The sequence below is a fragment of the Abramis brama genome (genome assembly GCF_963993115.1).
Source record: "Abramis brama genome assembly, chromosome: 22".
Taxonomy (NCBI): Eukaryota; Metazoa; Chordata; class Actinopteri; order Cypriniformes; family Leuciscidae; genus Abramis; species Abramis brama.
In genome coordinates, this window is record NC_139984.1 from 15410186 (window position 1) to 15511754 (window position 101569).

At 37.1% G+C, this 101569-nt stretch overlaps 8 protein-coding genes across 19 annotated transcripts in view; 4 read left to right on the forward strand and 4 right to left on the reverse strand.

Moving 5' to 3' along the window:
• The window catches only part of nol4lb (nucleolar protein 4-like b), a 104825-nt gene extending 92939 nt beyond the window's left edge, over nucleotides 1-11886 (forward strand). For all 3 annotated transcript variants that reach the window (XM_084099472.1, XM_084099473.1, XM_084099474.1), the window contains 6 exons: nucleotides 828-1180; nucleotides 2304-2483; nucleotides 2684-2872; nucleotides 3857-3976; nucleotides 4106-4310; nucleotides 6253-11886. In XM_084099472.1, coding sequence (XP_083955598.1) covers nucleotides 828-1180; nucleotides 2304-2483; nucleotides 2684-2872; nucleotides 3857-3976; nucleotides 4106-4310; nucleotides 6253-6470 — 1265 coding nt within the window. In that variant the 3' untranslated portion in view covers nucleotides 6471-11886. The remainder of the gene's footprint in view (nucleotides 1-827; nucleotides 1181-2303; nucleotides 2484-2683; nucleotides 2873-3856; nucleotides 3977-4105; nucleotides 4311-6252) is intronic.
• Nucleotides 11887-13651: 1765 nt separating this feature from the next.
• Nucleotides 13652-23421, forward strand: srms (src-related kinase lacking C-terminal regulatory tyrosine and N-terminal myristylation sites). Its single transcript, XM_084098172.1, has 8 exons — nucleotides 13652-14623; nucleotides 16330-16451; nucleotides 17503-17669; nucleotides 18048-18195; nucleotides 20814-20972; nucleotides 21824-22005; nucleotides 22091-22247; nucleotides 22507-23421. Exons 1-8 carry the CDS (start codon nucleotides 14277-14279, stop codon nucleotides 22704-22706), a joined length of 1482 nt encoding a protein of 493 aa, XP_083954298.1. The 5' UTR covers nucleotides 13652-14276; the 3' UTR covers nucleotides 22707-23421.
• A 191-nt stretch (nucleotides 23422-23612) lies between these two features.
• Nucleotides 23613-33349, forward strand: ptk6b (PTK6 protein tyrosine kinase 6b). Its single transcript, XM_084098171.1, has 8 exons — nucleotides 23613-24074; nucleotides 26753-26874; nucleotides 26971-27131; nucleotides 27487-27655; nucleotides 29474-29632; nucleotides 29722-29903; nucleotides 31234-31387; nucleotides 31952-33349. The coding sequence occupies exons 1-8, from the start codon at nucleotides 23689-23691 to the stop codon at nucleotides 32161-32163; spliced, it is 1545 nt and encodes a 514-aa protein (XP_083954297.1). The 5' UTR covers nucleotides 23613-23688; the 3' UTR covers nucleotides 32164-33349.
• An 11362-nt stretch (nucleotides 33350-44711) lies between these two features.
• Nucleotides 44712-46782, reverse strand: ppdpfb (pancreatic progenitor cell differentiation and proliferation factor b). The gene is made up of 5 exons (XM_084098829.1): nucleotides 46585-46782; nucleotides 45937-46029; nucleotides 45771-45848; nucleotides 45283-45382; nucleotides 44712-45125 (listed from the first exon to the last, which is right to left on the reverse strand). The coding sequence occupies exons 2-5, from the start codon at nucleotides 45989-45991 to the stop codon at nucleotides 45002-45004; spliced, it is 357 nt and encodes a 118-aa protein (XP_083954955.1). The 5' UTR covers nucleotides 45992-46029; nucleotides 46585-46782; the 3' UTR covers nucleotides 44712-45001.
• A 1053-nt stretch (nucleotides 46783-47835) lies between these two features.
• tpd52l2b (tpd52 like 2b) lies at nucleotides 47836-59266 on the reverse strand. 9 transcript variants are annotated; one of them, XM_084098991.1, is made up of 10 exons: nucleotides 59019-59232; nucleotides 57891-58042; nucleotides 57166-57314; nucleotides 55472-55531; nucleotides 53160-53207; nucleotides 52095-52196; nucleotides 50946-50972; nucleotides 50637-50678; nucleotides 50383-50431; nucleotides 47836-49479 (listed from the first exon to the last, which is right to left on the reverse strand). In XM_084098991.1, the coding sequence occupies exons 1-10, from the start codon at nucleotides 59035-59037 to the stop codon at nucleotides 49393-49395; spliced, it is 735 nt and encodes a 244-aa protein (XP_083955117.1). In that variant the 5' UTR covers nucleotides 59038-59232; the 3' UTR covers nucleotides 47836-49392. The 9 variants fall into 9 exon arrangements, with proteins under 9 accessions (XP_083955117.1, XP_083955116.1, XP_083955119.1 ...); XM_084098990.1 differs by having other exon boundaries at nucleotides 50637-50681; XM_084098993.1 differs by lacking the exon at nucleotides 55472-55531 and having other exon boundaries at nucleotides 59019-59266.
• Nucleotides 59267-62143: 2877 nt separating this feature from the next.
• Nucleotides 62144-70102, reverse strand: trim101 (tripartite motif containing 101). Of its 2 annotated transcripts, none has more exons than XM_084099905.1 (10): nucleotides 69682-70102; nucleotides 66777-66925; nucleotides 64649-64826; nucleotides 64482-64577; nucleotides 64131-64364; nucleotides 64012-64034; nucleotides 63796-63920; nucleotides 63481-63716; nucleotides 63058-63149; nucleotides 62144-62893 (listed from the first exon to the last, which is right to left on the reverse strand). In XM_084099905.1, exons 1-9 carry the CDS (start codon nucleotides 69844-69846, stop codon nucleotides 63063-63065), a joined length of 1293 nt encoding a protein of 430 aa, XP_083956031.1. In that variant the 5' UTR covers nucleotides 69847-70102; the 3' UTR covers nucleotides 62144-62893; nucleotides 63058-63062. The 2 variants fall into 2 exon arrangements, with proteins under 2 accessions (XP_083956031.1, XP_083956032.1); XM_084099906.1 differs by having other exon boundaries at nucleotides 62465-62893; nucleotides 64649-64820; nucleotides 69682-70047.
• A 451-nt stretch (nucleotides 70103-70553) lies between these two features.
• Nucleotides 70554-94835, reverse strand: dnajc5ab (DnaJ (Hsp40) homolog, subfamily C, member 5ab). Its single transcript, XM_084099003.1, has 5 exons — nucleotides 94696-94835; nucleotides 78009-78169; nucleotides 77323-77536; nucleotides 76693-76864; nucleotides 70554-74031 (listed from the first exon to the last, which is right to left on the reverse strand). Exons 2-5 carry the CDS (start codon nucleotides 78116-78118, stop codon nucleotides 73928-73930), a joined length of 600 nt encoding a protein of 199 aa, XP_083955129.1. The 5' UTR covers nucleotides 78119-78169; nucleotides 94696-94835; the 3' UTR covers nucleotides 70554-73927.
• A 198-nt stretch (nucleotides 94836-95033) lies between these two features.
• On the forward strand, nucleotides 95034-100901 carry gid8b (GID complex subunit 8 homolog b). Its single transcript, XM_084099002.1, has 5 exons — nucleotides 95034-95291; nucleotides 95924-96052; nucleotides 96152-96348; nucleotides 96804-97001; nucleotides 99974-100901. Exons 2-5 carry the CDS (start codon nucleotides 95932-95934, stop codon nucleotides 100145-100147), a joined length of 690 nt encoding a protein of 229 aa, XP_083955128.1. The 5' UTR covers nucleotides 95034-95291; nucleotides 95924-95931; the 3' UTR covers nucleotides 100148-100901.
• Nucleotides 100902-101569: the final 668 nt, after the last annotated feature.

The following is a 101569-nucleotide window of genomic DNA, read 5'->3' on the forward strand; positions in this document are numbered from 1 at the left end:
TATGTGCTGTTTTTGACACTCTGTGGTATGGATCTCTTCATAAACTGATTTTCATAAACTGGAAGGCACTGAACACACCACACACACCATCAAATGCCGCCTGGTAGAATGGACTTTGTAGTGGATGTACTGTAGATCCAGACCAGCTGTCATTCATAGAGGTTGTGAAGGCTTCCAGTGTAGCGCATTAGCATGCTAACATTGTTAGCATGACAGGAAGAAGCCCTGGCAGTGGGCAACATAAAAATGTGTTTTAAAAGCATCATCTTCTTTTTTTCTTTTTTTTTAAAAGCAATAAAAAAGCTTCACACTTACAGATGAAGTCAAAAGTGTCCTATGCAGACAGTACGCCGTTAGCTGTGTTACAGTTAGAAGTTAGCTATCTGCCTGGAACGGAAAGCATTTAGCATAGAGAAAATATGACCAGCAAGTTAACTGTTAATGTTGATTTCCTTTATTCAAACGTTAAAATACTTTTTTTCACCCCCAGTATTACTATAAGTTCACCATTTATTGTTCCCCCCCCCCCCCGAAGATTGTAAACTGCGGCACTTTCTAAAAACATTTTTGTTTATGGACCCCAACAGGTAGCAGCTCAACTGAATGTTTCTGGCAGAACTACCCATTTTTTCTGACCAATGACTGATGGAGTGAATGTTTGGGAAATTATTGAAAATTTGGAAATTGTCATTATTTTTGTGTTTTGGTGTTGCTAAATATGCTGAAATTACATGCAGAATATATTATCAAACTGTATGTTGTCGGAATAGTGCAGTGTGTTGTCTGTTGTAAAACTAATTTTTACTGTGTATTGTGTATATTTTCAGATGATTCATCTTCTGAAAGTGGGAGTGGCAATGGGATTCACACACTGACTCCTCCATCAGTAGGTGCGGCCGGTGTGAGCGACAGTACGGGGACAGGACCTGGATCAGGCTCGTACGCCGAGGTTAACGGCAACGGTACCGCAGCTCCACTCGACTTCAGCACGACTTCCTCATCCTCATCCTCAGAGGACCAGCAACCAGTCAACCTCAGCGACAGACTGAGCCAGGCCCTGCCCAGTGCTGCCGCCATGCTGGCGACCTTTAACCCCGAGCAAGCAGAAGAGTTGCGCAGAAAATACCCCAAATCCTCAGAGCTACGCCTTGACCGAGACATCAGGGACTTTAACAACAAGGTATTACATTCATTTAGAACAAAAATTATGTAAATGTTAATAAGGGTTGTCACAGTACCAACATTTCAGTAGTAGTTAAATTTCACTGGTATCATTTGCATTTTATTTAGCATTGACTTGGAACCAATGTACTTGACCTTTTGACATCCTTAGTTGTTTATCTCGATCGCATATAAACTCTTATACACATTTGCGCACTTGCTACTAATGTGGCAGTAAAATAATGACTAATGTCTTTAAAACAAAAAGCATGCTGAAAATTGTCCAACGAATATTATAGGTGGTATTTTTAAATGGACTGAACATTTTGGAAATTAAGTCCCGAAGGTGAATATGGATTATTGATTTTTTTTAATAATGAAATTGTGCATGAAATGTTTTCATTTTAAATATTCACAGCTTATATATACAACCATGTTGAATTTCAGCCCCCAAAAATGCAAGCCCTGAAAATACAATGCGTTAAAATGCAAGCACTGATGCAATGTTTTTTGTTTTGTTTTTAATTAGTGCAATTCAACGTTTTTTTCTTTCAAAGACATTACTCATTATTTTACTTCCACACTGTAAGACTTTTCCTTCACCCTTGTTTACAACAGATTGTTATTTGTTTTGAGCGTACAATGCGAGTTGAAACAGCAGTCATAAAAGGCGCTTGATTACACCTCATTCATTCAGTTAGCTAGTTACTGGCACAGCAGCATTTTTCATACAGACAGAAGCAGAGAGGTTTAAACAATCTGTCGAGCAAGGCTCCGGTCTGAATAGAAACTTTCATTACATTCCTGTTCTCCATGGTCAGCCACAGTTGCTCCCTGTCTCATTTTTATTTGTATTGTCTTTGTAAAAAGAAGAGTGCAAAACTATCTTTCAAATGAACGGATTCACGATCTGAAATCCAGTACAAGACGGTCGATGCTGAGAACGTCTGAATAACATGGTTAGACCTTGAAGACATGTTTTCATCAGCCCAAGCATCGTAGGTGGCCATGAATGGCCTCATTGGTAGATATCGTCTTTTTTATGCATCTTTCAGTCCGTGTCCTCCTTAGAAAGCCTTTTCTGATCATGTATGCTCTTGCAGATACAAGACTTAAATTGGTTTCTTTGTGTGTTTATATAGTCTCCTCAATACAGTTCAGGCAGCTATGATTCAATAAAAATGGAGATATGTGCTGAAGATCTGACTGTTGGTCGGTCTCAGGCGGCTGATGATGATGACGATGACCATGATGACCACGACGATAGCGATAAGATCAATGATGTAGAAGGAGTGGATCCAGAGAGGTTGAAGGCCTTTAATGTGAGTATCGGAACATTCAGCTGATGATTTTCTACTGCATAAAAAGAACTGTACAATCTTACAGTAAACCATGTGGTTTCTATTTGCAAGTTAAACTGCAGTTGCTCAATGCATGTTTTATGTGTGGTTTTCACTCATTCCTTACACTTCATTTAAGGAATTAATTTGGCGAGCTGACCTATTTTTCTCTCTTCGTTTAGATGTTTGTACGTCTCTTTGTGGATGAGAACCTGGACCGTATGGTGCCAATCTCTAAACAGCCTAAAGAGAAGATCCAGGCCATTATTGAATCCTGCAGCCGTCAGTTCCCAGAGTTCCAGGAGCGTGCTCGCAAACGCATCCGCACCTACCTCAAATCCTGCCGCCGCATGAAGAAAAACGGCATGGAGGTACACACACTGCCACGTTCTGCTGCCACTTCTGTTTTCTGGTATGGTTAGATGACTTATATCGCTCCCTGGTGGCCAACACAGTACATTGCAGATACTGAGAAATACAGTTTTGTTTAGTGATGATGCAAAAATTCTAAATTAATATTCATTTGAATATAATTCAGTTGAATTTTTTAATTGAATTAGTCCCTCTTAATATTAAAATGTCTGGAGGTGTTTTTTAAAGTTTAGATTACCATGTTAAAATTCAAAGAAATTTAACAGAGGAATTTCATTTGTCCAACACAAGTTTAGCTACAAAGTAGAAATAATTACATAATTAATTTACTAATTAAACTAATTATGCAAATGTATTGCTTGATATAAAGATGTTTTTCATATTAGACACATTTTTCTAAATTAAGTTCAAAACTGTCAAAACTATTAACAGATGTTTAATGTTTCTATTCAACAAGGTAACATGTCTTCACACAAAATTGTTTTCAGATATCTGTGCAAAAATAAATAAATCTATTGTGTATACACTACTATTCAAAAGTCTGTCAAAGAATCCTGAAATTAATAATCCTGAAAAACTGAAGATCTCAGTTTCCATAAAAATATGAAGCAAAACAAAACAAAACAGTTTTAAAAATGGATAATAAGAAATGTTTCTTGCGCACTAAATCAGCCGTTTAAAATGATTTCTGAAGGATTATGTGACACTGAAGACTGGAAATTTAGCTTTGCCTTCACAAGAATAAATTACATTTTAAAATATATTCAAATAGAAAACAGCTAATTCAAATTGTAATATTTTATAATATTACTGTTTTTGCTGTATTCATAAATACAGCCTTGGTTAGCATAAGAGACTTTTAAAAACATTAAAAAATATTTCCTACCCCAAACGTTTGAACAGTAGTATATAACATATATTAAACATAAAAATTGACAATTCTGATAAATAATATATTAAATATGCTGTGTGTGTGCTAGCAGACTCGACCCACGCCACCCCACCTGACCTCAGCCATGGCTGAAAACATTCTAGCAGCTGCCTGTGAGAGCGAATCACGCAAAGCTGCCAAAAGAATGCGCTTGGATGTCTACCAGGCACACGTAAGTAGTGTTGTAGAAGTGTGTGTGATGCAGGTACTTGTGAACCTTGTAGATGTCTTAGTATGTTATTTTGTCTCTCTTTATTTTAAGACCAAGTTAGCCTGATATATCTGTCTCTTTCTCTCTCAGGAGGACCCAGTATCTCTGGAAAAGGCGGTCTCTCGTGAGCCGGTCTCTCTGACCCAGTCTGCATACTCCCTTGCTGCCTCAGCCTACTCCCAGGACCAGCTATACATCAATGGAGGCCTCAACTACAGTTACAGGGGTTACGGTGGACTGTGTGCCAGCATGCAACACCCTGTGTCCCTGACAACAGCTACCGCCCAGACCAATGGTGAGAGGAAGCTGGCAGCATCCTAAAATAAGTGATAACTGATTTAAAACTCCATGCTTAATGCTTAATAAGATAATGCCTTGTCTGTGAAGGATATATTCAGTTTGTCCTAATTTTATGATAAAGCAAAGCTATGATGCATAAATCAGTGGTTCTCAAGCAGGGGGCCATAAGCAATCGTCCAAGGGGCAGCAGCATGACTGAATTTTTTAAAAATTATTATTGATATCATAATTAATAATATTTTAATTTTTTATATATAAAAACATTTCCAACTTAAATAAAAGGATTTTTTTTAAAAACATACAATCAAGATGTACTGAAACTGATGTAACTGAAATCATAACTAATTTTCCCCTCAATAACAAGTTAGGGATAATCCACAGCTAGCTGTGCATTAAACGATTTTAATTGCACAATGTGTAGGAAAAGAACTCCTCCGCGAAGTGCATTCAAATTGTTTAATGCACGGCTAGCCGTGGATTATCCCGCTTGTACCATAGTCATTTGCCAGCACTGACACCTTGACAGCTATTATTGATGTTTGCAGCGCAATATTTGACCGGAAGGGTAAAAATGGCGGTTATTTTCTTCAGTTATGACTCGTTAGATCTAGCATTCTGCCTGCTTAGAATCATACACAGAGATAAATTAGTGTGGTAAGATTACATTTATTTTAATGAATGAATTGTTGCATTAATTTGAATTCATCATCGAAAAAGAGAGAGACTAGATAGAGAGAGAGAGAGAGAGAGAGAGAGAGAGAGAGAGGGGGGGGGGGATGCGTGTGTGAATTACCTGAATCTGTTCAGTGTCTCTCTCTATTAACAATAAAGCTGTGAGTTTAATTACTTCAAACCCAGTGACGTTACCCTCTCTTTGCTGAGAAATATATAATGTAGCGATTCAAAGAAGAAGCAAGAGTTTTATTTATATAGCACCTTTCCACAAGCCCAAGGTCGCTTAGCAAAGGTTCAGTATTCAGTAAAAGATTCAGTAGTAAATGTTTCTGTCTGTGTGCACCACGATCTCCAAGTGACGTGTGTGTGTGTGTGTGTGTGTGTGTGTGTGTGTGTGTGTGTGTGTGTGTGTGTGTGTGTGTGCTTCAATGAAAACTGTGCATTATTATACAACTGTGATTTAAACTGACATGGAACTACCTGTGCATTAAACGGTTTTACCTTCCAGCCAATAAGAATCAAGTGTTCAGACAGACCATGGTATAATTGTCTTTATTGAAGAACATACAGCTCTTGAAACTTCTGAAATCACAAAATGAATTATGGTTAATTAATTTAACTATATTGACACTACCAGTTTCTATTAACAATATATTAATAATATATTATTGCAATATGTTTAATGTATATATAATCAGTGCAACCAAAAACTGCTGTAAAATGTGGAAACCAGCTGTAATTAAACTTTAAATTTAAACTTAAAACTTATTTTTAAAAAATGTCTAAATTATTATAAAATTATAAACTGACGCTGTGGTTATAAATTCCCATGAAAGAGTATAGAAAGTTTGTGAAAGAGTCATTTTGAATTATTTATTAAAAGGACTGACTTTTAAGAGTCAATTGTTCATGAATCGGGCTGCATGTTTTGCACTGCATGTTTTTATTCAGTGAACCAGTTTAAAAGAGTATTTGTTTCACAGATTGGATTACACTGGTGATGCAGTATGTGATTGCATGCAGCACACAAGGGTGTGCCATTGTTTTTCAGTACACAATAATTTTGGACTGACTTCATTTCCTTTAGGACTGTAGATTAGAGGAGAGTAAAAGATCAATCCTGGGATTTTAAGAATTGATATTGAGGTCATTCAAATGCAGTTAGAGATTAATCATAAAATCAATATCTTATCCTCCCCTAAGAGCTGCCAAGTCTGTGTTCTGATTATGTTCATAATTATATTTTTACTCTCTCCGTTTAGGGCCTACTGATCTCAGTATGAAATCTCTGGCATCGAATTCGTCCTCGTCAAGCTCTAGTAGTCTCGGCAGGAACGGAGGAGGGGGCGGGGCTTCAGCTCAGCTCAGCCATACAGAGGTAGCGGCAGTGCGTCAGCTGATCGCGGGATACCGTGAGTCTGCGGCCTTCCTGCTACGATCGGCAGATGAGCTGGAGAACCTCATACTACAACAGAACTGAACCGGTCTTCAACGCTCTCTCTGTCTACATACATCTCTCGTCCCTCTGGACCACATAACTGTCTGTGTCCCTCACATGATCATCATCATTGTCAGAGGTTTTCCGGTCACCAAGGAAAACCATCTGGCTCTTAAAAATCTTAGAAGAGAGAGGGGAAACAGCTTCATCAAGCTTTTGTTTTCATATAGCTTCAGTGAGAACGACCTACGGATGAAGAGGACAAACGTGGAGATGGATCTCTGAAGGACACTGCAGTGCTGAGGCGGACATTTCATGCCTTCTCCACGACCTCCCTCCGTTCATTCTGCCTTCATGCCCCTCTGAGAGCCATTGATTTCTGATTTTCTTTGTTTTTAGCTACTTCAAAGGAGGAATTACGGCACGCCAATCCTCCAGACAGCACTAACTAAATGAAGACACTTTTTATTTGGGGGTGTAATGGAAAAAAAAGAAGAGAAAAAGAGCAAGAAGAAAACTAAGAGACCTTTGTATTTGCTGTAAATAAGCACTCGCTGTGTTCTGAAGCACTTTTCCATTCGTTCTGACCTCTGAATCATTAATTTATGCATTTAGATATGCAGGTGGAAGCTCACCTGGAAATACCTCAGCCTGTCTGTCCTTCTCTCTCTCTCTCTCTCTCTCTCCCAGCGTCCCCCTCTGTATGTGGGAGAAGAAAATTATCACCTGTCCATCCTCCACTTCACGGTCCACTTATTTGGGCATCGAAAGTGGAGAGTGGGAGTGAATTTGTTTCTGTAATTGAAGTGCAGATTTTCTTTTCCAAATCCTTCAAATGTGTTGTATATATTCTGATCCATTTCAAGGTATTGATCGCAAAAAATACACTGGACTTGTTTTGGGACTGGACCCTTCCTGATGCATTTAAACCCTTCGGTTTCACAGTGACTTCGTGTCCTCCGTATGTGTCACCTCCTATTCTCCTCTTCTTTATGTGTCCTTCCATTTCTCCTGTACATCCTCTCCTCCTCCAGCTTATTATTCTACTTTGGAGGAGATGGAGAGGAAGGATCCGGGATGGAAGCTGTTAGTCTTTTATCTGTTGACTTTTCTTAATGGCCATTAATCCACTCTGCTGCTATGGACTCCAACGTAACGCCACAGACCTGAAACCTCAAGCCTCCCAAACACAACCACAGCACCTCAAGGTGAAAAAACAAGGCAAAAAAAAAAAAAACTGAAATGAAATGAAAGCCAAATCCAGAAGAAAGATAAAAAAAAACCTGCAGTTTTGCATTCTGGTCGAGAGTGTTTGATTTGATACCGAGGGCTGCTTGTGTTTGCTTTTGTTTGATTTGTTCTAAAAGCGCGGTGTGTGTTTAAATCTCGAGATCAACTGGGATCAAATCATTGGCACAAGAGCTTGGCGCACACACACACACACACACACACACACACACAAACACGCATACGACACGAACAGACATGCTAAAGGGTCTTTAGAGAACTGAATATCCAGCAGGAGAGGTTAAAAAATGTGTAGTTAGCGAGGTTGATTTGGTTAGGGACTGACTGACAGTAGTGTCACTGTAATTTGCTCCATTTTGCACACAGAGGCACTGCTAATCTATGATTGAGGAGCTCTGCGGCTCCGTGATGCACTGCTAGTGGGGGATGGAGAAAGAAAATCGCAATGCAGAAGATAATCAAACGCATTTCTGGCCCTAAAGGAGACAGACTAACACAGAGGCTACCATGACCCCCGCTGAGAAGCCTTCAGAATCTTTACATACTTGATCGCATGACCAGGACCTACATATGATTGAAAGCCATGATGATGAGTGAGTGTGACTAGAGACTACACTGCTCTCTTAAGACAGTTGTGTGCAATTTTTACACCCCCGTTCAAAACGCAACAGTACAAATATAGAAGTTATGATTTCTTCTTATTGTACTATATTTATGGTAGACCTTCACAGTCCAACCTCCTACTGCAAAGAAATTTGTTAATTAGAATATTGCTATAGATGTGAAGACATATGCAGAATTGTCAGCGTGAGGCCTCTCCTCACTGTGCGTGGCTCATGGTGTGATCTTTCTATTTAACCTTGCTCTCATCGTAAAGGGTCCTTGACCTCTTGTCATCTCTGACTGCCTTCTCTATTTCTTTTACTTCATTCCTGGAAAGAACGTGATAAGGACATATTTTAAAGAATCCATTTTGCTTCACTCCCAGATAAAAATAAATAGAATAAGACTACATTGTGACATTATTTTAATGTCAATCAAGCACATTTTCCACCCGAATTCTCATTACCTTAATGCATCCTAAGATTTCTTTTTCTTTTTTTTTAATGATTTATTTTTCTTTTTTTTTAATGATATGGTGTTAAATCACGTCATTTATAATTTCAATTATAAATGTTTGTTTTTTTTTCATTTATTACAGTATAAAAAGTTACAGTAAAAATACTGTAATAAATTTTTTATTAAATTGACAAATAAAAAAGTACAAATATTACTAAGATGTTTAAATACTTTATAATTTCAATAAAGCGGAATAAGTTACATATGTAAAAAAAACAAAAAACAATTGCATTATGCTAATGAGAATTGTGGAGAAATATGCTTAAAGGAATAGTTCACTTCAAAAGGAAAATTCTGTCATTTACCATTGTTTCAAACCTGTCAGAATTTCTTTATTCTGCTGAACACAAAGAAAGATATTTTGAAGAATGTCGGTAACCAAACAGTTGATGGACCCCATTGACTTCCAGTAGGAAAAAGAAATACTATAGAAGTCAATGGGGTCCATCAATAGTTTGGTTACCGACATTCTTCAAAATATCTTTCTTTGCCTTCAGCCGAATAAAGAAATGTTTGAAACAACTTGAGGTTCAGTAAATGACAGAATTTGAAGTGAACTATTCCTTAAGATTGATAAAGATTGTTCTAACAATAGTTTTAATTGTCACAAAACACAATTTCTTATTTTGATTTTTGAAGTGAAATTTAACCAGACATGTTTCTCACAAATTTGACCTGCACATTGTTTTAGGGAATCCTCATGGTCAAATGTGCTGTTTCTGTTCATCTCTCTCTCTCTCTCTCTCTCTCTCTCTCACCTGCTTTTCTTGTCTCTGTCATTCTTGTCATGTCCGCTGTAGACACACAGATGGTGAGAGGTCAGGTAATAGCTGCTGTTTCGATCATCTGTCTTTCTCTCGTTGAGGTCTGATATGGGTCCCACTGCCGTCAAACGTCGCTGATTATACGCCAACCTCACATGCTCTTCTGTGGATTTCTAAAAACATACCATGGAAATGGGGCTGCTAACCGCATCTGTGTGGAGAAGCCGAAAAAAGCGAAGCGTTCATCTGTTCGTACAGTGTTTCTTCTCTCCAGTTCACTCAAGGACAGCAACTGAAAAACAAACTGTAAAACGAGGCAAACGACAATCTTAGAAAAAAAAAAAAGAGGTGTAACTAGTTCACGGTTTTGTTTCCATGCTCTGTGTTCTGTGTGTGGTTGTACAGCGCAGTGTGTCCCGGGAGAGTGAGGGGTATTTTAGCCATAATCAGAGCATCTCTCACTCTCAGATCCAAGTTCTCACGCTAGCCGCTGAGGACTCGTAGTGGCCCACTGTCGAAAACCTTTTTATCTGATTCCTATTTTTTTTATAATTATCTCGATTACTATTATTTTGTAATTCTTTTTGTATCGCAAGTGGTCTTTTCAGAACTGTTTTGTACCGACATCACATGTGAAGTTTGTCCTGTATGCCTATACATTCCAAACAAGGATGTCAACATGCCACGCAGCCAGCCAAACCACGGTCACATCGGATTGCAGATACACACACCGAGGGCAAAGTCAATCCTACGCCGCACAGGCTTTAAAGTTGAAGTAATAGACATTAGCAACAGTATTAGTTATGTTGACAGGCTGATTCCTCCCGAAGAACGATTATCTCAGTACTGTATGACCAAGTTTTCTGATTAGTTACTGCGCCGTGCCTTCAAAGGGGCTTAACAGAACTGATTGTCATGTATGTCCCTTTATTAACAGTATATTAGAAAACACATTCAGCTCTCCGGATTTGTTGTCATATGGTACTTCAGAACCTCTTCAAGGTGTTTTTTTTTTTTTTTTTAATCAGCACCGCAATCTACTGTGATATTATGTAAGTAAACAGCCCACCTGTCATTTGTTAAAGGCATCACTCACTAACACACGGATGGTCCTATACGGGTTCAAGGCTTTGCATTCAGGTGTGACGCTGGTTATGGTTGCTGCTAAACTACACACACACAATAAATGCTCTGGTTTGATCAGATGTATAGCTCTGGAAAAAAAAAAAAAAAGAAGAAGGAAATGAAAAGAACTTGACTTTTTATTTTTCTAGCACAGTGGTGTACAGCTGCATTCAAATCCATGTGGTTCTCAGTTTTAGTCTGTTCTCTTTAATAATTTGTTGGTGTTTTGGATCTTTTTGTTTCCTCCTGATTTCTCCCGTATAAGGTGCTGCTGATGTCGGCTCTGGTTTTGATATGTACCTAATACCAATGTGAAACTGTCTATTTCCTTCTCATTTTGGACTCAGTGGAGGTGTGATGTTTACATGTACAGATTTTTGAGATTTTCTCCCTTTTTTTGTTGTTCTCATTTTTATTTTTTAAATCAAATGCTTTCCCCTTCTTCTTTTCAGGCATTGTTTCATTTGATCATCTTTAGTGAAGGGAAATGGGACTTGCAGCAATTTCCATGCATTTACAGTAAGACAAAGTGTTTTTGTCTGGGAGACCCCCATCACTGACCCCAATCACTTTCTCTAACTGCTGTCAACCGATACACAAAAATGAAGAAGGCTCGTTGTAAATGAATCTTTTCCTCTGGCCATTAGGGACAACACATCCGGGTGTTCCTTAATGATTAAAAGCCATTATCGCACCCTTCGTCGGGTGCAGACGTCAAGTATTACAGTACAAGAACAGCAGAGTGAAAACCTCAGGTAAATGATTGCTGTTTTTTAGTTGAAAAAGAAGTCTTATCGGCGACCCATTTCCCACTTTAATACCATAATATATATTAAATAAATCTTTTTTTATATTTATTGTGTTAAATATATATAACAGTGAATACTTTTTTCAGTACATGTGGCTAAATATTTTAATTCTTTAGAAAGTGTTGATACATACATATGTGAAGAAACTGAAAGATTGAATGAAAATGAAAAAAAAAAAAAAAACAATTTCTGTTGTTTAATGCAAAACAGCATGGGCGGCTCCTAACATATCACTTTCATTAATGAAAACCAATGATTTGAGATAAAGCTTTCTCCAGTGGGATGTCACTGCTAAAATGTCACTGACATGACATTGTGACTTTTTTTTTTTCTCCCAAGCTGTACATCACAAAGCTAAATATACTAATAAAACAGTGTGCTATATATCAATCATCCAGTTGCTGTATTTCTTTTCTTCCCCCTAAGGAACATTTTTGAATCGGCATCAATGCATTTGTCTGCGTTTGTGTGTGGGTCAGGTTTTGCTAACTGAAAAAAAAAAAAACTGAAACTGATGTAAAAACTGAAACTGCTTAAATTGGTCCTCATAATGAGAACGCTCCCCATCATCCAAGAGAATATTTGAATACTAAGCAATTTCCTCTGGTGCTTAGATGTTTGTTTGTGCATCTTGATTGTTAGCGGTTATTGGTATTTTTATTATTTTAATGTAGATTATTTTCATTTTAATCATTATTTTAATCATTTTAAGTCATGTTATTGCCCACTTGGAAGACCTTTAAAGGGTTAGTTCACACAAAAATGATTTTACTCGATTTTGATCATTTACTCGCCCTCGTGTCGTTCCAAACCCGTAATACTTTAGTTCATCTTCAGAACACAAATGAAGATATTTTTTATAAAATCTGAAAGATTTCTGTCCCTCCATAGACAGCTACGCAACTTCCACTTTGACGCTTCAAAAAGTTCATAAAGAGATCGGAAAACTAATCCATATGAATTGAGTGGTTTAGTCTAAAATTTCCTGACGAGACACGATTGCTTTTTATGATGAACAGATTTAATTTAGGCTTTTATTCACATATAAATATTCACCAACTCGCACATCAGCTGTGGTTAACGGAAGCTCAATGTATGAGCTCGCTTGATGTAAGAGAACCAATGAGGTTCATTCTCGTGTTATGCAGCACGTTTGAGCTTCTGCAAGAGGTATGTTCTTGCACGTCAAGGTTTGTTTGAGCTTCTGTTTATGTTTGATGATCACTGTTTAAATGTGAATAAAAGCCTAAATCAAATCTGTTAATTATATAAAAGCGATCGAGTCACTTAAGAAAATTTGGACTAAACCACTCGATTCATATGGATTAATTTTGCAATCTCTTTGACATGTTTTAAGCGTCAAAGTGGCAGTTGCGTAGCTGTCTATGGAGGGACAGAAATCTCTCAGATTTCATCAAAAAGATCTTAATTTTTGTTACGAAGATGAACAAAAATCTTACTGGTTTTGAACGAATTAATGACAGAATTTGAGTAGCCTATCACTAAAATGGGGTTTGGCACTGGCCTCATATGGGGCTTTTAAATAAATTGTATCACATATTCACAATATATAATATATAGCCTAACACACAGTTTTAAGACTAATATAATGTCGTTAAATAACTTGGATCGATATTACAGGACTCGTAGATGTCGCTCAGATTCGACCCCACACAAATCACGGACGCGGAAGCAATGCATGGGTTATTGAGTCGCGCGCACAACGGACAAAATATCTGCGCAAATGTGTAAAGAAACTGGTGCCAGAAAAGTTACTTTCCTGACCTATGCACATTTTCAGAACAGAGCTGGAAGTATGCGGAACATAGGCCTATTTCAGCGCAGAATATACTAAAAAAAAAAAAAATGAGAGAAGAATGATGAGATAAAGAGCGAAATTGCCCCAAATAAGACACGTTTCCATTATTTACCACCGATACAAACATCCATAAATGACGTCACCGTGTGTGGGCGGACCCATTTGCGCCACTGGATTAAATAATTACATAATAATAATAAAACAACATATAATTGAAAGTAATGTAAATTGAAAGTCACCCATCCTGTATAACAATAGACGTGGGCATATGTGTTTGCGTGTCTTAAAAAAATAATAGAATAGCCCTAGTGTTATTTTCCATAGCAAAACAAGATGCATGTGCATGCAAATGAATGTCAAAGGAGGGACGCGTTTTAATAAACGCAAGGAGATGTTAAGAGTAGTAGGCCTATACGTTTAACGATTTAAGGCGAATCTAAAAATAAATGGTTACTGGTTTCCAGCTCCAAGTGTGCGCTTGCCTAGTGAACAGATGATCGCACTACAGGAGACAAGGGTCGCTTGCAGCCAAGTTTACACACTGCGAAGCGTTTTGCTCCGGAGCGGAGAGAGGCACAAATGCTGCGGCGCACTGCAACGGTCATTATGAGAGAAGATCGAGGGACGCCATGGACAAATAGAGCCTAGATTTAGATTTAGATTTACTTCAACCACAATATCGTCTCCTCGTTTTAAGGTATCTTTGAACTATCCAACATGTCTTTTCCGCATGCCTTTGTGATCCATCCCAAAACAAAACCGGTTTCACCTGATCCTCCGCTATGAACGCGGCCAGTGCGTTAGCTCAACAAAGGCGATCCCGGTATAGAATCGCTACGGACGGTCTGTCGCCGTCGGTAAGGGACCCGCACACCTCTTTTATTTACAATTTCAACCGCTTCGCTTGGTGGACAGCCTCCAAATATTCTAGCTACCCTGGAGTCCGTAGTAGGAAAGGGCTGGGATGGAGAAGTGTTGTCGCAGCTGCATGCCATGCCTGAAGAGGTTATGGGACTGGATATGGCCCGAGTTTTACTATCCGAACGTCGCTCGTCCTGCCGAGATCCGCACCGTCTCAGGTGATATCCAGGTCCCGGCTCCTAAGAAGAAGCCCACGCAGCTGTACGCGGCTCTGTTCGACTTTGTAGCCCGCAGTGAGGAAGAGCTGACGGTGAAAGAAGGGGACAAACTCTCTGTCATAGAAAAGAGGGGAGATTATGTGTTTGCCAAGAAGCTGACGGGATCCCTGCAGTCCGGACTGGTCCCTGCTAATTACGTGGCCCTTGTACAGGATGAATTCGCTAACTACAAGTAAGTCCTGAGAATCAATAGACTTGTATTAGAGATGAGATGGTTTATTGCAATTAGAATATTCATTATATTTTATGGAAAATGATCATTCTGTCATATTTTTTTCCTAAAGTTGAATGAAGAGCTTGACATTTTCTACTACACGTGTCACTGGTTGAACTTTCCAATTAGCCTTCTGTTGTTTTCATACTGGGCTAATATTTTATATAAAGGCATTTTATTAACATGATCTTGTTTGTTTATCCATTACACCATAATTAAGGCTTGAAACTTAAGTCACTACAAAAGGATGAAGTGTCTTAGTAAATTTTACTTAGACTTTTTTTTTTTTTTTTTTTTTTAAAGAACATATTAGCAATCAGCCAGAAGAGGCAAGTCTATAACAGTAGGCTACATTGCTCGCGAGCTTCTGTTGTGATTTGTTGCTGGTGCTATGATAGATCCAGATAGAATAGAATAGAATTTAATAACATTCATTATCAAGGCTGTCACTAAAGAGGAGAAAGGTGGTGACAGTTCTCTGGGTCCCCGGCTTTCGGAACACGAATTCAACCAAGGAGGGCCAACAGCAACAACCTGCACAAGGGCCCTGACACCCTGTCCATTATATCACCAACAACCTCTAGTGTTTTTTAAAGTCTTTAGTTAGGCTAATTGACGTTTGGCTGACGGCACTAGACTAGTTGCTGTAAATTTTAAAGATTTAAAGATTTGGCAGGCGTTGAATTGCCTTAAAATTTTGAATTCTTTTTGAGTAGACCCTGAGAACTATTGTATATTTCACTCTGTAACAATAAGGTTATTAGCAAATAACGAAATTAGCAGTGCCCTTAGTCTGAGCTCAGCCAAGGAAGGTTCATTTGCCTGCACTGTCTCGTTTCATTCACAATGGCCTTTATCACTGTCCGTGTGAACAATGAGCTGTGCTCTGTTTTCTTTTATTTGCGCTATCGTTTGCTACTATTTGGTTGCTGTTATAATGGGGTCAGTCAATTGTCTTAACTATAAAGGCCTCCTAAATAGTGTTGACAGGTAATGGGGTTATGATGTCAGAGGTGTGTGTGCTAGTGCACCTGTCAGAGTTTCACTGAAACTGAAGCACCATGGGATTGTGTTAAACAAGCATGTGCACCTGCCGCACCCATATTTAACATAGCAACACTTTGAATGACGCCACAGTGATTACTGTGAGAATTTGCTGAACATGCTGACAAATTACAGTAAGTATGTGTCAGCAAGTAATTACAATAAAATAAATTTCTTAGTAATACAATGCCTAAGGCAAAAAGAGTAAAGGTAGAGTATTAAACATTATTAATTATTATATTACTAATATTACACCTTATAGTTCAAATATATTAGATTAAAATGGTGCATGCGGTAGAGAGTAACTGTGCTGTGTTTGCTTTTATCTATCAACATCAAATTACAGTACATAATAATATTGTAAATATTCATGGCTTTTATGAACATTTCTCCTGGTTTTAATTAAACCAGCATTATCAAAGGCACAACACAATATGATGAATAAAAATACTTTGAATATGACTATTTAAATATGCAAATTTTCAATATGACTATTTTATATATGTATTTATTTATTGTAAAATATGTGCTGGACATAGTCTTGATAGGTTATGAAGTATAAGTATTTAGTCATTCATTCATTGAGGTATTCAGCTATGCTATGTGTGTCTGCTTTACAGATGGTACTATGGGAATATAAACAGACAAAAGGCTGAGAAGCTGCTTTTGGCTGCTCAGAATAAAACGGGTTCCTTTCTGGTGAGGATCAGTGAGAGCCACAGCGATGAATATACTATCTCAGGTTTGTTCCTTTATTCCTTCTCCCTCTCTCACACGCACTCTTTCGATTGAATGCCTGGAGACCTACAGTACTGCCTGTCCGTTTTTCTCTCGTACATCATCTCCATTCTCATCTTTCTTTTCTCATCTACCCATTCTCTGTCTGATCTTCATGACAACAGCCTCCACTTCATCAATCTTATTATTTTCTGCATAAGATATCCATTCTCTGCTTTATCCTCCATTCTCTCTCCATTCTCTCTCTCTTTCTCTTTCTACCCCACAGCTTGTAACACCATATTGGTCATCCATGTACAACAGACTAAGCATTTTTCTGTCTCCTCTGGAGAGTAGCGGGTGCGTTCTACCCTCATAATATTCTGTTTAAGGTCTCAAAAACCCCAAGGCCATCTTAATAGCAGAAATATATGCGTAACATTGAAGTAGCAGTTTTATACTTAATCATTTTTGACTAATCTTGTTAAAATTGATTATACACAGTATTTCCAATTTGATAACATGCTTCTGAAGTCCTACACTAAAAATATTAGTTTACTTATATTTAGGTCTCAGATATAAAATGTAAATATATGCAATTCATTATTTATATCGTTATTCAAAAATTTAGTTTCCAGTCACATTTCTGAAAACTGCATATCTACTTCAGCTTCAGTAACATCTGCCTGCTGGGCAGCATAGAAATAATCACAATTAACAGTTTAATTCTGGTTTTTTTATGTTACTACAGTGTAAGCCTAATACATTTTTTTTTTTTTACTTGGAATAATATAATAATACAAACTATAATAAAATAGGCCCATATGATTTACTATAATGCTATAATATAATATAATATAATATAATATTAAACCGGCCGATTGCTGAGATTAATGAGATGAGAATCATTATAAAGTAATTTGATGGGAAGATAAGAGATTTACTTATGCTATATTACATTTCTAAATTATTATTTTGTACGTACATCATTGGAGCTTATGGGACCATATGAGCAGTCAATCTAAAAAAAAAGTCTTTCTTTGAATAAAAAAAGATTTTTATTCTTTGCTTCACAGCCAGAAGTGAAAATAGTGTCTTCCATTTCCGTATTCATCGCTCAGCTATTGGTGCTTACTTTGTGTCCGACAAGATCTCTTTTGCCACTCTGGATGAGCTCATCAGATACTACCAGCACAACTCCAAAAGTCTGGGATGCCCCTTAGACCAGCCGTGCGTACAGCAAGTATGACACTCTTAATATTTAATATACACACATTCACACACAAGACTTCTTAATTTTAGACATCACTTTTTGCTCTCATGGAGCAAATGCTTATAAATAGGTGTTCCATTGGCATTCATGGTATCAGTTCTGCATTATAGATCTAATTAGCCATATAGAGAAACAGTCTCTAGAGAAGAACAGTTTCTAGAGAAGTGGCCTTTGGTCTTCCTGTAGTGGTTACTTTGGATTTCTAATCTCTGCTTCATCTTAATAAGCACCACAGATAACAGACAACAGACAACATGGCACACTGGGTTTAGAGCAACATATGATATAGGGGACAGATTCTAGGAAGAGATCTCTTGTAACCTTTGTTGCGTGTGTGTCCACATGCAGAGGGAGTTGTTTGACATGGAGCCATGGGAGCGGCCGAGGGAGGAGTTTCAGCTACTCAAGAAGCTGGGGGAAGGCCATTTTGGAGAAGTCTGGGAAGCTGTCTGGACTACAGAGAAGAAGAAAGTGGCCATCAAGATGCTTAAACAAGGTGTGACATCATATCCACCTTATTCCTGACGACCTTACTGCGTTTTGAATTATGGGTGGCACTTCCGGTTTGGGGAACTTCCATTCAAAAAGGCTGAAACGAATAATTTCAAATCATAAGGTGGCCCTACAAATAAAGCTGATCCGTCAGTTTGACTGGATGAGCTGTCAATTTTCCTTCATGATTTATTTTCAGACATCATGAGAATAACGTTATACTTGGTATTTTAACGTGACATGTTATAACAAGAATATCTGGCAAGAGCTCTTTTCATTCGCTGCTTTCTTTTCCTTGTGATTATTTTCTTTTTTCCCTTTGCAATTCGCTTCAAAACATATACTGCAAATTTGTAGTCTGTTCTGCCCAATTTAATTTACGATATATTCCATTAATAATTCACTGGAATGCACAAATAATTTCTTGTTATTCACCTAAAATCCTCACGATTCTTTCCAGGTTTGTTTTCACAGGTAAATGCAATTTATAATCTGACAAAATGACGGAAATCACTTTGAAATAGTATCACGTAATGCTGAAGTTAATGAACATTTTTGATTAAGGCAACATAAGTTACATAATACAGATATATATTACTACAGTGATATTTAACCCATCCGTTATTGCTGTGGAAAGACTCACACTTTTGGGGTTATTTGATCTGTTGAAAGTACCTTATTGATGCTTTTACACTTTTAAATTTCCTTTTAATGTTCGATGGTTGAAGGGTGAGTAGATTAATGTCATCTCATTGTGACACTTTTTTAATGTATTGCGTTCATAGAGACAGCCTTTTTCGCTGATTGTTTACAGTTTAATGGAAGTTACACCCATAATTCGCACAAAGCGTCATAGGGCGTAGGAATAAGGTGGATAAGATGGGATGTTTTCACATGCGATAAACCAACTAATACCACAAAACATCACAGAATTTGTTAAATCAATCTCTAATACTGATGTTTGTGCTGTTGTTTTCGCCACCAAAATTGACATTCTGGATGATAATTAACTCCTTTGTAAGGGGATATTACAAAATTGAGGACTTGAACACAAATTTTAGAAAACAGAAAACAAAGGATTTTTTCTTTTAAACATTTTGATTAGAGGAGAAAATCAAGACATCCACAAGTACAAAGTAAACTTCGGCTGTTCCGCAACAGTCCGCGCACTGTCCACGTGACGCATTTGTTTATCATCGGGAGGGTCCACATACAACTGTGCATGTGCAAGGTGAATGTTGTGATAGAAGAGTCCACTAGGTGGCTATATGCACAGTTGTGATGTACTGTGCAATAGTCGAAGAAGAGTGAGATACTGGGTCACCTGGCCAATCAAAGCAGAGAAGACCAATCACAACAGACTGGCCCATCTGACCAATCAGAGCATAGTAAACCAATCACAACTAACTGGGCCATCTGAACAATCAGAGCATAGTAGACCAATCACAACAGACTGGGCCATCTGACCAATCAGAGCATAGTAAACCAATCACAACAGACTGGGCGGTCTGGCCAATCAGAGCAGAGTAGACCTATCACAATAGACTGGGCCGTCTAACCAATCAGAGCAGAGAAGACCAATCACAACTGGGCGGTCTGGCCAATAAGAGCAGAGTAAACCAATCACAACAGACTGGGCGGCCTGGCCAATCAGAGCAGAGGAAACCAATCACAACAGACTGGGCGGTCTGGCCAATCAGAGCAGAGGAAACCAATCACAACAGACTGGGCGGTCTGGCCAATCAGAGCAGAGGAAACCAATCACAACAGACTAGGTGGTCTGACCAATCAGAGCAGAGGAAACCAATCACAACAGACTGGGCGGTCTGGCCAATCAGAGCAGAGGAAACCAATCACAACAGACTAGGTGGTCTGGCCAATCAGAGCAGAGGAAACCAATCACAACAGACTGGGCGGTCTGGCCAATCAGAGCAGAGGAAACCAATCAGAGCAGAGTAAACCAATCACAACAGACTGAGCCATCTGACCAATCAGAGCACAGTAGGCTCTCGGAAATGAGGGGTTTAGAAAGATTGAATCCTTTATTGAACTGTTTCAGACACTGTGAGAAAAGAGGTGATGCTGCAATGTACATATATTATGAGAAAATGAAAGTGTTTTATAACCTTGGATGAATTGTAGGAGACCTCCAAAATAAGATTACAAGCCTTTAAAATAGCATAATAGGGACTTTGGGATGTTGTGATAAAGGAAACCTAACAAATATGATTTCCATTCTTAAAGTTAAATATTGTATGTAATATATTAAGACATGAAGATGTGAAAATAAATTTGAAAAGCATAACTGGAATTAGCCAAAATTGCAATTTTCTCATACAGTGAAATCTAAGCATAGGAGTTATGTAATGTTGCTGTGTAAGAATAATTTGATTCAATTTTAATGTTGTTTGGGATTTCAAACTTGCCCACAAATGTTTTTCATTTCAATTATTTAGATTTGTTTTCGATTTCAAAACATTGTCCATCATTTGCATCTGGATCAAACCCTGAGAAAAGGATCATCGTCTGTACACAAATGGTTTTTAATACAAATACAAATATAAATGGATAAATGTGATTTTTGATGTGTTCTAACTTTTGTTCTCTTACTCTGCCCTGTAGAGGACACAAAGGTGGATGAGTTTGTGAAGGAGGTTCACGCACTGAAGAACCTGCACCATCCGAAGCTCATTCAGCTGTTGGCTCTCTGCACGCGAGGAGAGCCCGTCTACATCGTCACAGAGCTCATGACTAAAGGAAGTCTCAAATCATACCTTTCTTGTAAGTGTTACTAAACCCTATTTCCCTGAACTACATTCACTGCACCTGCATGTTTATCTATGAATAATGTATTATAAATCGCACAAGATTACTCTATATGGTCTTGGTATTTCGTGCTTTGCATTTTTTTTTCTCTTATCAGACAATCACGTCTGTACTCGTAAACATTTATGGTATTATCTGACCACGTATTTTTATAGTTACAGTTCAAAAGTACATGAAGTCATTAAACACAAAAGTATATCCTTGACTATAAACCTTCATTCTGTGTACCAAGTTCTTAAAATAAAATGTTTAATTTTCTTTTCTGTGAATCAATGCATCATTCCTTGAACTGAAATCATATTTTAAGCATAACAATTTGACTGAAAGTTGAATTGAAAATTCAGATTGGCTTTCAGTTTGTTTACCTTCCCCTTTTGCTTTAATGACTCGAGCTGCATGAAATCCACAACATGAAATCCAAATCAGGGCTATTATCGTTAACTAAAACATTTCTGTTAATTGAAATAAAGCTGAAATAAAATAAATTACAAATATTTATTGAAAAACGCAAACTAAATAAAAGTTAGAAATGCTGCCTTTGCAAAAAACTAAAATAACAGTGATGCATCTTGAATTTTTCTGTACAAAGAGTCACATGATCAATGTCACTTAGTAAAACATATTTGATTAGTGGCCTAGAAAATCTTCAAACATTTATACATGTATTATTTATTTTAAATCAATAAATATTTTTCCAGTTTATTTCCAGATCTAAAATATCTATAGAATCCCACATTTTCAGTGTGGTCTCAGACATGTGGACCCTTTCGTTTCATTGATGTTCCCCTGGCCATTTCTTCCTGTAGCACCAGAGGGTCAGGTGTTGACCTCCGCTCACCTGATCTACATGGCCAGTCAGATAGCAGAAGGAATGGCGTACCTGGAAGATCGACACATCGTCCACAGAGACTTAGCAGCTCGAAACATCCTGGTTGGAGAAGACCTGGTGTGTAAAGTAGCTGACTTTGGTCTGGCCCGCATCATCAAGGTAATGGTTGGATGTCAAAGATGCTGCTGAAAATATGCATATGAAATTGTTTCTGCTTAGTATGTAATTCGGTGTTTGTGTGCAGGATAGTGTGTATACAGCTAGTAGAAACACCAAGATTCCTGTGAGGTGGACGGCTCCAGAAGCTGCACTCTACCAGCGTTTCTCCGTCAAATCTGATGTCTGGTCCTTTGGAGTGCTGCTGTACGAGATGATGTCACGTGGAAAGATGCCGTATGATGGTATGGGTCTGTTTCTGATCTCTGTTACAGAAACACTAAATGCCTTCCATTTTTTTATATTCACTACCGGTCAAAAGCTTGTGGTCTCTTATGCTCACCATGGCTCTTCACCAGGATTCTTTGATGAATAGAAAGTTTTGCAACATTATAAATCTCTTTACTGTCACTTTTGATCAATTTAATGTCTTTAAAAAAAACTTACTGACCCCACACTTTTGAACAGTAGTCTTCTATAAATGTTGCGCTCTGTTTCCCACAGGGAAGAACAATAAGGAGGTGTTGGAAATCCTGTCGTCGGGTTACAGGTTACCCTGTCCAAATCGCTGCCCCCCAAACATATACCGCATTATGATGGAATGCTGGCACGCAGAGGCTTCCAAACGGCCCTCGTTCCACGCCCTTCACAGTCAGCTGGACAATATCTACTCCAGACTCTACTTTAAAACCATTGAGGTGTAGAACACAGGTGGACTGAAACAGAAGGTCCTGTGGGACGGAAAGATTTGCATGGACAAAAGTGCACATAAGACTTTTGGATTGCTTATGTTAATGAAGTTATGTGCAATAATAAATGCTTGTTAAAGGACTTCCATGAGAAATTCCATGAGAGTTGAGGAAAGGAACTGAAATTGTAAAAGAGGAAACGTGCATCATCTTAATCTGACAGGGCCAGATTATCTGTAGCTTGTCATAGCGACTCCTGATCATCAGTGGATCAAGATGTCGAGCACTGTTATGCACCCTTATAATATGCATCATTTGCCCTGCACTTAAGTTTATTTTGCGCTAGAGTTAATCTGGCCCACTCAGTTTCTGTAGCAGTAGGGACAGGAGATTATTTAATCTGATGTTTTCAGATCAGAGTTTATGTTTACAACAGATTCACCTGCCAGTGTACGGACAGGTGTCGGGACGGTGAAAACTACAGCTTTTAAGTTATAACTGTTGAGTGTCTTTAGCCTATGTGAAAGGCAGGCTGCACAAATAACTGTTTTCTACCAGGTACACGATCGTGTAATTATACTGTGGTTAACACAGGAGCCATATGACAAAAACTACCTGGGTAGGTTTCCTCATGATCGGTTTCGTAGAAATCACATCCATGTCAAAAGTCTGTTGTCTTCCAATGGATTATTCTTAAAAAAACTCTTGTAAATAAAGTATTTTTTCAGTATACATGTTTCTGCAGTTTATTGGTCATTTGTTTGCCTAATATGTAACCCGACTTTGAGATTGACCAGAAATTTTCAAGCATGCTGGTAGACTGTAAAGCACTTAACCTCAAACAATAAAGATTGCCTGTTTAGCCTACTGTGCTTGTGTCATTGTCGTCCACAGGCGTGGTTCAAATGCGGAAGGTTTCACTCTAATGTCAGTTCCCTAAATTAGTAGATTCGTATGGGAATCCTCTAGAGGTGTCTCTCGGGGACAGTTTTATCTCATGGGGGAATGTTTGAGTAAAACTTGCCCATGTCTTAAGACATGTTGGGACAGAATATGCGGATCCTCAGCGGATGATGGAGAAAACAGCATGAAGACTGACAGTGACTGTACGGGCGAAGGACCCGAAAATACAGAGACTGATCGGTACACGCAGCCCCAGCCACCTCAGCATCCGAGTCCGAAGAGTGCTGTCTATACTGCTCTATGGGACTTTGAGGCACGCGACGGACAGGAGTTGTCGTTCAAAGCTGGTGATATGTTCGAGATTGTCAACAATTCCGGTGACTGGTGGACTGCGAAGAAAATCGACTCATTCGGCAGTCTGACCACCGGCTTTGTTCCGTTCAATTATCTGGCGCGAGCGGAATCCATAGAGTATCAACCGTGAGTGTCAAAGCTATTTCTGAAAAGTAGTTTGTTAACACTATTACAGATAAACAGTGCGTTTTTATTTCAGTGCTGTTGTTAATGTTGTGGTTATTTCAGCAAACGGTTTCGTAAATTCAGCTTGAAGCATTAAGTAACATTTTTATTTATCATCAACTGAACTGTCCTCACGCATTTTAGACACTTCCATGCAATAAATGCACGTCCTTGAATAGGCGATTATACTTAGGTTTCCGTTTCAGGTGGCCAAAATTAGATTTGAAAACATCACACTTAGACTCATTTTTAGCTCAGATTGTATCCGACAATCATTATCTCACAGCCCCCGCGGTCAAATATTGTGATTCACTTTATGAAGTATAAATACTCTTTTAATTAATTAAAGTTCATTAAATTAGCTCCGTTTCGTGACCGATTTTTTTAACCGATTCTTTTACAATTGGTTCACAATAAATAACATTGATTTGTGAATTCGACTTATGTAGAAGATTAAAATTGCAGTAGGCCTAGCTAAAAACTTAGTGATTCAATTATACGGGCATAGCGAGTTAACAGAAAACAACTTGAGTTGTCTCAGATTCTTAGACTTCTGTGTGCTCTTGACTGAGCTCATTATGTGGACTCTGACACCAATACGAACACATTTTCCATTCTATTATGAATGCCTATTGAAGACGAATAAAGCTAGGTATGGAAGGTGAACGGGGCCAATAGTCTTTAAACGAAACGCGTGAAATTTGAACGCGTCAACACGCACTGTTTGTCCACGTTAACGCAGCATTTTTTTTACATGTTTCTTTTGTGTGTAGACACGCACATTCTGGTCGTGTTAAGGGCAAGGCATCAGTTGTCGTCGCGTTACTTTAGTACGTTTAAAGACGCAAGTTTTACCATGTTAAGACGACTGATTTGAACCTGCATCTCAAAGGAAAACTCAACTCATTACCGAATGATACAGGGTTTTGCACGAATCGGTTGAGTCAAAGATTCAAAAAATTCCTATTCATTTACAACTGCCTCGCATCATTCCTGAATCAGCCGTTTGAATGAATCGTTTGAATAAATGACTCAATAATTCACTCATTAAAACGGTCACCTGCCGCCTCCTACTGGTGGTTTAGTTTCATGTTTAAAAGCATCATTCTTTCCAAAATTTCTTATTTGTATATTCAAAAAATATTTAAAATAATCTCATTACATTATTTAATGCAGTTTAATTTGATTGGTAACAGCCCTTTAGCATCTTATTATTCTATTTTAATTTATTGATCAAATTTAAGAATTTTAAATGAAAGATGAAGCATATATTTAAAACGATTAGGGAAAAATGCCCTTTATAAAGATTAAAATATCATAAATATGCCGATTTATATATGTCAAAGCTGACTGAACAGTGATGAGAATATTGATTCGGAATAAATTATATTTACAACACACACACACACACACACACACACACACAAAAAATAAAAATAAAATTCCTAGACAAACAAATGTTTTTACTCGGACAAGTGAATGACCGACCGAAGCACAATCAAATGAAAAGGCTTAATGTTGAGCCCTGATATATATTTTTTTATTATTATTCATTTATTTACCCATAAACTTGTTTTTAGGAAGCTATAAGCTACAGTGGTAAGAATAACTTTGTGAAACCTTTGCGGGTGGTGGTTTCCCAGACAGGGTTTAAATTAAGACAGGAGTATGCCTTGATCTAGTTAATCGTGCATTTCTTTTCTTTTATTCCACAGCTGATGTGTGCAGTTTTTTATTGCTTGCATTAAAATAATTTTCTCTTGTTTTGTTTTTTAATTGCAGTCTTTTTCTTCTGCCATTCATGCTTATCAGCTCAATGCAATCTTAAGCTTTTCTTGATTCAGCTGCACACAGTCTGAAAAGGTTTTTTGGGAGTTTACTAAAATAATAGAGCCATTCTAAAAGCCATCGTTAAAGCTGTTGACTTTTCTACCTTGAGAAAGAACGTTAAACGAACAACTTCATGACAAATCATGACATAAGACTGACATCACTCACAACGTACCAATGCATTATCCCTCATGAACAAATACAACATCTGATGTTTGCATACGTGCATACCATTACCAGTATACCATTACAACATCCTTCATGAATAAACATGGCGTCTGATGTTTGTATACATGTATACCAACGTACCATCCCGTCACATATGCAAATGTAGCATGCAGTTTTGTCATCTGCCTCTTTAAATACTCAAGCTCTTTAAAGCAGGATGGATTCTGAATGGCTGTCAACGTTTCTATCATTCATCAACCGGAAATATTGCACTGAAAGTGATTTCAACAATATCATTCTCTGCGTCATTATTGTTGTAGCTGTGATGTGGACTTCCCTATTCTCATAGAACTATGACGATTATTAAAACTTTATAGTTCTAGCCCTTGGTGTGAATGGCCCTTTACTAAGTGAAACACAGTTGAACGGAAGAAACTGATTAGTCTGTTTAGTGAAGAATCGTTCAGACCGTTTTGAGAATCAGTTTGGTGACTGATTCATTGAACAGATCTGATTCAACGGAATGTGAATTAAATAGTGGAGGATCACAAATTATTAATACATTAATAAACACCTTTGCAGTATTGTACCCTAAATGAAATTATACTGTAGTACAACCCATGTGTTTTCTGTATCTTTAGGTGGTTTTATGGAAAGATGAGCCGTTTTGAAGCATTGAGTCACCTCATGTTTGCAGGAAATGATAATGGATCCTTCCTTGTACGAATCAGTGAGACAGACAGCACGGGCTTTGTGATCTCAGGTGTGTGTGTTGTTTTCTGACAGTCAATAGTGAGTCTGTTACCGCATATCCTTAAAGCTGCTATTGGAGACTGAAGTTCTGAATCTTCTCTCTTAGTGAGGACACAGGACAAAGCAAAGCACTTCAAGATCTACCAGTGTGGTGGAAAGTTCTACGTGGATCCATCTCCTACATTCGCCAGTGTATTAGAGGTGGTTGAATATTATCGAACTCACCCATTCTCCACTTCAGACCAACTGAAGCGACCCTGTATTCGGGTGAGACTCTCTTTCTCTTCCCATTTTTCCCCATTCTCCTCTTATGCTTGTTTTGTTTTTTTATCTCTCTTATTCTCACATTCTCTTTCAGTTTTGTCATATGAGGAAGTGATTGAAAGAGTTTCTTCATTTTTATGAGAACACCAGCTTCTGTCTATTGGCATTAGATATTTGTTATTAAATATTTGCAACATCAAGAAACTTATTTTTCAGTCCTCCAGCAAACACATGCTGATGTCTAAATGTAAAGCATCCAACCCAGTAAATATGGGACGTGTATATATACAGTAGCAGAAATAAAATGAATTGCATTTGTAAACTTGCTTCCTGACACCACTGACTCATCTTCCTGTAGAAAAAGCCCCGGCTTGAGAATCTGCCACCCTCCACAGTCGATGAATGGGAGGTGCCTAAAGAACAACTTCACTTAGAGAAGCTGCTGGGCAGTGGCCACTTTGCTGAAGTTCACAGTGGCACATGGAAGAATCACACTAAAGTGGCCATCAAAGTCCTCAAGAACAACGGTGAGCTCATAGCTAGAAGTGCCACAGAGCAGAGCTAAAAATAAGAATATACATGTTGCACAGCAAAATAACATATAAGGGGCAATGACACACCAATGCCACGGTCGGCCATCGACCGACGTCGGGCTAGTTTTTGCGGTGTGTTCCACACGTCAGCTGTTGTCAGGCTCACATCAGCAGGATATTGAATCATCATTGGTGAGAGATCATCGGCCATTAAGTTTAGCGCGCGAGTCAGTGCACAAGAAAAAAAAGCTAAAGTAATGAAAGCATTCCAAATACAAGAATATTTTCATAACGACATGAGCCGCCTGGAATGAAGAAAGTGATCAGCGTGATTGGTATTCAAAATGGTTTTTGAATGATGAGCATAGACTATTGATACCTGCTGATATAGACAGTTATTTCCCTACACGCAGGCGCAGAACACAAGATAGTTGGCAGCCAGCTGTAGTCCTTTAAGTGTGTTCAAGTGCAGCTTTTCGGCCAGCGCGAGGCGACAACATAGCTTTCGTCACCGCTAGTTCTTTGAAGTCTGCTTGGTGTGTCACAGACCTTTACAAATGCAACTTACAAGTCTTCTAGTTTCAACTTTTACCTGAAAGTCTGAAGCTTTAAATGAAGAAATTCCGCAATTAATTCATTCTAAAATATGAGAGGACTGTCATCTTAAAAAAAAATTTTTAAAGATAAAAACATTTTCACATCGATATTACAATCTTTGATTCAGCATAGGCATTGTTTGTTGGAAAAATGCTGAATATGACCTTTTCATAGCTTTAAACACAAGAGTGTGTATGTATTCATGTACTTGACACTGACAGCAGTTAATGCAGTGAAGAATGAAGTTAATGCAGCGGATCAAAAGAGTATCTTAGAAAGAGATACACGGCTGGAATTAAACACTAATTAAACATGAACGCATTCATACATTTATACAGGAAACAGAATAAACTCAAACCAGTTTTTGAACCACCTTTATCCGAGTAAAAACATTTCAAAGGTAAGATACACAATTCTCCAGACAGAGCCCCAGGATCTGCTGGGAATTCTTTCTTTTCCCAGTTACAGTGTTCTGGAATTGCCTTGAGGGAAGGAACTGAAGCATGAGATGGATAGGCAATTTTTGGATGTAAATGGGTAATGTGACATTGGGCTAAAATCAACTGCATAATTCAGACAAAATAAATGTATCCTTATGAAGGCAACCACCTGCTTTGCAGCCTTAGGGCATGAATACCTTACAGCCAACGGTTTCAGATTGTACATTGCACACATTACTGGTGAGGTAAATGTGAGCTGAGGCTGAACACGATGTAATTCATGCAGAATGGCAGTGATCCTCAACATTACACTGGTAAATCTGCAACTGAATACCTCGAACAGAAAAATAAGTAATGTGGAATAAATGTTGTACTATGTTGCAATACACTTTTGCCTTGTTAAATAAAATAAAAAATCTAAACTTTAAAACAAGATAAATTTGCTTTATGTAATGACTTCCTTCTTACACCATTGTTAAATATTTTTTCTAACTAAATTTAATGAATATGTTTAAAACAAGAAATAAAAAAATACAAGAACATTTTCCGAAGGAGTTTGAAAAATGAAAGGTACATCATCATGAAAAGTCTTAATATCTTATCCAATAAAGTTAATGTTTAAATAATATTTTTTTCTGGTAAACAAGGTAAAAATGCTGATTTTCTAATAAATACTAAATATATTTTTATAAATAAAAGATAAAAATACATGTATTTGTAATAAATAAATATCATCATAAATAATATTTTTGTCTATTTCTTTTTTTTACCACAGATGCTCTGAATCAGAAGGACTTTCAGTTGGAGGTGCAGATCATGAAGCGTCTACGTCACAGGCACCTGATTTCTCTCTTTGCCATCTGCTCTTCCTCCCCCCCGTTTTACATCATCACCGAACTAATAGAGAAGGGCGACCTGCTTAAATTCCTCAGAAGTCAGTCACTGTCCCCTAGATATGACTGATTGATGTCTTGCATTGATAATGCTGTCTCATAATCTTATACATCACTCCCCATCATTCAGGTCAAGAGGGTGTGGCATTGGAGATGGAGTCTCTGATCGACATGGCAGCTCAAGTAGCAGATGGGATGGTATATTTAGAGGCAAATAACAGTATTCATAGAGACCTTGCTGCAAGAAATGTTCTAGTCGGAGAGGGATACATCTGCAAAATTGGTGATTTTGGCCTAGCTCGAGTCATTAAGGTGAGCAAACTGATTTTTATGCTGATTTGTTTGAGGGGTGGGGGGATTGTGTGGGGGGGGACTTCACAATTTGGATCTTAAGTGATTGATATATATAATTTGTGAGTGTGTGAGTGAGATACTGTATATGTGATAAACTAGTTAGGCCAAAAGTAATCAAAAAGTATTCAGATTATATTACATTAAATGTACAGTATAATGTAATAGATTATGTTACTAACTATTACACACTACATGTGTGTGTATACAGTGCAATGCATAAGTGAATACACCCATGCTAAAGTTGACTAAAAAGAGGAATAAAAAATCATATTTTGGAAATTGAACTTAATGCCTTAATTTAAAAAATTAGGAAAAATCCAACCTTTAAGGACACCAATTTTCTTTGTGAATGAATAATGTATCGTAAATAAATAAATGTTATTCCTTAAAATACATGGTGCATAAGTGAGTACACCCCTATGTTAAATTCCCATAGAGGCAGGCAGATTTTTATTTTTAAGTATTTAAAAAAAAAAAATTTTAGGATACTATGCATCCTGATAAAGTTTGGCATGGGGTACTTTCCATAAGATCATCTCTCAATGCAAATCAAACTTAGTCAAGCTTTTAGGCTAACTGAAATAAAATCATGCCAATCTCTAGGTATGGTGAAGGCTATGTGATGATGTGGGGCTATTTTAATTCCAAAGGCCAAGGGAACTTTATCAGGATGCATAGTATCCTAAATTTTTTTTTTTAAAAATACTTAAAAATAAAAATCTGCCTGCCTCTATGGGAATTTAACATAGGGGTGTACTCACTTATGCACCATGTATTTTAAGGAAGAACATTTATTTATTTACGATACATTATTCATTCACAAAGAAAATTGGTGTCCTTAAAGGTTGGATTTTTCCTAATTTTTTAAATTAAGGCATTAAGTTCAATTTCCAAAATATGATTTTTTATTCCTCTTTTTAGTCAACTTTAGCATGGGTGTATTCACTTATGCATTGCACTGTATATATATAGATAGATAGATATACACATACCAGCATGCATACAAAAGCGAGTACCGGCACCTTATTTTGTCAACTTACAAAATATACTGCATCCTGGAAATTACTCTTGAAATTGTTTATAGGGACATTTGCTTCCTGCTTTGTTGAAATACCAGTAGGGAACATGGTTTTGTGATCCTGATCCGGTGAAATTATAGCTTTGGTATATATTATGAAACCGAACAATCAAATTTAACCATTCCCAAGAGCGATTTTACAATAATTTTTAAGTGCTCTTCAGCGCATGCTGATCTGTGTTCTATGAAGTTGTCTTTTAACATGTCTAGGAGCCTGTTTATATATCTGATGAGAAGAAAATACCATATAAATGGACCGCACCTGAGGCTATAGGGCATGGCCGTTACTCAACTAAATCTGATGTCTGGTCATTTGGGATTCTCCTTTATGAGATTGTCACACATGGAGCCATGCCTTACCCAGGTCAGTTTTAACATGCTAATTGTTGTATCATGTTTTTGTTTTTAGTTTTTTTTTTAGTTTAAGACTTAAGAATATTTATCATTTATATTTATAATTTTTAAATCATATTTTTATTTTATTATTGTATAAATTATAAAAATATGAAGTGTTTATTTTATTGTACTTTATCTATTTGCATATGTAGATTTAAGTTACAGTACAAATAAAGGGGCGTTTTCTGAGTTTTTTTTTATTTTCACATGTGCTGAGCCAGAAAGCCAGAAGCTGAGCCATTTTATTCCTAAAAACATGGGGGGAAAAATTCCTCCTGGCTGTTGACAATATTTTAAGAGTGATAAAATGAGATATCAAAAAATTCCTTAAAAGTATGCAAATTTGTGAATATTGAATTAGATAATGCCTCATTTGCAACATTTCAGAAAACAATATTTTTTAAATATAAAAAAATGTTTGTGATGCTAAATGTAATCAGTTTTTTTACCCTGTTCATCTTGGGTTTCTTGCCTTACAGCCTTAAGTCCTTAACATTTGAGTCTGTATTCAAGCCATTGTCTTCTTTTATAGGTGTTCATAATTCTGAGGTGTATGATCTCGTCACAAAAAAACGCTATAGAATGCCTTCACCAGCCAATTGTCCAGAGATCATCTATAACATCATGAAATCTTGCTGGGGAGCAGAGCCAGAGGACCGTCCCACGTTTGAGGTTCTGAAGCGTCAACTAAACAACTATCAAGACAGCGTCTGTAGTTATGCGGGCAAATCGAAGAAATCCTGAGGCCTTAAACTCTTAGAAACCAAAACAAGACTGGCCATGAACAATTGCAACAGACATATGCAATGTAAAATCATCTTTGAATTATCCTTGATGGATTAGATGGACTGTAGATTAGTCCAACATGTCAGTTTTCAGATAATGAGGAAGATGTGCACATTAAGCACTTTTTGGGAGCGCTAAGGGCAAATAATAATTTATCTGTGTTTAGACTTAATAATTACTGACTGAGTATAATGAAACAGAGTATAATGCTGTAGTTGTTGTTGTTGTTTGTTTGTTTTTTATTATTATTATTATTATTATAAACCTTGTTGTTCTTAGGTAGAGTAGACTGAAACCATTTGAATTTTTTTACGTATTGAATGTATTCTTGAATGTATTCTTGAATGTATTCTTGTTTTTAATGTTTTTTCCTCTTCTCAAGCCTTTAATGCAAATGTGAAAAGCAATAGAGAGGGATATTCCATCATACAAGTGGATTTATCAAATTAAATATGAAGCTATGAATGCCAAAGAACATGTACAAAATGCTATAAAACAACAAATAAGACATGCTGCTTTATGTTGATTTGTACACTTTAAATTGTGCTGTACTGTTGTAATATACTTTATAATATTTTATAATGTATTGCATTGTTAATGTTTATTGCAGTTCACAGAAACAAATTCCTCATGGCAATCTTGCATTGCTGATAAACTCCAAAGAAAAAAAGCACAAATATGACACACAAATATGTTAGAGTTTACCTTATGACAGGCACAACCCTGGTGTGTGTCTCAATTGAGATTAATTGCGTAAGAAAACAGTAAAGATGGGGAAGGATTGCGATCATATAATGCAAATATCTGCAAATTCAAAGGTCTATTAGATAACAATTTTTATTTGTTTTGGCAGATGTAATGCTCTATATTGATGCAGCAGGTGGTGATAGATTGTTCTATAGGGTCATTGTTAAAACTAGCGATACTTCAAGTTCTCACAATAGGTGAACCAATGAATCAGGCCTGTGCAATATGAAAATTCACCAGCAGATGGCGACACACCATTATTTCACTGATGAGATGTATAGCTTGCAACCAAGTCTGTATTTTAATTTAATTCAGTGGCATGTCATCATAGTGCAGCTGTCATAAAGCGTGAAACTGCAAATAAATAAATAAAATAATTATTCATGACCATGTTCAATCATGTACTTCGCCTATCCATAAGCACTGCGACCTTCATGCTTTCACTAAACAAACACGATATAGGCTATAGGCTACCCCTATGGAGGCTCTGACAGTGTAAGTAAGCTTAAGTTGTTTTGTGTTTGAACTACTGACAAGAGCTGCTGATGTATGGGATCATGTTCGTCATTGTCATTATCATCATCAGTGTCATTCCAGCACATTTTCAGCATATATTTCTTAATACCCAATTGTTTCAATTTTAAACTCACTATTTTAAAGAAAATAAAATGTTAGTTTTTTTTTTTTATCACAGTATCACATTGAGGTGGACATGGGGTGAACTTTAAATATTTTCACTTCTTTTCACTTCAAATTTTTGGTGATACGCCATAAAGACCGTCACCATGACATTTAAATAAACGATGCTTATTTTTTGGAATATTGCAGTGTTATAAATCCATGCACATCATTATTATTATTATTTATTATTATTACTTTATTATTATTAAAATAACTTCCCCTCTTGCAGCAACATCTCTTTCCTTCTCTGATGCAGAACAACCTGTCACTCACATCAACCATCACTTTCCCTTGGACAAAATCAAGCCCCGCCCTACATTTGTTGGAGAAGTTGCATCCATTTAACTTTTTTTTAATGCTTTAAACAACAAAACAACATACATTTTGGAGCCAGGGGAGAAAAGAAAACATACAAAAATATATAATAAAATAAAAAACATTCACAAAAATACAAGACCTTTCTATTTATCAAAGATTTTGAAGACAGTACACAAATGAACAGTCTTAATAGCTTTTCCATTAGTACTAGATTGAAAGTAATTCACATTCTTTAAGGAATACTGAGAAAAGGGGCATAACTTACTTATGAATGTGAAATTTGACTAATAAAATTAAACAAATTACAAAAGCCTCCTTATTCACACTTATCATACTTTAAATATCCAAAAATTACATTTTCAAAATGCAGACAAAATTAAAGAGTATATTTTCCTTAATAAACAGACACCTCATACCATAACTTTTTCACATGAATACATAATGCCAGAAAATGTGGGGTACTGTTTCCAAGTGCAAAGAGCAGCTTACATCAATGTAAAAATAAATAAAATAAACAATCTTGAATCACAATAAGTGTATTGTGATTGTCAAAACATTTTAGTAACTAAACAGTTTTATTAGGTTTAGTGACGTCACAATGTTTACATGGTATAGCCTACAATTTCTGGTAAGCTACGTTTTTTTATTATTGCTTGACACAAATTTCAATTCAATTACATTTTTGTGATTTGATTCAATATTGATTCATTTGGATAAATATTAGATACACAAGATAGGCGTTAATTTTTCTCAAGAAAAAGAAAAATCTCACCTAATGCTGTAAACATAGAGAGCCTATAGCTGTTAGTAGCCTATTATTTAATTAAATATAATGGATTTTTTTATTATAATAACAACTTTATTTAATGATATAAGTAAAAATATAATAAATATGTAATAGAACACATATTTAACTTTTTTTCTAGCCAACTAACGTGCTATATGGTGATTAAATGGCTTTCCTGAGGTAAATGTTATGTGACATAATTGTTCTCCAGCTGTTTTATTGACCACTTTCCGCGGTTGAAAAACACTGATTGATCATATTCTGTATGAGGAATATAGCCTACATTTCGGTAAGTTGTAGTAGCCTACTGTATCTTTCAACATTGTTCATTCGTGTTTATTCACTATTAGCTTGATGATCGGTTCAGCCGCTTGAACTGAGGCGCTAGGGATCTGTCACGTCACATTTACAAGCGCCCAAACGGTCTTTATTGTTTGAATTTCATAATAAAATTGACAGAATCTGAGAGCTGATTTTTTTTTTTTTTTTTGTATCATTAGTAACCTGCTCTGTCTTATCTGTCGGTCTCCGTGTCCTCGATTTTTCTGTGCATGAGACAGGCTAATGGATGACAAGGAGTGAGTCAACTTTAGGAACACAAACTAGGTAATGAGCAACACAGCTGAACAGAATGAACTCATAATGAGGTGATCATGGTAACTAATAAATGGCGGGAATACAAACAAAGCAAGGCATGTGACGTGAAAAACTGAATGTCCATGATAACTCAAACAGAACAGAACAGAACAGAACAGACTGTGACAAGTAGAGTATTGTTATTGTTTTTGGACTGTAAAAAACTAATTTTACATGCTCAGCTAGCTTTAGCTTGTTTCCATCCTGCCCGGTTCTTTCCAGTTGGGTGTCTTTTTCTTTTTCTTACCACTGTCTAAAAATTAATTAATTTTATTTATTTAAATAAATAAATAAAGTGAAGAAATGCTAGGCCTGTGTCTACATGGGCATAAATATCGAATTATATAAAAGGTTTTGTTGTGCTTAATATATAGGCCTACACATTCAACTTTGCTTGAGGTCGCTCAGACAGACTATAGGACTGTGATGGTTTAATGGTGACATGATCTCTTCCAGGGAAAGCTGCTCTAGTTCCCTGTGCGAGTGATTTATGATCGGCCATGCAGGAAGAGGCTCGCGGAGCTGCTCATGCTGTCAGAGCGTGATCTTCAGAGTCAGTCCACACTCCACAGTCCACAGACTCTGAACATCGACCTGCTCCCGTGACACTCGTTCCCCTGTAAACCAGCTGTTTTCACTTCACTGGAAAATCTATAATTCTGACTTCTCGTTTGTCTTAAGTTTGAGCTTGCAAACCTTCTAACTTATAAAACAAACAAACTTTAAGTAATTGCACGTCTTTCTCTTCGGAAGTCACGTGATTGCACTAACCATTAAAGTAGTTGCAAGCAGGCAATTCCATGTGATTAATGTATAATTGTTTGCACTTAATTATTTAAACGGATTCATTATTATAGCTATTAGAGAAATTACGACTGGATTCTGGGTCAGGCTTGATACATAGACCTGCACTTTTGAGTAACATTTACATTCTTCACCTGAGGTAACATTAAATAAAAAAATACAACAACCAGCTACAACAATAGTCACAAAAATTCAAACCCTAGATTAATTCTTAATAGAAAAAACTATTACATGGCCAATGGCCAAGTTTAAGGAGCGGATATTTGAGTCATTTATTTATTAATGACACGATTATGCTTCACAGTGTGGCAGTAACTTGAATAAAAATAGCAAAATATTTAGCATAAGTCAACATACTTGATATACAGTTTTGGAGTGCCTGAAGCATTTTCTTTTTACTCGTGTAATATAAGTTTATAATAATAACTATTTTATATTTTTTATATGCCTGGCGCTGTAATGACTATTGCTTAAATCTATCACTTTTGTGACTCAGCAGTTCAACAACCCTTAGTGGTTTTATATAGTTGAAAATAGGTCATGCGACCTGCATGGCTTCCCCGAGCAGCAACATCTGCCTGCTGCGTGCCAGCATAATGCTAACCACATGAGTGATGATATGGTAATGATGTGGGCAACACCTCGCAACTAACTAAGCAGTTTATATGACCTTAAGCTGCCAACATTCAGCGGATGGAGATAATATTAACAGTGTTGGAAATGTCTGTATTTATGAATATAGCAGCAGGTTTCGTGTTGCTCTTTTGCAAAATTATCAGTTGATTGTCAGTTGAGGTCAACCACAAATAGACATGCACCCACTAACCTTTTTAACTGGCATCAAGCCAAAGTTTTTACGGTGTTGTGGGTGCAGTGTGGGTGCAGTGTGGGTAACTGCCGCCACCATGTACTGTTTCAGTGGTGCTTTCATGTGGGTGTAAGTTTCAGGTTTAAACCTGTCCAACTTAAAGGGTTAGTTCACCCAAAAATGAAAATTCTGTCAGTAATTACTCACCCTCATGTTGTTCCAACCGCGTAAGACCTTCGTTCATCTTCGGAACACAAATTAAGATATTTTTGATGAAATCTGAGTGCTGGATCACTTCTCCATAGGCTGCTAGGTGACCGAAACTTGCTGGCCCAGAAAAGTTATTAAAGAGATCGTTAATATAGTCCAAGTGACTACAGTGGCTCAATCTTAAGTTTATCAAGCGACGAGAATACTTTTTGTGCGCAAAAGCAAACAAAAATAACGACTTTATTCCACTATTCATTTCCTTCTCTCTGGGCCTCTAGTTGGTTCACGTAGTGTTTTTGCGCAGCGCGTCTGTTACACGTCACCACGTAGGCTCACAATTGGCCGACGCTGGTCATGTGTGTGATGCGTGTTGACGTGCAACACAGACGCACAGTGCAAAAACACTACGAGGCCCAGAGAGAAGGAAATGAATAGTGGAATAAAGTCGTTATTTTTGTTTGTTTTTGCGCACAAAAAGTATTCTCGTCGCTTGATAAACTTAAGATTGAGCCACTGTAGTCACTTGGACTATATTAACGATCTCTTTAATAACTTTTCTGGGCCAGCAAGTTTCGGTCACCTAGCAGCCTATGGAGAAGTGATCAGCTCTCAGATTTCATCAAAAATATCTTAATTTGTGTTCCGAAGATGAACGAAGGTCTTACGCGGTTGGAACAACATGAGGGTGAGTAATTACTGACAGAATTTTCATTTTTGGGTGAACTAACCCTTTAAGGCCTTATTATTTCATTAACCTTCTTGTTCCTTTAAATGTAAAGTGTGATTGAGGAATAAGTGATATAAATAAAGGGCCTTTCTGCATCTGTTGTTGTAGTAGCTGTACTTTAGTCAGTAATACAATTACAGTAATTTAATATTAATAGTTCTGAAGAAACAGTACCACAGATTTAAATTGAATTAATGTTAAAGGGATAGTTCTGAAAAATGTAAATCCGTCATCATTTACTCACCCTCACCCCAAAACTGTATGACTTTCTTTATTCTGTGGAGCACAAAAATTAAATATTGAGAAAATATAATGACTTAATAATGACTTGGTTAATATGTAGCAAAATGCTTTTGCATTCCCCTGAATAACTTCACATTTGCACTCAAAACTTTTTATGTCTCACAAAGGTTTTGCATTCTTTCTTTGTTTACTTGTAAAAAGCATTGAAATGTCATTTTGCCTCCCACCTCCATATTATTCTGTCACAATTTTAGGGAGCGGACACAGAGTTTCTCAGTTTTGCAAGAGAATGCACTATTGGTTACACATATTCATAAAAATATTCTTCTATGTTCTGCTGAAGAAAGCAATGATACAGATTTGGAACAGCACGAGGATGAGTAAATGATGACAGAAGTTAAATTTTTGTGAGAACTATCCCAGTGTATATGTACACATATAATTTATAATTATAATAATTTATTATAATTTATAAAACTGGATTTTTTTAATTTTTTAATTTTTTGTTCAATGGATATATTTTTGTTTGATTAACTAATGGGACACAATCTACATATTTCAGCTTTATGCTTAAAATATTCATAATAATTTGCCATTTTTTCATGGATGCAAAAAAGATTAATTTCAGAGATTTGGAAACTGATCACAAAAGGCTGTAAATATAATAATAAAGCACTAGTCAGATTACCCTCTGCTATGTCCTTATTGTAAGAACATCTCAAACACAAAACTGCCACATTTGAGTTTTTCTGAAGGCCTTATTTATTCATTAATCTATATACCTATTTCTCCTGCTTTCCCCAATTTTATTCTCTGCCCACCATTAACCTTTATACAGAATGACCTTTAAAATACAAGGCAGGAGAGTAAACAGGAAAAGTACATGCTTCAGCCCAATGGCTCCTCCTGTTCAAGACTCTTTAGCAGGCATGCCACATGGAATAGTCCTGTTTTTCTTACCATCGAGAATACATAGGTCAAAGTGGATTGATGGCTTGGTGGGTTTTCTCTAATCTCAAAGACCTGCAATGTGAGATTATAGACATAATTACAACAAAAGGCAACAAAAACAAACACAATACTGACAGTGTGCTTAATAAACAGTGTCATTATAATTATTATTATTATTTTTTACAATAAATACTAAAAGTCCATTTAAATCAGTAGCATTCATGTGTAAAAGTAGAAGCTTATCTCTTGTGCAATGAATTTCCACTGGCACTTGCGAGAACTGGAAGATATTGTTGCAGAGCATAAGCAGGGCATCCCAACCGTTCCTTGATTCCAAAGTCTTTTCCAAATGGTCAAGAAAGCATAGGGGTGTTCCTCAGGGTGGGACCTTCAGCTCCTTAGCAAATAGCTTTTCAGTCCTTGAGCCTGGAGCAAAGGAGGGGTTTGATATAAAACTACAGTCTGCCTGCTGCCTCATATGTGTTTGGATATGCTCAACGATTCCTCAGGCTTTCCCTTCTTCGCAAGATTTTAAAAGTATTTTTCTGGGACGTTTATACTGCCATTGGACTTTAAGGATTTTACACATGACAGACAGCTTACAAAAAGGCAAGGTCCACTTAAAGATAAGATCAAGGCATAATGCATGGCCTTTCTAAATTAAATGGCTGATTGGCAGATATATAATCAGCAACATGACTGTTTTTAGATTTGAAGGAACGTTAAACACTTAAAAACATTAAGCCGACTGTATAACCACAAGCTGTATATATAAACTGACCTAGATATGTCTAATAGGTTGACATGATACTAACCAAGCAGGTCTCTGAAAATTGCATCTGTCCAGGACTTTTTGAATTGAGTCAAGTTGTTTTTAATTTTTCTTTAGAAATGGGGCTTGTTAATGTGTTTTGTTGTACTGCGGATGGAGTTTAGCAGGGGAATTTTCACATCTGTGAGGATTAGATTTCCTGTTTCTCTTTATATAGGCCAGCTCTCTGTCTCTCTTACTTTCATTATTTTGTCTCTCATTCTTTCTCTCTCTCTCTCTCTCTCTCTCTCTCTCTCTCTCATACACAACTGCCCAACACATACATCAATTCACAGAAAAACTTTTGTCTTTTGGTCTTTGTAAACTGCCTAGGGGGCATCAATCTTTGTAGAAGAATGACACCCTTTTCCATTAACTTTTCAGACTGCTGCATTCAATTCCAGACATATCTAATGTGCTAACCTTTTATGATCTTTCAAATGAGATTAAACAACATCAAGTTTTCCTTTAATCTCTCACTGCTTCACTCTTTAAAATGATCAGAGTGTGCTGATGAAGCGTAGATCTGTTGAGAAGCATTGTTTTTTATATTCAGCATCACAACAAGGCTCCCAATATATAAGACAAGATCAAATTATACACTTCTATCTGGCTATATAGAGTAAAGTTCATTTCCATAATTAGCATCATCCAGCTATCACACACTGTTCTCTCTCAGACTGTTTGTGTGAAGGTAGTGACTTATTTTTAGAGTTGGAAAAATATTTTGGTAGAGATACTTCAACACACCCTGAAGACGAAGAGTAAGCTGTCAGTCAGACAGGAATTATGCCAAATAATATTACAATGTCAGCCATCAGTAGCCTAGTGTATTCCCATCAGGCAGACATAACATACAGTTTTTCACTCTTTCTTTGAGTTACATTGATTCCCCAGTAGGTGGCGACAAGTGATTCTCTATATGAAAGAGTCACTGAATCATTCACTCAACCCGATTTGTTCAAAAACACTGTGGATGAAATCACAGCCATGCTGCTACTCAGAACAACATCGATGTTGCTCACGCAAAGCCATACATATTTAAGGGTTGTACAAGTACACGCTAGCTTATCTGCACAGCAACCCTACATAGGACCAGCGGATTCTGTTTACAATTTGAGCAAAACTGGGACAAAGGTTATTTCTATGACTTTTGACACACCTGTGATGCACCTACAATCAGCATGTTTGTTTTATGTGGCGTCAACAAGTTTGTTGTTGTTCTGTCTAAAGTATGATAAGAGATTTTAGTTTTCCAAAATGGACTTTGACCAGGTTTTTTCCCAGAATTTTTTTTTCTATCATGTTAATGTCGCTCTGATGAGGATATTTGTTCCCTAACCATAAAACAAATAAAGTTTATTCAGCACTGACCTTAAATCCACCTCTTTTGCTATATTTTTCCAGGTTCCAAAGAACACTTCCATTTCCAAGCATTTGGTCCTGTCATATTTACACATAAAAGCTGACCATGACCACCGTAAATGCCCCCGTGTGTCTGCTTGCTCGGAATGAGTTTTATCGGAGTAAGTGCAGCACTATTTTTAGCTCTCTGATGTTTAACCAGCTACAGGACACGTGTAATTCTGACTGTCTGCAGTTTCCCAAAGCTCTGTTTATTTCTCCTGAATGAACTTGTACCTGAATGTACAGCACACACCGTTCCTATTTTAGCCTTATCAACTGATATAGTCATTGACTTATTTGTTGAACAAATAAAAACATTGCTCCTCTTTTTGTGAATTGACAGAAATAGACCTAATTACATTGCTTAAACATTACTGGGTACTAAAAACATTGTAAGAAATAATAGAAAACAAAAATGTTTAAAATTACATTTAAAGTCCCCCTGTAGTCAATAATTCCTTCCCTTAAAACTCATCTTTGATCACCAAAATTACATATTTAAATGTTTTTTCCTTGAAAAATGTATTCAGGCCTTAAAATAGCTTGAATGTAACTCTACACCCATGCCTCATCTAGTATATGGGTTCTATGAATATGCAAATTAGCCCCACCTCCACTCACTCACACCAGCTCAGAGATCCACTGAGATCCTGATTGGTTACAAGGTAGTTTGTGACGTCAAAAACACCAGCGATTTCAAAGCGCGTTTTTGAGATTGTCTTTGGTTCACTGCAGTTTTAAGGAGAAAATACTCAGCAATGGTGTTGACTTATGAATTTGCACATGGTTTGTCTTAAAGCATAAAAACACCACATAGACCAAAAAAAAAAAAAAAAAAAAGCTGAATTTTCACCACAGGGGGACTTTAAAATATTTATCAATGCTGAATAAAGTGCAGAGTCAGATTTATTTTTATCAAATGCATGCCTAAGAGGATTTTCTCATGTTTGTGAGTGTGTGATTGTTTTTGTTTGCAGGCATCTACCCAACAGACAAAATGAAGGCAGACAATAGTCTTTCTGATAACTTGATGGAACCAAAGCAAAGACAAGTGAGTGTCTGGTTGACCAAATCTAAACAGCAAGGTATGGTAGAAGTTCAACTGAGATCTGTTGATCTAACTAGATGTACATTTAGCACTTCTGACAAGAATGTCTCTTTATTCCTGTCTTTCTGTCTGAATGCAGATTTCTCAGGGCCTATGACCAATCGCTGGACAATAAATGTGGTTTTAAGGAACCAGACATCAAGCGAAACCTCTTCCAAACGGATAAGTCCTGCTGATCGTGTGGTCAAGTAGACACCTGCACAAAAATAATGCATAGAGTGCTGGAAAAAAAGGGTATGACTTATGTGCTGCTGATTAATACCTACTAGATTTTTTTTTTTTTTTTTTTTTTTTCATTGTCTGCAGAAGACTTGCATGTTAGAAAACAACAAATTAGTTGATCTGCTACCATTCAGAAGTTTGTGGTCAGTAAGTCTCTTATGCTCGCCAAGGCTGAATTTATTTGATCAAAAAGACAATAAAAACAGTAAAATTGTGAAATATTATTACAATTTAAAATAAATTAATATATTTTAAAATGTAATTTATTCCTGTGATGTCAAAGCTGAATTTTCAGCATCATTACTCGTCCTGTGTCACATGATCCTTCAGAAATCATCCTAATATGCTGATTTGTTGCTCAATAAACATTTATTATCATTATCAGTTAAAAACAGTTGTGCTTATTTATATTTCAGTGGAAACTGTAATAATGTTTGGTAGGATTCATTGATGAATAGAAAGATCAAAAGATCAGCACTGATTTGAAATAGAAATCTTTCGTAATATTATAAATGTCTTTACAGTCACTTTTGATCAATTTAATGCACACTTGCTGAATAAAAAATAGTAATATTTTTTTCTTTAAACAAATGTGCTACTGACCCCAAACTTTTGAACGGGTGTGTAATTATACTGCAGTAATATCCATTTAGTCATGTGTTGAATTCACTCTGCTGAAATTTACACAAAGCATATTCCCACCAACAGCTCACAATATGACTACTATAGGAAGACGGTCCTAGCTTGCAGTTAAAATATCTATTTTTTTAAAATAGCCATTGCCTGTTTATTTTTTTATGTATTATTATTATTATTTTGCATGCGCGTTAGCTGGACCAACCTGAAATGTAACGTGATTTGACAGAGAATAATTTATAATATTGTTTTTAATTTAGGAGATCTTGCTCTTTCATCATTCAAATTCATAGGAACTGTATCTATTGCCTAAATAGAAAATAGCCAATATGGCAATTGAGCGAACTGATTTGTCTTTAATGGACATCCAACTATTCTGCATTTAAAAAAGTACATTAAAGTAAACTACCAATAACACAGCATCTGTCACAGTCTCTTAGTTGTGACCTGTTGCTGCGAACAATGGAAAAATTATGCCTGAAAAAGAACAGAGTCAGCATGCCACAAAGAGGCTTTTCCATGTATCTAACCAACCATCAGAACTTAGTGACCTGGAAAATCCATGTACACATGGGAACAAAGCCGTACAACGTCATCTCCACAGAGCAGTTTTCCATGCTCACTGTTGGGTCTACCGCCCACACTGCATATTTTGAAGTCCACAGGCACTATGTTCTGTCCTTTTGGGGTTTCATAAACCATGTCCAAGTATGAAGTAGATGTCTTCTATTCAGAAAGCAATGCACTAGTTTAGCAAAATGTCTTTAAAATGCTTTATTCCACTCAAGAGCACTTTGAACCTATTTTTATTTCCTGGACCTGCAGCTCACCCTGTTCAAAAGGATGCTGAGCTTAATGCATTTATTTGAATTAAACGTTTTCTCCAAAAACTAACTGTTGGCTTTTTTTTTTTTATTCTTGGATCATTTCTATACAAGGGGAACTGACATTTCACTCAAGGGCAGTTCTTCATGGCCATGACATTTTGTCTCCCTCAGTTACGATCAAACAGTCGGTTTGTCCAAGTTGAAAGGATTTGCTGAATTAGTGTCTGCATGCTTGTTACGTAATCTGATCATTCTTTTAAATTAACAAAATGCAGGAGCTTTCTCCACACTGCACATTTAGAATTAATTTAGTACAAATCAGCTGTAATGTACACACATACAGAATTCCCAGTTACCATGGAGTATAAAAGAACCATGTGCAAAAGAAATGGGCAATGAATGCAGTCTCTCCCCAAGAACCCATATATTTCTCAGCTTTTATTATTCAATTTCAACTGCACTTTCCAGTAAACTACTAAATGCATAGCAAAGGACTTTTGGAAAAGGAGGTCTTTTCCCTTAACTGTATAAGGAGGATGGTGTATGGTTGATTTATTATATACACAACAAAGTCCATTAGCAGTAGTGGGCTGTTTAAGACAATTTATTGTGCTGAAAAACACAGGTTAAGACAATAACAAGTAACAAAATCTCCAGAGTTACAGATGTGTAAAAATGTACAAAATTTTTGCAAGTTTCAGCTCTTCCATTTATTACGTGATATATATATATATATAAAACAATGAATACAAAAAGAAAAAGTACTAAAACAGCCCATTATATGGATGGGAAATTAAAAAAAAAAAAAAAAAAAAAAAAAAAAAGGGAACCATTTCCGTCCCCTAGCGTTGGTGTCCTGATCTGGTCTCGGATTCAGGAACGAGGTGAACTCCCCGCCTCCGACTTGCCTCCATCGCTACATTCGCTCGCTTGCCTCATCACCATCTCCCGGGCGACACATGTCACCTGCCCATTGGTCACGCTCACCACCCCTGACCTGCAGAGAGACAACCAGATTAAGAATTGTAGCCATGGATACGACAAACTGATACCTCGTTACAAATTTGCAACTGCATAGGCATTTCAAATCAGCACTTGGCAAGGCCTTCATGTTACATGCACCAATTTAGGTGAAACTCAATCCAGTGACTCACTTCTGCTGCGCCTCCTCAGTAAGAGTTCCCATACCAGGCTGGTTCTGCTTCCCAAAGAAGAAACTGGACCACCAATGACCAGAATCCTGTTTGGGCAGACCTAAAGCACAATTAAACAACAGGTCAGAACAAAACGCCTCCAGTCTTTCCTAATCTTTTAATGGATTTAGTATACAAATACACTAGCACTAACACAATCACTGTTAAAAGAGTCTCTAAACAAACATGTAGGCTGGTGCGTGTATACGGCCTAACCAGAGCCCTGCCAGATGACTAAGCAACAGTCCTGAAACAGGTTTATAAATTCAATGACTTTCATCAAAAGTTGATTACCCAAAACAATCAGAAGGACACCCATTTGAACAGAGCTGATGTGGGTGGTGAATGTGCAAATGGTTGCATAATGCGTGTAAATTGTCAAAACTGTTGCAATAAAATATTGATTTAGGAGGGGGCTTGAAGAGAGATTGAAACAAAATGCAACTGACCTGGATGATGTGGAATAACCTCCCCACTGTACTCTGAACTGCCACATGAGCTGCTACTGGATGTAGAGCCAATGCGCCCTGAAAAGAAACACAGTCTTTAAGACAAATTCTCAGTATAACATCAACTATTAATGGTGAATTTACTATAACAGTCAAGGATACTTACTTCTGTAGTAGTCATGAGTGGCAACAAGAGAACCACTAGCTGGGATGGCTGCCATTTTACAGACTTGTGTAAATCGTGACTTAGATGGAAACCCTGTGACGAGAGCAAAAAGAGATTTGGTCAGATATGACAGCTTCTGTAGCAACCAGACTATTATTTACCTTCTTAACCCTGAAAGATTGCTTCTAATGAATACAGATCGACTCAAAAGAAGGCATTTAAGAGGTTGTATCACTAATGTGTGGTTTGACACCTTGTTTTGGTTAGATATTGTTATTGTAAGGGTTACTCATTATGTTTTAGAATCAAACCACAATACTAACCTAAGTGACATTATGCCACACAAGGCATTCATTAAGAAAAGGCTTTCCACCGCATGTTTCAGAAGACTACGCGAGGAAGTTACTTACAGTAAGCCCATAGGAATTTTGGCAGTTGAGACTGAGGGGCATGGTCATACACTCACAAAAGAAACATTTTGCCCCAAACATGAAAAAACATGCATGTAGAGCACTACAGCAAGATGTAGTAAGACCATTAACAGTGATAGACTAAATGTAAGTTACGTTACTCTGCTCAGATTCTCTAGCCCAAACAATGACCACCCTTTAAAATATTAGGTGTAAGACCACATCCTATGATCCTCACCTTCTTTTGCCGCTCGTGCTGATGTTATTAAAGCACCCTGCTCGATTCAGTCGGAGGCTTTGGGGAGAAAACGCTAGGCGACGGGGCCCATTTGAAAAGGTTTGGATGGATAAGACCTTCCACGTCAGGAAATAACTACCGCAATGCTGTCTAACAAAAACAACACGTTCGCTGCCATTTATACAGAGACGTTTGAATGGAGGCGGGGCGTCTCTCTCCTCTATATAAACACCTCCGCGTGAAACCGGATCAAACCAGCGAAATCAAGGACGGGAGGGTTGGTGCTTTCTTTCTGAAAATGTTCAGAAACAATGAAAGCGTTGCCAAGATTTGGTCTTGTAACACACTGTGTGCATAATACCGCATAACAATATCAATACATGCATATAATGAATACATATTGCATTTTAATAAGTTTGGCAATTTGTTTTAGTGACATTCAACAACCACACTTATACGCATCCCTGGTGGTCTAGTGGTTAGGATTCGGCGCTCTCACCGCCGCGGCCCGGGTTCGATTCCCGGTCAGGGAAGTAGTGTTTTGTCAAAAATTCCACTCATCATTATTTTGTAAAATAAATAATAACCACAGCTATTGAGCTATTTGCATAATTGAGCAAATAATTGAGCATAAACGTACACATAAACATAAACGTTGGTAATTGATTACTCGCATTCGAATCAGATTTAGCTCTGCGTTTGACGAATAAAACCAGCTTCCTAACTTACCCATAGCCATAGTCATATTGTGAGACTGACGCAGATGCTTGCTTTTGAGATATAATCATAAGACTGTATTCATTAGATTCATTTTTTTTTTTAATGTCCTTTATTATTTTCACCGAGAAGAATTGTTTGTAACACAGAATTGAATTAAAATAATTTTAATAAACGTTTTCTTACTATTATCCAACTAATATGGTAACTAATGTATCTAACTAACTAATCTGATAGGCATTAAAAAATGTCGTCTAGAAAATGTATCATACTGAGAATACCTGGGCAGACTGAAAGTGGAATTCAGAGTCTGTAAATCAAAGGTGCTCAAGCCCATCTACATGTTAATGCAAGAACAAAAGAAAACTGTTGAAACATGAATATATGGCATGTTTTGGGCATCTTTGCTGAAAAAGGAGCAAAGACCCAGAAGCACGACCTCTCCAATCTTCTAGTAATGTGCACTGCCATCTAGTGGCAGATTTACGTAATGAAGAATATGAATGGAAGAGAGAAACAAACAAACTAACAAAAGCCATTTGAATGAATGCTTTATTGATATACAAACAATTGACAAAATAAATGAAGCATTACACCACTGTTGTTTAAAAAAAAAAAAAAAGATCAGAGCCTGAACAGCTAGGCTGAGATCCCTAATTTAAAGCTATACGGTGCCTGTTCCCTAAACAACCATCCCAAATGACTTGTTAATATACTACTCAAATTAATAATAATAACAATAATAATAATAATAATAAAGTCCTTTCCCTCTGAATGTTCACTATCTTTTCAACGTTTTGCATTATGCAGAACTACAGGTGCATTCTAATTCTACGGCGTAACACACGGATTTCAGTAGAAGTCATGTGAAATTAGCATCCTCCTCATCAGCATCAGTCAGTCAATGCATGTAATCCCTTACATCTCACTCAATGAGGCATGTAATCATCATTGTGTAATATACTGAAACAAGGCCACCCACTGACCCATACAAGTGAATGAAATATCAGGAAAGAACAGATAAAAAAAAAAAAAGAGGTCAAATAAGAGACTACACTTGCTAATAGTGAAATATATTCCAATATCTTTCAGGTAAAAAGTGACTGTGCTACCATACAGACTACACTAGCGTTTGCATCTGTCTGGAAAAAATCAACAAGTGCCACTAACAAAAGGAATTTGTCTTTCTTACTCGCCATTTGACATTTTGGGTAAGTGCACATGAGAGCAACTGCATTTTTATTTCTTACAATTGAACAAAGTGATCTTTGTAACGTGATAGTTTGTGTGCGTGTGAAACATTCTGACAGAAAAAGATCTATGGCATCTACTAACTGGCACTCACAGTATGGCACAAAGCAAAGGCAAGTGATTTCCAACATAAATAAAACATTCCCATTAATCAATCAGAAAATAACAATAATAATAATAATCGAACAAGAGCAAAGGTTAAAAAAAAAAAAAAAAAAAAACCTTACCAGCAAAAGTCCAATAAAGCAATACAGAGTGAGAGTGTAAGGCCGACTGAGGAGGTCAGACATTCACCAGGTGTACAGCAAAGCCTCGCTTCACATTGTACTGAGAGTAAAAAAGAACTCAACTGAATGCTCAGCAGCATAGGAACCTGCAGAAAGCTTCTGTTCTTTTCTTTATTGGCCTAGAATCCTCCCCCCCCTTCAGATTTGAATGTTTCTTCTGAGTGTTTTGTACCCCTCTGCCATCTGATGAATGCTGCTTGGCAGTACTGATTAAATATAGTTATTTGTATTCCTTTATAGTCATATATAGATAAAAGTTATGTAAAAACATTATGCAAAGCAGTGTAAAATAGTTTCTAATACAAAATGATTCAACATTTTTCTTCCTTTGTACAACCTGTGATGATTTCATGTCACAGAACCTGTACTATGCGTGTGTGTGTGTGTGTGTTTTTAGTGAGATGAGCAAGCACATGCTAGCAGTAGGTGGAGGAGTATCAAAGGAGGGATGAAAGAATTCAGAGAGAACGGAACGATTGGGAGAACTGAAGTGTGGGTGTAGTCAGGATTCACACAGACATGAGATGAGTGTTTGAACGGAGAGGGTGGGCTCTCAGAACGGAGCGTTGTCCTGCACTGGGTTTGACTCGTTCGGAGAGTGAGCACTTTCACCGTTGGCTTTCCCTCCAACCACCTTATACTGAGACACACAAACAGAAAAAGATCAAGAAAACTGCAGTTCTACTTTAAAACGCATCCGTCAAGTTTTTAGACGTACTCTTCGCATTCATGTGGTTTTATCTGGCTTTGAAAAACTTTTATATCATTTTTACATGTGGTGTAATCATCAAGAACAAAGCAATACCATATTTCCCTTGCATCTTAAATATTATTTTAAAAGAAGCCATTACATTTTTTTGGTTTTGAGGGACCTCAAGGGTCCACTACTCTACACGACAGTTCTCGGAGGGTCAGTAAGATTTTTTATTAAATTTCTTTAAGAAATCAATACTTTTATTTAGCAAGGACACATTAAATTGTTCAAAAGTGACAGTACATTTTACAGTTTTACACACGATTTCATTTTCAAATAAATGCTTTTTTTTTTTTACTTTCTATTCTGAAAAAAGAATCCTGAAAAAAATGTATTGTGGTTTCCACAAAAATATTAAGCAGCATAACTGTTTTCAACATTGATAATAATCAGAAATATTTCTTGAGCAGCAAATCATCATATTAGAAAGATTTCTGAAGGATCATGTGACACTGAAGACTGGAGTAATGAGGCTGATGCAGATTTTGAAGAAAAACAGTTATAAATCATAATAATATTTCACAATTTTGCTGTTTTTACTGTACTTTTGATTTTTACTGTACTTTTCAAATATATCGAAATCGAAAACATTAAAATATCTTACTGAACAGTTAGAGTATATGGTTGTTGTTGACTCTTGTTGGATGCACTACATGACTTTGATTTGATGGATTATTTTTTTTAATATTTTTTATATTTGTCAATTGTATTTTTAAAATAAATTATTAGATCATCTGCCAAAAAAATAAGCGTCATGTCATTGACCCAGTTTCAAAAGTGAATTCTTACCTTGATGTTTCCAACTTTGTCCTCAAATGATTTGAAGGTTGGAGAGTTCCTATTTAACAAACACACATATTAATCCCAGAATTTATAGTGAAAGAAGCATTCAAATGAATTATACATAAGCAAATGTGCACAGAAAACTGGCAGATAAAAGGTTAAAAGTGTAGTCATTTGTGTGAACAATATCTAATATTTTAATGTTCAATGAATCAGAAACAGTTTGTGTTGAGTGGCACTGTTTTACACTAGTACTTTACCTCATAGTTGGCATACTTATTGAATGGCGAATGGAGTAGTTGCTACTTCGAAAGCATTAAAGGAAGAAAAAGTTGTGTGTGTTAGCAAGCAAGCAAGAAAGCATGTAAGGCAGAGAGGTCAGACACAGACTGCTAGAACATTTCATTTCATTCATGCAAAAGCAGGGTTTTGGAGTTAAATTAACATTAAAATCAATACTAATTTCAAATGGTAATAAAAGCATTTTTTTCTAAATTAAATGGGCTTGGTATTAAAAACAGAGCTCTATGTTATGCATTAAAGACATTGAAGACATTAATCAGTCTTACCCAAACGAGTTAGAAAAAGGAAGAGCTCTGTAGACCAAGCAAAGGCAGCGTTTAAAAAGAAACGGGAATACAAAACCAATCAGATTGGGAGTTAAGCATGCCCGGAGCAAGCAGGAAGAACAAATGATGAGAATTACTGTTTGTACTGATATAGAGGACTACAGGGTGAAGACACTGACTACCAAAGAAAACAAACAAATCATTTTATTGGGATGAACATGAATAGATGTTATTTGCACACTGAATAAATTTGAGTGATGTACTTATTTGTCTGATGAATGAAGGATGAGGTTTGAAAGGACAGAGCAGTGGAGGTTTCATTTATAAAACACGATCTGTTGAATGAAGCTAATATCTTCTTTCTGTCATGTATCATAGCAGCTCAACACACCAGTTGCATGATTTTGAGTCTCGGGCCCTCCGCATTTCAGAAAACAACATGATGTTTTAAAATACAGGCCTCCATAAAACTCCATATCTTCTGACTTCTGTTTGTGTTAGGGGTGGTGAAGGAAGTTCAATTAATGTGTGCAAATATTGATAGGAACTAGAAACCGAATCAATGTGAAGTTAAGCCAGGAGAACAGGTTAGGGAAAGCTTCTGTTCAAAGTAAAACGGCTGAATGCAGTTGAAGTGGCTCTTCTGACGGCGGCTGCACTGCACTAACACTCACTATGGATAATCATGGCTTTATAGTGATGATGAATGACAGTAGGATGTGACACAAATGAAAACAAGTGGATCAATAACCAAAGAGAGCTGGGACAGTTTTCAGTTTTCAATACAATCTTTTAGAATGACTGTTCGCACTGAGATTTCATCTTTTTTTGCCATTAAAAATCAATGAATTTGAGTTGATTTGTACTGCCTGTGTGAACAAACTCAAAGACAAAATGAAAAAAGTAAGAGGCATGTGATGAAGTCCATGAAATGCCACACATGCAAATGCAGTTTAAGATAAATCATGTGCAGTGTTGACATTGAATTGCAGAGTTAGACAAAATAATTAACAACGACATTAACAGGGAAATATTAGTAAATCTTATTATATTATTTCATAGTACCCCAAGTGATTGCAGTGCCACTGGAATAAGAGTACAAGAGAAAGACAGGAAGAACACGGGTGGGCATTTTGACTTGTGCATTACCTCATGTCACCCAGTTTCCTGCTGATGGCCGTGCCAACGGTGGAGAGGGCGGCTGAGGTCTTCTGTCCAGCCTGAGACAGCGTTTCCTGAGTCTTTTTATACCTGTGAGAGGAAGAGCACAGAGAGAAGAGGATGTGGGGAGAGAGAGAAATAAATAAAAAAAACATATGAAACTCATTAATGTCCACGAACTTCTCCACTTTTCAGGAGTTAGTCAACATGACCTCAGCTTCCAGATGACAAAATCAAGTCAGAAACCCTTAAATTCGTTAAAAAATTTAAGGATGCACGATATATCGGCCACCATATCGTTATCGGGCCGATATATGTTAATTTTTAAAGTTATGGTTATCGGCACAATAAGAAAATCTGACCGATATATTAAAGCCAATAAATAATGGATTATTTCCTTCTGCTGAGACACTTCAGATGTGCACTGTTCGCAAAATATGAACAGAATCAAAAAAGGAAAATACAGTTAAGCGCATCATGTGCAGCACAAGTCTGTCATATAGGGTACATAAAATTATAATGTGAACATTATAATTGTGTGCTTGGGATTTAGATTTATCGGCCAATGTATCGGTAATCGGCTTTCAAATATAAAAAATTATCGATTATCGATATCGGCCAATATTTTTCTATTGGTGCGCGCCTACAAAAAAAATGTTAGTTGTCTCACTGGACAGCACCTGAAAAAAATAAAATAATATATGCTACTGTTCAAAAGGATGTACAAAAATGTATTAAGTGACAGTAAAGACATTTATAATGTTACAGAACATTTCTATTTCAAATAAATGCTGTTCTTTCTATTTATCAAATAATCCTGAAAAAGAGAGTATCACCACAAAACATCTACAGAGTAAGCACATTTGCATTTGCAATTCCCACTACTAAAAAAAGCAATAAGACTGTAATATCTAAATAATAACCCATCAGCAAAATATCCACAAAGCAAAGCAAGCCACCCTAAACCAATCCTTTAAGCCTTCAGGACCATAATAAAACCAGAAAACAACCTTTAAAACACACAAAATGAACGTAAAGAATGAAGTAACTCACACTTCAGAGCTGGTAATGTCATCCAGAGTGGAAGAAGCTGAAACATAGCTACAAACGAACAGGGTAATACATTCAAATCTCCACTCTCACAACCACAAGGTGCTATAAACACACATATGCATTCAACATTTTCATTTTTAAATTACGATTATACAGTTATGCTGCCTCACAAGCTTGATTTGTGTCAGGCGCTGCTAAACTGCACAGGCAGCAAACAAATGGCATTTTCATTCTTACACACACAAACTCCAGGCATTTAACTAAAGAAACTCATGTGATCAAATAACATGTGTGAGTATATTTCAGCTTTCCAAGAAAAAAAAGTGACATTATAAGCTGCCTTAGCTTTTGGGAAAACAAGTAGCATGTTAGCGTGCAGGATATTGCAAAGTAGGTCTTGATGTAATATTCATGACTACGGCAAGTATGGTTTCAGGAAGCATAAATTGGTCTGAATTGATGCAGACGTGGCATTCGTTCATCTAAACATGACAGGACTTTCCTTACACAAACATATGCTCTCTGTCTGTAGACGCCTCAGTCTGGATGTGTGATTCAAACGGTGTGTGTAAAGAGGGAAGTGGGAGATCTCTCACACACTCGTGATAATGTAGCCTGTCTGACAGGTTCAGCTGTGAAGCTGCAACTACATCAGGACTGCCGCTATGATTCATGGGACCCGGGGAAAAACATAGCGTCCCTTAGTGACCTTAGTCTCATCACAGGGCCTGATTTATGTAGCTAAACCTGTTAATATTACTGTAATTACAGTATCAGCATAGGAGACTGACACAAAAGAGAAGAAATTGCTGAATAAAGTCGTTATTTTTTGTGTTTTTGCGCACAAAAAGTATTCTCGTCGCTTCATAAAATTAAGGTTGAACCATTGTAGTCACATGGACTATTTTAACTTTGTCTTTACTATCTTTCTGGGCCTTGAAAGTGGCAATGATGTTGCTGCCTATGGCTGGTTCAGAAACTTCTCGGATTTCATCAAAAATATCCTAATCTGTGTTCCGAAGATGAACGAAGGTCTTACGAGTTTGGAACGACATGAGAGTAAGTAATTAATGACAGAAATTAAATTTTTGGGAGAACTATCCCTTTAAGGGATAAAAGTTAAGGTGCTTTATGCAACCGGGTACTGAATTTTGGCCTTTTTGATATGGTAAATCAAGCAAATTGTCAGTGGCTTCAACAGCTGGCCAACAACCTGTTTGATATGCATTAATAAAGGTGCACCATTCGAAGGTGTGGGGTCAGTAAGATTTTAATAAGAAATGAAAAATTTATCAAAGACATTAAATTGATTTTAAAAAAATGGCGTTAAAGACATTTATAATGTTACAAAAGATTTCTATGTCAAATAAATGCTTTTATTTTCAGCTAGTAAACTATATTAAATTGTAATAATTTTTCACAATATTGCTGCTTTTACTGTATAAATGAGAGGCAGCCTTGGTGAGCCTTCTTTCAAAAACATTTGAAAAAAATCGTATCGACCCCAAACATCTGAACAGTATTGTAAATAGATTTGAATTAATGAAGCGATTAAGTATTTGCACAGACATACACACACAAAAAAACTCAATACATGAGAAGGTGAACAGCTGATTCAAATGTCAGTGCTGGCTGCTAATTCAGGGTACATGAAAGCAGCAAAGCATTTAAAGGAGGAAACATCTGTACGATGATCCTTTTTGTTTCAGAGATCATGTGCTATTTGCATGGGTGGACAAAAAAAACAGACTATCTGACTGTGAACACATAACATCAAAAATATGTGACACGATTCAGTGTTTAAGAAGCCCACTTTAACTAAATATAGAAAAAATACCTCTGGCCTCACCATGTCAATTAAGATACTATTTTCTTTTATTAACAGCCTTTTTCTTTCAAAAATGCGAAAGGTTTCAGTCAGTCTCTGAGTGGAGAATCAACAGGGCTGAAAAATTTATGTATTGTAGAGCAGGTTAGAGTCGACGTTACAGGAAAACCAGATCATAGCGTTTTAATAGACAAGTTTTAGTTGAATGGTTCATTTAACACATCAATGGGCAGAGCATTTGAACACCTGGATCTATATTTTGATACACTGCATCCACTGATTTGTGATCAACAGGCCAGAAAAAAACCTCAAGGCATCAGTTATGTTACCTCCTGAAACGCTGTTTGATGGTGAGAAGGGTTGAGCTCTGGAATCAGGTGTTCAAATGCTTCATCCCCACTGACGTGTAGAGAGTAGGTGAGAGGAATTCATGCTTTCACTGCAAATACACTCTGGATACGTGCCGATGTGGTCAAACACTCACACATCGCACCCTGTAACCTTGTCATTCCACTGGCCCAGTTTCTCTGACATCTTCACATAGCTTAAAAAACACAGACATGGTTATGTGCTGTCTGGAGCAGAGCACATAATGAACATCACAAAAGCAAAGTGTGGTGTTACTGATAATCAAAAAAAATGACTGATATTCTCTGACCAATAACTTCACTTTATACCATGGTCTGGGTGAATACTCGATTCTGATTGGCTGCAGGGTGTCCGTTAAAAAGTGATAATGTACACCTAACGTTGCTTGGCAACGCCTGTATACAGGAGATATTAAATAGTGCGCTCGACTTAATAAATAAAAACCCTCACGATTTTTACTCTAAAACACATTAAAGTATTATTAATTGATTAAATATTTCTTTCTTTCGTAAGTGACCATGGTATAAGCGGGTTAATGCCCGACGAGGTGTCCATTATCAGGTATTAATGGACTTCGGCGGAGGCAACCGTCCGACGCGCAGCGGAGGCCTCGCCTCGTCCATTAATACCTGATAATGGACACCTCGTCGGGCATTAACCCTTACGTACTGACTGACTGATATACTGTACTGGCCAGGCAAATTATTCTGCTTATATTTGTTCACTTGGAGTTTCCATTGGCTAATTTCAGTATTTATATTTGAATAGATAGTGAGCAAAGTAAAATTGTATGTACATTTTACTGTATGGAACATTTTCAGAGTGCCTTGATGTGTTTCCATTAAAATTATAAATCTAACAACGTTTTTTTTACATTTAATGTACATTTATAATATTATACTTTGCAGTATATTACCTTAGCATTAAATGTTATATTATCGTTCACCTATAAGTTTACCCATCTATGGTGACTTCCACTTCTATAAAGTACAGAAATGTGAAAAGGGTCCATTATTGACCCCCTCTAAAATATTGTTAATGGCACTGGCTTAAAAAACCATAGAGGTCATTTGAAAGCTTGCAGGCAAATTTGACCCACCTACAGGATCAAAAACAGCAAACATCAAGCATCTATTGTTTTATCTAAAACCTCGAGAGTCACACTCAAACCAATGGCCTTGAGCCCCAGCTTGGAACACAATAAATAGTGATGATTCATGAGTCGACTACAATCCTCCCACAGAGCCTTTTGGAACCAGACTGCCATTTTTCAACTGATAAAACAATTACACTGAAGGGCTTTCAGCGGATGACATAGATGCCCGCCCATAATACACACAGAAAACCACAGTCATCTCCGCTGCCTGATCAGGCACTCAAAGAGCTTTTTCTAATGCTTTCATGAGGAAATATAAAATCCTACAGAAAATGCATCTAGACAACCTTGACTTTATTTTTAGGCTGATTTCCAGCAGCATAAAGCGAGGGGAATGTGTGTGAGCCGGAGGAGAGCGAATTGAGGGTGGATTAGTTCAAAAAGGTTCAGTTCTGCCATGAATTCCTCCGTTTATGGCACCAGCTAACAGCTCGCAGCTACAGGATCTGCCATCATACAGAGTCGTTACCCAATTGCCACTTCAACAAACCTGAATTGTTCTGAATTTTGTTACATTTTGTCCAAAATTATGTCAAATCGCTGTCATTCCTGAAGAGTCTGTGAAGCGGGTTTAGGGTTCGACTTTGCAGATGGCATCCCAGTCACCTCCTGAGTTTGAGTAAGCGGGACATGTAGAAGGAAGGCATCCTTACGCGTTTGAGGTCTGGACGTCCTGCCAGCTTTTAGTGATGTTCTGTTTGAACTCGCTCAGGGGGCTGAGTCCCAGTTTCCGCTTCAGCTCCGCCGAATGGCGCTCTTTAGCCGACAGCACCTGCCGCAAGGTGTGGATCTCCTCCTCAACCTGATACCAGGATGTCACAGACTTTTCTTAGAGAGGTAACAAGCCTCAACAGGAATATATATTTTTCTATTTATAATTAAAGGTGCTGTATGTAACATTTTCACTCTACTAAAGCATACAAACACCATAATATATTTGCATATACTGAGGAAACATGCTAAGTTCACATACTCGTTTCTCTGAAAAACACTTCTACAGACAGTTATTTTACTTTGAAATGTGCGTTTCAGGCTGGAATGTGTGTTTTTGTTTTGGTCTGTGATACTGCACAGTGCCAATTTGCCAATTTTCATTGTCCATTGCGCTCGTTCCTGTTGCGTGTGCTCAAACTGGTAACCCGTGTGAGCACCGCCCAGTCTGAGGAGGTGGTGGCGGGAGAAACAAAGATCTCCGATATTGGACTGCAGTACCTATTTCAACCACTAGCTGTCATTCTTACAGACTGCACCTTTAAACACTCTGAATGAACAACAAGCTGTTAAACAAGCTAATTTGAAGACCTATAGGAGAAGATGAGCACATCTTCAAACTCATGGCTCAGTATGGCAGTGTCATGCAGTGACTGTAGGCGTTTACCTTGGTGAGCTCCAGTCTCAGTTCCTCGGCCTCCTCCTCTGTCAGACCTGGGGGAAGAGTCTCTGGATTCACAGCTGCTGCTCCCCTCTCTTCAGGAACGTCCGAGAGAGAGTCAGAGCCCAGGCCTTTATGTGGAGAGTTCAGATTGATGTCTGAAAGAAAGAGAGAGTGTGTTTAGTGACATAAGTTAAAGTTGAAGTGCATATTTTCTGTGACGCTATACAGAAATCACAGAATCCCTCTAATAAGAATATATATAAATTTTTATTATTATTTATTACTTTTGGCAGATACATTTAAATGTTAAAGCCATTCTTTTCACCCCAAAATGATGACTCATTCTGCACTGCACTGATTTTTGACCAATCAATTGTCTAAAATAAGAGTGTCACTGTAATACTACCTGCAACAGACAAGCGAGTAGCAAATCATGGTTCGTGGATGTGACAAATCTTTTAAAGGCATGAGTCTTTCAATTTGTTCCACCCAAACTTCCTTTTTCAATAGTAAATATGTCACCACAGAAAGAAAAAAGAGTATAATCACTCTTCAATCATACAGTATGCTGTTTATATATTTATTGTGTATATATTTTAAGCCGTTTAATACATACAGTTCAAAGGTTTGATCAAACTGTGCCCAATTTAGGTGAGGCTGTGACAGAGAGGTCACGTGGGGTGTAATTTATATTAATGTGACATGTCATCAGCTCCTCGCTGACCCTAAACTGCCTATTTAAATAGCATCACATAATGTAACACAAAAGACAAAGAACCGGTGCTGTCTTAACTGTTGGGTTAATGTTAAAATACCAAATCCAAGTTGAAAATCATCACGCCATAAAAAGCACAAGTCGAGCAAAGGCACCATAACTTTCCTACATCATCTCTTTGATTTCAAGGTTAACTTAATAAAATAAAATACAAACACCTCCACTCAGTCTCGACGTGTTTTTATCGTGCATTAGTAACCCGATCGCCTGCCCTGCCCTGTTCTCCCCTTCACCGCCACATATTCACCACGCTGGGATCAAGAGATAAGGCTACAGTTACGCTACATTACGCAATAAACAAACATGCAGCTCTATCAATCCAATGTATCGTGTTCGATTGCTTTGTTTTTGTTTACCTTGATTGGCGGAATCCATGTCGTCAGTTTGGATCTTCAAAATGTTGCTTTGACGGTTACGTAATTCAGAGGACTGGGCAAAAAACTACGTGTCTTCCCTCTTCTATCAAAACATCCAAAAGCTTGACAAGCCAACACAAGATCCCGAGCGATCAGCCAGCTCAGCTTGAAGAGCTGCCCAAGTCAAGTGCCTTTCTTTCCGGCGCCTTGAGATGACGTCTACTAGCGTCCTTTTTCCTGCGATCAACAAATTAGCTGTGAAAAACACTGTTAGCCAATTACTGCTGTTTCTTTTTAGGAAAATCTAGCATATAATTGCTTAAGAGAAGCATGCCATTTCTATAGAACAATACCAGAAATTACACGTAGGCTATTAAACTTTGGTTATAAGAGGACACTATATGAGCATTCTTTGAATTATTCATCAAATCATGTGTCTTGACAATTCTTTTGTTATACACAGAGCATCGGTGATAAAGGCTCTTTTGGCTTTGCAGAGAATCAATCGATCCTGTTAACAAAGCCGTTCTGGACGATTCGAACTGATTTTAAAGTGAATCTCGAATCAACAGCTCGCCTACTTTAAAGTCACCATCAATATAACAATTATTTTTATGGAATGTTGCAGTGTTTATTATAAATGATTTATCTGTGCACATCATTATTTAAAAAAATAGCCTAATAATAATGTGCCCTTCTTTGTAATCTTTAATCAAAATAAATTCCCCTCCCTTGTGACATATAGGGGTGCTTCTCGATTGTTATTTGTGCATTCTCATTTTCCTTTCCTCGCGTCGACAAGCTCCACATCCTGTAGGATGCGAGGGAAGGCTAAGGAAATAAAACGGGGACAGAGGAAATGAAGGAAAGCTTATTATATTGGAAAATCGATCACTCGAGTGTCACTTCCCTGCCTCAGCTGCGCTCAAAGGATCTGCCCTTATGTTGTTAAAGTGTGGTTATTTAAGAAATTAATAAATAATAACAAGCAAGATGTCCTGTTGATTGTGATATATGATTTAAAACTGCAAAGGTAAAGCATAAATTAAAATTATTGTGACAGATGTGAAGGGGGAGGAGAATTTTATACAGTGTCAGGCTTCTCGACTAGCCTGGCTAACGTCAGACCTCTTTCTCGTTGAGACCATAGACAGTATTGGATTTAACGGAGACAAGTGAAGTCAATAGGTTGGTTTCACGTGACGTCACGCTGCTGCATCGTGAGAGCGCGAAATTCAGATGGAGGGCAAGAAGTGAAATAGCTGAGGATCTGCCGTCTGAAAAAATGCCAATGTTTTGTGTTATGGCTGCTCCAATCGTTCTAATCGAGAAAAGAGAAAGGGTTTTTATAGAGTACCGAAGATTGTCACTCATAAAGGTGAGAAATGTAAAAAGCTCACAGAACAACGCCGTAAAAAGTGGATTTTTAACGTAAGTTACGTCTGCGGTCAGGAGGAGCAGAGTCAGTTAATGTCTGTGTCTGCAGCGACCACTTCGTCTTAGGTATGTTAGCTAGCCAGCGTGTTTTTTGTGTCTGTGTTTATATAGCATTAGGTTGTGTTAAATACTCATTTACTTAGGCCTCGTTTACACTGTCAGTGAAATGTGACCCAATTCCGATTTTTTGCTCATATGTGACAGATCCGATGTGACTGTAAACAGGAAAAAAAACGCATGCATTCGGATATTTCGAGATCGGTTTCAGGCCTTGAAAGAACGTGTAAACGGACGGTCAAAAAGGTACCGTCGGGTACAATACGGTTTCCTCCATAGACGTATTCTCCGTGTTTACTTCCTGCCCTCCATCTGATATCGCCCCACCTTCGCACGTCATCATAATCACGTGACTGAAACCCAGCTATTAGAAGCTCTTACTTCCTGGGGGTCGAGCGTACTGCGCAGACTCAAACTGAGCTTGACGACGTAGATGTGACGTGAGCAACCCGTCTGTCTTCTAGTAGCTGTGCCAAGAGAAATCTGACTCATTCCCTTCCGAAACTTGCAGAGACGGAGAGTGTGAGTAGGAGCTGTCCATGAGCTAGGAGCAGGAGAAACTTTTGCTATGTATTCTGATTAATTATTTTGTCACTTTGCCTCCACGTCCCCCCCGATTGCCCGCGAGCTTCTCCTCCTGTCCATACGGTAATTTCTCTACTGTGCGACAGAGAGTCGCGTGGCTATGATGCAATCGTTAGCCTATTTTTAGGCTACTTGGACCCCCAGGGAAACTTCAAAATAATATGAAACCCTGCCCCCCTGATTGAGACGTGGTCTGGGAACCACATGTTCATTTTCTCGTATTTGAGGCGTGGTTTACGAATGCCCAGAGCCGTTTATTGGGCGCTACGAATGTCTATCAAATGCGCCTGTACGTACTGTACTGTGCTCATAGCCAATCATTTCAATTATACCAGATGACGTATGTAGAGCGACAGAAATTCGACGAGGAAGAAGACGAAATAAACTTGCGTTCTAAACTACTTAGAACACTATCTAAGGCTGCATCGAAAGGTAACTTCGTGTCTGATGCCATGTTGGATCCATAGACTGCTTCGGTGTGTCACATAGACGTCGTCATCGTCTTGCTGCTCCCTCCCCGTTCTGTGATTGGTCCCCTCGCTGAGGCGAAAATCTGGTCCGTGGTATCCAGGCTGCCTAGCAGCGTAAATAAAATCGCGCTGCGCTCAAGGCAGCATGGGGAAACCCAGGCTACTTCTCGACAAGAAAGACTTCCACATAGGATGTGTATCCTCACTCATAGCTCCTCTGGAAGCTTCCTCACTCCTCGTTCCTCGCGGTGCAATTAGAGAATTGAGAAACGAGGAGGGATATTGAGAAGCACCCCTCTTCTCTTCTCTTATGATGCGTTTACTGGCGTGAGGGCGGGACAACCTGTCACTCACATGACATTACAGCAATAGCAAACGACAACCATCCAATCTAATCAATTACCAATGAACAAAATCAAGTCCCGTGCTAAACTTTTCTTGTTTGAGAAGCCATTTCACTCAGATATATGTCACAATAAGGAAGAAAAGACTATCGCAACTTCTGTTTCATGCTGAGCCCTGACACGACATGCGGAAGTATTGTGGCCACATAAGAATTCATTCTCAAGACTTGATCGTGGTTACGTTTTATTAATTCATTCTCTCATTTTTGCGAAATCATGGCCATGTTGTACTAATTAGTTCCCTCATTTTAATTTAGTTAAATTGACAATTTAACTAAAATGAGGGAACTAATAGTTAATAAATTGTGAAGGAGTTTTTAATTCGTGGGCACAATATGTTGTTTTTGTATTTGTTATGACAGTGATTTTCTGGCTATTTTTGTCAATTTTACATAATGCACAGCTCAAAGCAGTTAAGCAATCAATCCAAAGAGAAATTGACAGTTGAAGCCAGAAACTCTTAGGGTTACACTATTTATACAAACAAATTCATCAACATATAAGAAAAGCCTTTTATTGAATATTACACTACTGTAAAAAAAACATTTCATCCATTCATCTCATGACAACCTATAGGGTGGGAGATGGGTGTTTAAAACTCAAGGTAATATGGGGGAGTGGAGAATTGTCATTGATTATTATTGGAAGAGAGTAATTGAAGTAAAGTTAAAAAACCAAAAACCAAAATAAGTAGACATGATGTTTTAATTATTTGCACAAACACAGGGAAGGTTTTGTCAAGAACCAAATGGAGGAGATGGTCCACATGACCCCATTCTGTCATCCTTTTTGCTTTGAGCAGAAGGTTCACTTCTTATTGGTAGGTGCAATGAACCAGGAGAAGGAGAATCAGAGATGAATCGGCTCAGTGATGACCTGGAGGGCTCAGTCCTTCTAGTGCGGAGCTCACAGGTTTGCCAGTCTGCAGAAAATTAGGTAAAGTGACTTTATTTTCATGCATGAGCATAGAGACATTTTACTAATCCAGTCTTATCTTAAACCTTCCTCAATTTAAACACAAATCTTTGATTTTATTTGTATAGCTATTCAAAATAACATGAGCTTTATTAGACTGTGTCTCTTCACCTCTGCTATATACAAGTAAGGTACTGAATGTTTCCCCATATTCGCTGTAGGATAACCAGAAAGGCCAGGAAATAAAGGGCTAGAGTGACAACCTGAGGAAAGATGGAAAAGTATTATCACTGACATGTATGTCAATAGCAGTATGATGGGAATGAGATCAAAAACCAAAGATGGTGTTTATTATGTCTTTAAGTTATTGAAATGTCCAGAAAACGTTCTTGAAAACTTTGACTGAAATTGTAGAGCCACACGGCGTATGTGATTCCACCAACTACAACATGTTACTGGATCAACATCTTTGTTGATTCTGGAACAACATTTCAATCAACCAATCAGGTTTGAGAGACAAGTTTACAGTTTATGTCAAGTTTACTTGGCAAAATCACGGTGACCAGATGGACATACTAGGAGATGAATGAATACCTGTGAAGTGCTTAAGCTATTCTTCTCACAAACAGCTACTTTTCTGATGTCTGCACAGCCATCTTCTTGTTGCCAATTGTCCTCCGGTGTCTCCGGTGTTGGATTTGTCATCTCAGAAGCCTCTGATTTCAGATCCTGATCTGGTTCAGGGTCAGGTTCTGGTGTCAGAACTGGTTCGGGTTCAGATTCAGGTTCTGACTCTTGTTCATCGGGCGTTTCCTCCGCCTCTTCTTCAACTGTAAAGTTTCCAGCATTAATCAGAGGAGTTGTAAAAATAAAGGATATTAGTTAATCTATTGGGTCTCTGATGCTCACACTCCAAGAAATCCAGCTGGTGCAGAACTCTCTCTTCTGCATCAAAATCCACTTTGTAGTGATTCATGTTCTCATAATCAGGATCCAGGGTCTCCAGAGTGAAGCAATTAGATGCTTCACCAACCCTTCAGAGAAAATGACAGATACTGTTGATTGTTAGATAAATCTTCTGAACAATCTAACTGATGCTAAATTAGCTAAAAAGATGAGACTTACTTCTCAATAAGATCTTTTGAGGTCTATTAGGAAGAGATAAAAATATATATATCAAAAGTTGCATGCTTGACATTCAAAATGGAGGATTACTGAGTAGCCCCAAACAAAAGTTATAACACCTGGACAAAAGAAGCCATCTCTGGGTCCTCTATGGCATTCTGGGCTTCCTGGATCAACTTTGAGTTTGTGTCCACATGCTCACTGTAGGTTTGCAGTAAAGATTGGGCCCAGCCACTCTTTCCTTCCTGCTCAGAAGTGATTTGTTGGGTCATGATCTTACGACGTTCCTCCAGAATGGCAGACATGCGATCAAACTTCTCGCACAGAATCTGTTTCTGAATCTTGCTGTTTTCCTGTCAAATGGGCATTGTAAGCATTAATGGATAATCTGTTTGTTGTTAAATGTCTTTTTTTGATGTTTCATTGCATGACATTGTAAAAGTAATTTCTTCAGAAAGATCCACACGAACCTCTATGTTCCTGCAGAGTGCCTCTAGTTCATTAACAAATGACTGAACACGGTCGTTTGTGGCAACCAAAGAAGCAACTCTGTCATTTAGTTCAGCCTACAAGAAGTGAAATTAATGAATTGTTCTGGTGTAAAGATGTAACACAATAAAACAAATATAGGCCATACCTTCTTTTGCTGGTAAACATCAGGCAGGGGAAATACTTGGCAGTTCTTGTGTGCCCCAAACACCTTACAGAGAGAGCAGGTGGGCACCTGACACGTGATGCAATAAATATTAAGCTTCTCATCTTCATGCTCTGCACAGTTAAACTGTGCAAGAGGCTTTGGTGGTGGAGGCCTAGAGCTAGAAACACACTGATTTAAATTCAAGATCAGGCCAAAGTGTTCAATACACCATACACCAACAACCAAAGCGTTACTAGAAAGGGCTATATATTAACCAGAATCTTTTATTGATAACCTTGAATTTTAAGATTAAGCCAGGATTAGGCCTAGTTCAATTAGGGCATTTAAGTAGATTTTATAAACGTGCCTTATAAAAAATAAAAATAAAACATTAATGATGTGCATCTTGAGAAAAAACAATAGCACTGACATATTTTAAGATAAATCAGTGCAAGTTGCTTTCAGTTAAAACAGCTCAAACACACATTTCTATAGCCACTAAATTAACAAAATGATTATCAAAATGATTAAAACGATGCTGAAAAACTGTTTACACAATCTACTCCATGCCTTCTGTTATCTGATTGATAGTTTATACTTTTTTTTTAGCACAAGTAAAATATCTTTTGATTGCAAAAATGTCCCTCTTCAGGTGTCATTTTGCTGTGAAAGTTTTTTTCTTATTCGATTTTTATAAAGATTTACTTGACCAAAGCAACTTATGTTTACTTGATTATCCATTATCTTAAAAAAAACAAACAAAAAAAAAACATTAAAATGTGAGTTGACAGTGAAATTCTGTGCTCTGAAATCCCCCCCACTGATGGAGAAAGTTAGCCAGGAGGCCCAGAAACCCCAGCGGCACCCCTGTTAATTATATGTAAGAAATCTGTTATGTTGTTATAAAAAACTAATTAATTTACATTACAAATTGCATTTTTTTCCCTCAGTTAGTTTACTTTTTTTTTATATTATTCAAAAAAAGATTCTTCTCAAGTATGAACTATATTATATCCAGAGGTGGACAAAGTACACAACTTCCACAACTTCCATGAGTGAAAGTACAGATACTACTGGTCAAATATTACTCCGTTACAAGTAAAAGTTGTAAAGACCAATTTTTACTTAAGTAAAAGTACAGAAGTATTTGTTTTTAAGTATCAAAAGTAAAAAGTAAATGTCATTGTTTTATTATTGTTGTATGTAATACTTACAGTACCTTATGCCTCTGAATCTATGCCTGCCTTCCTACCCTCATATCAATATCACATTTATTTCTAGAACACAGTTCCAGTTGTGGGATTGAATGTGAGATTGAATAAGTGCAATAATGTTCTACATCATGGTTTCAGACACCCAAATGGCTGTTCCCTCAAATAGTGCCCTATTTAAAGTTTTTTGGCTTTTAGCATGAACATGATGGCCTTACTGTTATCTATAAGCTAGTCTGCTCCAAAACAGTGACACAATTCGCATTTAGAAGACCAAACCCAACGTTGAAAATTAAAATCAGGTTGATGTCAGAATCCAACGTTAGATTGACGTTACCAACATTGTACAGACGCTGTGCTGTGGTTGAAAATGAAAATCGGGTTGACGTCAGAAACCAACGGGTTCTGACGTCAACCCGACTTTCATTTCCAACCAATATCCAACATCTGTCCGACGTCGGACAATGACGTCAAACCGACTTTATTTTCCAACCAAAATCCAACGTCTATCTGACGTTACTACTTTCTACTCAAGGACCTTGACAGAAATGTAGTGGAGTAAAAAGTACGATATTTGTCTTTCAAATGTGGTGAAGTTAAAGTAAAAATAATACTCGAGTAAAGTACAGATGGCTATACTCAAGAAAATGTACTTTGTTACTGTCCACCTCTGATTATATCCTATATCCTATATCATACTATATGAGCCATAAAAGCCTAATGTATCGAATACAGTACAATACTCAAAAAACACATACACAAACTTACAGTATTTAATTTTTTTTGTTGTAATTTTTTTTTATAAAGGTTCAATAATTTGTTCCATTTAGAAAATACTATTAAAAAAATTATTATTATTATTTACTAGATCATCTTTGTTGACAAAAGTTATTCAATCAATACACTCCTGACCTGACCTTTCAGACTCCTGCTTGTAAACATCAATAATGTTCTCCACAAGTAAATTGCGCTGCAGTCCATAAACTCCATGACGGTCCAAGACAACCTCACGCCGACAGGAAGGGCAGCGGAAACGGCCTCCAATTCCAACCTGGAAGAGAGATGGCTGCACATCTTACTCAGCATGCTGTTCTTCAGCTGTCAGCATGATTTGTGCATCAATTCTTTTTAAGGAAGATATAAAAAATAAATGGCTAGGATGGTTAACTGGACTAAATAACATCATCACTTTGTTAGACTAATTGGACTCTCATGTACCTCTAGAGATGCACCATGTGTTCTTCAAGGGTAAGATGATCTTATATGGTCTGAATTCTGTGGTTGTGTGAATCTGCGTTTTGTTCTGTGTGTCTGTGTATTGAAATGTGTTAACCCATATGTACTCCTGTAAACTTGTAATTGTGTAATACAGTCCACATAACAACCATTTACTTGCATTTGCCTTAACACAGAAAGTCTTGTCCTCCTGAGCATGAAACAGAGATTGTAAACAGAGGAGTTTGAGACAGGAATCCTAAAATAGTCATACTCTTTAATATCTCTAAGCAGCCGAGGCTTATGCGGCAAGTCATATACTAATGCAACTAACTTGTTCTTGGCTTGAGTTTTAAAGTGACACAGCACTCACTCCGAGAGGTCAAAAGGCAAGTGTATATGAATTGTGAACTGCAAATCAAATTTGAAATTTAAAGCTTTTTTTTTGTGTTCAAAATGTAAAAAAAAATATATATATATAATAAGCAAGTACATCCAGTACATAACAAACCGTGTTTTTGTGTTATCCTGAATCACTATGGTACGCCTGTAAGTGTAAATGTTCGGACTATTTTAGACTGGTTCGGGTCGGCCCCGCTGCGGAGTAGCTTAGTGCCTGCGTGACTCATCATAGACATAAACAGAGAAAAATAGCTCCGGCTACAATGTTCTTCCGCAAGACGCATGGAGTTCTGTTTATCAACCGCTAGAGCGCCAAAGGTTATGGACTGAAGCTTTAAGGAAGTGGAATTAAAAAAATAAATAAATCATATGACCCCAGTAAGTGTAATTTAGGTTGTTGAACTAATGTTTTTGAAAGTGATTTGGATATTTTTTTTAAAAAAAATTATACAAAATGTTTATATTCTTCACAGATTTATGGACCAGATTTCAAGCAGTTCCCTGAATGGCATTATCTGATGAATTTCTCTGAATTGCAATTAAAAATGTCACTTTCTAATAATCCAATTCAAATTTTAATTTAACCTCCTGAGCAAAAATAATTAAAATTTTAACACTAGACTTAAAATTCCAGTTCTTAAATTTTAAATTTTGTCCAACAATGGTTCTTAGAGGAGAAGAGATTAACAAGTGTTTTTAGGATTCCTTTGGACCACTTTCCCAACTTACTCATGGCTTTTAACCTTTGCCTATATGTGGAAGTGTAATGGAAGACTGGTGAGGTATCAAACTTCAGTTAGGTGCAGAGGAGGAGAAGGATTATGCAGGCAAAACATTTAGCATTACTAAGGACTCTCTTTTCATATCAATACATCCATTGTGCATTGCATGAGCGCTAAACCCCTGACGGCTCAAATGCATCAAATGTAGGCCATCACCTATTTTTATACTTCAGATTTCAGGGAGGGGATTGAGTTTAAACATTTACAATCCCCACCTGTTGGGTTTCACTTATTAGCATGACAGGTGTCTAGAAAACTGTCGGTTTACTCCATGTGTGTGTACAAGCACTTTTACATGTTATTGACCATCCATAGTTCTTAGCAAATAGCATTTTAGCTCATAGAAAAGACTATTGTTTATGAAGGAAACTGACACCTCATGTCATGTACAGATGAACTGTCTGTGTACACTCTTAATCTGAAAAAATATATATATTTTAATAATCTGAAACCTTTTTCCACTATAAAGAACCTTTTGTGCAATGGAAAGGATCCTGTGCAGATGCTATTTTGAGAATTTATCATCTTAACAAAGGCTTGAAAATGTACTTGTAAACATGTTTCTGATGGTTACCCTTACGAAAAAGAAGTTTATTCAAGTGTGCTATTAGTATATTTCTTTGAAACTATAAAAATAATAAAGTCAAACCAGGAAGTTAACAACTGTGAAGCTTTTGGGGTGTTGATGGACTTGATCTACTCCATCTGTGTTTTGATCATCGTTCTGAATCGCATCTGTGGATTCAGATTTAGCTTTTTGTTTACAATATTGCTTTTTTTTTATGAAACATACATTGAAGTGTTGATAAAAGTGACACATGAAGCTAGAATAAAATGTTTTTAAAATAGGAAGAGTTAAAGTAGTTAAAGGTATATTTCAAGTATAAAAAATGTATATAGGAATTTACATAGTAATATACATGAAAAGCAAATAATGTAGAAATAGAAAACTATAAGTATGATGTTGTTCACTTAAAGAAAACGTACAAGTATACTTGCAGTATAAAACTACTAGTAAACTAGTAGTTTACTCAGAGTATACTTCAAAGTGTACTTTCATAAACTAAAAAAAATGCTACAAGTATTTGACTAGTAAACTATCTGTATACTTATAAGTTCAGTTGAAGTACAAACGAAAAACATAGTTGTGTACTCAAAGTTTACATTTAAAGTATCCTAAAAAGTATACTTTTATACACTAAAAAGTGTGCCAATTTAGTCCCAAGTAGTATTGAAACAGTATACTCCGAGTGCATTGATATTAGTGTACTTAGCTTACATAAAGTATACTTACTTAAACTTCACTTAAGTATACTTCATAAAATGAAATTGAAGTAGGCTATACTTAATTTTCATAAGGGTAACACGTAAATGTTCCTACATCCACACATAAACCATCCTCCTCTTGGCATATGGTACACACCTGGTACAGTTCATTGGCACACTTGCGGCAGAGGTTGTGCAGACAGGGCAGAATAACGACTGGTTTCGTAAACACGTCCAGGCAGATGGGACAGATGAGTTGTTTCTCCAGCGTCCCCATCGAGGGGTCTTTGTGGTCAGAGTGTATATCCAGTGGAAGAGACATGGCCGTGTGCCCCCGCTGACCCCACACTCACTGGAAAACTAAGTTAGGAGAGCGAAACCACAGCTGAGGAGATGAGACGCCACCGTCTCCATGTCTCTGTGCTGTTCTTATGTGGATTTCCAGTCTCTCGAGACAGAGGGCAGTCGCTCTGCCCCAGAGCTCGAACGGGACGATGGAGTTGGTTTGCAGCTGGACATGTGTGCATGTGCCAGAAGGGGAAGGTGTCTGGTTTCTTGCTGGCTCACTGATCAGTTGTGCCCATTTCAGGCAGCCAGTGGAATGCTGGGAAATATAGATGATGCCCTTTCTCCTGTTACTCCAATCATTCATGTCCTCAGTCTTAAAACCAGCCAACAAAGTAAATAATACCAGAATAGCAACAGCATTAGGAAAGAATGTTTATGAAGTGTACCTGAATCATTTAACACAAACACATCTATGCTTGTATGGGTGCATTTGAGTTTCAACTGATTTCGTCCACACAATGAAAGCCAATGGGACACCCTTTGTCAAAGTTTAGACTTTTAAAAAAAAACATTTTACTTTAATACATACATAACTTTTCTTACTTTCACTTAAATATGTTTTTGGCTTGATATTCTAACTTTTAATTGAATTAAGATTTAGTTATTGCATCCCTGTAAGTATTAAAAGCACATTATTTAGCAAATCATTGGCTTTGCACAAATACACACAAACACCACAGATACATTTGAAGTTTCCTTTCACATTTATTTTACAGTTGTAATTCAGACCAATTATCCGTTACATCTCTCTGACACAATATATTCATGCTACAACAATTTCAGCTGATTTGATCCAGAATGCGCAAAACAATTCTGTACAATGGTCATCTTCGCTTACACATATTGAACTACGTTTTATTATTTATTAACATTTATTAAAAACAGGAAAATAATAAATAAAATCTTGTTTCTCATCACCACTATTTCCTTCATTTATAACATGATTGTGTTTAGGTGTAGCACTCAGACACAAGGCTCCATTCCTTCTCAGACTGGAAGCAACAGGATCAATATCTGATCAATGCTTTTTCATTTATGATCATGAACAAATACAACAAATAATTGGACAGGAAAATGACTGGATTTGAAACCAAAGATAGATCATCTGTGTTACAGTGGAGCTTGTGTTGAGAAATAATATTTTGCAAATAAAAAGCGTTACACATTGTGAACAGTTTTAGAAATGTTTAGAAACATGATCACTAATATAATCTGCCAGTGCCTAATGCTTCAGACATAAATTAATTACAAAACAAACTATGAGAGACATCTAGACACCTATGAAATATCCACAATGTGAACCTAAACAAATAAAACATACACATTTGGGGTAAATTACACAAGTTTTCCGCACATCGTCTTTCAAGTGCATGTAAATGAATGTTTAAAATACAAATGCCCAACAGTGACAGCTATACAGCTTAAAGAAATGACAACTGAACACAGTACATAGATGGTGGTACAGTGATTAAACTCAGAGCTCAGTTTTAAACAGCACACACACACACACATATAGTGTCTAAAACAGAAACGAGGTTTTCCTACTTTAAAGTCTGTATGCTATTGAAGCTTGTTTCCGCCACTCAATAGAAAAAGTAATTGCCACTTTTTATCTCACAAATCTGACTTTTTCACTCACAGTTGCGAGATGTCGTGTTGTTTTCTTGGCGGAAACAAGCTTCCATAGCATGTTCACTCCTATCAAAATTAAAATGCATGCATTCAGAGAGATTGCAAGGGTCAGGGTTCCCAAAACTTTCAACCAATGATTTTTCCATGACCTTTCCATTCACCCATGATTACTAGATAAGGCTTTGTAAATTCCTTTTTAGGAGTGTAGCTCATGAAGTTTACTTATTTGCTAGCTTCAAAGTCACAAATTGAAACTTCCCAGGTTTTCTCTGAGTGTGGGAACCCTGAATCGTGTATGAATGATATGATCAAAACCAGCGAGCATGAACTATTATAGCCTGAAGGATACAGATCACAGAGTTTTTGGCATAATAACAGTAATAATACTGTTAATGTGTATTAACTAGAGCACAATGTTATGTAGACCTGATTACATTAAACCAGGCACTAGGGATCAAGACCAAATTATGGGTACAATTACAGCCAAAACAAACAGAACCACAGTTGTTAAAATAAAATTTCACAGATGTATCTTACTAAAATGTTTCATTAATAAAACAACTTTGGGTCAGTGTGAAACTAAAGAATCAATTAGTCAGTGAACTCAATGTTTCTAAATTATATGGGAAACATAAGTTAACATGATTTATGCAGATGAATGCCTTTACCCACAATCCTCCTGTGCTTGAATTGAATCTGTCTGTCCTCTGAAACCACAAACCTGAGGAATGCAAAACGAATGCTAGCGCAACCCTTTAACTTAAAGCCTTAAATTGACTACCATTCATATTTTTCATACTACGGAAGTCAATGGGGATCAGAAACTGTTTGGTTACCCACATTCTTTAAAATATCTTATTTTGTGTTCAACAGAAAAAAGAAACTCATACAGGTTTGAGGGTGAGTAAATGATGACAGAATTTTCATTTTTGGGTGAACTATCCCTTTAAGAATACAGATGGAAATACAAAACACATGTACAAGAATAAATAACCTAGCACAGTCTCAGTATGTATCGGACGATCTCAATCTCCTGTTCCAGTGACCACACACACACACACACACACACACCACAGTAAGACATGTGGCTGATATTAAGCAATAGCTAAGCACTGCATGATTATATTTGACAGTACATGTCCACCGGATGCCATTAACACATAACCGTCTCGCATAAACATTCACAGCATGACACAGCAATGTTTCCTCAATCGTGTCCTCAGTGACTACACTACACTGCTTTCCTGTTTAAAAAAATATAAATGTATGTGTACTACTGAAAACCCTTTCCTGTTGATGTAACGAAACGCTCGAAATTTTAATCGGAAGGATTAGAAGTTATATATTGTGACTTTTGCTTAAAAATGGCACAGGTCTCTTTGTTACTAGTCCATATAACATTTTGTCAAAGACATAAACACTGTTCAGAATGTGGAAATATGAAAACAACCCAGGACAGCGTTTATGATGCGATTGTGAGGTTTGTGCTAATCATATGCACGGAAAGGGCAATAACTTTTGAAAAGTTTGGGATCGGTAAGATTTTTTAAATGTTTTTAAAAGATGTCTTTTCTGCTCACCAAGGCAGCATTTCTTTAATTAAAAACGTAGAAAAAAAGTGAAATATTATTACAATGAAAAACAACCGTTTTCTGTTTTAAAATATTTAATTATTATTCCAGTGATATCAAAAGCTGAATTTTCATCATCATTACTCCAGTCTTCAACGTCACATGATCCTTCAGAAAACAGTTGTGCTGCTTAATATTTTAACTTTTTTCCAAAAGAACTGAATTTAAAATAAAAGTTATTTGTAATAGAAATCTTTGTAACACTATAAATGTCACTTTTGATCAATTTAATTCATCATTGCTGAATTAAAGTATTAATTCCTTAAAAAAAAATCTTCCTGAACCCAGGCTTTTGAATGGTAGTGTTTGAATGATTTGACAACTTCAACTGTAATCAAGCTGTTTGCAGTAAGTTAGTGTAACACCAGCTTCACTGGCCATTATCAAAGCTGAATGCATTAAAACATACACAAATATTTGTGTATGTCCTGTTGTTACGAATTAATTCTCAAATAAGATTGATCAAAATTATCTTCACTGATCATGTAGACAAATGCAGTGTGAAAGATGAAGCATGGATCAAAGCAGGAAGACTGTATGGACACTGTAAGAAAGTCCATGTGTGTGTGTGTGTGTGTGTGTTGAATATAAGTAGGTTTGGGGATGATAGAAGTAAAAGGCAGATAAAAATAACAACTCGCTTCTTGCCCTGTACAGTGGAGCATTTCAGGTTTCTCAACAGAAGATCTGTAACTAACTAACCCCCCCTCATCCTCTTCCTCTGGATCACTCATCCCCCATGAGACCTCTTCCGGGGATGGTGGTCCCAAGTGTGAGAGAGCGAGGGAGGTTTTAATAGCTGGCGTCTGTCCGGTAGCTGGTGTGGTAAGAGTCTGCTTTCAGCTGAGTGGTCTCTGTGGCGGAGGACGGCTGCATCACGATGGGGCTGCTGCCATCTGTGGAAACAGACACCTACTTTACAATACGACCAGCTAACAGCCCAAACTGAACCCTGCTGATAAACATTTCAGGCATGATTTTAAGTGCCAGGAAGCTGAACGGACCTTTGAAGGCATTTAACTGCAATTCTAAGTGAAACAGGCAATAATGTTGGGCGGGAATTGATTTTATCCATTAGGATTTGATTGAAACCAATGATACTATTGACCTACCTGCGCGGCCTTGGTTATGCCAGCAGAAAAGAAAAGTTTCATTTCAGATAAAAAGCAGATTAAATTATGACATTGTGCCGAAAGAGAATGAAACCAAACGTTATTCCTTTACAACAACATGCAATGAATTGTGTTCAATAGTGCCAGGGACATTTACACGGTGGCCGAGAGAGCTCAACGCGCCGCAACTGAAGAAAACGCATGCAAATAGAAAAACACCCGCAAATTAAGAAAACATTGTCATCAGTTTCACAACACATGTGTGCTCCAAATACTCACAACACAACCAAATACAGAAACACGCTGCAAATAGAACAGAACACAACGGAAACGTTTTCGGGTGACCCCAATAAGTGACGAACCCGGCTGGGACGTGCTTATTGCTTGTGAGCATCCCTATGCCCTACTCCCTTTGAAGGGCAGACGGCAGAGCCCTTGAAGTGGGCACTTTGGAGTGAGCAGGGCACTTGTGTTCCATTATGTAGCCGTTTGGAACGGACTTGATGAAGGGAGCAATGAAAGACAATGTAATTTCCTCATTATTTTCACCTGGGATGTTCCCATGACAACGGTGTCCATCAGCTGAATGGCTGTTATTACCAGAACTATCTTATTATTGCTATTAACATAACTGTAGCAAATAAAAAAAAGTTTTATATATCTGTGTGTGAGTGTCTCAAATTTAAAACTTTCCATCTCATCTTTGGACCCTGCATTATCTAACATTTCTTATGAAACTTTTTTACACATAACATGACAGCATTTGTACAATGTAACTGATGCATAGATTAACATCTTTCCCTCTATCTTTATTTATTTATTTATTTAATTTAGTTTTCAGCTCATTGTTCTTTTCTCATTAGTATTCTGATGGCATTGAACATACTGTTCATACATTTTGTATATTGTATACAAAGTTGTATGTCATAAACATGTCATCTCTGTATGCTTTGCAAAAAATAAAAAATAATAAAATAAAATAAAGTAGGCTTTGAGCTGTAAGCACGTCCCAGCCGGTTTGTCACTTATTGGGGTCACCCGAAAACGTTTTCGTTGTGTTCTGTTCTATCTGCAGCGTGTTTCTGTATTTGGTTGTGTTGTGAGTATTTGGAGCTCACGCGTGTTGTGAAACTGATGACGATGTTTTCTTAATTTGTGTTTTTTTTCTATTTGCATGTGTTTTCTTCAGTTGCAGCGCGTTGAGCTCTCTCGGCCACCGTACATTTATTTAAAACCCCATGAAATTGTTTGATGAACGTAGTTTTATTTCCAGATTTATTTCCTTTTGAAACGTAGGTTAGGGGGCATACTGAAGGCGGTTAAAAAAAAACTTAATAGCATTTAATTTAAGACCGCTAAACCTGAGAAGAACCAATATTAAAATTCTGTCTGATACCAATAAACTGAATTATTAATGCTAAATGGCTGATATTAAAATTATTTACAATTTGGTCAAAAAAAAAAAAAAAACTAACAAAAAACTAAAATCAACCAGTTTCAAATGCTATGAATTTAGGTATGACAACATTATAATAATATTGCTAAAGATTAGATTCAACAGTGTTATTAAATTATTAGTGTTGATAAATTAACTTGCTATATGTAATGTTTTAATAATTAACAAGTTAAACAAATTAAACATTATGAATATTGAAATCTTTATTATTATTTTACATATACTGTCATTTTAATAAAATATAATTTATTGAATATCCTGCAGAACTGCATTCCTTGTTATTTTTTTTAATTTGTATGACTAAACATTGAAATAACAAACAGTCATTTAAAAAAGTAAGGGCAAGATTTACTAACAGTTTGCGCCAGCGCAAACCCTATTTTGGCATTAAAAAACTACTGTCAGGATTTACTAAAAGACAGGCAGTGAAAAATTGGCACTGAAAAGGCATTGGCACAGTTATTGCACATGCATTTGTTTCACTTTCAGACGCAAAATCTATGGGAGGAGAGAATTTAAATGAATCGTGCAAGGTGATTTACTGGGTTTGTGCTAATCAATTTACTGTTTTTTGAGCCATTATTTACCGGCAAAAAAACTGCCGTACTTGGTACACTGCGTTGGTCATTATGGAAATGATCCATAATGTGTTCTTTAATTTGTGCATCGTCAGCAGATCAAGCGCAGAACTTTCACTTCCATCACTGCTTTTTTGGAATTGCGCTCAAGCTAATTTGCCCTGTTTAATAAGTCTAATAAGTCACCAAACCACAATATGCTACTTGCTATTGGTTGTCAGTGTCAGGTGGTATTGGTGGGAGGAGACAGTCTCATTCTAGAGAATTTTTATTAGACTTTTAGAAATACACCAGCTTATACATGATCTCAAAAATGCATGCATGGACTAATAGCCACAAAACTTCTATTTTGATCTTGAAACCATGTTAATTTGACTATTGTGAATGAATGAGCGAGTCAGCGTGTCTCACCTCTCTCATCAGACTGCATCTGAGCTTCCAAGTCTTCAGGAGACACATAGAAATCCGGCTCATCTGACTGCGGAGGATGAGGTTTACACTTCCCACAGCAGCAGTTACAGCAGCAGCACAGACAGCAGCAGAAGTAGCAGCCCGTGGCCACACCGCAGAATATAAACAATGCCTGTCAAGAGGGGGAAAACGAATTCAACAGAAATAACAGGATGCACATACATTTAGTATTTACACCATGGTTCAAACATTTAGGTCTCTTATGCTCACCAAGACTGCATTTATATGCTCAAAAATACAGTCAAACAGTAATATTGTGAAATATTACTACAATTTATATTTTAAAATGTAATTTATTCCTGCGATGTCAAAAGCTGAATTATAATCATCATTACTCCAGTCTTCAGTGTCACATGATCCTTCAGAAATCATTCTAATATGCTGATTTGATGCTCAAAAAAACATTTCTTATTATCAGCATTCAAATAGAAATCTTGTGTAACCTTATAAATGTATTTACTGTCATTACAATTTGATAAAAAAACAAACAACTTACTGACCCAAACCTTTGAAAGGTAGTGTATGTTACTTAGTATATATCTTGTATGTGTGCTTGTGTGTATGACTAACCTTGGCCCACCAGCTGGACAATACGAAGTATGTGTTAACATTCTCCTCTCCAAACTGTTCTGCCACGTAAAGGCCCAGAGATCCGTATTTGTCATAGATGTTGCGTTTGGTGGGGTCTGATAAAATGGCATGAGCGTTGTTGATTTCTTTGAATTTCTCAACCGCTTCTGGATTGTCGGGGTTCTTGTCTGGGTGGAATTTCAGAGCTAGTTTCCTGCAAACCAAAAGAGAAGAAATGAGAATGAAACTTTTATTAATGCAACTATGATCTTTCCTGGCATCACTGCCAATCTGCTTTTAGATGTGTTAATGTGAAACTATGGCTATGCACAGAATGGTATACTATCTCTCTATTACTATACTAATAGTGGTATACTATTATTTGACAATAAATGTTGGTAAATGTAGTCAGTCATCTGGGTATTCATGCGCAAAGAAAATGTACATACTGCGCAGTGTGTAGAATGTTAACACACAGAGGAAGTGAGGAAAATGTTCTGTCACCCTCTAGTGGATTTAATTGAAAACTCAAATGTGCATAACACAAGGAAATTTGTGTTTACCAAACCAATCCCTCTTGAGTAAAGAAAAATAAGATAAAATAAAATAGATTCAGAGCAATTTCTCCACTATTTTTATTGGTAATGTTGTAACAAATCTTTCTATGCCCCTCCAGAGTGTCTCACCTGTAGGATTTCTTTATGTCTTCTTGTGCGGTGTTCTTATCAACTCCGAGGACCAGGTATAGGGATTCTCCCGACGTGGAGAGTGAACGCTGTCTCTGCTGCTCCGCCATTACTATCACACACACTCACACACTCTCCCCTCACACAACCACCTCCTCTGTCTGAAAGAAAAAGAAGAGAGACGTGCGTGTTATATTTGCCTATATGTCTGTTATTTCCACTGCTTTCTGGTTTCTTCCTTGTCACAAACAGCAGCATAACAAGTACATACAAAACAATGCAAGCATGTACATGCCGCCATCCCAGGAATGCAGCAATACAACTTTTCAGTGTTCAAATTAATTTATCATATCCACTATTTTTTCACCCTACTACTCTTTAGCTCAGCAAAATACTGAGAACCACCATTATTATGTCAATCAGAGTCATAGGTTCATCATTGACCCAAATGTCTGTTCTGAGAGCACTAAGTCACTGCATTAACATTGTGTACACTCACTGCACTACAAAAAGTCATGTGACTGCAGCACACAGGGCGGTGTTTGAGAGGAAGGGAGAGATGCTAGTTCCCTTTAAGTGCGGATTTCTTTGCCATGGCTAACCCTTGTATTCGCATACAAACTAATCATAGTATGTTAAAATAGTACGCCAAAGGTGCCGGGTGCTCTTCCAGTGCACAAATAGCCCTTGAGCACTGGTGAACGAGTATGCGTCAGCATAGTGAACACACACACACACAAAATTTTTTATTCTATGCATCTGTTCTTTATTGGGCGTTGCACTCAAAAGTGGAGGCAGATAAACATGAGCTTGCAGGGTGGAGTTTTAGTGATTAAATTATTGGAGAAGTCCTGTGTACGTCACCAGAGAAGTCTGACTTTTTCACCGGAAGGTCCCGTTGTGACATTTCGATTAAACGTTACAAGGTCAAGAAAAAAAAAACATATTCATGGATGAATTGTACACAATACGATCTTTAATATGCATTTATAAAAGTGATAGGGTGAATCTTAATTTCATGCTGACTTTATTGCTAACAAATTTAGTTGCATGTCCTATTACTGACATGTTTTACTCAAAAGTATATACTTTCCCCATCACCAGTGTCATTCGATATGACTATAGTATAGAATAATAATTATGATTTTTATTGTCATTATTATTAAATAAAAATATAAAAATAATAAATATTTTTAAAGCACTACTGTACTGTAAGATAAAAAAAATGTATTTAGTAATGGGAAAAAGTAATTTTATAGTATAAAAGAAAAAAAACAACTATTTGCAATATAAATGATTCTAATTTGCCGTCAAATAAATGTATGCGCTGCAGGTTTCCAAGTGAAGCATGGCACTATGTTAATTTACACACTTGTAATTCATTATCTTTGGTTTCAGAGTCTCAGAGTGGCAGTCCTGTAAAAGAACAGAACAGCTCAAAAAAACACAATATCATGAAAGGCACGTTTGTAAATAAACAGTGCCGTGCTTCACTTGGAAACCCACAGTGTATATGTAAGGGATAATGTAGAGCGAGGCGGTTGTTATAGTGAATACAACCCCGACTGGCTGATCAGGTCTTGAATCAGCCTGAAGGGGTTGTATTCGCTATAACAACCGCCTCGCTCTACATTATCCCGCTTATTACATGGCTACCTACCAAATAAATCAATAATTTGACACAAAATATTGATTTAAAAAGGAGTTTATTGATTTAAAAACGATTGTACTGCTTCCGCTAAAGAAAATAGTCCATTCCGTCTCTACGGTTAGAATCCTGCGTCCATAGCAACGCTCTGTTTTTCATGGCAACAGTGTGTTATACTTAGCAGCGGTCTGTTATCAAGAAATAACAGACCGCATTCTACATTAGAATTCAAGCAAGCCATGTAAAAAATGTATTTAAATCACAGCCTTTGAGTTTTGATAATCACACTAATGATTTTATTTTGATATATCTTGCAAAAAAAAGAAAATAATAAATGCCAAGAGCTTTTTAAAATTGCAGGCTTCAATCTGATTTGTCGACTTTTATTCTTGATAAAGAAAATTAGGTTTATTTTTTTTAATTTTTTTGCTGTGTGCCATTATTATCAGGACAATCAAGCATATTTTACCCCTCATTAACAGTTCATTAAGCTCACTTTATGCAGACGGACAAAAGTCTGGCCAGAGAATTTGCTATATGACTTGTGTCAGGTAGGTGTACGTAAACACATGGAAGGAGATAGGGAGGCAATGTCTTCCACACAGGGAGAATCAGAAGTTACGTCCTCCTGTATGCAGGAAAGTCCATTAACCCATTAACCCAGAGTAATTCAGGTTAAGACACTTCCACACAAAATGGCTGCAAGGAAAACAAGAGACATCTCACTGTCACAAGAGGTCAATAAATGAATCAATTGTTAGCAAAAAAAAAGATTTAAGATTTAAGATCAAAGAAGACTCTTTGAGTACAATTTTTTTTTTTCATTCAACAAGCTTTCTTAGCGAGACAGTTTCGTTTCCATTCCAGGTTAATCGTGCAGCTTGTCAGAGAGTATTAGCAGATTAGTATTAGCGGAGCGTCTGAATAAGTGAAGGGTTATTTCTGTCCCTTCTCAAACCCTGTGTGCTTCTTCCCATAATTCCTCTAGGTGTGATACTCTAAGAGAGTGTGTTTGGGTGAGATTTCATTGGGCTTCACAGCTAGCCTACAAGATGTTATCTCAGTAGCCTTTGACCATTTCATTTGTGTCAAAACAAATACAGCATATGTTCGGATGTTAGTGGTGCTTATTTGGTGCATCCGTGTTTTTACATTTAATGCAATACAGTACGTAACACAAATGCACTTTAGGCATCTTACATCAGTTCCCACATGAGCGATTTATTGATTATCATAACAGAATATGCTAAACAAGGACTTGAAGATAGTTAACTCCTCATCAGCAACATAAATTCATCAACTAACCATTCAGAAATGTCATATTGCATTCTACATGTTGCCACTTCTTCTTGAGTCTCTCCATCATTGTCCGACTCCGGTTTGAACGTAAAAGGCAGAACAGTTTCTGACATTTTAGTGCGTGTCTGTCTGCAAGCTGCTAAGGACAAGAGCTCTTGAAGCTCCGCCCTCTGTGCCGGGAGCAGCAGCTCATTTGTATTTAAAGGGACACAAACAAAACAATGTGTTTTTTTGCTCACCCTCAAAAAGGGACAATTTTAACATGCTATAAAAAATGATCGGTGGGGTATTTTGAGCTAAAACATCACATACACACTCTGGGGAAATCTTGTAAAAAGGGGCATAATACCACCCCCTTAAAATTAAACTTCAGTGCATAACTTGTCTTTATACATGGTTGTTCCCTCAAAACCTTGCAATTACAAATTACGAATTTTGCTTGGCATTAGATTTGCCTAGACAATAAAACTGGCAAAAAAATAAATAAAAAAAATAAATATAAATTTATAAATATATACAGTGTGTTGATCCAAGGAGGACCAGAATATCATTAATTTGTTCAAAATTGTGTGCTGTCAGAGTATGTAAAGCATTTAATTAACTTGTCAACTGTTCTGTATAAGTATGCATGTAAGTACCATTCAAAAGTCTGGAGTCATTTTTAATGCTATTGAAAGAAGTCTTCAGAAATGTTGCATTTATTTGATCAAAAACACAGTAAAAACTGTAATATTGTGAAATATTATTACAAATAGCTGTTTTTTTGTAATTCAATATATTAAAAAAAATAAAAAAAAAGATCATTCCTGTAATGTGAAAGCTGAATTTTCAGCATCATTACTCCAATCTTTAGTGTTACATGATCCTTCAGAAATCATCCTAATATGATGATTTGCTCAAGAAACATTTCTGATTATTATAAATATTGAAAACAGTTATGCTGCTTCATTGTTTTGTGATAGCCTACTTTTTTCAGGATTCCTCAATGAAAAGACAGATCAAAAGGGCAGCATTTATTTAAAACAGACATGTTTTTTAACATAATAAATGTAGCCTATATACTGTAACCTCTGATCAATTTAATGAATCCTTTCTGAATTATAGTTCTTTAAAAAAACAAAAAAAAATCTTACTGATCCCCCAGTTTTGAAGGATAGTGTTTGTAGTATGAATGCAATACTAGTAACATCTATTCTGCATACTTTATGCTTGTTTGGACTTTAGAAGCCTCTTTTGACTTTCACCAATAAGCAGTGACACCCCCCAGCACACCGTAGAAACCATAACGCAGTGTGTTAAAAACAAGCATTAGCAAGCACAGATCAACCTCCCACAACACCAGCTTAGCACCATGCACCACCAACATTTGCTGAGAAAATGTTTTTTTAAAAATTACACATTATAGTATCTAATATTGTGTCAGTAATAAGCATGTGTGTGTGGGCTGCTAGCAGACTTCCTGCTTCAGCGGCTCATTAAATGTGAGTACTAATAGGGTTTTCATCAGGAGCAGGGCTCTGCAATGCAGCCTCACCAAAACACTACATCCATCTCTCTTCCTCTCACACACACTCCCTTCCCCCTCCGTGTCTCTGCACCACCATATGGTCCAGCTAAATCTTTAGTGGCCACCTCAGCCTTTGTACTAGCCTACTAGTATAGAGAAGGCTGCCAAAATCTCTTCTCCACAGCTTAATGAGTATCACTGAGTCCTTGTCTCTCCCATAAATGTTTGTCCATCAATTCTCTGTCTGGTCCCTCTGTTTGTGTTCTAACATCCCTCCCACGCCACTATGTGCGTCTGAGCAGGTGAAGTGATGCAGCTTGTTTTATGTGTGCTGGTTTTAAAAGGTCTGTTTGTAGAGGGATGGAAGAGCAGGACATGTTTGATGAGAGTCTGTACATAATGAACAAATACACAGAGGCTGTGACACACACACACACACGCAGAATGTTGACGTAACTAAGACCAGGGTTATTCTCATTAACCAAAACTACAACCACAAAAAACATTTTCATTAATTGAAATAAAATGAACATTAATTAAAATAAAACAAAATATAAAAAACAATTTTTAAGGTATTTTATTTAGTTTAAACTGAAGCACTAAACAAACTAAAACTTGATTAAAAAAAACTATATAGAGATAGAAAAGTACAAACAACTTGGATGTTTAAGTCATTTCAACTTAAATTACATTACTGACTTAAAAAAAAAACAGTTGAATCTTGCTTAACTTATAAAAAAGTATAAAATTGTGATGAGTTAAAGCAATGTAAAAACATGTTGTCATAACTTATTGATCATAATTTTGTACAGTGTAGAACAAAATTGCTAAAGTGTAAACTAAAATTAATCTAAAAGTTAAAACAGAAAATATACAAAACAAAATCTAATTCAAAATATTTACTGTGATATCAGAATTATATATATCAAAGATATCACTGTGTAAAACAACATGTATTGATTATTGTTAGGCATAATTAAATGGATCTGAAGCATTTATCAAAACAACATAAGGAGCAAACATTTGATGAGGACGGGGAACAAAAGCTCTCAGAGAAGAAGACCAGACACCAAACAGATGAAGAGTGGATGAACAAACAGCTGAGAGCACTACAGGAGCAAGGTTTTTATGAAAAGTCACGGGGTCTTGTGTTGATGATGGAAACTGCCTACCATTTTTCTAATATAGATATGAAGAAATCAAGAGCCACAACTTCTTACAAGAATACCACGATAACTCTCATGGAAATGAATAATCCATTATAGCCCAGGATCACGCAAGTAGTGTTCATCATTTCAGCCACTTTGCGTCACACAACTCGTGTCATTGTTATCTTCTGTCATTGTTCTGCATCCATAATGTCAGTCTACTTTACTACTTCCAAATACACGAGGACTATAAAATACAGTAAAACTATTTGTTCCTTCATTAAATCATCATTTATGTGGCCAATTATAGCAAAATGAGAAAAAAAAAAATCATATCCTACTGACTGGAAAACAAGCTATCCAGTTGAACTACCTATAATATCGGTGAAAGGAAACTGTCACATGATGTGATTTTAGTATCAGAGCCTGGGAAGGTAGAGAGCTGGGTAACATCAGTCGTAAGTTAGACACATCACTAACCCCGAGAAATGTCTGCAGTCGCCACAGAAACAATGGTGTGGTTTTTAAGATCCACAGACTAATTCTGTTATCAACGGTTGCCAGTCAAGTTACTTTAGTTCTTACAAAAATCTACAGCGTTGCATTTACTCACAACTACTTTTGTGCCTTAGGACTCTTATTAATGATATGTGGTTCCTGTTCTCATGCGTTTCATTTCCTAGTTTCTGCCTTCACATACACCTTCAAAAAACACATTATTTTTCACATTACATTATTACAGCACCTCTCTCCCCAGTCTGGCTCGAACACGCCGTCTAGGTCCTGTTTCAATGAAGCCCCTCCTTCCGAAATACGAAATGTCCTGTGATTGGTTAGCTGGCCCAGTGTGTCGTGTTGGACACCGCGTAGTGTGTGTTTGGGAAATGTCCCGTCCCTCCATAACTGTGAGCTCTAAATGTTGGGGTTAAAATGTTCAGGAATAGTATTAAAAATAAATTAACAACTCTGTTTGTCTGCCTTAAAGGGGACCTATTATGCAAAATTCACTTTTGTATGGTGTTTGGTAGTGGTGTCAACAATAATCGATTCGGCGATGCATCGCAATGCGGGGCATGCACGATTCAGCATCGATGCGGCAAAGTGCCATAATCGATTATGTCACTGTTTTAGGGGTGTAACGGTACGCGTATTCGTATTAAACCGTTCGGTACAAGGCACGCATTTTCAAACCGAACGGTTATTTCAAATGTAAGCGCGTCGCGAGCGCGCTCATAATGTAGACGCTGGCGCGACCACAACAACATCAAATGGCAAATGTAATGTAAGCGGAACGAAACTGAGCTACTCGTGACGGACTGTTTATCAGTTTGGACCAAAGCAGCGCGAGCCGATCTTATACTACACAGCGCTAAGAGATCCAGTAAAGAAAGCATTTGAACTCGCCAAGTAAGTAATAACATCGCTGCGAGATCTAGTGAGAAACATTCACATTTCTCCGTTATTAACGGATCAAACAGCGCTGACGTGGAAACCAGGAAGAAACATTGTGACATGAATGAACTATCCGGTGTCCTGTCCACAGATCTGCAATATTCACCATGGATTTACTGTAGTAACACTAACTGCAACTTTGGAAGTTTGGCAGGAATAGCAGGCTATAATGCTTTCAAGTAACATGTCGGATTTATTTCGACATTATGAATAACATTGCTGCCCTCAAATGTTAATCTGAACTAAAATAAACATTTGTTTATAAGCACAACATATTAGCCTACATTTAATTTTTTCCAAGGAGCTGTTTTGTTTTATATGCTCCTAAGAAGAGTCAATTATAGCTCCATAATTGCTCAAAGAAAAAAATGTGATACTTTATGATGTTAGTTTTAATAAAAAAATAATTAAAAAATAAATAATCAAGGAAATTTCTCTGGCATTTCTTTCTTTTTGCTGTATCAAAAACGTACCGAACCGTGATACAAGTGTATCGTATTGAACCGAACCGTGAATTTTGTGAACCGTTACACCCCTACACTGTTTATTTTCTGGCCTTGAGTTGGACAATAAAGTTGAAATTTAATTTCAAATGGTTCTCAAGCAAAGAGAAGAGAAACATTTCTCATTCAAAGCACTGAAAGCAATGATTTATGTTTTCTTTTTCAGGTTTGAAAATGCCATATCCAATACCCTGTACCATTCAATTTTATTTTATTTAATGACATTTATGTCAAAGATACAGGAGAGTGATAATACACACATAGCAGCCAATAAAATATGTTGTTCAATATCTGACTGCTTGTATTGCCTCATGACTGATGAAAAATTTGCCTTGTGTGCAGTAGAATTTTGATGCATCGCAATGCATCGTAGAATCGAATTGTATCGAATCGTTACCTGGTGAATCGTAATCAAATCGAATTGTGAGGGCAGTGCCAATGCATAAATTATATAACATATATATATATATATATATATATATATACATACATAAATGTGTGTTGGCAGTGTGTGTACACAACCACCCTACAGTGATAAAAATCCACTCACTCCTTTTTTTTAAATCCCCATAAATCATAAGCAGTCTCTCCAAACGACCTGTTTTCAGAATGTGGCTTTAAGCCTGGAACACACCAAGCCGACGCCGACGAACTAGCGCTGATGAAAGCCGACTGTGTTGTCGCCTCGCGTCGGGGTAAAAAGCTGCACTTGAACACACCGAGAGAACTACAGCCGACTGTCAGCTAGAATGCGCGTTCTGCGCCTGCGTGTAAATGAGACAACTGTCTATTTCTGCAGATATATTCGTCTATATTCGTTATTCAAAAAGGGAAACCGACGCTGCGGCTGCAGATACACAAACCGTAAACAAAGCAGTGCGTGCTTAGCCTACCGTTTTGAATATCAATCCTGCTAAACACTCTTTATTCCACTCCTCTCGTGTTAATATTGAAATATTCGCCAAGGAACACTCAGGTAAGATGACGTAACATTAGAACAGCCTTCTATCTGTACCGTTTTGACTTTGCTCGCTGTTTTGCTATTATTCTCGTGCACTGACTCATTCACTAAGCTGAACAGCCAATCAGAGTTCCCTCTTTCACCGACGGCCCGACGCCGATTCAACATGTCGAATCGGCCGTTACAAAGCCGACGAGGACCAATTTCAGCCGACGGTGCGGAACACACTGAGAAGATTTAGTCGGCCGACGCACGGAAACTGCCCGACGGCCGACCGTCGGCTTGGTGTGTTCCAGGCTTTTTAGTGACATCACTAAAGCCACAGGCCCCACCCACGAGTGTTGACTGACACTGCTGTTATAACTTAGACCCGCCCTGATCGAGTTCACTGCGAGTTTACACATCAGCCATTGCTGCAGCAATGCACTCACGAGAAGCGTCAAAGCATCTCCCAAGCGTTGAAGGTGTTGTAGCTGGATGTATTCATTCACATAGCTCTCTCTATGTACTCTTGAAATCTGCCAGCCACTGAAGACGAGGTGGATTCATTTTGTTTTCAAAGAAAATGCTCCCTCAACTCTACAGAAATGTATGTAAGTTACTTATGCACTTCTTATACTGTTTACTCAGCTCTAACAGTGATATTCTGAAGAAAAACTGATGCTTCATCTTTTGTGTGACATACAGTAAACTTTATTAAACTCATCAGTACATCATTCAGACAATTCAGATCGTCAGACGGAGTCCTACAGCAGGCTTGCATTAATAGTGTATACAAGCAATGCCAAATAGGTTATAATCGTAATTAAACTAAACTATACCTGTTCCAACTCCATACAGCATATATTCTCTGACTCTGTAGGCATTTTTATGGTCGAAATGAACACCATTACTGTGACTGTGTGTTTTATTATTATCATCTTCCCTGTTCTGGCTCTGATCGCGGCTGCTTAGGCTCCGCCCCCTGTGCCGTGAACCAGCAGCTCATTAGCATTAAAGGAGAAGCACTAAAACAGCGCGTTTTTCACAGACCCAAAAAATGATGATTTAAACGTGCTGTAAATAAAATTCTGTTGGGTATTTTGAGCTAAAACTTCACATACACACTCTGGCGACATCAGAGACTTATTTTACATCTTGTGAAAATGGGCATAATAGGTCCCCTTTAAGAAAGGCCAAACAAAGGGGATTTGGAAACGCTAAAGTTGAAAAAGTGGAAAAGCATAATAGGACCCCTTCAAAGTAGTGCATATTATTTACATATATGAATAATCATTTGAAGCGTACTGTATGTTTTATACACAGCAAAAATAGCCTGTATTTGACAGAAATGTAAGCAAGATGACCATCTAGAAAGCGCAGTGAATGTTTATATGGTGGTCAACGAATGGGACACTAAAATTATATTTAGCATTCCCTTCATTTACCACCATATAGACGGGCAGTCAGAGAATCTGCTTGCCAAACAATACAGAATTTTGTATAGAATACAGTAATTTTGAATCCGCAAGGACAAATTATAGAAAGATATGTTTTCTTGACATTATTTTTCGCTGTCTTTTTATATGTCATCACATTGAAGCGTTTGCTGCTGAAATGTGGTACAGGAAACATTGCTTACATTTTTATTTTATACTGGGATAATTCTGGGGTGGCAAATAAGCGCTCATTGTAAACACAACGGCTTTCTTATATGATGAGTGGGTTTGGCATCATGGCGGCTTTGTTTCCAGGACAGGTGCACCGTTAAAAAACGCAACACACACATCTCCCAGAAATCCTGTAGAATTCAACCAATCAGATGACGACTCCAAAACTCCTGAAGTGTTTCCCATTTTCTGTGCCATATGCATTCAGCCAACGGTCTGAGGCTGAGACTGACATCAGAGAACCACAAATAAAACGAATGTGTTGTTAAATTATTAAAACGTTCATTTAAAATCTCAGGGGGTACTTCAAGCAAATATTTCAAGACAAATGAGTTTGACTTCGATAGACAAAAAAATGTTGGGAATCCCTGTTTTAAGTGAAGCTGATCGAGTAGGTTCCCCCCTGTGATTGCTTATGGTGACCTAAATTAAATATGTGTGCCATGTGAGGTGTGAATTTTCAGGTCAGGAATACACACATGCATACACATACACAAGACAAGGGATGGTGATGAGCATCTGTCGGCCAGCTCTTGCTCATTTCTCTGCGTTGTCTCATTCCGTAGCATTCTCATTTTCTTTGAACATTTCTCTCTTTTCCTCAATTCTATGTTTGTAACGGTGTTTATTTTAATAATGTGAACTACACCTTTAACAAATGAAAGAAATGTGTAATTAAAAAAGTAAAATGTCAAGCATCCTTATGAATCCTAATGAACTCTCATCAGAGAGATGTGATAAGAGCTTTAATCTCACTGTGATCATCACACCTGTAATCATCATCTGTAAGACTGTAATATCACTCAAGTGTAATCTTTATCGAAACTGAATCATTTAGAGAGACAAGCATTATTCAATGCACATTTAAATCAAGTGAGACATATCTGAAACTACCAACGATTGTCAGGTAAAAAACAACCCATTTGCCAGGATTAAAACAATCTCTCTTGACCATACACATACAGTAAGCAACATTTCCAGGCCAACAAATTGTTACATTTATTTGTGAACTTTATGATTATTTAAAGAGCAGTTATATATATGTTTAGGTAGTATTAATCCAGCATGACAACACTGTGTGTCATTTTGATTATCAGATTCAGAAAGAGGGTCTAACAAACAAGCCTCATTCTGGCAAACACACATGACGATCAATGTGTTATATATAGTGTGAGACACTGCACTGCCCCATTTATATATATATAAATATATATTTATATACATAAGGCTGAGTGGGAAATTGTATGAGCATGTGTGGTGGTTTCCCCATCAAAGATCTCCTCAATCAGGGTAACCCATAGAGAAGCTCTTAAACTCTTAAAAAAGTAAAGAGCTGAATTGATAAAGGCAGCAAAGAGTCTAATATCTAAAAACATTGTTTTCCTTAATATTTAACTAGCACCTATCTCATAATAAAATGTATTGTGAGAACAAGTAGGGTTTTCATCAATCGTTAACTTTTGATTCTTGCTTTCAGTTTTAGGTTTTGTTGCAATATGAGCGGTCCGAACAGTCACAAAAATGCAAAAATTCTGAACCATCATATGAACCATGTAAGGAGGGTAAAAGTAAAATACATGTCACTATGGATCAACTGGTCATATTAAAAGCTATACAGGGTCATTCCATGTCAAATCAACCAAATTTTGTAAACTTCCTGCCTCAAATGATTGATTTTGTTTGATCTTTTTTTCCTGAGGAAATACAAACATAAAAAGTGAAGAAAGACAAAATATTAAATGTCATGGATGGATATTTATTGAGTAATCCACTATTTTGTAGAGGGGGATGAAAATGACAATTTTCACCAGAGATTTGGATCCAACAAGGGAATAAAAATGACTTTAGAAAGATGGCAGCATTACTATTTTATTTGTACACAAATATTGATATGCTGATAGTTAGATCTGTTGATTTAGTACTTAGAACAACAACATAGTAACGAAACATGTTTGTCTGTTAAGGGCTACTGTAGAACCATTTCGGCACATTTCAATGTAAGGGGACCAGCGGTGTATGTAGATAGAAAGTGCTCATTCTAAATAATAAAAACATAACGGTTCATTAAGTAAGGTCTTTATACACCACTGAAAACATAGTTATGTATTTGATATTGCATTTCTGTCAACAGATTCTGCTAAATAGTTACACATTGCACCTTTAAATGCCAACGGTGAAAGTTCAAAAATGGGAAAAAGCATTTTTCAAGTTTTTTTCCTCTAGTTTGCATCTCAGGAAGTATTAAAGACATCTTAACATCCTTTTAGAATCTGGTTCTTAAATTAGTATTTTGCCATCTTCATTCATGAAGACACTATATGGTTTAATTCCATTTTTTTACCAGAGATATTGGGATCTTAATACGGCTCCAAGAATTAAATTGAACACATTTTCATTGTCAAAAACCAAATGTGGGCCACTTTGTATACAGCTGATGCTTTTTTCTTTTAAAGGGTCACGACACCCCCCTCTTTCAGCTCAAGTCTAGCTCACAATCTTTTTGAAAAATGCAACTTAATTGGGCGTGGTGGCTGTGAGAAGAAGGGAGGGGAGAGGGTGTGGTATGGCATGGCATGGGAGAGGGGGGAAACTGCCATCGACTGTCACTAAAAATCAGTGGTAAAACGTGAGGAAATGCTAGATTTTTTTATAGCTGGCAAAGTTATAGTCTAATGAAATACACTGACACCTTATAATTGTATTTAAAACATATAAATGCACATGTATATGTATAATTATGTCATTATAAAATATATATTTGTTTATATACACACTATAAATGCATATATTTGAAAATAAATAAAAAAATCGCTTAAAAAAACCCCGTTCAGTAGCCTATCCTAGATCTACGCGCCCCCTAAACCCACATAATAAAGATGTACAGTGACAGAGAAATTTGCACAAATTAAGCATACGTTCCATACAATTGAGGTATTATCGAAATATCTAAATTTTAATAACGAGTGATTTAACAGAAGGCAAGTAAAACGGTCAGGGTTACATTTTAGACACACACACCTCTGAAGCGATAGAAAAGTCCTCGGGACCGCATCACTCGCAAGACGAAACCTGCATTGGTGTACAAGGCCTAAGTCCACCATTCTCCCGTTGAATGGTTGCTACACACACACATAGTTTAGATGTGTCCGTGGTTGATGGCCAACCAGCCGCCCGCAGTCAGAGTCCATCCCGGGCAGCATCGCGAGGAAAGATGCACTGGAACTTTTGCACCACGAAAACAAACGCGCGTCCCATCATTGCCTCTCTCATCTACTACGCGATAGGCGATATCATAGTTTGACATGTCTGTCATTGGAAAGATCCACGTGGTGTCATGAATAATTAATAGAAAGTGTCTTCTCATTGGATAAAAAACTCAGTCTCATTAATAATTATGAGACACCGATGAGTCATCAGAGTACTATAGTGCTCTGCCACGTCACAGCCAGTGACGTGGACACGATGAAGATTTTAAACCAGGAAGACGAAAATAGCGTATAAAAACTAAAATTTAACCATTTTCCCGCTACTATTAAATCCAACAGATGCTAACTTTGTCTTCAATGGTGTTCAACACACATACCTCTGTTAAAATCTCAGAAATTTTGGTTTAGGGTGTTGTGACCCTTTAAAGAGGAATGTTTTAAGAACAAATAATGCTGAAATTAATTTTTGTTTCCCTCTATGAAAACAATAGCATAGAACATTCCTGTCTGAGTGCCATAAATACTCTTTTTCCCCAAGTTTGCGTGCCAGTAACTCAAGAAGTATTAGAGATATCTCCATATGACATTACATTCTGGCTCTTAGTACTTTTCTTTTGGTATGTTAATTTTTAAGGATCTATATGGTTCATATTCAGATATTGGGATCTCAAAGCGGCTCCATGTTCAAATAGTTGAATATTACCCAATTTGCAGAGCTGATACTTAATGTATTTAAAGCGGCATGTCTAAAGATTAAATTATGCTGAAACTAGAAATGTAGCTTGTTACCCTATATTAAAACAATTGCAAAAAAACATTTGAGTGCCAGAAATATACACTGACAAGATTGTGGCACAATGAACCGTTTCAGAGATATTTGGAAGAAGGGATTTTGTTGATTTTGACAGCTTCTCAAGCTAGAGTTCAAATTTGCAGTTTTGCAACATGTTTGAAACAAGTTTCATGCCTTAGGAAAGTGTGTTTGTTCTCTCCCCAAACATTGTATTCACACACAGACACAAACAAGATTTGCTTCACCGGCTTGGATTGCATTACAATCTCCAATTGTTGTAACATGTGAAGCATAGTCAAAGATCGAGTAGCCTAGTATCCACAGGGGCATAATATTTGGTGAAGTGACTGATAATACGTCAAACTTTTAAACATTTAAGGGCTCTGCCTGGGTAAATGGGACCCTGGGTATTTCTTTTTACGTTTCACAATGAAATGAAAAGAAATGATAAAAAATAAATAAATAGCCGGGACCTCTGAGTTGACACGGTCCACCAACTATAGTTCAAGACTTCAGGGTGAGAATATTCACACATTAAACTGATCAAAAGAGACAGTAAAGACGTTTATAATGATACCAAATATCTTCTATTTCAAATAAATGCTGCTCTTTTGAACTTTCAAATAATATTGAAAATATATATAATGGTTTCTACAAAAATATTAAACAGCACAACTGTTTTCAACATTGATGATAATAATAAGAGTTTCTTAAGCAGCAAATCACCATATTAGAATGATTTCTGAAGGATCAATTGTCACTGAATACTGGATTTTAAAGGTTGTATCAGCGATTTCAGGCCCAAAAAAGGCCCAAACATAAATGATCATATTCATCTAATCTTTCCTAACGATCCGCTAGCTGCCCGCCCCATAAGCAGGCCCTCAAAAAAACTTGTCTCTGTAGGCAGCCTAGGCTCTAGGCTCTTCACCAACCACTCAAAACCAAAATAAATAGTGTTCCAACCAATCACCGTCTATCGAAGTCACCTGAAATCGCTGATACAACCTTTAAAATATAGAAAACAGTTATAGTACTGTCTCTACTGTATTTTTGATCAAATAAATGCAGCTTTGGTGAACATAAGACACTTATTTCAACATTAAAAATCATCTGACCCCAAACTTTTGAAAGTTAGTATACCTGATTTTTTTTAAACTGTACCATTGTGGTTATTTTTGAAGTAATATTAAAAAAGCATAACCTGATGAGACCACTGAACATGAGTTTACACTGGCTGGATTTAAAAAAAAGACATGGCAGATAGGGGACTTTTCGTCCTCATTTCAGAAGACCATCTCACGCCACAGAGGAGGACCTCCTAACACCCCCGTCATAGACTATACGCAGTTAGTTAGCCTGCTTTAACCGCAATACTGACTAAACAAAACCCTTCAAGAATCCTGGCACAGCGATGGCGAGAAAACAACTTCTAAAACCATCCAGTTAATTAGCTAATGGAGCACAAGGAAGGTGCTTTCAGCAGGTCCTCTCAATGAGATGGACCACTTATGAGTTATGCAGCATTTTAGAGCAAAACAGATGGACAACCCAAATTCAAACCTGAGATTTAAATATGTGCTAATGACAACAGAAGAAGGTGGAAGACTGAGTACTTCAAGAAAGAGCACAAAAATGAGTATCTATATCATAAGATGAAATAAGAAGGAAAACTTGGTTTATGGCAAGTCATATCTGGACTATAACAACAAGAACAAGCTGTTTCATCAATAAACATGATGAGGACCCACTGACAGAAACAAATCAGCGCCTATGTGTAGATACATGATAATTACAACTCAGAGACCAGATAGCAAAAAAGAGCAAAGGACGTATTAATTCTCTTTCTGTCAAGATACAGGGAAGCCAATATAACAACTGGCAGTGTCTTACCCAATGAGGTTTAGCAAGACCATTGAGATTCAGCAGGAGCACAAATCTAACAAATAACCTCAAATACGTTGACAGCCTGATGGGAAGAGTTTCAATACTGATGGAGGCCAAACGCGTGTTTACTGACCGGTTGGAGATTTAGAGCCTTTAATCCCCCTGTACTGCGCTCAGCATCCATATTGGTTTGCTTGTTAAAGAGATAGTTCACCCACATTTAACCTTATTATATCAAATCATTTATTTGTTCAAATCCGTAAGACGTCATAAAAAAAAATAAGATGCAGAACGACAGCCGCAGTCACCATTCACTTTAATTGTTTGGAAAATAAAACGCAATGAAAGTGAACAGTGATTGAAGATGTCAGTCCTTCCCATTTAATTTGGTCTTCCAGGAAGAAAGAAAGTCATGCGACATGAGGGTGAGAAAACGATGACACAATTTTCACTAAGGGTGAACTATCCCTTTAATGCTGGTTCACCGGACTGCATTAATCTTTCTCGCTCAAAACCCTACTACAGCAGACAGCAGTACTAAGTTAATCCACGAGCAAGGGCAGCATGTATGTGTAACGTTAGCAGCAGGATTGAGACGCACAGATTCTCCTCTGGCTGCGTTCACATTTCTTACCGTCTAGGAGAGAAACGTAGGTAGAAGTGTAGATCGTCAGTTCTTCGTATAGTATATCTTATATCTATAAACGGCCTTCAAATAGGAGTGAATCAACCTGCGGTGCTCAGATACGGCGTCCTGGTCTTATGATCGTATGAAGCAGCGTCTCCGCTCAATGGGAGTCGTGCCTGACGTCACAACCGATCTAGAAAGGATAATGGGCGGAAACGAGAGAGGGACAAAATGACCAGAGCTAACGAATGCATTTCTGAACGTGAAAGCTGCTTTATTTAATTATTGAGGGCAGTGGTATATATGTGGTATTGTAAGAAAACGCCATGGTAAGTGCTGCTAAGTGATGGCTGATGTATCATTTAAAAATAAACAAAAAAAAAGAAGAATCTATAGTTACAACGCAATATTTTAATTATTTTGACAATACATTAATTTATAAAAATGTAAGCAGTCCGCTACGTTGATGTTATAAAGTTGACGTTTGATCGTCAGCCAATCCAAACGAGGTATCGTTGTAATCTCGTTTTTTCTTGAACATCGCGAGAGCTCAGTACGGCCTTTCTCCCCGAGCTGCTGGTGAGGAAAGTATACACATTCAGGTAAAATGCAACATTTTTGCATAATCGACTTGTTACTCCAAATGTCGCCAACGAGTCGTACTGTGTAAATGCTTGGAGAATATTTGTGTTTATTAACGTTCATATGTGGTTGTTGTTACGTAAAGTATTGAATCTGTTGTTGTCTTCTATCCAGCGGTACAGGCTTCAATGTTATGATACAGGCCTTTATAATTAGAGCTTCCGGTCATCATAAGCGCAAATGTCATCTTGCTTGATTTCAGTAACATTATTGATTTATATATATATATTCTCATTGTATATTCACTGATTCGTTGGCGTTTTCTTTAGATTATTGTTTCGTTGCCCTAGTCTTTCTCGAGCTAAAAGCTTTATAAAGTAAACATAATAGTATGCGTTTATATATCAAGAGTATATGCAGACTAACTTATACACTAACAAATATGTATTTTAAATGACCTTAATTAAACTCATTTATTTAACTTAGATGAAGATTATAACTGTGAGATTATAACAACCCATACATAAAAAAAGTGTCTAGCTTTCAAGCTGCCTCTTTTCCCATAACTGAAACTATAATTTAAAATTGTATGTATTTATTATTATTATCTTATTATTATACATCATGTTTGTATATTTTTTTGTCTGTGCAGAACACTTCATGATGAGTTATGCTGAAAAGCCAGACGACATAACACGAGATGAGTGGATGGAAAAGCTCAATAATGTTCACATTCAGCGGGCAGACATGAATCGACTCATTATGAATTATTTGGTGACAGGTAAGCGGTCAACTGACCACTTGTATTTATTCACCATACATTGCAGCTTTAATACAAGTGTCTGTAGATCTTTTTCATAATTTGTTTGTTTTTATTTAGAGGGTTTTAAAGAGGCAGCTGAGAAGTTTAGGATGGAATCAGGCATTGAACCAAGTGTTGATCTGGACTCTCTGGATGAAAGGATAAAAATTAGGGAGATGGTCTTGAAGGGACAAATTCAAGAGGCCATTGCACTGATCAACAGTCTGCATCCTGAGCTGCTGGACACTAACCGCTACCTGTACTTTCATCTTCAGGTAAAGCGGATCAATTATTCATTTGACGATTCTAATTGTGTGGACCATTTGTTTGGCACTGAGATAGGGGACACAAACACATTTGCAGACACTGTTTCAGTTGATTGCATCTGAGAAAATCTCACTGTAAATGCATGTGACTTAAAATAATATTTCAATTTCGAAAAGTAGATCTGTTACTTTATCATTCAGAACCTAACAAAACATAAAACCAACTTAAAGGTGTGGCTTAAGAGTCCAAAATACTATTTGGGGCCACTGTAAGTTGTTCACTTTTGGACTTTTATTTTGTAAACTGGCTGTTAACCTATTAATATATATATGTATATAACACTTGCAAAAGGTTTTGCACTGTTTCATAGTGAAGCATAGATTTGTAGTTTTTAGAAAGACTGTCTGATGCTGAATCACAGGGGAATGATTCCAAACTTACAACTAGTGCTTCCTTCCTGTAGCAACAACACCTGATTGAGTTGATTCGCCTGCGGGAAACTGAGGCTGCATTGGAGTTTGCACAGACACAGCTGGCTGAACAGGGAGAGGAAAGCCGAGAGTGCCTGACAGAGATGGAGCGCACCCTTGCACTCCTGGCTTTTGATAACCCAGAAGAGTCACCCTTCGGAGACCTGCTTAACATGATGCAGAGACAGAAGGTAACATATTGTTTTACGTAAAACAACCGTCATTTTTTAAAATCTTATTTATTTATTTATTGAACCTGAAACCAGTACAATTGATGATATGCTGTCTGTCTCTTTATAAACGTTGTTATTTTAATATATTATTAAAGGGATAGTTCACTCAAAAAAGCTTACTATCCCTCTATAGACAGCTATGCAACTAAAATCTTTACGCTTCAAAAAGTTCATAAAGAGATCGTAAAACTAATCCATATGAGTTGAGTTTACTCCAAATTTTCTGAAGAGACTCGATCACTTTAAATAATGAACAAATTTAATTTAGGCTTTTATTCACATGTAAACTTTGATCTGCGAACCTAAACAGAAGCTGTACGGAACCTGCTTGACAAGCGAGAACAATCCTCATTGGTTCTTGCTGAAGCTCAAACGCGCTGCGTAACACGAGAATGAATCTCATTGGTTCTTGCTGAAGCTCAAACGTGCTGCGTAACACGAGAATGAACCTCATTGGTTCTTGCTGAAGCTCAAACGTGCTGCGTAACACGAGAATGAATCTCATTGGTTCTTGCTGAAGCTCAAACGTGCTGCGTAACACGAGAATGAACCTCATTGGTTCTTGCTGAAGCTCAAACGTGCTGCGTAACACGAGAATGAATCTCATTGGTTCTTGCTGAAGCTCAAACGTGCTGCGTAACACAAGAATGAATCTCATTGGTTCTTGCTGAAGCTCAAACGTGCTGCGTAACACGAGAATGAATCTCATTGGTTCTTGCTGAAGCTCAAACGTGCTGCGTAACACGAGAATGAACCTCATTGGTTCTTGCTGAAGCTCAAACGTGCTGCGTAACACGAGAATGAATCTCATTGGTTCTTGCTGAAGCTCAAACGTGCTGCGTAACACGAGAATGAATCTCATTGGTTCTTGCTGAAGCTCAAACGTGCTGCGTAACACGAGAATGAATCTCATTGGTTCTTGCTGAAGCTCAAACGTGCTGCGTAACACGAGAATGAACCTCATTGGTTCTTGCTGAAGCTCAAACGTGCTGCGTAACATGAGAATGAATCTCATTGGTTCTTGCTGAAGCTCAAACGCGCTGCGTAACATGAGAATGAACCTCACTGGTTCTCGCACTTCAAGTGAACATGCTTGAGCTTCCGTTTATCACAGCTGATGTGTGGGTTGGTAAATGTTTATATGTGAATAAAATTCAATCTGTTCATCATAAAAAGCGATCGTGTCTCTACAGAAAATTTGGACTAAACCGCTCGATTCATATGGATTAGTTTCACGATCTCTTTATGAACTTTTTGAAGCGTCAGAGTGGTGGTGGCATAGCTGTCTATGGAGGGACAGAAAGCTCAGATTTCATCAGAAAGATCTTCATTTGTGTTCCGAAAATGAATGAAAGTTTGGGTTTGGAACGACATGAGGGCGAGAAATTGAGATAATTTTTAATTTTTTTGGTGAACTATCCCTTTAAGTATGGTATAAAATAAACATCTGCCAACGACCAGTTGCGGATACCTTTTACACATTGGCAGATAAAGATAGTTTATATATTTGAATTGAAAAATAAAAATGTCTGATAAGAAATCTGAGTGGCTAGTTAAAAAGTGCATTCATCAGCTGTACTACCATTTAAAACCATTACAAAAAAATAAATAAAAAATCTCTTTGAAAAATCTTATGCTCAACAAGGGTGTATTTGTTTGATCAATGTATTAAACCAATGATATTGTAACACATTATTACAATTTAAATGAACTATTTTCTATTTCAATATAATTTAAAATATAATTTATTCCTGCACTTGCTTAATATTTTTGTGGAATCCATTTTTGCAGGATTCTTTGATGAATAAAAAGTTCAAAAGAAAAGCATTTATTTGAAATATATATATTTTGTTAACAATATAAAATATACAATATATTGTCATATTTGATTAATTATATTCCTGTTAGATAAAATTTCTTGCTGGTATTAATTTATATATGTATAAAAAAAAAATGTAAATCTTACTGCCCCCACACTTTTGTACTTTGGCCAGTAGGCAAAAAGGTAAATTATTATGTCAATATGAAATTTATCCTATGTACTTAATGTACATTCCCAGTTTTACTGTAAATTATACATCAACGCTTATTATTTAAAAATGTATATATAGTTTGTCTTTTGTAATCTGTATCAAAATGTAATAACTCTGAAATTACTTTCCTTTTCTGCAGATGTCACTTGATATGATATTTATAGACTGTAATGAAAGGCATCATTTATTTAAAGGGGCTATATGTAGAATTCAGAAAACCTTGTTATTAGCAACACCGGTGGCCGGTATGTGAACTGCAGCCAGCAACTTATTGCTCGAGCACACACAACATACTAGAGACTGAATGTGATTAAATCAATGCCCTATATACTCACAGTGAAGTTCTTTTTCATTCACTGTTTAGATGTATATGTAAATATGTGCTGCATGCTTTCCTCTCAATACACAGAACAAAAATTACAGTGGTGAGAAAACAGCAATTAAGAAGCATCTGATCATAGTGCTATGGATATGTTTGCACCAGGTCTGCAATTCACCCGCATTATGTTGACAGATGAGGTCATTAAAATTACACTGTTATGGTAGTTTGATTATAAAGTATATTTGAGATTATAGATCTGACTATGTGAGACTATAGTTTGACTTAATCCCTTTTCTTTGCATGACACATTAACATTACAGTACAGAATGGCCCTTTCTGCATTATCCTAAACGCATTAATTTCATGTCATAGAACAGAAGAGAGGATCTCAGGAGCTCACGTAAATAACACATCCATTTGATTTTGAGAGTCCTTCACATAAAAGTCAGTCTACAGGCTTTCGTTACAAGCTGTTCAACCAATTGCAATAAAAAAGCGATTAATGCATGAACATTTTTACATATAGCCCCTTTTTAATCGGCCAGTGATTGACAGCATGTGGTCCTCTATAACAGGTGTGGAGCGAGGTAAACCAGGCAGTGCTGGACTACGAAAACAGGGAGTCGACACCGAAACTTGCCAAACTCCTCAAACTGCTGCTGTGGGCTCAGAACGAGTTGGACCAGAAGAAAGTCAAGTACCCCAAAATGACAGATCTTAGCAAAGGCACCATCGAGGACCCCAAGTGAAAACGAACCAGCATCTTTATGCTTGCGTTCTGCGGGGAACAAAAACGGACGCTTTCCCTCTCTTTAACTATTTATACTCAGTGACTGACACTCAAACATCCTTTTATCAACCTTTTGTTTCGTTTACTCGTCGCTTATCAGAGACTTTGCATTAAATGGGCTGTGGAAATGAGATTAAGATTTAAGGATGACTTCTAGACAAAATGGAAACACTTTTTATCGCAGATGGATTTCTGTGATTTTTGTTACCACAATGTTTGACTTGCTGAGCTGAATTGATAGCATTTTAGCCATTTTGTTTTTGCAGAGGATTATTATCTTTCTATTTTGTCAGCGAAAGTCTACGAATACAGTTGAGGACTGAACCACACTATTTAGATTTACCTTCTGTTTGACTGTGTCCTCTGATGTGAGGTACCTAAGGCACAATAGTGGTGTCATCAAGGACAGTGAATTGATTGTACCAATACGATGAACGAGTCATGTGTGCTTTCACAACTTTTATTTGCAGTGCACGGGTATGCATTTTGTATGCGTGTAAAAGGGCCCTGTCAAAGAAAATCTGCCCTTTTGAGTACTAATGTTATTGCATTATAATGTTATAAAGTCATGTGACATTGTTTTCTACTGTACATTGTCATAGTATTCCTGCTTACATTGACATTCAATTGTGATTTATAGATATTGCAGAGATCAATTTGTAAGCTTCTGAAATCAGATGCTTTACATAGGTATTAAATATTCTTTTTTTTAATCCCCAAACTCTATTTGAATTTCAAAATTGCTGCTGTTGTTGAATGTTATGGCCAAATACTTATGCTGTGATGCCTAATTAAAGGTTGCAGAAGGGTATTTTTATAACGAATTAATATGTGGTGAATGAAAGCCACCCACATGGGCTGTCGCATGACTGATTATGATAATTGCTTGCTGTTGGCTGGTAAAGATGCAACCTCAGAAATTACACTTCAAATGAGTCCGAAGAACAAGAATCTACTCTGACAACTTGGATTCTGACTTGTAAAAGTTTATTTCTTTAGCAATGTAATCTTGTGCACGTAATGGACAAGATTATTACCCTATAGGGCCTACGATTATTTCTTTGTATATAATACAGCGATATCCGATCTTTTGAATCGGATCTTTTTAATGAATCAGATGAACCGGTTCACAAAGCGAGTCCAAAGGAGTCGTTAACTTAATCGGACTGATTCGGTTCTCAGCTGTTATTGACTGAACTGAACCCTAATCATCTCTATCAGACGATGTCTGATTCATAATAAAGCGATGCATAATAGATTTAACCAAAGGTTTTACTGATAGGCTGAAAAGTAAGTTAGGCTACTTTAATATATTAATAGTTGAAATGTTACATCAACATGTATATGGAACAGAGTTGGTTTAATAAACAAGTCTGTAAAA

Coding starts and splice junctions, on each gene's coding strand:
- srms (XM_084098172.1), top strand. CDS start 14,277: ATGGAGAAGTGTTGTCGCAGCTGCATGCCATGCCTGAAGAGGTTATGG. Junction 14,624..16,329: donor GATGAATTCGCTAACTACAA/GTAAGTCCTGAG, acceptor TCTGCTTTACAG/ATGGTACTATGGGAATATAA. Junction 20,973..21,823: donor TCTCAAATCATACCTTTCTT/GTAAGTGTTACT, acceptor TTCTTCCTGTAG/CACCAGAGGGTCAGGTGTTG.
- ptk6b (XM_084098171.1), top strand. CDS start 23,689: ATGGGGGAATGTTTGAGTAAAACTTGCCCATGTCTTAAGACATGTTGG. Junction 27,132..27,486: donor TGAAGCGACCCTGTATTCGG/GTGAGACTCTCT, acceptor ATCTTCCTGTAG/AAAAAGCCCCGGCTTGAGAA. Junction 27,656..29,473: donor CAAAGTCCTCAAGAACAACG/GTGAGCTCATAG, acceptor TTTTTACCACAG/ATGCTCTGAATCAGAAGGAC.
- trim101 (XM_084099905.1), bottom strand. CDS start 69,846: ATGTCTCTTCCACTGGATATACACTCTGACCACAAAGACCCCTCGATG. Junction 64,827..66,776: donor TACAAGCAGGAGTCTGAAAG/GTCAGGTCAGGA, acceptor GTGTGTTTCTAG/CTCTAGGCCTCCACCACCAA. Junction 64,365..64,481: donor CACTCTGCAGGAACATAGAG/GTTCGTGTGGAT, acceptor CCCATTTGACAG/GAAAACAGCAAGATTCAGAA.
- tpd52l2b (XM_084098990.1), bottom strand. Junction 57,315..57,890: donor TGAGACTGGAGCTCACCAAG/GTAAACGCCTAC, acceptor TCCTGGTATCAG/GTTGAGGAGGAGATCCACAC. Junction 53,208..55,471: donor AAGGTTACAGGGTGCGATGT/GTGAGTGTTTGA, acceptor GTTCGTTTGTAG/CTATGTTTCAGCTTCTTCCA.
- gid8b (XM_084099002.1), top strand. CDS start 95,932: ATGATGAGTTATGCTGAAAAGCCAGACGACATAACACGAGATGAGTGG. Junction 96,349..96,803: donor ACCTGTACTTTCATCTTCAG/GTAAAGCGGATC, acceptor TCCTTCCTGTAG/CAACAACACCTGATTGAGTT. Junction 97,002..99,973: donor ACATGATGCAGAGACAGAAG/GTAACATATTGT, acceptor CCTCTATAACAG/GTGTGGAGCGAGGTAAACCA.
- ppdpfb (XM_084098829.1), bottom strand. CDS start 45,991: ATGGCAGCCATCCCAGCTAGTGGTTCTCTTGTTGCCACTCATGACTAC. Junction 45,849..45,936: donor CACTCATGACTACTACAGAA/GTAAGTATCCTT, acceptor GTTTCTTTTCAG/GGCGCATTGGCTCTACATCC. Junction 45,383..45,770: donor GGTTATTCCACATCATCCAG/GTCAGTTGCATT, acceptor ATTGTGCTTTAG/GTCTGCCCAAACAGGATTCT.
- dnajc5ab (XM_084099003.1), bottom strand. CDS start 78,118: ATGGCGGAGCAGCAGAGACAGCGTTCACTCTCCACGTCGGGAGAATCC. Junction 77,537..78,008: donor GACATAAAGAAATCCTACAG/GTGAGACACTCT, acceptor TTTGGTTTGCAG/GAAACTAGCTCTGAAATTCC. Junction 76,865..77,322: donor TGTCCAGCTGGTGGGCCAAG/GTTAGTCATACA, acceptor CCCTCTTGACAG/GCATTGTTTATATTCTGCGG.